We start from the raw sequence: 108,245 nt of genomic DNA on the forward strand, positions 1-108,245 counted from the left end.
CAGACGTGCAGGCTCAGTAGTTGTGGCTCACGGGCCTAGTTGCTCTGCGGCATGTGGGATCTTCCCAGGCCAGGGCTCGAACCCGTGTCCCCTGCATTGGCAGGCAGATTCTCAACCACTGAGCCACCAGGGAAGCCCCGTAACACGGTTTTTAAATGTTCCTTGGAAATTTTAGAAGAATATGTCTTGTCTGTTTAAATAATACAGTCTTTTATGTAGCTGTCTGTTCATGCCTTTAAAAAAGTTACTCAGGGCTTCCCTGGTGGCGCAGTGGTTAAGAATCTGCCTGCCACTGCAGGGGAACACGGGTTTGAGCCCTGGTCCGGGAAGATCCCACATGCCGCGGAGCAACTAAGCCCGTGCGCCACAACTACTGAGCACGTGCGCCACAACTACTGAAGTCCGCGCTCCTGGAGCCTATGCTCCGCAACAAGAGAAGCCACCGCAATGAGAAGCCCGCGCACTGCAACAAAGAGTAGCCCCCGCTTGCCGCAGCTAGAGAAAGCCCGCGCGCTGCAACGAAAACCCAACACAGCCAAAGATAAATAAATAAAATAAATTAAAAAAAAAAAGTTATTCAAGTGTCTTACACGTTTTGTTTATTAGGCCTTTGATATTAGAATCTTTGACTATAATTACTACTTTGTCAGATTCTTGTTTTTCTAATAGTTTTTAAAATATAATGCTGAGTATAATAACAGTTCAATATTTATACTTCTTCTAGGATATACGTCCTTGAGTGATGCAGGCCACTGCAGTGGTTGAGACAGCTTCCGGTAAAGGCTACCACAGTAATGGGAACATCCAGAAAGGTGAGAAGCTAGTCCAGTTGGCTTTATTCTGGGTGGAAGGTGGTATTAAATGTAATTAGACTTGATAGTTCCCTCTCCAGTGTTGCTACATCTTAAGCCTTCCTACCAGTAAGGTAAGATTCAGCATGTTTTTATCTTGACAGATGACTCAGGTGATTTTTGGTAAATATGGGCAGCCTACATAGGATCTCTCAGGTAAATGGAAGATTTAGGAGAGAGCAAGTGAGCCAGAAGAGAGGGGTTTTGTCCAGGCAGGCTTTCAGGAACTACTGACAGGTACAGTTGCCTTCAGGGTAATAAGTAGAAAGTGGGCAGGTTGACCTCTGCTACTGAAGTTGTGTATGTTTTTTCTTCACATGGATCTAAAATTTCTCTTTCTGTCATAATGGTAGAAGAGAGAGTAATCAACAAGGGCATAAAAAGCAAGCTGACTAACCTTTATATGCTTATGAATACATGTAGTTGTAACTATTAAGAGGACTTTAGAATGTGATAAAAATGCTATTTCAAGTCAGACGGGAAACAGTGGATTTTTCAGCAAATGGTATTAGGACAACTGACCATCCTTTTTGGAAAAAAATTAAGTTAGATTCCTACCTCATGCTAGAGAGAAGCATTAATTCTACATAGTGTGAAAGGGCTAAGTGTTACACACATACACCCACACAAAGAATTGGAAAATTATAGAAGAATACTTTTATAATCATGTGGTAGGGAAGGCCAGAGAGACAAACCCAGAAGTCAGAGAAGAAAAGACTGATTCATTTAACTAAATAATCTTAAAGCCCATGGCATGACAAAATATTTTAAAAAGTTAAAAGATAGCCAATAAACTGGGGGAAAGTCACTTATATTATAAATGTGAAAAACAAACACCTAGTATCCAGAATATATCATGAACTCCTCTACAAATCTCTAAGAAAAACACAATCAGCACATGAGTTTATAATTGTATCTGACCCTACTCTCCTTAGCTCCAACCCCATATTTATAACAGCTTATTAGACATTCACATCTGGGTGTTTTATCTCTAACCTTAAACTCCACTTGCCTGGAACTGAATTCATTATCTTCTCCCTCCACCTCCCTCCCCAGCCCCTTGCTTTACCTCTTCATCTTCTAAATCTCCTCTTCATGAAGTCCCTATCTCTTTAGCACCAGATATTCCCATTCATCTGTAATACCAAGCTGTAACCCTTAGCATTATCCTAGAAAGATATTTAAGCACGTGGTAGCTAATTGACGAATCATGAAATCAGCTTAGCTGATTGTAATCAGCTTTTTTTTTTTAATAAAATGAAATAGACTAGAAAATAGCAGAATACTTTGGACATAATTGGAGTAATTACTGTTTTGTAAAATTTTTGTTTCACTTATACAGACACATATATGCTAGATCTTGATATAAAACGTGTTTCTGATTGTGTTCTTAAGGGAAAAAAATATGTATTTGAAAGCCACTAATCTCTCTCTCCCTTATCTACCATTTCTAATTGACCACCAAGTCTTGTCAGTTGTGGAACTTTTTTACCAGTCTCTTCTTTTCCAGTCCCATTTCTGTACTCTTGGTCTGTCTCCCTTCAGTCTCCCCCTTCAAGCCTTCATTCTTACTGTTGCTAGAGGTGTCTAAACTCAGTTGCATTCACATGACTACCCTTTTAAGAAGCTTTCAGTGGTCCTCCGCCTTAGGATAAGAACCAGACTCCTTAACACATCATAAAAGGCCTCTTTCTGTTCACAGCTCCTTTCACTCCCTTAGAGCTATTTCACTCGAGACAAGCTGGCTTATAATTTCTTGAAAGTGCCATGTTTTTTCACCCAGCTAATTTTGTAGTGCTGTTTAATTTGCCTAAAATAACTATTTTGTTTCAAAACACTTTTTAAATGTACAGTTTTCTCAGACGTCTACTTCTCCTTTCTTAAGCATTTACCTGCTAATCAGCAGCATGGTACAGCACCCATGTCTTCTTCGTTTTATTTCTGCAGTGCCTAAGGTTGATATTAGGACACTAGGAGGCACCCAAAGATTACAAAGGGAATGACTGCCTTCTAAATAGTAAATGCTTTGCCACTGAAAGAGTTCAAGAAGAATCTTAGCTTCTATCTTAGTCAGCTGGGGCTACTATAGCACAATACCATGGAGGTGGCTTAAAGAACAGATGTTTGTTTTTTCCACAGTTCTGGAAGCTGCAAGTCCAGATGGGGGTGCCAGCACGGTCAGGTCTTCCTGGCTTGTAGATGGCCGCCCTCTTGCAGTGTCCTCACGTGGTGGAGAGAAACAGAGAGCAAGCTCTCTGGTGTCTCTTCTCTCATAAGTGCACTGATCCCATTTTGAGGGTGCCACCCTCATGACCTCATCTAGCCTTAATTACCTCCCAGAGGCCCCGTCTCCACATGGGGAGTTAGGGTTTCAACACATATGAATTTTGAGGGGGGCACAGTTCAGTCCATAGCAGCAACTATTGAGGGATATTTGTTATGGATAATGTAAAAAGTATATTCCTACATTGGGAAGAGCTTAGGCCAGATTACATCTAAGGTCTTGGGTTTAAATTCTGTAATGTTTCTGCTAACATTTTATCCTTTTTTTTTAAAATCAGATGAGCCTTCTAATCGTAAGAAAGAAGATTTGTTATCTCCTAATGGTTGTAAAGAAGCCAAATTGACTTTTCTTGATAATGACTGGGATTCCTTGGCATTAGAAAAAAGAGCTAATGACAAAGCAATCAGCAGTATTGACAAAATAGAGTTATCGGAGCCATCTTTTACTGTGAGTCCAGATACTAAGATAGAGAGTACTCACTCTCAGTCAAGTGAGTTTGAAGGTAGTATTGACAACGCTTTCCTGAATGAAACCTACTGTATACATCATTCAGAGTCAAAACTGAAGAATGAAAGTCTTATTCATTTAAATTCAGAATTAGATTATGAAATGCAGAAAAGAAAGGAGGTGTTTTTTGGTATTTTGAATCATCGAGGTAATAAGACTGTTGGCTCGGAAAGAATCTACAAGATTTCAGATGATGATTATAAAGAAACTCCTGAAGATGTGCAAAAGCGTGATCTAGATGATGACTCACAGCAAGAATATCACAGTGTGGAAGAACAAGAATATATAAATAACCATTTACCTTTTGACCAAACGAAGACATTAAACATATCTAATCTGGAAGTTTTGGGACTGAGAAGTTCAGGTTATGGAGTTAATTGTGCTAGCAATCTAGAAGATAATCATGTTAAATTAAAAAGTAATTCTAGCACCTCTTTAGATTCAGCTGATGTTTATGGACAAGAAGGTTCACCTCATGTCTCCAAATTTCAGAATTCTGTTATGTTAAGAGAATATCATGAACCAAAACATGGAAAGTGTATGGAACAAGACACTAGTTTAATGTACCACACAGTATTTGATGAAATTGTACTAAAGAGTAGTCCTCTTGAACACCAGGGATCTCAATCTAAGAGTGGTTTCTTGAACCCCCAAAAAGCATTAAAAACTAAAATTTGTACTGGCAAAGTGAAGTCTCAAATAACTAAAAGTAAAGATTTTTGTGGAAATTCAGTTGTTGAGAAAAAAATGTTACAGCACCTTGAAAATCCAAGCACATTACCACAAGACAAAGATTTAGAGACATTACTCCAGCCCTGTAAAGATTGTCAAACTTCCTGGACCTCTGTTTTTGATGATTCAGTAATTTCTGCCTGTGGGTATTCACGTTATAAAAGCCTACAAAACACCCCTAACCCAGCCTTAGATTTTTCTGTTACTCTACCAAGGTCTGCAATCAGAGATAACCAGGCAATAGAAGAAGGTAGCTCCCTAAAAGCTGCTAATGGCAATACCACAAATAAAGCATGCTTTCACCATATGGAAGGACCATGTCCCAAATCAGTGACGGATGTACCAAGTTGTACAGTCACAGTTAATCAAACAGTGGATGTTAGCACTGATTTTAGGGCTTGTTTCACAACAAGCAGGGCGACGAGTGCAAGATCTTCTGTAGTATCTACATCAAGCAACACTGAGATAACAATGATGAATAAAAAATGGCCTGGTGAGTGGCAAAGTGAGAAACGAAGTGTGGCATGTAACACAGATTGGGCATACAGTCAAGATAATGAAGATCCACAGATGGCTATGACAAAAGGATCTTTGGGGAAATCTCTCTCCGTTGACAGTTTAAAACCTAAGGGAAATTTCCTGAATAAGGTAAAACCAATATGATTAATAATAAAAATTTATTTGACTTTATAAAGAGGCACTGTAGGCTAATGTAAATGTTTTGGTTCATTGAATTATATCAGGGGTTTCTGAGGCTTTTGTGAGAAAATGCTGGATGAAGGAAAAAGGTGAATAGATTGCTACCAACTCTGTTCTTCTCTGTTGGCAGCTATTGCCACAAAGTCAGTTAGAAGTTGGATTTTACATCTTACCAGATACAACATGTATTATTGTTTTGTCGTATATGTCTAATTTGATTTTAAATCATGTTTTCAGGATTCCCTGGAATTAAGGAAAACATTTGATTTCACAGACTTAAAGAAACATTCTGAAAGGTAAGTCAGACATACAAGCTTGCAGATACGTATGAGGAAATAATCAAAATAGTAATTTGCTTTTCGTGTAGGTACTTAACCATATAGAATAATAGCCAGGAGTGACTTGAAGAGATCATCTGCTTCAGCCATTTGTGTAGGGTACGTAAACCATATTGAATAATAGCCAGGAGGGACTTAAAGAGATCGTCTGCTTCAGCCATTTGCCTTGAAAGAAATAAATATTAGAACAATGTAGAATGTTAAAGCTTTTCACTTACTGAGATTTCAGTCTGAATAATTCCTTCAGAAAAACTCATGGCATCTTATCTTTATTTATCCAACCCAAACCCACACTGTGATTTAATCACTTTCGGTTTTTTTCATTTGATCCCCTGTAGTCCAAAACAAAATAGCACATTTGGAAAACATCATATATTTGAAGAAGTAAATACTTTTACTGGGATATTTTAATCTTGATTTTAATTCGTTGTATAATTTACTTTGCATCCATGGAGAACCAGGTGGTGGGGGAGAGGAAAGGGAGAAGTCTCTGAGAAGTCAAATTGGTTTTCATGCTCTGAGATCATTTGCTTTTTCCTTCATTCATCCTTTATTCTTCTAATGAGTTTGATCTGGTATCCAGTCCTATAAAATTAAATAGAAGAGTTGGTTTCCAGTGGCAGATGTATTGAGAATAGTTAGAAGTGGCAGGTATTAGCAAGGGAAGAACTATTAACATTCAAAGAAGTAGTGATTTTGGAGCTTTTTGTTATAACAGCAAAATATTTGCTTATAATAACATAAGCATTATTATTATTATTAAGAAAAATGTAAATTATATTTTCTGTTTAAAAGATAACATTTAAAAACAGTTTTCCTCCAGAATGTTTATAACTTTTAAAAATGCTGGCCAGTGCTTGATTTGGGTTGAAAAATCTGTTGATTCTGGATAAATTAGTACTTTACTTTAGAATTCTTTTCTTGGTAAAATAAAGTATGAATTTGAGACTTATTTACTCTCTTGAATTCTAAAAAGAGTATATTTATTTTTTTTATAAATTTATTTATTTATTTTTGGCTGCGTTGGGTCTTTGTTGCTGCACATGGGCTTTCTCTAGTTGCGGCGAGCAGGGGCTACTCTTCGTTGTGGTGCGCGGGCTTCTCATTGTGGTGGCTTCTCGTTGCAGAACACGGGTTCTAGGCACGCGGGCTTTAGTAGTTGCAGCACGCGGGCTCAGTAGTTGTGGTTCGTGGGCTCTAGAACGCAGGCTCAGTAGTTATGGCGTGCGGGATCTTCCCGGACCAGGGCTCGAACCCGTGTCCCCTGCATTGGCAGGTGGATTCTTAACCACTGTTCCACCAGGGAACTCCTAAAAAGAATATATTTAGCATTGACTCTTGACATCCTTGTTTTCTGCAGCCTTTCCATCTTTAGTAGAAATTGATTTAAACTTGACAGAGAAATGTAAGAAATTTTAAATCTGTTTCTGGAGGTATGTCATTAACACAGAAAAATGTTTGGAATCTTACCTAATCCAATTTTTTTATTTCAAAGGGAACCTCAACTTTCTAAAGAGATGGAGAAGAATTTGCCATCAAAGTGCTGTCAGCAAATAATGCAGAGAGCCATCAAAGCAGAGTTGCACCTTTTAAATGTTCGCTATCAAATGTGTCATCACCATTGCAGTGATATTTACAAACTTGTAATGGAAAATAGAGAAGGATTAAATAGGTGATTGTTAGGGTTTGTTTGTTTATTACCTGCTTTTTTATTGAGGTACAGTTGATTTACAGTGTTATATGTTTCAGGTGTACATCATAGTGATTCACAATTTTTAAAGGTTATTCTCTATTTATAGTTATAGGTGATTGTTAATTTTAAATCTGTATCTTCCTAGAAATTTATCACTAACTTTAAGTTTATTCTAGAAAATTTCTTTAGTTTTCATTTTTAAAGGGCAGAAGAGAGGTGGATTATAACTGGGTTTGTTAACTGGCCTAGGGGTAACAGACTTTAAAAAGTAGTACATTTTAATTTCATGGAGAGGCAACAGTGCATGTTGGCATGATGAATCCAGTAAAAAGACAGATTCAGGGTTTCTTTATAAAGTCCAAGTTTGGATGAAGTCAGTTGGAGGGTATTTTGTGACATTCGACCACATTCTGTCTGGCTTGTATGTATACTGAGGATTGCTTATCTTGCCCCTGGAAAAACACATCTGCTGTGATTCATTTTCTTTTACTAAACATTTAAAAGAAAAAATTTCAGGGATCTAGTAGAGTTAGAATTAAGTGTATAATTTGACATTAGTTTTAAATGGGTGGCTTGGGCCTAAATAATTTAGTTTTGTGAACTTAACTTTTGAACAGGAATTTATCAAGTAATTCTACTAAGAAGGAATTAGGATCAGCTCTACTGTCAGTTTTAGAAGACTTGAAAGTTAGATATGTGAATTTGAAAGAAAAGATAAACAAGGGTATACCACTGGAAGAGCTGCCTCCACTGTCGGTAGAATCAAAATTATTATCTACCTTCTCTGCTTTTGCTTCCAGGGTATGTATTTATGTTTTAGGAATAAAATTTTTACTTCATTTAGACAGAAAACATTTTAAGCTAAAAGCTTTTTCTTCCCTTCTCTTTCTTTCCAGCTAATGAAAGAAGAATCACATACGTAAGTTATGTTTTTATCTAATTTAGAATTCATTAGATCTTAAACATTGCTAATTCAGCTAACTTTGTTTTGTGTTTTGGTCCTTATTCAGAACATTGATAAATGCTTTAATGAAATGTTTATCTGTTTAGCTTTTCAGGAGCAGATTCTGAACTAGATAATCAAAGTACCCGTGATGTTGATGGTTCTTCGAGCCTGAAAAAGACACTCTCTCAAGTGAGATTTTTTTAGAGTAGTTCAACAAGTGTAAATCTTTAATCTTATGGCTTGCACAAAGTAAACTATAATTTTTAGAAGCTCTCACATCCTTCTTTTCACTCAGCTGGCTTATTTTGTGTACTACCATTTGAGGGATACAACTGATTAGAAGGAGCATAATGTCCTGATCAAACGGATGTCAGTAGTATATGTTGGGTAAGAAAGCCTGCGCACAGCAACGAAGACCCAACGCAGCCAAAAATAATTAATTACTTAAAATAATAATATCCCATTTATTTTTTTCCCCATTTATTTTAGACAGGGCAAAGTTTTCACTCCTCCTTTGCTGAAATGATGAAAATAATTTTTAAGTGCCTTTCATAGGTTTTCTTAATCTCTCTTGTTCCCCCAAGGAAATGTTTGTCAGATGACAGTCTGTGTAAGAGCACTCTGCAAACTGTGAAGTGATAGAGAAACATGAGTTATATTCCATTATCAATGGAGTAGGAAAACTGAAGGTTGTTTCTTTTTTTTTTTTTTAATTTTTATTTATGACTGCGTTGGGTCTTATTGCTGTGTGCGGGCTTTCTCTAGTTGTGGCAAGCGGGGGCTACTCTTCATTGCAGTGTGCGGGCTTCTCATTGCGGTGGCTTCTCGTTGCGGAGCACGGGCTCTAGGCACATGGGCTTCAGTAGTTGTGGCTCACGGGTTCTAGAGCACAGGCTCGGTAGTTGTGGCTCACAGGCTTAGTTGCTCCACGGCATGTGGGATCTTCCCGGACCAGGGCTCGAACCCATGTCCCCTGCATTGGTAGGCGGAGTCTTAACCACTGCGCCACCACCAGGGAAGTCCCCTGAAGTTTGTTTCTGCTTTCTGACTTTAGTCTTAACCCTGAGGTTATATTATTATTTGGGTAGTCTTAAACAATAAGATGCATCCCAAAGCCAAAAGTGAAATAAATATTTGATTGATTTATATTCCTTTCTATTAAGATAAATGATTAAAAGTAAATTACTTTAGCAAATCATTTATTCCATTGTTCTAATCTTTAAGAAAAGAAAATCTCAGTTACCCACAAAGAATTAACAGGTCTAAAACCAGATTTTTATATCTTCAAATTTCTTACATAGTTTGCTTAAACAGCTTGTCCATTTAATGATATATAATGTTCTGGAGGGGTTTTGTTTCTTACTTTTTTATTTTTTTCATCATTGTAAAGGTAGCAATGGTGTAACCTGCTTATTTGGGCAGAACAATAAATCTTTTTAAAAGTACAAGATGCAGATATAACATTTTTATAATCTTAATTTTGGCTCTAAAACAATATCTACTTTGTTAGGATTACATTTTAATACCCACCCTACTAAATTAAGTTATGCATGAAAGCCAGCATCGTATAGTGTAGTGTTTCTAAATTTCAGCTATTTATGTACCACCTTCACAGTTTTTCATAGCCAGGTATTACCTATAATGTTATTTGCTTTGTATTTTTTAAATGATTCTCCTCTTTTAAAAAATTAATCTGTGAAGAGTAACTTATTATTATGTATGAGAAAGAAATATCCCTCCCCATAAATGAAAGGTACATATAACCACACGTTAAATATATAACTGTTGATGTTAATGTGAAAAATACTTAAATGTGCAGCTCCAAAAATCATCTCAGGTACTTCTAGTGTGTGGATGCCACACTTTGCTAAATAATGGTGGTGTTAGCATACAGTCACTATACATAGACTAGTTTCAAATCATAATTCTCATTGTGTGACAGACATAAAGCAACAGGTTACTTAGATTCAGTTTGCTCACCCATAAACTGGGTCAATAATGATTTTGTCTCATAGCCTTTGTTGTTGTGAGGGTAAATAATGCCAGTGAAGCATGCTTGTCACATAGAGTGCAATAACTGTTACTCCTTATTTATTATTGTTGTTTTTATTATTTTAATCCTCAGATGTCTCTATTACCTGACAATAGTCATCCTAAACAAGATACATCACCCAGGGAGGATGGTTTAAAAAATGGTGACGTAGATATAGACTTTAGTCAACTAAAACTTGATGATAAAGGTCAGTATAAAAATGTTTGTCTTGTGTCATTGCCAGAAAGCAGATAATAAGATTTAAAATATCCCTCGTGCCCATCTGTTAAGTTAAATATTTTTAATTGAATGGCATCATTCAGATTATGAATGTGAAGTATGTTCTTATTACATCTACTTGATATCTTTAAGGTTACTTAATATATCTGATAATGCCAAATAATAATACAGACTTTTGTTCTTCTGGTTCATGTTTTCCATTTTGAAAATTCTTTTTTCTGTCCAATTTGTATCTCTGTAAATTGTATGGGTTTTTTGGTTTTTTCTTTAGTTTTGTCCTCAATGAGAGGAGAAAGCTCCTTTTTTAGTGAAATAAAGACTTGCAGCACGGCTTAACCCGTTTTTAAAGATGTTCACTGTTATTCTGTCTATAAAGATAAATCTCTTCTTCAATAAAGGATAATTAAAAATCAGAAAAGTAAGGCTTTTAATAAGCTAGGAATCAGTGTTAATTAAAGTAAAACTGGGAAGCAGATCACTCAGATAATTTCTCACGGTTAAACATTGTACATAGTTCCTTGCTAAGTGTGTCCAATTTCTCAGACTCCAAAAATCACCGAGAAGTAAGTGAAGACTGGTTTGATGCTAAAGAGAACCTGACAGGAGCTGACTTCTCAGGAATACAAGAAAATCAAATAGTACAAGACAAAGGGGATCCGAAGTTTACACTAGGTTGGTTCTTAACAATTTACCAAGAAATCCTAACCTAGCTCATTTATAAAATAGCGTTTGTCTTCTTCTGTATTATTTTGGAGGATTGCACTGTTTTAATATTTTATTCCTGTTTGTATTTCTTTATACATACGAAAAATGAGAAAATTGGCCATTTGGATGTCATTTTTTTAAAGAGTAAATAAGTTTAAAATGTTCATTTCTCTTTCAGAAAACTGTCTGCTAAAAGCTTAAATCCAAGATTTAGTTAGTAGATAGAGGCCCACCATTCTCTCTCCGTACTCTAGTCCAACATCAGTATTCCTTCAGGTGTTCTTTTCCTCTAAACCCTCATCAGGCACTTTGCAGGTGTGGGGTACATAGTGAACAGAAAAAGCTTCTCAGTTTCCATCAGGCAGCCAGGACTAACTATTTATTGATCCATTTTTGAGCCACAAGAGACTAAATATCAGTCAGTCCAACCTCTTTGTTTTTAACGTATGATTAAAGCCCAGAAATCTTGAAACTATACTCCAAGCTCTTAATCTTCAGCCTAGTGCTGATATTTGCTAATAACTTTATAATAATCTCTTTGATAATAAAAAATAAAATACTTAACAATTTTCACATTTTCTCTTAAAAATATTGATAAAATAATGATTATCTTCTGTTGTATGTTTATCTTCAAGCAGAAATGAAGAATGTTGAACCCTTACGAAGAGATAAAGGTTACTTGATACATGTTGGTGGTCTCTGCCCTTCAGTGTCTGAGGTATGCCAGGATTTATTTTTTGAGCTTCACTTTCAAATCTATTAATTGTTCATATTTTGATTGTTTTTCTACCTTTCACAAACTTTTATTTATCTTCTTTTAGGCTGATTTAAGGTCTCATTTCCAGAAATACGAAATTTCTGACATTTCAATTTATGATTCTTCTCCTAATTACAGGTATGTTTCCCAGATTCAATGAATGTACATTTACTGGGTATGCCCTAGGTTCTAACAGAGGTCTGTTCTGTACTGAACGTGAACCACAGTGGTGATTAAGCCAGGCGCCATTCCCGCAGGCGTTTCCCAGCCTAGTAGAGGGATACATGTTGACAAATAGCTACAGTCATTAATTGGTGCTGTTCTTAATCAAATCTCTCTTTCATCATACTTTTTAACTTGTTACTAATGAGATATAGGAGAGTTATTGATTTTTCTGCAGTTATCTTGTTTCATACCATTTCATGGGGGCAGTCGAGTGCATTAGTTAAGAGAACGGGCTCTACAGCAGATGGCTTGGGTTCACGTCTCAGCTTCGTCAGTAACGTGATGAATACGTTTGGGCAAGTTACTTAACCTTTCTGTATCTGAGGCTCTATCTATAAAGTGAGGATAATAATAGTACCTACATAGCATTACTGTGAAACTATCATGAGATAAATAAGTAAACCAGTACAAATAAAGGCTGGCATATAGTAGGTACTCAGAAAATTATATTTAATTTTATTATTTTTTGATTTTAATTACTTTTTAGTTGATGCTTTCTTATTTTTTAGGTAGATGGCTATATCATCTACATATAGTCATTTCCAGTATGTGTGTTGTTACTTCCTGTTTTGTGACATTATCAGAACATTCAAAAGTATCAAATAAGAATGGTGATAGCTTAATGGAAATGCCTTTACTATTTTATCACAAAAAATGATAGCTCTTTATTTCAGATATGAAAATCTTTATAAATTAAAAAAGGATCCTATTTGTAGTTGGGTTGAAATTTATTAAAAATAAGTATTTAATTTTGTCTTAAATGGATTCACTTAAGACCATATGCTTTTCTTGGACCTATTAATTAATATATTGTTAATATATTTCATTATATTAAAGTAGTGTTGTACTCTTAGGAGTATTACTTGATGTGAAAGATTCTTTTAGTGTCTTGTTGAATCCTTTGGAAAAAAGGAAACTTTATGGTTTTTTATTACTTTGAAATATTATACATTCTGTGTGGAAATTTAGGAAGTACAGTTAAATACAAAAGTGTAAGGAGGTTATAAAAATTTATCCATAGTCCCATCTTTTGAAGGCAACTGCTCTTCAGATTTGGTATATATCCTTCCATTGACACCATCTGGAGCTGGCACTTTCAGAAGGATGGCTCTTGCCCAGCTTTCTCAATTTTATGGCCAAAATTCTGGTTAGATTTTCCAACTCTGTTTGGACTGCATATTTTTTCACTACAAGGCCATAAGGACATTCTCTTCTGTGTTCTGCTAAATGTTTTTAAATTTTGCCTTTCACCTTTACGCCTTCGCTGTATGTGGAGGTTATGTTTGTGTATAGGGATTAATTTTAATTTTTTGGTATGGATAACCAGTTGTCCCAAGAACACTAATCTGTGCAACTGTGTCATATATCAGCTTTGCAAATGTTACATTACATTTTAATATAAAATTAACAGGTGATAATTCAGAAGAAATACTAACTACCTTTTATTACCTATCTTTAATTTTTTGTATTTAGTTATCTTAATATTCTTCCTGATCCCAAGGTAAGTATAGTAACTTTTATTTTTAAGAGCAGTTATTCTTATAAAAGATATATGCTAGCCAGTAGTTACACAATGAAGTTTGAGGCCATTTAAAGTCATTAACAAAGAACCTTTTGGTTTTCTGCTTTTATATTTTAGATATGCATCTCTTGCTTTAAAAAAAAACAGTGATGCAAAGCTGGCCGTGAAAGAAATGAATGGTATAGAAATAAATGGGAAATCAGTAAATGTGCGGCTTGTCAAAACTCCTGGAGAATATACATCACCACTTCCGTCCAAAAATGGAAATAAAGTTAGTTTTAATAATTTGGAGAAAAACATCAGCAAAGAAATCAATTCAGCCTCCTCTATTTCTAGATTGCCTAGAACTAGGCCGAGGCAGCAGCTGGGATCTGAGCAAGACAGTGAGTTTTTCCCTTTTGACCAAAAGGTTAGTTTTCTTTTTTTTTTTTTTTTTTTAAGGATTTTCTTATTTATTTATTTATTTATTTATTTATTTATTTTTGGCTGTGTTGGGTCTTCGGTTCGTGCGAGGGCTTTCTCCAGTTGCGGCAAGCGGGGGCCACTCTTCATCGCGGTGCGGGGACCGCTCTTCATCGCGGTGCGCGGGCCTTTCTCTATCGCGGCCCCTCCCGTCGCGGGGCACAGGCTCCAGACGCGCAGGCTCAGCAATTGTGGCTCACGGGCCCAGCTGCTCCGTGGCATGTGGGATCTTCCCAGACCAGGGCTCGAACCCGTGTCCCCTGCATTAGCAGGCAGATTCTCACCCACTGCGCCACCAGGGAAGCCCCAAAAGGTTAGTTTTCTTGATCAAGCCCTTAAATGGTCTTCATATATACACTATACTGCGATAAGTAGCTTTTTCGGACAAATAACTCTAGGACAGCAGTCTTGAAGTGGGAATAAGGACATTAGTCTGAATTGTTTCTAACAGTGGATCCGCCCTAACCTGCTCTTGTACAACCCCAGTCGTCCCTGGAGGAAGCACAGATCTTTACAGGCATAGCCGCAGAGAGACAACGTTTCTCTGTAACTAGGCTCTCTGCCAATGCTTTTCAGTCTTTGTATCTCTTTATTCTTGGATAGTGTTACTCTATAAGTAGCTACTTAACACTTTCATCATTCTTTTTTTCACAGCTAACCTCATCTCATAATTATTTAAACCATAAAATATAGTCATTTTATTATGCATGCTCTCATCTTTACCACATTGAGGTTTTAAACGCCACATGGAAGGTGATAAGGTTGACTTATTCACTCTTGTCTCTCCACTGCTCAGCAAAATGCCTGGCATCCTATAGGCATTCCATAGATTTTTTTAAGTTTACATATAGTAAAATTCACCCTTTTTGCTGTCTGTGAGTTTAGACATATGCCACAGGCATGTAACCACCATCACAATCAAGGTATAGAACAGTTCCATCTTTCCACAACGTTCTCTTGTGCTCTGTTCTTATAATTTTACCTTTTCCAGAATCTCCTGTGAGTCGAATATTATATAGCCTTATTAGTCTGGCTTCTTTCACTTAGCTTTATGCATTTTCTTACTGAGTTCTTGAGAGTTTTTTATATTCTGAATATAAATCATTTATCAGATAGGTATGTAATTTGCAAATACGTTTTCCCAGCCTGTACTTTGTCTTTTCATTCTTTTAATAGTATCATTCTCAGAGCAGGAGTTTTAATTTTTAACCAATTGCAATTTGTTGATTTTTTGTTTTTTAACTTGTGGGGGTTTTTTTGTTTGTTTGTTGTGGTTTTTTTGGCTGTGTTGGGTCTTCGTTGCTGCGCACGGGCTTTCTCTAGTTGTGGCGAGTGGGGGCTACTCTTTGTTGCAGTGCGTGGGCTTCCCGTTGCGGTGGCTTCTCGTTGTGGAGCACGGGCTCTAGGTGTGCGGGCTTCAGTAGTTGCAGCATGCCAGCTCAGTAGTTGGCGGCATGAGGACCCTAGAGCGCGTGGGCTTCAGTAGCTGCAGCGCATGGGCTTGGTCATTGCAGTGCACAGGCTTCAGTAGTCGTGGCTCGCGGGCTCTAGAGCACACGTTCAGTAGTTGTGGCACACGGGATTAGTTGCTCTGCAGCATGTGGGATCTTCCTGGACCAGGGATCGAACCCATGTCTCCTGCATTGGCAGGCGGATTCTTAACCACCACACCACCAGGGAAGTCCCTTGACTTGTGTTTTTAATGTTGTGTCTAAGAAATCTTTGCAAAACCCATTGTCACAAAGATTTTGAGTCAATTTTATAATGTGTGGGATATGAATTGAGGTGGTTTTGGTTTTTTGGTTGTGTTTTTGTTTTGTGTATGGAATTGTTCCAGCATCATTGTTGAAAAGCCTATCCTGTCTCCACTGAATTATCTTTGTGCCTCTGTCAAAAATCAGTTGACCATATTTGTGTGGATCTATTTCTAGACTCTCTGTTCTCTTCTAGCTCTTAAACTTTCCACCAGTACTACACTGTCTTGATCATAATAGCTTTATAGTAAGTCTTGAAATAGTCCAACTTCATTCTTTTTTAAAGATTTATTTTTTTATTGATTAATTGATTGATTGATTGATTGCTATGTTGGGTCTTCGTTTCTGTGCTAGGGCTTTCTCTAGTTGTGGCAAGCGGGGGCCACTCTTCATCACGGTGCGCGGGCCTCTCACTGTCACGGCCTCTCTTGTTGCGGAGCACAGGCTCCAGACGCGCAGGCTCAGTAATTGTGGCTCACGGGCCCAGCCGCTCTGCGGCACGTGGGATCTTCCCAGACCAGGGCTCGAACCCGTGTCCCCTGCATTAGCAGGCAGATTCTCAACCACTGCGCCACCAGGGAAGCCCCCCAACTTCATTCTTTTTCAAAATTTATTTTGGCTATTCTAGTCTCTTTGCCTTTCTGTATAAATTTCATAATTCTGCTTGTCACTATCTATTAAAAAAGTCCTTGGATTTTTACTGGAATTAGTTTGACTCTACAGATCAGAGAAAATTCCTTTTTAATAAATGGATGAAAGAATAAATATTTGTTGAATAAATGAATTTTGGTTTTTTCCTTAAGAATAAGATAAAGGGATCTCTTTTCCCTATGTCCTTTACCCCGTCCTTTCCTAATTCCTGGAGTTATCCCATTATTTTTCTGTACCATTAGTGCCATTTCTTTACTCACAGACCTTTCTCCACTCACAGTTATGCACAACTCTTCTTAATCCGAACAACATTTTCACTTGACTTCATTCTTTTGAAGTTACCGTCCTTATTTGTTCTGTGTTTTTCCTGCCAAACTTCGCAAACAAGTAGTTTATACCCAATGTCTGGGTTTCTTTGATTGTTTCTTCATCCTAATAATCTGACACCAGTCTCTAAAATTTTATTTACAGTGCTCTTTCTATAGTCACTACTGATGTTTTTATTGGTCTTTCTCCCTATCTACCTTCTTTTTAACCACTTAGTCTATTTGGTGCCGGTCATTCCTTTCTTTCAACTCTTTTCCTTTCGTCTCAGTGACACTTCGTGTTTAGGATGGGTTTTTTGGTGCATAACCTCAATCCACAATAGGAAGGAAGGAAACAAACTGCAGTCAGGCTACAAGGGCGCTTGAGCTGGAGATTTGGGACTCCTCCCTGCCTCCCTGCCTCTCTCAGGTAGTGCCCCTGGTTTCTTGCCTCTGCATCCCTGTAAGCTCCATCCTCCTGTTTCTCTCTGCATGCTGGCTTTCTCTGTCTGCTCATGACTTCTCTCTTCCTCCATTAGGCTTTATTTTGCTTAATTCTAACTCTACAGTACTTTTCAGTTCAAGCTCCTGTTATCATTTGACTAACTCATTTGCTCTGTGTTCCAATTCCACATTCTTTAGACAGGGAATCTGATCCAACCCATGATTTTGGTGTTCATGAGTTCAGGTAACACCACTCTTGGTCTTGTTAGCTGAGGAAGCAGGTCATGGAGTTGGTAGAGGGAAGGTTATGTGTCATAAATAAATAGGGCACCGTGGGCTAGGGTAGGAGTATGTTGTCTTAGAGTGTGTGGACAGGGCAGCTCTTACTGCTGTCTTCGTTAAACTGTACTCTTACTTTTCTAGCAGTTTCTTGTCACCTTTCTTCTCAGATTCTCAACATTTTTTCATTATATTCATTCATTTAGAAAATATTTATTGTTTATAATAAGAGGTAGTGATGATTAAGAACAACAGATTCATAACTTGGCTTTGATACCTACTCATGGGCTGGGCAAGTTACTGCCCTCTGTGTCTGAGCTTCCTTATTTTAAAATGGGGATAGGCACTTCCCTGGTGGCGCAGTGGTTAAGAACCTGACTGCCAATGCAGGGGACACGGGTTCGAGCCTTGATCCAGGAGGATCCCACATGCCACGGAGCAACTAAGCCCGTGCGCCACAACTACTGAGCCTGCACTCTAGAGCCCGCGAGCCACAACTACTGAGCCTGCACTCTAGAGCCCGCAAGCCACAACTACTGAGCCCGAGTGCCACAACTACTGAAGCCCGCGCTCCTAGAGCCCGTGCTCTGCAACAAGAGAAGCCACGACAATGAGAAGCCCATGCTCCGCAACAAAGAGTAGCCCCCGCTCACCACAACTAGAGAAAGCCCACGTGCAGCAACGAAGACCCAGTGCAGCCATAAATAAATAAAATAAATAAATAAATAAATTTATTTATAAAAAATAAAATGGGGATAAGTGTTCCTGCCTCACAAATGTTGTGAGCTTTAAATGAGTTTAATTCAGAAAATTCTTTGGAACAGTGCCTGTCATGGAGAATGTACTCCGTAAATAGTAGCTACTGTTATTTACTAGCAGTTTGGCTCTTTCTTGGGAAACCCATCCTCTCTGTGGTTTCAACTACTATTTAAACTATTGTATCCCAAAATTTATTTATTCAGTAAACAGTACACCAACTGTGTACACTATTGTAGGCACTGGGAAAGTGCAATGAACAAAACAGACAAAAATCTGTGCTGTTACAGAGCTTAAATCTAATGAAGGAGATAAGGCAATAAGCAAATAAGTAAAATATGTAATATTCTGATGTGACAGATGTAATATTTTGTATATCTTACCCTGACTTTTCATCTAGGTTTGCAAGTAGCAGCTCCTCCTTTGTTGAACTTTTATGGGATGTACAGTGGTTTCATATAATTTATATCCTACTTTCATGGTTAATAGTAATTAATTGATCATTTTAATTTTGTCTCTTCAGTTGAATTATAAGATACATAAGTGATGGAGGTTCTTTTTTATAGCACTAGTTTCCCCACCCCGACTCCAGCATGTTCTGGGCATATAGTTTGTGTACATTAAACATTTAGTAAATAAGATATAAAATATACGATATAAATATGTACATATAATTACCTTGTAGGCCAGCCTTTCTCTGTCAGGTTGGGTAAGAGAATTCAGCCTTCATGCCCTAAGCCTAAGATATCTGTTGTATATAGCAAATGACTCTCTCTCCTATGCATCTAGAATGGAATAGTTATGTCCTATCTTAGGGAAAATTGAGAAAATAGTTAACATCATTTTTTGTGTTCTGTGGATCAGATGAGAATCCTGTTTGAGAAAAGCTGATTTCGACATAGCCCGTGTATTATACTTCATCATGTATTTGGCATTTTTAAAATAAATAGCCCTGAATACATCTCAAGTAAATTTACTTGGTAGAAAAAATAATCCCAAATCAAAGTAAATATCTTAGGAATTTTGATTTTACTATTTGTAAATTTTAAATTTAGAATAAGCTGGGATTATCTCTATGTAATCGTTACTGACTTAAATAAAACTTTAAAAATGTTTATTTAGGGTATCAAGAAGAATTGTAGACAGATTGAATCCACTACATTACTACCTGATGCACCTATTCAATTTGTACCTCCAAGTACATTGAACCTGGGTAGCTTTACCAAGATCATGAAGAGACTGGCTGAACTACATCCGAAAGCTGACAGGTAGTGACTACAATTACATTTTAAGTGGTTTTATAAGTTGTATGTAAACTACCGTTCCTTTCAGTACCTTAGCCATATCTAGAATGTGCTGCTTTGGAGAGGGCAGATGCTCATGCGTGTCTTCCTTTGGCACAGAGATCACATCATAGACGCTCTTCAGGAGGTTAGAATGCATCATAAAGGCTCTCTCAGTGGCCTGTCTGTTAATGCTATTGTGAGGATGACTTCCTCTGTTTTGGAAAACTCTGCTTCCGGTTAGGTATAAAAGAAGCAATAAGAGGTAAGTCAGTCATACCTTTCGTATTTAAATAGTAAACATTTTAAGCTATGGATTCCATTTTCTTTTCAAATAAAAATAATATTATATTGAAAATAATAAAATAACATAAAAGCTAAAAACAAGCATACTGTATTTGTAAACTATTAATGCAAAACTATTTGGGGTAATGTTAAATGGTTGGGGATTTGTTTCCAGTTATAGTTGTCCAGGTGAGTAAAGCCAACTTTCCATGGAGAACAGTTAGAAAAGCTGAATAACTATAAAGACATCTGCTTGAAGGCACTGGAGAACTGTCAAGATACTATAAATTATTTGGCCAGTGTAAGAGAAGATTAGTCTCAGGGAAATATGCCCATTGTTTGGGACCACTTTCCCCCAGTACTGTTTGCAGGTGGGACAGCTAGGAGTTTAAGGGACCCTTCTGATAACACTGAAGCCAGGGGGCTGGGGCCTCAGCAGTAGAGCTGGGACACCGGTGGGTTACTCTCCTCCAGGAGTGATTGAACCAGAAGTAGGTCGTTCCTCTGAGGAACTGTAACTCAGCTCCAGAACCTAAGTTAGACTGAGATGATCTGGGGTTAGCAGTTCTGCCAGATGTGCCTAGAAGGAATGAAGGTAGGACTGCTCTGGAGCAAGGTAGTATCATTTTAGGCCTCAAATTGTTTCTACCAGAATTGTTGCACATACTAATAATTTTGTAAATAAGAGTACACAATCAAAAATAACTAATCATACATGAAATAAGACCACATGAATGAAAACTAGCATGAACACCAGGTAATAGAAATTACCCACAGGGACTCCAGCTAATTGAGTTATCAGACAAACTTTTTTATTTTTAATAAATTTATTTATTTTACTTAGTTAGTTTTGGCCATGTTGGGTCTTCGTTGCTGCGCGTGGGCTTTCTTTTGTTGTGGTGCGCGGGCTTCTCATTGCGGTGGCTTCTCTTGTTGTGGCGCACGGGCTCTAGGCACACAGGCTTCAGTAGTTGTGGCGCACGGGCTTAGTTGCTCCATAGCATGTGGGATCTTCCCGGACCAGGGCTCGAACCCGTGTCCCCTGCATTGGCAGGCGGATTCTTAACCACTGTGCCACCAGGGAAGCCCCCAGACACACTTTTAAAAACCATACTTGTATGTGATAGATTGTTTGCAAAAACAGCCACAATTACTCCTTTCCCTATAACCAGGCCCCTTTGCAGTGTGACTTGGAAGCTCCTCTGATCAGGAAGTGGAGTCTGTTTTCCCACCCCCTGAATCTGGGCTGACCTTTTCACTTGCTTTGACAAGTTATGCCATTCCCAAGCCTGGTCCTCAAGAGCCCTTGATCATTCTGCTCTCTCGGAAATTTGCTGCAGCCACATAGAGACACCCAGGGCGCCTGCTAGAGGACAAGAGGCTACAGCCACCCCTCAGCATCCATGGGGGATTGGTTCCAGGACCTCCCCCCACACCCACCCACCGCGGATACCAAAATTTGAGGTTGCCCAAATATCTTACGTAGTATGGCGTAATATTTGCATATAACCTACACACGTTCTCCCGTATACTTTAGATCATCTCTAGGTTATTTGTAATACCTAATACAATTGTAAATACTATGTGAATAGTTGTAAATACAATATAAATGCTGTAAACAGTTGCCAGAACACAGCAAATTCAAGTTTTGCTTTTTGGAATTTTTTTTTTCAAATATTTTCAATCCAAGGTTGGTTGAATCTGCAGATGCAGAACTCACAGATATGGAGGACCAACTGTACATGGAGGATAGCTAAGACATTCCAGCCTACAGCCAGCTGCCCTTAAACATGTGACAGAATCCAGCATAGATCAGCAGATAACCTACCCAACCTGGCAGCTGTCCAAAGATGCATGAGTGAGCCCAACCGAGATAAGACAAATCACCAAAATGAGTCCAGCCCATTGCTAACTGGCAGAATTAGAGGCTAAATAGGTGGTCATTGTTTCAAGCTACTAAGTTTTGAAGGTGATGTTACACAGCAAAAGCTAATTAATTCAGATGTATTATGTTCAAGGAGACAAAAGACATTGAGAATTCTAGTATAAAACTGGAAATATTTTTAAAATGGAAATTCCATTAATAAAAAATAGAATTACTTAAATGAATAACTCAGTTAATAGGTTCTACAGCATATTAGACAAATTAGAGAATTAGAAAGGTCAGAAAAATTATGGAATGACACACACAGGTAAAAGGATGGAAAACACAAAAGAGAAGGTAAGAAACATAAAGACGTACCGAGAAAGCCTAATTATTTGTGCAACTGGAGTTTTAACCAAAAAAGAAGAGGGAGAAAATTGGGGAGATACAATATTTGAAAAAAATTTTTAAATGATGAAAAAAATTAAGCCAGAAATGTAGTAAAGCCCTTTCAAATCCCAAGCAGGAAAAGTAAGGCTTCAGTGCATCAGAAAAACTGCCTGAATATGGTCCTTGTGACCACCATGCAAAGCTGCTGAAAGTCAATCAAAACCATGTATTGAGCCCCAAAGCTTTATGAATAAGGGATACACAAGAGAAATAAAAGGTAGTACATGCACACACACACACACAGAAAAACTTCTTGAAAACTCAAAGCAAAAAAAATCTATAAAGCAGCTAGAGGGAAAAAAATTTACCTTAAGAGTGCAACAATTAAACTGACCTCTGCTTCTCAACAGAAGCCACCAAATAATTCTACCAACTAGGATTCTATACTCAGGAAAAGAGCCTTCAAGAATAAATGAAATAAATATATTTTTACCCAATTAAAAACTAAGATAATTTGTTACTTAGAAGACCCATTGTATTAAAATACTAAAGAGTGTTTTCTAGGAAGAAGGACAGTGATTTTAGATGAAAGGTCAGAGATGCAGATGTACTGAAGATCAAAATGTTTATATCAACTAATACTGTATAAAACAATAATGGTATTTTATAGGGTCTAATATAATTAACATGTATGACAATAGTAGCATATAAATTGAGAGAGGATTAAGTACTGCAACTATTCTGAGCACCTTGTAGCTTGGGAAGAGGGTAAAATGTCCTGTGTCGGGGGTCCCCAGTACCACCCCCAAGGCTTAGTGAAACATTAGGAGAACTCACATGACTCAGTATATAGTTGTACTCATGGCTATGACTTATGGCAATGAAAGGATACAGAGCAAAACCAGCAAAGGGAAGAGGCACATAGGGTGATGTCTGGAGGAAATCAGGCACAAGCTTCATATAGTCCTCCCCCGAGTAGAGTCACATAAGACATGCTTGTTTCCTCAAGTAATGAGTTATGACAACTCATATGAAATGTTGTCTACCCTCATTAGAGATTCAGTGCCTAATATTTTTGTTGGAGGCTGGACACATAGGTACCCACCGTCTAGCATGTACCAAAAGTTCCAGACTCTCAGAAGGAAAGCAGCTGTTCAGCACAAACTACATTGTTTATACAGTTTTGGCACAGTGAGCCACCCTTATCACTACTAGGATTGGTGGGAACCCTCCTGAAATCTAAGTTCCTAGACACCAGGGAGGTGTCTTGCAAGCAGGTCTTTCTATGGATGACTGTCATCTCAGGCCTGCTGTGTTAATTCTTTTCTACACATGTACCAGTTGATATCAGACTTTGATAAATAGAGTATAGTTGTAATCTCTGGGGTGGAGTTGGACCCTTATCTTACACCAGGGTTCCCCAACCCCCGGGGACCAGTATCGGTCCATGGCCTGTTAGGAGCCAGGCCGCACAGCAGGAGGTGAGCCTCGGGCTAGCTTAGCAAAGCTTCATCTGCTGCTCCGCATTGCTTGCATTACTTCCTAAACCATCACTCGCATTACTGCCTAAACCATCCCACTCCCTCCCCCACCCCACCCCCGTGGAAAAATTGTCTTCCATGAAACCAATCCCTGGTGCCAGAAAGGTCGGGGACTCCTGCCTTACACTGTATACAAAAACTAACTCAAAATGGATCAAATACCTAAACGTAAGACCTAAAACTATAAAACTCTTAGAAGAAAACACAGAGGAAAAGCTTCACGGCATTGATTTCTTGGGTATGACACCAATAACAGACAACAAAAGAAAAGACAGATAAATTAAACTTCATCAAAATTTAAAACTTTTGTGCATTAAAGGACATTATCAGCAGTGAAAAGGCAACCCACAGAATAAGAGGAAATATTTGTAAACCATATTATCTGATAAGGATATAAAGAATATATCTATATCTATATCTATCATATTTATCTATATCTACCTATCTATATAATCTATATAGATATATAAAGAATACTTACAACTCAACAACAAAAACAAAAACCCAATTTAAAAATGGACAAAGGATTTGAATAGACATTTCTCCAAAGAAGATATGCAAATGGCCAATAAGCACATAAAAATAGGCTCATTATCACTAGTCACTAAGGAAATGCAATCAAAATCACAATGGTGGGCAGGGGGTGGAGGGGGGGACTTCCCTGGTGGCGCAGTGGTTGAGAATCCACCTGCAAAGGCAGGGGACACGGGTTCGAGCCCAGGTCCGGGAAGATCCCACGTGCCGCGGAGCAACTAAGCCTGTGCGCCACAACTACTGAGCCTGCACTCTAGAGCCTGCAAGCCACAACTACTGAGCCCACGTGCCACAACTACTGAAGCCTGCGTGCCTAGAGCCCGTGCTCTGCAACAAGAGAATCCACCGCAATCAGAAGCCCACGCACCGCAATGAAGAGTAGCCCCTGCTCGCCACAACTAGAGAAAGCCTGCGTGCAACAACGAAGACCCAACACAGCCAAAAATAAATTTATTAAAAAAACCCAAAAAACCCACAATGGGATACCCACTTCATACCCATTAGAATGGCTGGTATCCCCCCAAAAAACCAGAAAATAACAAATGTTGGTGAGGATGTGGAGAAATTGGAAACTTTGTGCATTGCTGATGGGAATGTAAAATAGTGCAGCCACTGTGGAAAATGGTATGACACTTCCTCAAAATATTAAACTACAATTAACACATGATCCAACAGTTCCACTTCTGAGTATTTACTGAGTTTAGTGATATGCTTAGTCAAGGGGTAGAACTTAATGGTAAATAGGTATATATGATATTCATTTATATGATAAATCAGTTTAATTACAATGATTGGTTTAGTAGAGTGTACTGATAACTATATACTTTTCTGGAATTTAGATTTAGCATAGCACATTTTATTGTTTATTTCTTCCTTCTTTTCTTGACCTATAGAATTTCTTTGGAAAGCATGAGCTCCCTCCTGCAGAGAATATTCTACAGCACTTAGGAAAAAATTGTGGTAACAGCAAAACGATGCAATTAAATAGGCTTGGTAAATGGGTTTAGCTGTTTATAATATTCTACTTTATATAGCCCTCTCTTAAACTCTAGCAACTGTTGTTTCTACAATATAAAGATCTCTCTATATAAAATTAAAAGATAATTTTTAATGTTTATAAACTTTATATTTCAAACTTGTTACTTAGAGACTTGAAGCTGTATGTTTTGGATCAGAAACAGAAATGGTGTCATTTTTAAAACTCTGTGTTAAATCAGTTTTTTAAATGTTGACCAAGAAAAAGTTTATTATTATTTCATATATGAAAAATATAATTTACCTGAAGTCCTTAGTTCTACTTTTCAGTTGTCTTTAAGACTCTTATATTGAACCATAGGATAGCAAATAAACTGAGTCGATAGATATACATTTTGGAATATGTATATTTTTAAGTTTCCAAGATAGTTAAATTACTGTTGTATACATTTTATGCATTTTTATGACTTTAGTATTAAACATTTAGATGTATTTTCCCTGCTTTCACTAGGAAGAGTGAACTTTGGTAAAGTACTTAAATTTAAATGGTCACCATATTATGTTCATTTTGTAATAAGTTGTTATATTAGGTTAGAGTGTAAATTGGAACACTTTTCAAGACCTAATTTTATGCTTTATCTGATAACATAAATTTCTTTAATTGCTTACTTTTAAAAGTAACATACTGTTTAAAGTTGGAGTTTTACTAGTAGTAAGATGAACAAATATGCATTTTCTTCTTCAGTTTACAATGTTTAGAGCATTCAATATTTAGTTGGTATTGCTTGATTAAAAGTTACCCATTTAACATTTATATTTGGTGTACTTATATTTAATAAAGGTAGAATCTATAGTAAAATTTAATACTTTCTGCAGGTTTGGTGGCATTTTCCAAGTGTAAATTACCTACCAGTGTTTATATGGAATACAAATGGACAGTAAGGCTATAGATCAAACTATTGGATTTCAAATTTTTCCTCTTTCATGGACTTTTTGGGCTTATTTCCTATATTAATTTGTCTCCGGTTATTACCAGACCCAGTCCAAACGTCTACCAGAAATTGGGTTCCAGGATGTTAAAAAAAAATTGGGAGGGACTTCCCTGGTGGCGCAGTGGTTAAGAATCCGCCTGCCAATGCAGGGAACATGGGTTCGAGCCCTGGTCCGGAAAGATCCCACATGCCGCGGAGCAACTAAGCCTGTGTGCCACAACTACTGAGCACGTGTGCCTAGAGCCTGTGCTCCGCAACAAGAGAAGCCACCGCAATGAGAAGCCCGCGCACCACAACGACGAGTAGCCCCCACTCACCACAACTAGGGAAAGCCTGTGTGCAGCAACCCAGCGCAGCCAAAAATAAATTAATTAATTTTTTTAAAAAATTTTTTAAAGGACTCGATTAAATGAAACTTGAGAATCATCAAATTAGTAGATGATTCTCTAGTTTTGGCCATACATCAAGTTAGTAGAATCCTAGAATTATGGAGATTTCTTCCTATCTGTTAAATCATATGGTTATTTATATTAAAAGGCTACATTCAGAGTAACCTTTTTTAATAAAGTTGAAACATGGATTAGACATTATTTTTAACATACTAGCAGCCATGAGAAGTATACCTCTAGTTGTTTGTTTCTAGAAGGATTTAATTCAGTGGAATTCTCTTTTAGAATACATAGAGACCAAATTACTGAATTCAATTTAGTAATCGAAAATATAGAAAGGATCATTTGAAATTATAACTTTGAGGTTTTTTGAAATAAAGATGTCCTCTTCAAAACCTAAAGGTATAAAGATCAGGCAACTTTTAGATCAAAAGGCTTTTAGCCATGACCATGTAAACTGAACACTGTTATTAAGCTTCCCAAGTAAAGTGTAGAAACTGGAGAAATTCATGAATCTTTGGAACTGCAAGTGAAAAAGCAGTATTTATCTTATTCTCTAAGACCTCTAATTTGACATTGGTTAATTAAATTGTTATAGAATTTAAAAGACTGGTCAAATTATCCAGGTTTCCAAATATCTTCAGCCAGCAAAGTTGCAGATAATTTTAGCAGACTTAATTATTGCTCAGAAGCATTTTTCTTTCATACTGTATTACTGGGACACCAAAGAGCACTTTAGCTATACCACATAGAATATACAGGTAGTTATGTTTGGAGATCACCAGAGGCCTGGGATGTTGTAAAATACCCTGAGACTATCACCAAAAAAGTGGAACTAAAAATTCCCAGTTGGCTCTGCCTAATGCCAATGTTAATTCTAGTCCAAGGAGATAATATGTATAACTGAGAAGCTCAATATTACAGGTAGTTTCTTTTTTAAAAAATAGTTTTTCAGCCAGAGTTCTGCATATATTGACTTAACTTTTTTTCATTATTGATCATTGTTACTTATTGCAAAGTATCTATCTGGCATATAGTAAAATGTTTAATAAGTGTTAGCTCCTGTGGTCAGCGAAGCAATGGCCCTCCAAGCTGACCAGTCTTCATGCCCAAACCTGTGAATGCGTCACATGGCAAAAGGGAGTTAAGGGTACAGAAGCAAGTAAGGTTGCTAATCAGCTGACCTTGAGATGGAAAGATGATCCTGGATTATCTGGGTGGGCAGAAGAGAGAACCAGAGAAATGGCATTTCGAGAAGGGCTTCACCCACTTGTTACTGGCTTTGAAGATGGAGGAAGGTGGCTAGGAGCCAAGGATTGCAAGTGGACTTTAGAAGCTGCAAAAGGCAAGGAAACATTGTCCCCTAGAGCTACCAGCAGCAATGCAGCCCTGCCGACATCTTGATTTTAGCCTGGTGAAACCTGTCTCCGACTTCTGACTTAACAGAAGTATGAGATAATAAATCTGTATTGTTCAAGCCACCCAGCTTGTGGTGATGTGTTACATCAGCAATAGAAAACTAATACAGCTATAAGTGTTACCTCTAGAGAACTGCTAGGAACAATATAAGATTGCTTATAGGTTCTGTGTATCTTTGCCTGAATTTTGATTCTTGGGGATAAAGTAGGTGTGAACTATGAGTATTAAATGAACCGCCACCTCTTAGTATTTATATAGAACTTTTATCTTAATAACATCATGATACTTAGGGTTGATAGTGATAGTCCCCTGACAGATCAGAGAATGTCATTATTATGTATATTATCGACATTGTTATAAACAACTTCAGTTTTCCTGCGAGGAAGCTGAGAGCCAATACAGAAAAGTTGCAGAAATAGTACAGAGAGTTCATGTATGCCCTTGGTTGGGCTTCCTGTAATGTTAACAGTTTACATAACCACAGTAAAATTATCAAAACTGGGAAATTAACATTGGTGCAGTACTACTGACCACAGATCTTATTAAGATTTCACCAATTTTAACCCCTAATGTTCTTTTTCTGCTTCAGGGCCCACGCCAGTGTCCTGCATTGTATTTAGTTACTGTGTTTTCTCCATCCCCTCCAGTCTGGGACAGTTCCTAAGTTATTTTCCTGTCTTCCATGACCTTGACACTTCTGATGAGTAATTTGATTAGCTGTTTTTCTAAAATGCCTCTCAATTTTGATTTATCAGCTGTTTTCTCCTGATGAGATTGAGGTTATGCATTTTATGATAAAGAATACCACAGAAGAGGTCTTCAGTACTTCATATCTGGGGTACATGAGCCATCTCCTACAGGTGATATTATCCTTCATCACTTGGTTATGGCGGCTTCTGTTGGGTTCCTCCACTGTATTTTATCGGTATTACTATTTTTCCTTCGTAACTGAGGGAGGTCTTTGCTGATATGTAAATACCTGTTTCTCCTAAAACTTGTGCTCACTGGTTTAGCATCCATTAGCAAATCTTGCCTGAAACAGTTATTCTTGTGGTGTTTGTCTAATGATGATTTTGTATGTCTGTCTTACCTTCTACATTTATTACTTAGAATTGTCCCGTAAGGAAAAGCTGTCCTTTCTCCCCCATGTATTTATTCAATTATTTATTTCAATATGGACTCAGTGATGTTCATTCTGTTCTGTGAGTTATAACACTATCATTGCTTATTTTGTCGCTCAGATTATTCCAGCTGTAGGGATTAGGAGCTTCTTTGGGTTGGGTTCTTTGTCTTTGAAAATCACCATCCTTTTTCAAGTACTTGCTTATTTTCTGGCACCACAGAATATTTTAGGCTCATCTTATGTGTTCCCTGCACCAGCCCTGGAATCAGCCACTTCTCCAACAAGCTGTGTTTCCTTTTCTTTGAGAATGATGTTTAGAAACCAAGATCTGGTCAGTAGATGTGCTCACTGCTGTTGGAGTTGGTCGTAGGCCCTCTCAGCAGAGAGAACTAGGAAATGTATGCATTTCTGTCAATCTGTGCACCCAGACACACCTGTAGTTGTTTATTCAGATCTAGCGTACACATCAAGTCATGACAGCATTGCTAAATCAGACCCCTGGGAGAAACATTTACTACCTGGAGTACAGCATATGTGTAAAGTTCTTTTTGTCTTTATCCTTACAGTGTGCAGTCAGAATATCATTCTCTAAAGTTACTTAGGTTCTGTCTTTTATTCCTGATCGCCTTCAGTGTGGTTGTGTTATGTATTTGTAATAGAGCTGTTTCCCATCTCTTAGGGATCCTTCTCCTGGGGTCCAGTGTGACAAGTGTTGTTGATCTGTTTTGTCCAGTTCTTTTGTTGAAGTGGGGAGGGTAAATCCACTCCCTCTTATTTCATCATGGCTGGAAACAGAAGTCTTCTTTTAATTTTGAATTTTTAGTAAAGTTGACCAGGTCTTGTTGAACTATCTAGATTGTGTCTTTAACCCTACTGTGCATACAGTAAAGCACTTGGCCATTTTCTCAACTCTTCCGTTGTTTAACCTAGCATCCATGTAGATGGAGGTGCCCAGGGAGAGGAATGATTTTCCATGCTACCAGCTAGAAATACAGATACATCGGACAAAATCTAGCCAGGGCAAAATTGTCAACTCTTAGATATGTGTCACAGCTATAAGAACAGGTGTTAAAGAGTTTGTCCCACTTTCCTACCTCTGCAGAAGGGAAAACCCATCATAATTACTGGGGCATCTCTTACCCAGACCCAAGGTGCAGAAAAGAAAACCATTAGGGGAGAAAGTGCCATGGTGTGTATACCTCTTGACTTTGGCATTCCCAAGAGAACTGTGAACTTCCTAAGTACATGAACTTGAGAAATACACTTTGTCTTGCTAGGTACATGTGTCTGTTAGGGTGGTGAGTGTGAGAAAATGGAGGAGAAATGGCAGAGGGCTTCCCCTGCTCAGACCATGCCTCCTGTTGCAGTTGAGCCTCAAAGAACATGTTGCAAAGAATGGCTCCTGCTGACCCCAAATGGGGTCCCAGGTTAATGAAGGTACCTGGGGTAATGAAGAAGGAGCTGACCATAAGAAGATGCAGAGAGGCCCACAGACCAAGGGTGGAAAGGGTGACTCAAAAGGGTGAGTGGAGGGCGAGTCTGAGAGCAGCAGAGATGCCCGCTCTTCTCCCTAACCAGTGACTGGCTGTCCCCAGTATAGGGTTCACAGGGTTGGGCTGGGCCCCACTCATGTCCCGTAACCACGCCTTTCCCACCTGGCCTGGTCCCCGGTCACTGGCTCTTTACTCTGGCCTTGAGCCCCTTACACACTCCTCCACCCAGCCCTCAAGGCTTCTGAACACTGCAGCTGAGCCAGGCACACCAGGCCCCATACGTGTGGTTCCTGTATCACAGCATTCGTGTTACTTAGATTTTCTGGATGTTCCTCACTAGATCCACCAACTGAAGCGCAGGACCTGCCTTGTTTACGCAGCACAGTCTTGCACACAGTTGGGACTCAGATGTTTCTTAAATGAATAAAGTGAGAGAGGCCAGGCCACCCACTGGGGTGTATCCTCCTAAGGTCTGGGAAGAGGGGCTACTCAAGTCAAGAGCGCATGTGGCCTCCGCCACCATCTGACACAGACCCCTATCAGGACACATGGGACCCCCGGGTTGTAGGCATGCTGGCCCTGAGTGCCCTCCCAACCAGCTGGCTGTCAGCTGCCGCCTGTTCTCTGAGCTGACAGCAGGTGGCCCTGTTGCCTTTCACTCAGCAGAGGGAAGTGCTGAGTCAGCCCACATGGGCTGACCACAGAATTCTGCACTAGGCACTCTGCTACATGTATGAAGCTTCAGCCACAAAGATGTGAGTTGCTCTTGGGGTAGTGATTCTTCCTCCTCCCTAGGGCAGTGGCTGATTCCTTAGCATGAGCATAAGTTTACTCAATTGCTCAGAGTTCTTGGAATAGTTTGTCACAAGAAGCAACCACTGCAAGGTGAATCCAGCCACCAGAAGAGCTTGGAGAGCCCAGGTCAGCTCAGCTATGCTGGGCTGATGCCTCCCAGGTCAGGTCTGAGCAAGCAAGCTGGGGAAATCTGTGCTTCCTCAGGCTTCCCGGGGCTCTCATGTGTCACCCTAGGGAGCCCTTCTCTTTTTACACAAGTTCAGAGTCAGAACGAGGCCTTCCCAGCCTCCTCTGCCTCTCACCACCCATTCTAGGCAGCAAGTCCACCAGGGCTACCTTTCTGTGCCCCCAAGAGCCCTCTTCCCTCCAGCCTCAGGGCCTCCGTGCACCGCCTCCCCTGCGCCCGCACCCTCTTCCTCATCTTGTCTTTCCAGTTCCTCATTGGACCTATGGGTCCTTTTTTGGTTACTCTGAGTCTCCCCAGGCCCCGGGACTGGTTTTGTCCTCTCAGGATCCCCAGTGCCTGCACCTTGGGAGAGGTGGATGGGCAAGGGTGGCCTTGGCCTTTTGCAAAGCAGACCCCCGAGGTAGGAGTGGGCGGTTGTAACCCAGGGAGAGGAGGAGGGATGGTGCCCGGGTTGACATGGAGATGCCCTGTCTAGAAGAGCCGCCCTAGTTAAACAAGTGTCTTGTTTGTCAGACACTTCAGGAGCGTCCCCCGGAGCCCGGGTGTGCGCTCGCCCGGGAAGGGTCCCGGCCCCGCGCTCGCTCCGCGCTCTCAGGGCTACTCGCCGAGGGCCGGGTCGCCTCGCAGGTTCAGCCTCAGCCCCGGCGCCCCGGCCGGCAGGTGCTGGCGAGCCCGGCTCCCCCGCTGTCGGCCGTCCTTTTGGGTCCCGGCGCCCCCCAGCCCCGGCGGGCCGCACTGCCGCCGCCCCCGCCCGCTCCGCTCCCGCCCCCGCCCCCGGCGCGCCGCCCGGCGGGCTCAGTCCTCGGCGGGGCGCGCGGCGGGCGGACTCGGCTGCGGACATGGCCCGGGGCCTGCGCGGCCTCCCGCGGCGCGGCCTCTGGCTGCTCCTGGGTGAGTAGGGCGGGGGTGCCGGCCACCCCGGCTCCGGCTCGGGACGGGGCCGCGGGCGGCGCCTCCCTCGGGGGAACGGGCGGCTTCGGAGGCGTCGCGGGCTCTGGAGCGGCGGACGCTTCCCCCCCACCCCGGCCCCACGGGAGCGCTCGGCTCAGGAGGAAACGGCGGCCGCGCGGCCCCCTTCCCGCACCTCTGCTCCCGGCTCTGCGCTGCGGGTGCGGCCGTTTCAGGGTTTCGGAATCAGACCACGGGCCGTTTACCTAGAAAATTAGTTAAAACTGAAAATCTGACTCTGTCACGGCCAGCAGTTGCTGATTTGCCAATAAGCCTCCTTTGTCCTCTTCGGGGACATCTCCACAGCTTGTTGTTGTTTGTTGTTGACTTGTCACTTCTGGCTAATAGAAGTTCAAAGAGGGACCCTTGGTGAGGCGGCGGGACACGCTCGGCTTTCTGTTTTGAGAGATTGTAGATGGAAACCCCGTGGTGACAGGAACCTGCACCAGCCTTAGCAAAATTTCACGAGAAATTGTCATCTTCACTTCCCTGTCCACAATGTTTTCACAAAATGCTAAGCAACCTTCCTAAACTGCTTTAACTGCTGGACTCATTTCGTGTATTTAGTTAGTTACCTTTTAATAAAAACTAAATAGGTCTTTTAGAGTGAAAGAATCCAGTAGCCCTGGGAGACCTGTGTCTTGGCTGCCGAACAGATGATGCCGGTCCGAAGCACCTGCCGCGAGGTGCCCCTCGGTGAAGGGGTGACACCACACTGCTTTGTAGCTGCTGGAGAAGCAGCTTGGGGCCGTGGGGCTTGTCTGGGACGAGAGGGGCTGCAATTCCAATCTCCCTATTCGCCAAGGAGTGTTGGATCTGCCTAAAACCCTTAGTATCTGCTTCAGTAGAGTGTAATCTGAAAGCTGATCTTGCCACATAAGTGTTTTGGCTGAAGCTATGTGAAAAGCCCAGTCTTTTTTTTTTTTTTTTAATAAATTTATTTATTTTATTTTTTTTTGGCTGTGTTGGGTCTTCGTTGATGCGCGCGGGCTTTCTCTAGTTGTGGCGAGCGGGGGCTGCTCATTGCTGTGGCTTTTTGTTGCGGAGCACAGGATCTAGGCGCGCGGGCTTCAGTAGTTGCAGCACGCAGCCTCAGTAGTTGTGGCTCACGGGCTCTAGAGCTCAGGCTCAGTAGTTGTGGTGCACAGGCTTAGTTGCTCCGCGGCATGTGGGATCTTCCTGGACCAGGGCTTGAACCCGTGTCCCCTGCATTGGCAGGCGGATTCTTAACCACTGTGCCACCAGGGAAGCCCAGCCCAGTCTTATAATAATATTATTCTCTTCTTTTGCATTAGGATCTATGGGCTTGACGTGAAACTTACTGTTTTAGTTTCCTAAGAAATGAACATTTCTGTTTTAGCAAGTTAGAGAGCCAGGTTGGCTCATTTCTTAAACGTAAATAAACAAATAAATGTTCTTTACTGCTGTCCAGAAACTGCACCCTCTAAAGCTTGTATAAATAAAACACTATTTCACGGTCACATGTAAAGACCTTCCTTGTTTACCAAGAAAATAATACATGTTCTGGTGGAAGTTCAAAATCCTAGAATCTTAACATTATTCTGAAAGGTCTGGCTAATGTTATATCTTGGAAAAAGAAACACAACTTTATGAGGTTATCCGTTAATTAGTGTCATTGGAGCCCAGCGGTAATTAGAAGAATTACAGGAGCACACAGTTTTCTTCCCAAGTGGTGACGTGAGCTAGATCTCCTTGGTGATGAAGATTTTGCTACCCAGAAAAACAAGGTGGCATTTCTTATTTTTCATCAATCAGAAAAGGGGCATTTCCAGAGGACCCAGAGTTAGTCTATGATGACTTCATTGTAAGCTCCTGTTTTTATGAGTCCACCTTTACTCAGGAGGGCTGGCTGACACTGTCCTCTACGAACTCATCTGTCATCTGTCCTGGGAAACACGCACCTTCCCTGGCATGCTGGGGGCGGTTGGGGGTTTTCTTGCAAGGCTGCTATATTTATTGAAATATGTGAGTCTGTATAAATGGAAGTATAACTGTTTGGAACCGACCGGGGCATCACAGGAAATGCAGTCGACGTGACTACTGCAGATTACCGTGCTGTTTTACGTCTGGAGGCGGTTCTAATCCTGGAGTCCAAGTCGGGAGGATTCTTTTTGCTAATCGACCTGGTGTGTTTGTTTCTTACCCTCTCTGTTCTGTTCAGGTGCAGGGAGAAGTTTCTGGGTTTTGTTTTCATTCCACAGGCGCGTGCCAGTCGGCGTGCGTAGTGTCAGTGCCGGGCCAGGGCTGTTGAGAGATGTTTGTGCCCTTATTGGAAGTGGCGGGAGCAACACGTCAAGGAAATGTTGTAGGTGGAATCCTTACTTAAGGCAAATAGCTAGTTCGGAAAGTCTGTTCCTCCTGATTTTTTTCTCCCAGAATGAGGCAGTTTCACAGCTTCTACTCAGAAGTGCTGTCTGGCAGAGTGTGCGACGTGGGCGCCCCATGTGGTGTGAATTCCAGTGAAGATGCTGAGCTGCCGACCCTGCAGCCCCGCGGGTTTGGCCACCAGCATCCCACTCCTTCGGGCACAGAGCCCGTCTCTCCCGAGGTCCACCTGGCACGGAGGGCTCCCCACTCAGTGGGCCCTGGCCCCAGCCCGCCCCCCAGGATCATCTCAGGGAGGAGCACGGGACCCAGGCTGAACAATCCGTCTTCTCCTGGAGCCTTCTGACTCTCTCCTCTCGGCTGGATGTGAGTGCCAGGTGCCAGATCCCATCCCAGGAACCTCGGGGGACTGGGAGTGGGGCACCTGTCCAAGCCGACAGAGGCAGACCAGACCTCTCCTGATTGAGCCTGACTGAGCCTAGATTGAGCCCCGAGAGGTGAACGTCTCAATCCTGTAACCCCATCACATCTGAGCCAGGCGTGTCCCTTGCAGAACAGTGCCTGATATGTGGCAGAGGCTCACGGGGCTCTGAGAAGGGCACACTCCTGAGGGCTGTGGGATCCCTGCCCAAGAGCCTCTTGCTCTGCTGGGGACTCCGGGAAGACCCGAGGAGGAGACGCTGCAGCCTTAGGAGGGGTGAAGGGGAGATGGGGCGGCTGCTGTGGCCTTAGCACCTACCCTGGCCCTGTGCCCGCCCGCCCGCCCCTGCTCTGCACTTTCTTCCTGGCAAATGGAGAAAAACACGATGCTGATGGGGCTCGGTCCTGTCCCCAGGCCCCAGCCACCAGCTCTCCACACACACACACACACACACACACACACACACACAACACACACACACACACGGAGCCCCTACAGGGATGTCCTTGGCACCAGCCCTCCCTGCTCCAGGATGGATGACCTTGGGTCTGGGTAACATTTCTAGAGAACGTGTTTGTTCTTAGCGAGGAGGGTTATGTCAACACAGCGGCAAGAGGAGGCTCCCAACCTAAACAAGAACTTATTCTTTGTAACATAATGACCGTATTGTTGTCGGTGGAGAAAAAAGTTTTTCCCCTAAGATTGTTTTATTTTAGTATTTTCTTTGACATCGAAAGACATCACTTCAGTCATCGTTCAAAACACAGACTCTAAGCAGCTTCACTGGAGCAGGATCCACTGCCAAGTCTCGGCAGGGGAGCAGGGGACCCCGTGGGCCCGAGCGTCGCATCACAGCCAGGCCGTTCTTATTTATTCCTCATTAGGCCTCACAGTGTCTCCTTTATTTCCCTCCACGATTGCACCCTCCCTCCCGGGTGCAGTTCCCACGGTCGATTCTGTGGGACCAGAGACCTGGCCCGCATCCCTCTGCCCTCCGCGGCCAAGCCGGGTGGCGCCCACCCTGCTCCCCGGGGCTCTGCACCCCGACACCCAACGGGCTCACCAGGAAGGGTTCTCCTGAGCCAGACCTCACCTGGGAGGCCCAAAGGCAGCAATTTACCCAGCAAATGACTGAATGATAACGCCTGCCTTACTGTCACAGACTCAGGCCAATTGTCGGCTGGAATGAAAGCAGTTCACGTATCACATAGCAAACCCGTGTTCCGGGGGAAGAGGCCTGAAAGGCATAGTCAGGTAACAGAAACTTGGTGACACTGACACCCCAGGTTGGTCCTCTCTGCATGTGCCTTTATTGCCTCCAGAAGATTCCAGGGTCCATTTGCGAGAGGAAGGATGGCTGCGGGCTGGGCGGAGAAGCAGGTAAGGGAGCACCGGGGAGGCACTAGTTTCTCCTGGTAACTTCTACCTGGTGCAGAACACAAGTGGGCCCCAGGGTGTCAGGCCTGGAAGGGGCTTCTAGTAGGTAGAAGCCAGGGGTGCCGCTACACAGCCTACTGCTGGGGGCTGCCCGCTGCAGCCCCACACGAAGAAGGGTCCAGCACAAAACGCCCCTGGTGCCAAGGCTGAGAAGCCGTGCTCCCGTTGAGCCACGTACGCGAAGGGTGCCATCTATGCAGAAAGAAGTAAGTCGCGGGCGGCGGGGCCCCTGATCTCAAGCCCCAGGGAGTTGGGAAGAGCGCTCCAGAGCACAAGACCAGTTATGCAAAGGCCTTGGTTCTTGGAACTTTCCAGAAGCCTTTGTGATGGAAGCATGAGGGGAAGAGGGCTTTGAGCCAAGCTACAGGAGGACCCAATCCTCTGGGCCAAGGGGAGCAGTTCAGATTTCATTGCAAGGGCAACGGGCAGACCTGGAGGATATTAAACGCGGTGACGAGATGGAACACATGGTTTAAAGAGCCCTGGGCTGCTGTGCTGGAGCCCAGCGGGGGCTGGGCGGGGGCTGGGCGTGGGAGACAGGGCGAGGGAAGGTGGGGCTGAGCTGGAAGGAGTGGAGAGGCTCCAGAGGGTTCCACAGGTGGACAGAGGGCTCGGGCGTGGGAAGGGAGGCAGCAGCGAGGAATGCAGAACAGCTGGGCACCTGGCGGGCAGAGGCCGGACAGCTGCAGCATCACAGCCGAGGCTTCCAGGAAGTCACAGGGCCCCCGGTTAAATTCCGTGTCAGTGAAGCGACAAAGCGTTTTAGTATAAGAGTGTCTCAAGCAATATTTGGGACATACTTATACTAAAAAGAACTCGTTTACCTGCCATTCAAGTTTAACTGGGCGTCCTGTAATTTTATTTGCTAAAGCTGGCGGCCCTATCCACAGCAGCCACGTTGGGTGACACGTCCCCTTGGACACTCAGGGATGGTGGCAAGTAGGCAGGTGTCTGCAGGGCACAGAAGAAGTGTGGCTGGGAGAGACGTCTGGGGTGGCATCCGTGTCAAGATGGTGTGAGAGCCTCGGATAGAAGGGATGGCCCCGGGGGTGTGGATGCAGGTGGGGCGCAGGCTCCCGATGGAGGCCCGGGAGGGGAGGCCAAGGCTGAGGAGAGGCTGAGACGGAGACTGGGGAGGGCAGTTGTGGGGGGCGAGTGTGGAAGAGGTGACAGCTAGTGCAACCTGGAGAAGGTCAGGTCCTCTGAGAAGATGCAGAGAGGGCTCAACCAGAGCGCGTGCCTACTGAGGGTTTCCTCCGGCGTGCCAGGGTTTTAGACGTGCAGGTCTTTGATTCATCTGGAATGTCTGCTGATTTTCTAGCTAAATGGCTGTTGGGACTTAAGTGGTGATTGCCCTGATTTGTTGATTGATCTGGGAGGATTTTAACAAGACCACCTGTTCAGGAAACAGCAGTCTGTCCTCCACCCCACCCACAGGATTCCTTTTCTCCTGCAGATTACTTGTTCAATTTCTAGAAATCTTGTGTTTTTTGGCTGCTACTATGACTGGGATATCTCCCCCAATTTATCTTCTATCTGGTCGTTGCTGGAACATAAGCTCCTTTTTTGTGCATTTGTTTTACGCTTGGCCGTCTTTGTGCGCGTGGTGGTTTCTAACAGTGCCAGCTTCTTGTTTTGTTTTCGTTCTTCTCCCCCTTGGCTTTTTCAGATAGATCATTAGATCAGCTGTAAGGAAGGGTGGTCACCTCCTCCCCGTGTTGACCCTCTTGGTTCCCTGCTCCAGCTCGGTTGGCGGGCGACTCTCTGCTGAGTAGAGGGCGTGGCAGCAGCTGCCTCCCTTCATTCCTGGCTGAAGGCAACTGGGCCTCGAACCTTCAGTCTTTCTCCTTTGGGCAAGATGCTTTTTTAATTTTATTTTATCTCTGCTAGGGATGGGGAGGGGAAGGGATAGAGAATGAGTCTTCTTTCCATGTGTGAAGTACTCTTTTATGATGCAAAGGAAGAATCATTTTGTCCTTGGCAGCATGCAGAGCTCTGAATTCCCTCCTTGAGGGGCGGGCTGCTGGCACTGGGGAAATGGGGCCCCAGGTGGAGAGGGGGTTCGCCAGTGTGAATCTTCCTGCATTTCTGGGATGAATGGAGTGTTCCTTGGGTCCCTGTGCTGCCTTTCAGCAGACTTGGGAGTCTGTTGCCCACTGCTTATTCTGAGTTATGCTTTGCTATTCCTAAGTGAGATTGCTCTGCACTTTCTTTGGTGGGTTTTATTAACAACACTGGGGTTTCTTCCCAAAAGAGGTCCTCCAGGACCTGAAGGATCTTCATTTTCACTTGCAGAACCATCGAGTGGGGCCCTGTTTGGCAGGGAAGATAACTGAGAACGTTTTCAGTGTCTTTCGTGGGTCTTGGTCCTCTTGGGTTTCCTATTTCTTATGGTGATAATGTTTCACATTTTCCTGTGAACTTGTCCATTTTATCCAATATATCATTAATATAGGTACGTATCTTATTTTTCTATTTCCCACTGTATCTGTGGACACGTGTTTGCCATTTCTGGTCCAGTGTTGTGAATTGGCATTTTCCTGTCATCTCTCGATCAGAAGAGACAGTGATTTATCTCTGTTATTAGACCCCTCCCCTACCCCCAGAAGAAGCAGTTCGTTTCCCTTGAATGCCAAATCCACTTGTTTTTGTTCTTTTTCAGGAATGAAACTTGTTCTTCGGCGTCATGGCTGCATCCCCTGAATTTCTTTCTGTCTTGTGCCCGTTGTTAATATTTTCTTGATTTTCTGTCTGTGGGTTTTATATCCTCTTAAAATATGACTTATTTGGAAGCAAGTTTTTAGCAATCCCAGTGACTCAGCCTTTTGGTTCCTCCCCCGACACTGTGGTCGGGCAGCAGTCGTAGACCACCACCACCACAGCTTAGCGTGTGTGAAGGCATCCTTCTGGGCCTCGCAGAATTTCCCTTTTGTAAAAGGCCCCTAAACCCACAAGAAGAGTGTGGAGTTTTGTTTGTTTGTTTGTCTTTTGGCCGTGCTGAGCAGCTTGCAGGCTCCTAGTTCCCCGACCAGGGATCAAACCCCGGGCCCTCAGCAGCGCAAGCACCGAGTCCTAACCCCTGGACCGCCAGGGAACTCCCGAGTGTGGAGTTTTTATGTGTTGATTCTAGCCATCATCTTAAACTATATTACATACGTATCCTTCCTCATCGTAGCCCCCCAGCTGTGTCAGGGCTGTGAGCGCTGTGCTTCAGCCCCACGCTGCTCTCTGACTCAGTTTTCTGCCACTGAGTTCCCGCACGCTCTGTGCCACTGGGACAGTGCGGAATTCACACACCTAATCCCTGCCAGCCACGTCCACGTGAGGGGTTCTTATAGCATAACCTTCTGTGTCCTCTTTATTGTTTTTTTAATTTTATTTTTTTACTTGTGATTGTGGTAGAATACATATAAAATTGACCATCTTAGCCATTTTAAGTTGCAGTTCTGTGGCACTGAGGCTATTCACACCGTCCTGCAGTCATTGACACCATCCACCTCCAGAACTTTTGCATCTTCCCAAAACGTTACTCTGCCCATGAAGCACTAACTCCCCATCCCCTTCCCCCAGCCCCCGGCAACCACCTTTCTACTTTCTGTCTCTCTGATTCTGACTCCTGTAAGTACCTCACGTGAATTGGAATCATATAGTGTTTGTCTTTTTGTGACTGGCTTATTTCACTTAGCATAATGTCTTCAAGGTTCATTCATGCTATGGCATGTGTCACAATTTCCTTCCTTTTTAAGGCTGAATAATGTTCCCTCCTATGTATATACCACATTTTGTTTATCCATTCATCTATCGATGACACCTGGATTGCGTCCACCTTCTGGCTATTGTGAATAACGCTGCTATGAACACAGGTGTGCAAGTATCTCTTAGAGACCCTGTTTTCAATTTTCGTGAGTAAATACCCAGAAGTGGAATTGCTGGATCATATGGTAGTTCTATGTTTACTATTTTGAGGAACTGCTATACTGTTTTCCACAGTAACTGCCATTTTACAGTCCCACCAACGGTGCACAAGGGTTCTGACTTCTCCACATCCTAACCAGCACTTGTTCTTTCCTGGTTTTTTGATGGTAGCTGTCCTGATGGGTATGGGATGCCCTTTATTTCTTTCCAGGTGGAATTTAACTTTGTCAGGGATGATACTGTGCTTTATTATTTTTTGGTCTTACATTTGTGTGACTCCACTGCCCACCTTTTGGATGTTATTCTGCATCACTTAGGTGTTTGATCTGATTTAGCATCCTATTTTCTCGTGGATTCAGGGGACACATTGACAGGTCCTCCCACATCCAGCACAGAGCAGGCACTTCAAGGAGGGGAGGGAGGAGGAGAAGCAGCATCCCTGGGCCAGAGCAAGGGGGCCGGTGGGTCTGCAGGCTGACCACAAGGATCAAAATCAGGTGACAGTCAGGAGAATCTTCTAGGTGAGGGCTTCGTTGGAGCAAGTTGCTGCTTGAGGGGGAAATGGAAGGGCCTCTGGCCCTCCTCTCTCTCAGCCCTTGACTGGCTGCTCAGAGGGTGGCAAGGGCGGGAATTCCTCTTGCCAGGCATGGGGAGCATCCTGGGACAGGGGGCGAGCTGGACCAGCTGACCTCCTGCAGAGAGAGGGCGTTAGGTGGAACAGAGACGGGAGAGGAAGAGCTCAGGGGAAGCCGAGGGGCTTTCGCTCTAGAGGAAGTTCAGTGTGACGGAGCCTGGCAGTGGGGAGACGCCCAGGGGCCACGTGGGGAATGCTGGAGGGACCACGGCACCCGCTCAGGGACTGGCACAGGGGCCCTCCGGCCCACCACCGATGGAGCGTGGTGACCGATGGAGCCGGTTCAGGAGAACCCGACTCGCGGGCGGCAGGAATGGGCACTCGGATGGGCTGGGGAGCTCCTCACTTGGGCCCCAGGCTCTCCATCCTCTGGAGAGGTCAACTCCAGGCTCTCGTGGCCCAGCCCCTGTCGGTAAGGTCGCTGGGCTGTGCTTCTCCAGTTGCTGTGCAGCGATTCATCTGCGTGTCAGAAAATCATGCAAAGGTAGACTCCCTTAACAAGTGAGATGTTGAAGTTAGTTTCTAAAATCATGAAAATCCTTTTGCTTTCCTCTGAGGGCACCGCGTGTTCCTTAAGGACACCAGTGATTTTAGTGGGAGCAATGGGCTTGAGTCGGCTGTACCTGCTCAGATAGAAAGTGCTGGTCCCCTGGGACTAGGAGGCCCCGGTGCCGGGAGGAGAGGCAGCTCGGCCGTTGGCTCTTGGCTCGACCTCGTGCTCTTCGGGGCACCTACACGCAGCCAGCCATCCATCTCGTGGGACTCCCACCTCTCCAGTGAGACCCCTCCAGGCCGCTCATGGGGAGGTGGCCCTGGGGAAGCCAGCCTGCAGAGGTGACTTGGTTCGAGGCTCTCAAAGCCTCAGCGGACATCGATCATCTATAGCCTTTGGGGCTGCTTTCAGGGTCTCTGGCACTGAGGTGGCCACCCTCACCATCTCTCCCACGTGGTCTGAGATGAGCATGCCAGGGGTTGCACCCCAGCTCCACCACTCCTGGGCTGTGTGACTCTGAGCAGGTTACCTAACCTCTCAGGGCCCCTCTGTCCCCATGTGTAAAATGGGAGAATAACACCTGCCCTGTTGATTACTTGCAAGGATTAAATAAGCTAATGCCCGTAGAGGGCTTAGGACAGGAGCTGGCCACGTGAGCTGCAGTTGTCACCACCCTCGATGGGGCTTTCCCAGCATGTGACAGTGGGAGGGGAAGTAGCAGGCCTTTTGCAATTGATGTGTAACGGATCTAGAGCCTGATCTGCATTCTATCCATTTATACCAACTTGCTTCCAAAGAGAATACAGACAGTGGCTCTTGATAGACACACAGGCACCTTAAGGCACCAAAATATGACCTGGTATCACATTACGCAGTCCCCAAAACCCTCCAGAAGGGGATGAAATCAACAGAGTATTTAAGCAGGGAGGAGAGAGAAGCATCTCACAAGATGCTGGCTGAGGACAGGTTGAGGCCCAAACCACTCTGCACTTTCTAGAAGCTAGAACAGACCTGGAAAGTTAAGAGAGCTGTCCCTGGCCAGGAGTGCAGTGTGCCCCAGCACATCTGCTTCTTCAGTGAGTGTGCCGTCAGCCAGAAGCCTGCTGAGGGCCGGCGCTGGGTGTGCAGGAGACGCAGTCTCCGAGGCGCCGCGGTGGCTAACCAAGGGTTAGGAGATGGCGCGATGCACGGTCAGAGACGGCTCTGTGCTGAGCAGGGCAGAGGAGGTGATGGTTCGCTGGGCCTTGAGGGTTGAGTAGGAGATTTTACTGGACACACAGAGTTCTTGTTTTTTCATTTTGTCGTTTGGGTTTTTGTTTTCTTTTTCCAGAGTGGACTGAGAAAGGCTGAAGGTAACATGTTCAAACCAAGTTCTGTTTACATCATCCTCTGGGGCATTCACTGACAAGCCAGGCATGTAGCTGCCTGGGCATTTGGCTCCCGAGTGGCTGTACCCAGGAGAGTCCTGGAAGTGGGTGGTTTTCACCCTGCTGGCCCTAGCTGGGTGAGCAAAAAGTGATTCAGCAAGAACATGACGAGCAAGGATTTTTCCGATAGCTATTAGGAAAAGGTCTGGACAGAATACAGAGAGAATATTTTAGAAATTATACTTTTAACCTGTGTAAAGTGTAGAAAAGCATAAAGCAGAAAATAAAGATCATCTGTAATTACACCACTCAGAGATAGCCCACTCTTGACATTCCCTTCAGATTTATTGTTTTTATTGAGGTCTAACTGACATAGAATAAACTGAATATGTTTAAAGTGTATCATTTGGAAGGTTCTGGCATAGGTATACACCCCCGTGGACTCAAGACCGTGAGCATGTATATCCGTCACCTCCAGAAGTGTCCCATGCCTTTGTCCCCTCCCCCTCCTGCCCCCTCCCATCACCCCTGCTGGGCCCTGGGGTCAGGCTGGCACTTCCTGTGAGTCGCTAAGGGCCCCTCAGTTTGCAAATCCACAGGGAGGGCCACTCGTCTTGAGGTGGGGTTGATTCTGTGAACACGTCTTCTGGAAGCCAGCCCTGTTTGCCCACCTGGTGTGGGATGTTCCCATTTCACAGAGAAAGAAACTGTGGCCGAGAGGTGGCGAGGCCTCCTCTGGGCCTGGCCTGGGGGTGGGGGTGGGCAGTGTGCTGGGGGCCCTGGAGGCTCACGGGCTCTGAATTCAGCCCCCAGCCGGTCACTCTGACGAGCAGGCCCCCCAGCAGGTGCCCTTCCCTCGGCTCACCTCCCACCGGTCAGCCCAGCGCTGGGAGGGCCGTGTGAGTCTGCGGCCCCATCTCTGCAAACGGGGGGCGGGATGCGTGGCAGCAGGATGGGCCCGTCCCGCAGACGTGCCGCCACGCGCCAAGGGCACAGGCATGAAATGAGACCTATCAGGTCCTCACTTCTGGGCCCTCATCTCTCGTTAGAAAACCCAAATGCCCCAGAGCCCCGAGGTCCCCCATGGGGAGCCCGCCGCCCCATCTTTCTGGCCCCGGGCACATGGCCGTAGGGATCTCACTGCCATTTCTCCTCCCGTCAGGGACATTTTCCAGCTGTTTCTCTAGGCGCCCCCAGGCTCACTGAACTGAACGATGCCGACGCCAGGGAAAGTCCTGCCTCGACTCGCTGCTGTCTGCCTGCCAGCCTTGCACTCGGCCTTTTAGAGACATGAGTTATGAATGATTAAATTTGCAGTCACACAGGATTGGAACCCATCTGGCCCCAAACAGCTGGTTTTAAAACTTTGGGCAATTTTATTCAGTGTTAAAACCATAACGTTTCCTCTCTTTCCAATGAAAGAAACCACATCAGGCTCTTTTTTTAAAAAAAAATCTAAGTGTCATTCTCCTCTACTTAGAAATAAAACTGGTTTCCAGATTCACGCAGACAGCTTGCCCAGCCTCGTCCCAGTTGCAGGAACAACCGCAAAGAGAGCAGCCAGGCTCTGGGCTCCCCCAGGGCAGGAGAACAAGGGCAGCGGGGTGTGGGTGTCTGTTTCCGAGGAGCAGAGGTCCCGCCCTTGGGAGGCAGACAGTGGCTCACAGAGAGGTGGGAGCTGCCGCCCAGGGACCAGCCCAGAGCCAGGCCGGGTCAAGGCCACAGGGCAGGCCCTGCAGCCAGCCCAGGGCAGGGCGGCGCACAGACCGTGCGTGTGGGCTAGAGTGTGACCCCTGAGGCCGAAGGGCAGGGTGGCCGCTCAGGGCCTGAGCCGGCCGGGCGGGGGCACGTGGCTGCCGGATGTGTGCAGCCCAGAGGAGGGGGCAGCAGCAGGAGGCCGACCCGAGCGTCAGGGAGGGACCCCCTCATGGGGGGACTGTGGCCTGAGGACACGTCCCTCGGAGCCCATTCCAACCAGGCCCTCGGCCTCTGGCCCTCCACCCACCCCGCGCACTAACTCTAGGGCTGGTGGGCCCCTGCTGCCCTGACCTTCCAGGGACTCGGGAGCCACCCAGCTCCCTTAGATCAGATCTCTCCAGTGCCCACATCAGCCCATGGCTTTCTGTCACGAGCACCCAGCGCCCTGAGATGCGCGTTCATCTTCGTTCGCTGTCAAGCAGCCCTTCCAGAGCAGGAGGGGAGCCCGCCGCGCTTCCTGGCCCTCCTTGGGACGGTCCGAGGCACACGCTTCACTCCCACGCAGAATGTCCACTGGTACGCTGGGCGCCACCATCTGGTTCACCTGACAAATATTAACGTGCAGAGCCGCTGGGTACCAGGGAGGACATCCACGTGAGTCATAAAGAGTGGGCGAGGAGAGGACAGCAAAGTGGTTCCGCCAGCCCTAAACAAGGCACTAGATGCAGAGGTGGGGGGGGGGGGGGTGCTGGGACCTTAGGGAGGAGGACGGGCGACATTTGAGCCTGAGCTTTGCCAGGAAGGGCGGTCCAGGTGGGGAGCGCAGAGCGGATGCCAGGAGCAGTGAGTGGGGGGGGACGGGGACACGGAGGGGCGACCGGCCTTCAGAGTGAGGCTGCAGCTCCCCCGTGCGTCTGTGTCTAAGCCTTCCGAGCTACCTGCGGCCCCTGGCGCTTCCTCTCCCCGCAGGTGGGCTTCCTCGGGGTGTCTTGAGAGGGCAGGGGTGGGGAGCAGCCCCTTCCCCGCGGCTGGCCCTCGGGTGCACGTGCCGTGCCGTGTGGACCCTGAGGAGGCCACACCCGGGCTGCTGGGAAGCGGCGTGAACTCAGGGGCTTTCAGAGGCTCCCACGTCTCCCTCCCTGGCCCCCTGAGCGCCCCGGGAGCCTCACTCCTTCACCCCCAGCTGGGCGCCCCTTTCCAGGGTGTCGAGGGCGGGTCCTCTCCTGGGGGCTCCTCCGAAGGGCTTTCCCTCTTGCCAGGCTTTCATCTTCCCCGTTCCCCCCGCTCCCGTTACTCCCGGCTTCTCGAGCTACAAACCCCGGGGGTCCTCCCCATCTGACCGGCTTCCAGGCACCTAGCCTGCCTGTCCAGGCCTGGGGGACGGTGGGACCCTCCAGGCGGTGGGTGCGGGAGGAGGCACCTCAGCGCGCAGGCAGGTGCAGCCCGAGGCTGCTTCCAGCTTGGGCCGCTGGCCTCACCTGCACTTCCGTGTGCCGTGGGTTCCCTGCGTTCGGGGTTTTATTTGTAACTAATCACAGAGTTGTACTTTTACTGCTATGAAATGTCACTTTGTTAGCTTGGCCCCCCCTGCCGAGATGTGTCCAGCCTGCAGTCTGTCACTGAAATTAGGTAAATGGGCTTGTTAGCCTCCCACCCCGTCACGTGTCAGGGGACGTGGAATTCAGGGGTGCGGGGCCGTCACGGGGATCCTGGAGAGGCGCGTGGAGCCCCTGCCATCGCGTCCCCCGGGACAGCACAGAGGCCTCGTCGTGGCTCCCTCCGACCGCAGCCCTCCCCGACCCCAAGCCTCCGACCCTGCCCGGACCCGGCGTGCTGGTCACTGGCCACCAGTCCCCGCCGTGCTGAGAACCAGCGGTGCTGGGAGGGGACAGCTCTGTGCACTCTGGCCTGGCGTCCAGGGGCACAGGCTCTGGCAGGAGGTGAGTGCCCTGCAGAGGCCCCGGGGCCCCCCCGCCAGCCCCCACCCCTGCCTCAGGCTCTCGGCGGGGTGGGGACAGAGCACCGTCCTCCTGCCTGCGAGGGGCCCCTGTGCCCGGCCTGCCCTCCCGGCCCCCAGGGGCAGCCTGCCCTTCGCTTCTGTTTAAGGCAGCCCGTCGGCTCTGTTACCTGTCACCAGCACCAGTGTCCACCTGCTCCTCTCCCAAGTCCACAGGCTTCCTGTGAGAGCCCGTCCGCCCCTCTGCCCCGGCCGGGCCTTCAGCTTCCCGTTCGGCTCTCCGTTCTGCCCACCGTGGGCCGGTCAGAGCCCCGTCTGTGGTGTGTGAACTCCTTCATCTACCCTACTGTCCACCTGCCCAGCCGCTCAGCCATCCACCCATCCACCCACCCACCCATTTACCCATCCATCCATCCACCTACCTACCCATCCCCCCACCTCGTCCCCCCCATGCACTAACTCTTGAGCCCCCAGAGTCGCACACTAGAATGGCTCGTCCCAACCCTGCCGTCACCACCTCTCTGACCACCCCCCACCTTCCTCACCTACCCCCTCCCCGAGATCTGCAGCAGAGGACAGGTCAGGCCTTCTGCCCCACTTCCTGCTTCCTGCTTCCGGCCTGGTCCCGAGCCTCGCGGTCTGGGAGTTCGCTGGGTGCAGGCCCCGAAGGAGGCAAGGCTAGTTCAGTCTAGTCTACACCGCTTCCAGTGCTCGGACCTTGGGCCTGTTTCTGAGCCCCGAATCCCCAGTTCCCATCTGTAAGTCGATGATCACCATAGGACCCCACCCCAGAGTAGTCGTAAAGAGCTTTGAGCAGCGCCCAAATATTCTAGGGACTGGAGTACCAGCTCCTCTGCATTTTACCCTGGGAAGACAGAGGCAGAGGGGGAGGAGTCCGAGGGGCCAGGGGCTCCCACCTGAGCGCACACCCGTACCTGGCCTGAGCGCCTAAAGTGGCAGCTTGTCGTCCACCCACGTCCCCGAGTCCAAGAATTCCCAGCGCAGCCCTTCCTCCCAGGAATTGGAAGGGGCTGCTGGTGGGGCGGGGCGGGTGGGTGCCTGCAGGCAGAGCCCAAGCAGGGAATGCAAGGAGCCCGACCCCACCCCTAAGAGGGGCAAGAAGGTGGACAGTGGACGTTCAGCCTGAAGAACGGGAGGGGGAGGAGGCCTGGCGGGGGGAGGACCCAGGGGAGAAGCTTCCTCACCTGCCTGGCATGCACGGGAGCCAGTCTTGGGCTTGGGGGAAATGAGTGAATCTTGCTTTGTGCAGGGCACTGCTATTTCTGACTGTACCTTCATCAAGGCGGGAGGGTGGAAACATTTCACGTGACCGTTTGTCTGCTGGTGGTTTCTAACTGCTGAACATCCACACACAGAGGATGTGAGCTGGGTGCTGGGTGCTGCGGCCCAGCCCACACGAGCCGGAGGAAGAGGGGCGGGCGGTGGTCTCCAGGACCCTGTGCCGCTGGCCCTCCCTGGGGCGGGCGGATTCCTCCTCCTCACTCCCGGGCAGAGGCCTGGTGGCCTCGTGGGTGATGAACCAGGGTCCGGTCCCAGCAAACTGTTCTCGTGGCCGCAGTTTCCATGTCTGTGAAGTGCAGGCCTTGGGAACCATGTCGGGAGTGGTGTGAGAGTCAGACCCTGTGCCCCGGACAAGAGGAAGTGCGGTCCCCATTCTGTCTCTGTCGCCCAGGGAGACATCGTCATCAGACCCGCTATTAGCAGGCAGGGCCTTTGCTGGGCCCCGAAACAACTGATGAAGAAATGATCCAGTTGGAGCCTAGACGCCCCCTCCGGGGATCACGGGGACCCCAGGGCATCCTGGTGGCCTCAGAGTCAGACGGGGCTCCCCGGAGGGCCCTGGGCTGGGAGCCCCGAGGGATGTGGGCTGTGGACAGAAGAGTCCCTGACCCGCAGCGGGGGCAGGCGGGCCCGGCGAGGCCGGAGGGTGACTGTCGTCTGGGGGCTGTCGTTGCAGCGAGCCACCTCTTCATGGCCACCGCCTGCCAGGACGCCACCTTCAGCACCCTCCTCCACGAGCTCTGCCTCGCCCAGTTCCAGGTGGACATGGAGGCCGTCGGGAGGCCGCTGTGGTGCGACTGGGGCAAGACCATCGGGTGAGTCCGCGTCTCCGGCGTGTGGGGCGTGTCGGGGGGCGGGGCCGCGGGCGCCGGGGGGCGGGGCCGCGGGCCCCGGGAGAGGGTTTCCCTCAAGGCCACGGTTGCGGTGCTTCACCGAAGTCCAGGGTGTGGATGCGCCATGGGCCGGGTCCAGGGTGAGGGCGAAGGAGGGCGCCCCTGCCAGGTGAGCGTGGACGGCGGGGTGGAGGAGGCCTGAGCGCGGCGACCTGGCGTCACGGTGGGTGGCGGGCGCCAGCGTGGCAGGCGGCGGGGGGTTCCCTTTGGACCTTGTCCGGTCTGAGAGGCCTGTAGCCGGGAGCAAGTTCTAGCGGCCGGGCGGAGTCCCTGTGACAGGAGCCCCCGAGGGCAGGGCTGTACCCGCAGCTTCCCTCCATCCCCATGGTCTGGCCGGGGCTGTCCTTCCTGCCTGCTCGGGGCTCGGCGCTTCCTGGAACCGTGGGCGGCCCAGGTCGAGCTGAGCCCCTTCGCCTTCCTGACTCAGTCCTTCTGCCAAGACGTCCTTCTTCCTGCCCCACAGGGCTCATCCCTGGCCTCTCGGCCCCTCGGCAGGGTCGGCGTCTCTCCCCGCCCAGGCCCGGTTCCTTCCGTCTAATGGAGCAAAGATCAGAACTTGGCATGTCTGCAGTCGCTATCCCAGTTTGTGTTTCTGCTTCAGCGTTCAGGGCCCGGGGGCATCTGAGGGCTCCAGTGGGCGAGTAAAGGCAAAGAGAAATACCCGCCAGATGCCGAGATCACAGGTGGGCGGCCGACCCTGCCAGGCAAGCAGGGTCCGCAGCGTGTCTGCGGGTTTCCAGCCTGGATTCCGATGTCCTCCGTACAAAGACCTGCACCGCGGTTTACAGCACAGCGCAGGACACACAGGAGCTGGGGGCGGGGATGCTTGCTTCCTGCTCCTGCAATTAACATGGAGCCGGCGCGGCCCTCCAGGGTCTGAGCAGAGGCTGAGTGGGAGCCGGGCCAGGTGGGGTCTCCTCACCCTCCTCCTTCTCCGCTGCCTCTTCCCAGACTTCAGGGTCTCCTTTGCTGAGCTGAGAAATCAATCATGAGTTAGAAATCAAAGGGGGGCGGAGTGGGGGCAGGATGTTAAAAATCAGCAGAGCCTGTTCTTTAGGCTAATTGGCTTTCTGCCTCTGCTGAGTGATTTGTGTTTAAATTAAAGAGTGCACATTATTATGATGCAGAGAAGACACACGAGGGTCCCTGGGGAACAACACTCCGCTCCCCCGCCCCCCGACCCGGACCCCAGCTCTGTGCAAGTGATTTGTGTAGACAGATTCCAAACAGGTGGCCTCGCAGAAGAGGTAACGCAATTGGCAAGTGACATTCTGAACGAAGCAGTGGTGACATGTTGCTAGAAACGAAGCCACCGCAGAAGGTTTCCAACTCTGCTTAGAGTGCAAACAGGAGTAATTATCACCCGGGCCCCAGAGTTTGCCATCATTGGAGCTGAGCCAAGTGTGGTGATACAGCTGAAAATAGAAGCCGGGGGTGGAGGTGAGGTTGCTAGGAAATTTCTTTATTTAAAAAGAAAATCAAGATAATTGTGGGAGGAAGAAGCAGAAGTCCTCATCATAAGAGCACCTCAGCAAATCAGCTGGGGCCAGCCAGCCCCGGGGTCTGTGGTCAGCAGAATAACAGCCCCTAGAGATGACCACATCCTCATCCTGGGAACCTAATCCTAATCCTGGAACCTGGGAATATGTTACATTACATGGTGAAGGGGAGGTAAGTTGCACATGGAACTGAGGTTGCTGACCAGGTGACCCTGAGATGGGGGGATTATATGGATCATCTGGGTGGGTCCAACACCATCATAAGGGTCCTTAAATTGTCCCAGCTTTGGCAGTTACGGCACCTTCAAATTGGCTTTTGTGTTCTTTTGACATCCCCCCCTCACCCCGCATCCTTTTGGGGGCAGTTCCTTACTTTCTGGCACCATGAGATTCTCCAGGCTTATTTTGTGCATTTTCTGCCCCAGCCCTGGAATCAGCCATTTTTCCAAGGAGCCCCGGTTCCTTTGATTAAAGAATGATGCTCAGAAACCAAGATAAACATACACATGTATTCCTACCAGGGATTTAGATGTGACCAATGAGACCACCCAAGCACAAGAAGAAAAATAACACGGGAGAACCCCCCTTTAACCTTGGTGTAGGGAAAGGCTATATATAACGATATTTATTTCAAGGCACTGGCTTGCAATCATGGGTGTGACAAATTCAAATCTGTAGAGCAGGCCGAGGCTGGAGACTCTTGGGCGGAGCCAAGGCTGCAGCCTTGAGGCAGAATTTCTTAACTTGCTCTTAAGGCCTTTCAACTGGAGGCTGAAGCCCACGCACATGATCAGGGAGGATCTCTCTACTTAAAGCCAACTAGTTGTAGAGGTGAACCACATCTCAGAACTGCCCCAGCAACACCTAGGTTGGTGTTTGGTTGAGTAACCGGGAACTAAAGCCTGGGCAGGTTGATGCAGAGAGCTGCCCATCACGCTGGGGCTCTGAGTCAGAGCTGTCCTCAAAGGTAGCTTCTGAGAAGTGTCATTTCCCCACACCGCATTTCTCCATCCTTTTCACCCCATTCCCACCCACTCCCTGTGGGTACCAGTCTCATTAGCTTCCGGTTTTTACTTCTTGTATTCCTTTGTACAAATGGGCAGGTGGATGTATTTTTTTTCTTATATCCTCTTCTTTCTTTTTTTTAAAATTTATTTTATTTTTTTAATTTTTATTTATTTATGGCTGTGTTGGGTCTTCGCTTCTGTGCGAGGGCTCTCTCCAGTTGTGGCAAGTGGGGGCCACTCTTCATTGCAGTGCGTGGGCCCCTCACTATCGCGGCCTCTCCCGTTGTGGAGCACAGGCTCCAGACGCGCAGGCTCAGTAATTGTGGCTCATGGGCCCAGTTGCTCCACGCCATGTGGGATCTTCCCAGACCAGGGCTTGAACCCGTGTTCCCTGCACCGGCAGGCAGACTCTCAACCACTGTGCCACCAGGGAAGCCTATATCCTCTTCTTTCTTACACGAAGTATTGGTTTGGCCAAAAAGTGCCTTCGGTTTTTAAGTAAAAATAAAAGACACATTTTTCATTTTCACCAAGAACTTTATTGAACAACGTATCCACCCTTTTGTTCCACTACCTTCTGCCATTTTTCAGGCAACTTCATAATTCTGTCTTCCCAAAACTTTTTATCTTTTTGAGCAAAGAACTGTTCCAGGGGCCTTTTACAGTCTTCCAGGGAATTGACATTTTTTCCATTAAGAGAATTTTGTAAAGACCTAAATAAATGGAAATCCGAAGGTGCAATGTCTGGTGAATATGCCAGATGAATTAGAACTTCCCAGCCAAGCTGTAATAGTTTTTGCCTGGTCATCAAAGAAACATGAGATCTTGCCTTATCCTGATGGAAGATTATGCATTTTCTGTTGACTAATTCTGGATGCTTTTCGTCGAGAGCTGCTTCCAGTTGGTCTAATTGGGAGCAGTACTTGTTGGAATTAATCGTTTGGCTTTCTGGAAGGAGCTCATAATAGCGGACTCCCTTCCAATCCCACCATATACACAACATCACCTTCTTTGGATGAAGACCGGCCTTTGGTGTGGTTGGTGGTGGTTCATTTCGCTTACCCCACGATCTCTTCCGTTCCACATTATTGTACAGTATCCACTTTTCATTGCCCGTCACAATTTGTTTTAAAAACAACGTTTTCGTTACATTTAAGCAGAGAATCGCATGCAGAAATATGGTCAAGAAGGTTTTTTTCGCTTAACTTACGTGGAACCCAAACATCAAAGCGATGAACATAACCAAGCTGGTGCAAATGATTTTCAACGCTTGATTTGGATATTTCGAGTATGTTGGCTATCTCCAGCATGGTATAACGTTGGTTGTTCTCAATTAATGTCTCGATTTGATCGCTGTCTACTTCAACTGGTCTACCCGACCGTGAAGCATCGTCCGGCGAGAAATCTCCAGCACGAAACTTCGCAAACAACTTTTGGCACGTTCGATCAGTCACAGCACCCTCTCCATAAACTGCACAAATTTTTTTGTGCGTTTCAGTTGCATTTTTACCTTTCTTGAAATAATAAAGCATAATATACCGAAAATGTTGCTTTTTTCTTCCATCTTCAATATTAAAATGGCTACACAAAAATTCACCAATTTTGACGTCTTTTTTTAAATGCACGCTGATATGACAGCTGTCACATACAATCTAACAAAATTGTTTCCAATTATGTTAAAGACAGCTAAGTGCTACTAGAGCCATCTTACAGAAAAAAACCGAAAGAACCTTTTGGCCAACTTAATATACTATACAGTACTACAGATATTCCTATACTATACTATTCCATAGATTGTCTTATACTGTACTGCACTGTACTATACTATAGTCTTTTACTATAGATATTCTTCTACTACACTATGCTATCAATACTCTTATGCTGTACTATACCATAATATAGATATTCTTATACTATACTATAGATATCTTTATACCATACTGTACGATAATATACTATAGATATTCTCATACTATACTATAAATATAGTATACTATACTATAGATACTCATACTATACTATAGATATTCTTATACTACACTATAGATATTCTTTTTGCACTTGGGGTTTTCTTTTTTCACTGAGCAGTATATCCTGGAAATCAGTCCTTATCAGTGCACAGAGAATGTTCCCATTCATTTTTACAGCTGGATAATACTCCACCATGCATAGTGTTTCCTTCGCTTTCCTATGAAGAGGCATTTAGGTTTTCTCAGTAGTTTCCAATTTCAGATAGTGTTGAAGTGAATGACCTTGTGCAGATGTATTTTCATATTGTTGGAGCTGTATCTTCAGAGTCAACGGTAAGAGCACACATGGTTTTATTAAGTACTGCCCATTGCTCTCCTGAGGGTGCACCAGTTTGCACCCCGCCAGCAGTGGAGGGCCCATTTCCCCAAGCCTCGCCGGCAGACTGTCATCAGATGTTGAATGTTCCCCGTTGGATGAATGAGAACTGGTGTCTCAGTGGAGTGTTAATTTGCAGTGTCCAGTTACAAGTGAATCTGAACATCTTTCCTACGTTTAAGGGCCATCCTCAAATCTTTTTTGTGAGTTGTTTGTTCATGTCTTTTCCCATTTTCTATCAAGACCATTTCTGGTCCTTTTAAAGAGTTCTTTATAAGTCAGAACAGAGAGTAGCCCTTTGTGTGTGATACATGTTAGATATTTTCTCCTAGTTTGTTAGTTGTCTTTCGACTTGTTTTCAGCATTTTTGGTGCCGCGTAATATTTTTTTAAAGTCATCACATGAGAGTTGATCCTTTATCACCTCTGGATCTGAGTCATAGTTGGAAAGCCTTTCCCTATACCAAGATTCAAGAGGAATCCACCCATGTTTTCTTCTCGAGCTCATATATGGTTTCAGTGGCAACGTCTAAACCCCTAGTCTACCTGGAGTTAATTGTGGTTTGTGGTGTGAATTATGAAACAAATTTTGTCTTCTTCCAGATGAGCTGCCCAGTTGTCCTGTTTATTAATGAACCCATCTTTGCCCCCAGTGGTTTGAGATGCCACTTTGTCCTTTACTAAGTTTCCCTGTGCATTTTGCTCATACTTTTATAAATGGTCCCTTTTCAAGCCTTCCCCATATTACATCTACAACATTAATTTCATTAATATTGCATCTACAACATTAATTTCTCCTCCAGAACCATCAATGGGTGCTCATTGCCTACTGAATGCTTACTTAGTTGTCACTTCCCTCAGTCCAAGAAAAGAGTTTATTATGATAGCTCACATTTACTGAGCACTTACTATGAGCCGGGCATCGTGCTGAGCCCTGAACGTTCACTATCTCATTTAAGTAGGCAGCGACTCAGGAAGAGGCAGAACTGTTGTAATTCCCACTGTGGCTGCCCGGGGTCACAGCTAGTAAGGAAGGTCTCTTTGAGTCAAAGTCCCAGCTCTTGACACTCCCCAAGGGCACAAGGTGGCCGCTTCCTGAATCTCAGGGGCAGTGTGGGGATGCTCTTTGTGTAAGTGTGGCCCCCGGGAGGTGGATGCTGGCCTTCGATGGCCACCTCTGCCCCCGCCAACATCCAGTGGGCCTGGTGAAGTTCCCTTGCATTGGATGATGATGCCGAAAGCTTGGCCTCTGTGCACAGGTGCCAAATAGAATCTCGGAGACAAGAGTTTTGGGTGAAGTAGAAAAGAAGAGCTTTATTGCTTTGCCAGGCAGAGGGGGACACAGCGGGCTCCTGCCCTCAAACACTGTGTGTCCCAACCCGGGAGGATTTGGTGAGGAGTTTTATAGCAATAGTTCAAGGGTGGGGTTGCTGGTAAAATGAGGGTGTGCGCAGGGCCTGTGCGCCTTTAATCTGGTCTCACGGTAATCTCTTGATGAGCTTCTCTGGTTCCTTTAATCTGGCCTCAGTTGGTCTTCTCTGGAATGAAGAATGCCAACATCTTCCATTTGTTGGGTTTTAGTTCTGTGGAAGAGCTCAAAGATATTGTTATGTGTATCCCTTGAGGAGGAACCAGGCCCCCGCCCCAAGGCTGCACTATTGTTTCCTGGCTGCTCCTCCCTTGTCTCTGCGTCCCCTCCCTTCCCTGATTAGCAACTGTTCGAATCTGCCCTCTGGAACTCAGGGAAGGTCATGGGGGCTGGAGTCTATTCCCTACAAACAAGAAACAGGGGACACAGAAAGGCTTCCATGCCCAGGAGCCCCACAGGGTCCTGCTCAGTTTCAATACCAAGCCTGGTGCTCGAGCCAAGGGCAGACTTTCCAGGGTCTCCTGGAACAGTGGAGGTCTGGGGGGTCTTGGGGGTGGACAAACTTGTCCAAAGGATTGGGTGGAAGGAGAAAAGAAGAGGGACCCAGAGAGAAGGCTAGGCATAGTGAGGGTGTAAGCAGGAGGGCCATCACCATGACCAGAGCACAGTGTCCAGCGGGAGAGCAGGAACCCAAGGTGGGGGACCAGCAGGCAGAGAGCCGGACAGCGGGCTGGTTCAGGGAGTCCTCCTGGAGCTGGAGGACTACAAGCCAGGTGGGCGTCTGGCAAAGGGCACGGGTGTTGGGAAGGACCCCTGTCCAAGCCAAGTGCAGCTAAGGCCTGTGGGTGAGGCAAAGGCCACAGCCCCGCAAGCAGCACCGGGCAGTTGTTGGGGTCTGGGGTTCAGGGCCAGGCTGCAGCTGAGGGTGGGAAGCCCCTAAAGCAGGCGCACCTAGGGCCAGAGCCACCTGGTGCCTGCCGCCTGAGGTCAGGGCGGCTCTGATCTGGCAGAGGGAACCTTCTGGGCTCTCCCGAAATCAGAAGACTCCAGTTCAAAACAGCTGCAGGTCAGAGGAGATCACCTTCGCACTAAGTGACAGACACACCGAGCCAGACAGTCTTCCATAGGACGCACACTCCAGAACACCTGGGGATAAAGTCCACCATGGGTACGTCGGGGCCTGCCCCTGCTGGCCGGCTCTCAGCAGCGCTGTGCACCGCTGCTCACGGATAGGAATTTCTCGAGGGAAAGCAAAGGGCTGATGACTTGTTCTAACAGGAGGACAGTGGACATTCTTGAGTGACCTGCCCTGGCATGTGGGCCTGTTCCGTTTTTGCATTTCAAGGTTTGTAACAGTTAGAGCTCACCCTGGGACCATAGCTACGCAGCGAGAGTCTGTGTTTGAGCCAATGCAGGCATCTCTCTCCAGCAGCCCTGGACCGGGACCCCTGCCTCCTCCGTCGTGAGAATGGCCCGGGGGTTACTCCTGAGTCCTCCCGTGTTTGAGGATGCTTTGGGGGGCCTCAGATTCCGCAGGTGTCTGAGCCACCCCCGCTCTGGGTCCCCGCAGGGCCAGTGAGCCCAGCAGGGCAGGCTCCCCTTGTGCGCCAGACCAAGTCCACCGTGTCCCAGAGGTCAGCTCGTTAAAGTGCAGCCCTGGTTCACTAATGGAAATGTAACATGATTTAACATATTAACTGGGAACGTAATCTAATTGGGGAAGCTATAGAGGATGTGGGGAAATGTGTCATCAGAAACTCTCATTCCCAGAGACCTTCCTGTTGGTGTTGTTTGGGGAGGGAGAGGAATCTGGAACGTGCAGAACTCAACCAGAAGAGGGCTGGTTTTCAAGTGACTGCATATCGATTTTCTCCCCCAGACAAGAAATGCCGGGTGGACTTAGGAGACCAGGGGGCCGCCCTGCTCCCCCACTTCCAGCACAGCTTCAGGCTCTAAGGTGTCACCTGGGCCAGGGAAGGTATCAAAGGTGGTCAGAGGTGGCCCAGGGGCACGGGGCACCGCCTTCCGAGCTGGTCATCAGAGAACCCAACTTCACCTTCATCCCAGTCTCTCTGCCCCAAAGCCTCCAGGTTTGTAAACCCTGACCGTGTCCGCCTCGGCGCACAGCGGCTTCGGGGTCCAAGGGACCCGGGTCCCCGTGGCCTGCTCCCGGGAACCCCTCCCTGCCACGCTGGCCCCGTGCTGGGCCGTGAGAGCCCTCCAGCCTGGCCCGAGCCGCGGCCCAGCTATGAGGCTGGGTCTCTGGCCTGCGAGCGGAGGAGCTGCCCAGTGAGTTAAGTGAAGGACCCAGAAGCAGGGTGCAGAGGGCTTGCGGAGCTGCTCCTGCAGCCGTGGGCTCCAAGCCTAGCCCTCCGGTTCCAGGTGCCTGTTGGTTTAGGCCTGGTGCGCTGACCCACCGCGGGGTCTTTCCTGGGCCTGCCGTGATCCCGGCCTGCTGTTGGAACAAAGGACCTTCTTTGTGTGTCCCGTGAAAAGAGTCAAGTCAGGAAATTCTTCCCAGCTCAGCAGCAGCATTGGAACAGCTGCTTTGGTTTTGATCCCAACGGGAACTGAGAGCAGGCATCTTGCTTAACCACGGAGGTCTCTCTGGGGCAGCGGCCGTCACCCTCCTGGGGTTCCTGCTGTGCTCGGCCCATCCCGCCCGGGGCTCAGGGGGGCCCACGCCCAGGGTGCTGGGCAAGCCTCTCACCGGAGCCCTGCAGGACGCCTGGCCTGGAGGCCGGCCCACCTGTGCGCCCCCTCACAGCCGGGGAGCTTTTGGAGCTGGGCCCGGGGTCCTCGTGGGTTGTCTGTCAAGGATCTGCCCTGATACTCGCCCGTGCTCGGGCCACATGCTCATCGGGACGACCTGGCACAGACGCCCCTCCCACACCCTCTACCCACCTGCATGCGGGGGACCCTCCAGGTGTCCCACAGCACAGCCGCCCCCTCAAGCCCAGGAGTGAGGACAGCTGGCGGCCGATCTTGGACCTCTGGGGGCCTTTGGGGAGGGACCGTGCCAGGAGCACCCCCCAAATCGCCCTGGGAAGCCAAGCCAGCTCTGCTCAGGCCTCCGTCCGTCCCCTGGCCCGGCCTCAGCTGGGCCTCCTGCCCTCGGGGAAGAGGTGGAGGCACGGCTTTCCAGAAGGCGGGCCGAGGACGGGGCCGCGGGCCTCCCCAGCCCTTCCCGGACTCTGTGCTTCTTCATTTCACCTCCCGCTGGCTCTTCGGGTGCGTGGAAGTGGGCGGGCGATGCCGCTACTTGCTGCTGCCTGTGGGCCGTGGGGCAGGAGACCCCGGGCCCCCCGCAGCCACCCCGCGGGCGTCAGGCGCCAGCTGTGACAAGGAGGCAGCACGCGCTCAGGATTGCTGGGTGGGCAGAAGAAAGGGGCGCCCTTTGCCCCACGCTCTCCAAGGCGGCTTCCTGAAGCCCGCACCCAGATGGCATCACGACAGAGCCTTCGGGAATGCCAGCTCTCGGGGGAGGAGTGCGCCGTGCGCCCCGAGACCCTGCAGCGCCAGCACGGGCCTGTTGCTGGCGGGCCGGGGGCTCTCAGGAGGCCTGCCAGGCCCCTCCGCCCGGGCCGGGGAGCTCAGCCGCAGCTGGCCTGGGGGACAGATCCAGGGCTGGGGCGACGGGACCGATGTCGGGGGCGAGGCATGCTGGAGAAGGCAAGCAGGCGCTGTCTGGGGCTTCGTGCACCCGAGCTGGGCTCCTGGAGGTGAGGGTGAGGGGCGGGAGGGTCTCAGAAAGCTCCCAGACGGTGCGCCTGCAGGCCCACAACCGAGGAGCCCGAAGCTGAGGAGGAGGGCCCTGGCCCTCACCGTCCACGCCCAGGGCCGCCGCGTCGACCTCAGCTTCCCTTCCTCTCCACTGCTCCCCTGGGAGAGGACGAACGCACGTCCCCAGGTGCAGCGCTAACCGACTGCTGGGCCCTGGCACCCGGCCTGCCATGACGTCTTTTTCCGTCAAACCATTAACCGCCCTGTTTCACAATCTCCACAGCTGGGGTATCAAATCAGGCCAGTGTCAGAACATATAAGGTCAGAAGCAGATGACACTCAGCAGATCCCGGCCTGAGCGGAAGGACAGGCAGACGGAACTCATCCGGTGATGGGGCCTGCCCGCTCTGCACCTTCATCCCCGCCTCCCACAGGATACACTGCTGCACGCCCTTCCCCACAGCCTGGGAAACCCAGAACCATCCAGGCAGATGCGACTTCTCTGTCCGGGGAGCTGCGCACACGCGGAAGGGGGCAGGGCGGGCTCGTGATGGGAGATGAGGCCGGGGTGTGCGCTGGTGGGCAGGGGAGGCTGGGTGGGGGGATCCTAGCAGGTGTCCCTTCGTAATGCTGTCTTTACCCCAGCGCTCACCCTGCGCACCAGAGCCCCCACCCCAAGCCCGGTGACAGGGTCTCCCAGGACCCATCCACTCATCAGTCATCCAGGTGGTGGTCCTCTCCCAAGCACGCTCCGCGTCCTCGGGGGGGGGGGGGGTCCGGGAGCCGAGGCACAGCACAGCAGCCCACGCCCCGGGCATCTTTGGAGGTCACCTTTCTCCCCAGGCGTCGTACAGGACTTAAGCCCTGGACACGTACGCGCAGGGTGCCCTGCAGGACACGCTCGGGACAGGCCTTAGGTCTGAGAGCCCTCTTCTGCAGCTCCTTGTCTTAGAAATGGAGACCCCACTTTGTTAAAAACACGCTCCTTTGGGGTAGCAGAGAAGGTGAGTTGACCCTCACTGCCAGGGCAGGGGAGGCAGCCTAGGTCAATGGCAGGAAGGCCAAATTAACATGTCCTGATATTTCCAATCCTACTTGTGTTGAGCCATTTCCAGGGTTTTGATATTATAAATGATGCTGCTATAAGAAGTTTTGTACGCGGAGCCTTCTTTTTTGACTAATTTCTTCAAGAATTCTTGCACGTGGGCTTGCTACAACACATGACATGAACATTCTGTGGTTCTTGATAGGTTTGGCCCGGTTGCCCTTTTAAAGAATTTCACTAATTTACATTACCAGCAACGTATGGGAAAATATGTATTTCCTCATAGGTTCCTGAGTATTGAGTTTGTAGAGACTATCTTTGCAGGTTTAAATGAAATTTCCTTTTTGGTTTCAATTTGCCCATCTTTGGCTCTTAGGAGGATTGAGCTATTCTCCCTCAGTTGTTTGCAATTTGCTTTTTCTCAAACGCAGATTATCTGACCTTGACCTTTGCTATTTATACTTGAGTCATTGGGGGTATTTTTAATTTGCTTTTACAAACTCTTGACTATGGTAGAGATTAGCTCTCTGTCATTTTGTTCTAAATATCTTCTCTTCCTGTTTCATTTGTGTTTATCCTGGTGATGTTTATTTTCTATGTTTTAGCTAGTTATTCGGTTAACATGTGTGCCCCTACTCTCTCCTCAGAGCTCTGTGATTTTGGCGGGGTCCTATCTGTTCCACAAATCCAGTTGAGTCACGTGGCCGCAACATTATGTTCTGTTTCTATTTAGTTGTTCTGTATTTTGAAATAATGTTTATCTTCTTAACACAGTTACATTAAGGCATGAATTAAAATTTATATCCTTCCTATCTCGATTATCCTAACATAATTTGTTAAATAGTTTTTCCTACCTCAATGGTTCGGTTCTTCTTAGTTTAACACATTTAATACCTTATTGTACACATTAGAGTCTATTTCAGTTAATTTTTACCTATGTTTTGGGGCCATATTCCACCACTTAAATTATCATGGCTTTATGATATTTTCTACAATTTAGAAGAGCTCCTCCGAAACTAGTGTGTTCATTTTTGTTATATTTCACATTGTGTTGTGCTCTCTTTGATATATTTTCCACCTATTTTTCTGAAAGAACTGGAGAACCATTTTGCCAAATTCCATAAAAAGTCCTATTGAGATCCTAATTGAGACAGCCAGTATCAATCAGTCAACTCAGGAAGCATCACCTGTTTGCAAGAGTCCTTCCCATGGGGAGCCCCGCAGGCCCCCAAACGTCCTGAGGATTGGCAGCTGGCCTAGTTGGATTGACCACTTGTTACCTTTGGGTGCTGTCTTTTAGCAATTAGTACAAAAAGCAAGCGTGGGGGAAAAAAAGTGTGGAGCTCCGATAGGACCCACCTGGGCATGAATCCTGCTGATTCTGTCACTGCTTAAACTCTCTGTGGGCCTCTGTTTTCTCCCCAGTGAAAACAGTATAATAGCATTTTCTTTTTCTTTATTTCTGTGGCTGCGCCGCGCGGCACACAGGATCTCGGTTTCCCTACCAGGGATGGAACCGGCGCCCCCTGCAATGGAAGCGTGGGGTCCTAACCACTGGACCTCCAGGGAAGTCCCATAATGGCATTTTCTTGATTGACAGTTCCTGATCTCCCTCTGTTCGAGTTTCCTTAATCGGGTTTTAGGATTAGACTCCTATTTGCCTAATGGAATATATGTGTTTAGCTGACGATTGGGGTCAAGGGTAGGAAATAATTGGTGCGCCCCGAGAACTATTTGTTCCTCGGAAGGTGGGATGAATTCATCAGCGAAGCCACCAGCTCTGGGTGGTTTGGGGAGTTCCTTTCTCCAGTTTCTTCCTCCACTATGGATTAATTTTGGCTGTTTCTTATTTCCTCTTTGTATGTCAGCTCTATTTATTTGGGCCATATCCTCCCGATTTCTCACTAAAACACAATGATGCTTAGTATCCCCTTAAATGTTTACTATCCTCTATATCCAAGTTTTGTTTTATCTTCATGTTTCTCTCCCCCGTTTTTCCTTTGGGTAGATGCCACCTCACTCATCAAAGGGAAATCAGGAGACCCACTTTCTCATTAATGGTGCCCATTTTTGTAGTCTTTAGAGAATAGGCTAGGTTTTACGTAACAATGTCTTTTTTAAATTTTTGGCATTAACTCAGCATTCATTCTCGCCTCTTTTAAAAAATATATACTTCTTTCCTAAGATATCATTTAGATGCTTAGTTCATCATTTTTTCTCACTTTTTTTTTAACATAATAAGAGCATTTAAACCTGTGATGTTTCTTCCTAAGGACCTCCTTCATCACTTTCTGTAGATTTTGATATGTCCGTTTTTCCATCCTTTTTTCTTAATAGACAGGCATTATCTTCTTAACATTCTTCTTCAGACAGCTTTTTCCTTTTTTTTCTTTTTATAAAAAATTTTTGTTGGATTATAGCTGATTTACAACGTTGTGTTAGTTTCAGGTGTACAGCAAAGTGAATCAGTTATACATATACATATATCCACTCCTTTTTAGATCCTTTTCCCATATAGGTCATTACAGAGTACTGAGTAGAGTTCCCTGTACTGTACAGTAGGTCCTTATTAATTATCCATTTTATATATAGTAGTATGTAAGTGTCAATCCCAATCTCCCAATTTATCCCTCCCCCCTCTTTCCCTCCTGGTAACCGTAAGTTTGTTTTCTACATCTGTGACTGTATTTCTGTTTTGTAAATAAGTTCATTTGTGTCATTTTTTTAGATTCCACATATAAGCAATAGCATATGATATTTGTCTGTCTGACTTACTTCACTCAGTGTGACAATCTCTATGTCCATCCATGTTGCTGCAAATGGCATCATTTCATTGTTTTTTACGGCTGAGTAATGTTGCATTGCATATATATACCACATCTTCTTTATCCACTCTTCTGTCAATGGACATTTAGGTTGCTTCCATGTCTTGGCTATTGTATAAAGTGCTGCAATGAACACTGGGGTGCATGTATCTTTTCGAATTATAGTTTTTCCAGATATGAGCCCAGGAGTGGGATTACTGGACTACATGGTAATTCTATATTTAGTTTTTTAAGGAACCTCCATACTGTTCTTCATAATGGTTCTATCAATTTACATTCCTGCCAACAGTGTAGGAGGGTTCCCTTTTCTCCACACCCTCTCCAGCATTTATTGTTTGTAGGTTTTTTGATGATGGCCATTCTGACCAGTGTGCGGTGATACCTCATTGCAGTTTTGATTTGCATTTCTCTAATAATTAGTGATGTTGAGCATCTTTTCATGTGCTTTTTTGGCCATCTGTGTGTCTTCTTTGGAGAAATGTCTGTTTAGATCTTCTGCCCATTTTTTAAATATATATATATATTTTTATTTTTTATTTTTATTTTTTTTTAATTTTTTTTTTTTTTTGATTAATTGATTGATTGATTGATTGCTATGTTGGGTCTTCGTTTCTGTGCTAGGGCTTTCTCTAGTTGTGGCAAGTGGGGGCCACTCTTCATCACGGTGCGCGGGCCTCTCACCATCGCGGCCCCTCTTGTTGCGGAGCGCAGGCTCCAGACACGCAGGCTCAGTAATTGTGGCTCACGGGCCCAGCCGCTCTGCGGCATGTGGGATCTTCCCAGACCAGGGCTCGAACCCGTGTCCCCTGCATTAGCAGGCAGATTCTCAACCACTGCGCCACCAGGGAAGCCCCTGCCCATTTTTTGATTGGGTTGTTTGGTTTTTTTTGATATTGAGCTGAATGAGCTGTTTGTATACTTTGGAGATTAAACCTTTGTTGGTCCCTTCGTTTGGAAATATTTTCTCCCATTTTGAGGGTTGTCTTTTTGTTTTGTTTACAGCTTTTTCTTTAGGCAAGTGTATTTTCTTTCTTTTTTTTTTGAATTTTATTTTATTTATTTTTTATACAACAGGTTCTTATTAGTCATCTATTTTATACATATTAGTGTATACATGTCAATCCCAATCTCTCAATTCATCCCACCACCACCCCACCACCACTTTCCCCCCTTGGTGTCCATACGTTTGTTCTCTGCATCTGTGTCTCTATTTCTAGGCAAGTGTATTTTAATTCTCATATGTTTTATTTCTATTTGGTTCTTAATCTCTTCTTGATGTAGTGAGAGAACATAGCTCAAATCATTTCTGCTCTTGTATTTTTATTGAGATTTTCTTTGAGATCTGGTATATGATGACCTTCTGTGAACATACCATGAATACTCAAAAATGAAGCATGTTCTGTTCATTCTGTTTAATTCCCACCAAAACAATCATTAATTCTGTGTCGTTGTGTTATCCAGCCCTTTGTGTGTTTCTGAATTTTTTATGTGCTTGATGATGGAGTATTCGATTCTTCCATTCTAATCATATTGTTATTGTTTCTATTTTATTTTTCTAGCAGGTCTTATGTCTATATTTCACTTTGTTTTTATAACATTGAGATTCCATGTTATTATGCGCCTGTTATCAACCATGAAATATCATTATCTGTCTCCTCATCATACTTAATAGTTTTTGCTTTAATGATCTTTGGCTTCATATTAACATCAAAACCCTAGTATTCTAACTGCTTGAAGTTTACCAGTAGCTCTTCTCAGGCTTCCAGTCTAATTCTGTTTTTATTATCTCGCTTGCAGACAGCTTATTGCTGACTTTTATTTTTTCCATCTGGAGAGCGACAAGGCTTGAAGCAAAGAAAATTACATCATATTTGTCCTTTTTGTTCTATTTTCAGGCACTCCATTTTTTGTTGCTGATTTCTTTCTTCTTCTCCCTATTGTTGAAACATGATGTATTTTCTTTTACCTTTTAAATGAGGTGGAAATATTGGCAAGCTATTTTTCACTCAACCAGCCATGAAATGTGAAACACAGATGTTCTTATTCCTGTATTGATTTTCTTACATTATCAAACAACATACTTTGGCTTCTACTTGATGAAAGAGCAGGAGTCTCTGGGGTTTTGGCTTCCTCCATATCTGTCTGTCTATCTATCCATCTATCTACTTATCTATCTACCCCTCTATCCATCTATCCCTCTATCTACTTAGCTGTATCCATCTACCTACGTACCTACCTATTCTATCTATCTGTCTATCTATCTATCTACCTATCTACCTATCTATCCCTCTATCTACTTATCTATCTACCCCTCTATCCATCTATCCCTCTATCCATCTATCCATCTATCCTTCTATCTACTTATCTGTATCCATCTACCTACCTACCTATTCTGTCTATCTATCTATCTATCTATCTATCTATCTATCTATCTATCTACCTATCTATCCATCTATCTACTTATCTATCTACGCCTCTATCCATCTATCCCTCTATCTACTTATCTGTATCCATCTACCTACCTACCTATCCTATCTATCTATCTATCTACCTCTGTCTACCTACCTACCTGTCTATGTATCCATCCTTCAGTCCATCTATCTGTCTATCTACCTATCTCTTCCTCTCTGCCTCTCCTCATTGATTTCAGCTAATGTTCTAAAACCTACTTCTTTCTCTCTGCCCTCTATTTCAGTTTTTTTTTTACTCTTTGTTGTTCTGACTTTTATCAGCAATAACTGTTGATCTGGCAGGGCTATTGGTTCCTTATCTGTGCAAATAGACTGTTAACTCAAACATGGCTTATTACTTTAACATCATCATTCCCTTTCATATGCCTCTTTTCAATTCTGGCAACTATTTGAAGTAGATCCTAGAAATAAGCCATGTAATTAGCACATTCTCAGACCTCAGAAATTTCCAAGGAGCTTTTCGCTGGCTTTGTACTCGAGTGACAGCTTGACAGGATAATAAACCTACGATGAACAGCCTTGTTTTCTGAAGTTCACGTAGCTGTTGTCCCATTGTCTCTGGGTTTTCATTATGTTATCAGAGAAGGCAGAAGAGATTTTGGTTTGTCTTTTAAATATGAACTCCTTTTTTCGGGCGTGGTTGCTCATGGGTTGCTAGAACTATGGGACCAGGAAGAGATGGCAGAGACATAGGGCAGGCATGCAGGACGTGTGCCTGGAGCCCCCGTGACTGTGTCAGGGCTGCCTGGGGGCAGCTCTCAAGACACATGTCCTCATACCCTGGCAGCCAGGACCACTGGGGCCGTGAGTCGATGGGCAGCACCAGTGCCTGACACCCCCTCTCCAGTTGGTCCCAGAGCAGGTGGGGGAGTTTTGAGACCTCCTCCCAGAAGCCAGGGGGGTCTACAGGGTCCCTGTGACACTTATTTCCATGTGTCTTCATCCTCCTGGTGCTCTGGGGCTGCTCATGGTCCAAGCTTGTGTCCCAGGGCGATTTGGGGTCACGAAGAAGCCCCTGAGGACGACTGGGAGCTTTGCCCTTGCTGGGGGTGACAGTGGCTTGCCCTCATGCACGGGCACGTGTTCCCGGGGAGGTGGGACAGAGTGTCGCCAGGCCAGGGGCCAGGGGTGGCCTGCTCCTACCCTACTTGGTTATGGTTCTTCTCCTTTAAAAAGTCAGGTGAGAGCACCTTGGTGCCGTGAAGATATGTAATTCGGCTCAGCAGCTGTTGGCTGAGGACTGAGCAGGGGCTGGGGACTCGGGGCGGGGGGGCAGGCTCCCCTTCCTAGAGCCACAGCCCTGTGGGTTTAGCCTTCGGGACCTGGACACACCTCCTCCCAGCCCCCTGGCTGCTGGGGAGCCCCTCACGCTCCCTCGGGGTGAACCCCAGCAGTAGGCAGGGATGGCCCCCAACTCCAACCCCCCACTGGGTGTCAAGGCCGCCCTGCAGGGACCTGGTGAGAGGTCACCCTGCCAGCCGGCGTGGCCTTCTGCCCAGGGCGAGGATAGGACAAGAAGCTGTCCGGGTACAGAGAAGCCACAGCCACTCTCCCCTGTCCTGGTGGCACAGTGACCTGGCCTGGGATAGTGCCACCCTGCCCGGAGGTCATCTTCATGGGACCCTGGGGGATTCAGGCTGCCGTGCCGTGCCAGCGTGACCACTGATGCTTCCGTGCTTTCCTGGAAGCAGCCCAGGGTAGGGCATTTCTTTGAGTTCCCCTCCCGCCAGCCTGGCATCTGCACACCTGACCAGACAGGCGGGCCGTTTCATGTTGCCTGACAGCGTGTCCCATGCCAGGCCCACGCGGAGTTCCACGTGAATGTCCCACCTGCTGGCAGGTCTCCGTGGCTGCATCGAGTTAGGAGAGACCACGCTCCCTTGCTTCCCTCCTCCGTGCCCACTCGCGGCCGGGCTGGGAGACAAATGGTGCTGGCCCTCGGGGGGCTTTCCTTCCGAGGCAGAGGCTCCTCCACAGCTGTGGGTCAGGGATGGCCAGCTACCCGTGTGCGGGGCGTGGTGGGCACCTCAGTGGGGGCTTCTTGGCCTCATGACTGCCTCCTACTGGGCGGGGGAGGGGGGACTCACTCCCCCTTGCTGTGAGCCCGGGACCACTGTATCCGTTTTAAAGGTGGAAGCACCGAGGCTCAGTACTCAAAGTCCACCACTGGTCGATGTTCCGCGGTGTAGAATGTTCCACGGCCCTTCCCCGACACTCAGTGTTGCCCTGAGCTCCGAACAAGGGGGGTGGGGCAGGAGGGGCACAGAGGGAAGGGGGCCACCTGGACAGAGGCAGCAAGCTAGTGGGATATATGGGTGGGTCCTTCAAGGCTTCGGGAAGCTCTCGGGGGTCCCAGGAGAATCCAGTGCCTCAGGGAGACAAAGGGCCTCTTGGGCAGGGCGGGCAGAGAGCGCTTCTCCGCACAGCCCTGGTGGCAGGGCCAAGGGGGGAGGGAGGAGAAAGCCCTACCCTCCAGCCGCCAGCGCCGCTTCACAAGGATAACGTCCCCGGGCTTAGTATCCAAATAGAGCGCCCGGCTGTCCTGCCTAATGCTGGTACCCGGACACGTGTGTTCACCCCTGTCCTGGTGACGGCGGGAGCCCTGAGGCCCTGGCAGGCCCGGCTGCGGCCGGCCGGTGACTTCACCTTGCTAGACCCGGGTGTCTGCCCAGGGGTCCCAGGAGATCCCAGGGTTGCAGCGGGTCAGAGGGGGTCACGTGTGGCCGGGCCCACAGTGGGCATAGCCCCCAGGCTATGCAGAGCCCAGGCAGGATCACTCAGAGCCCAGGGCAGGACCACTGCGGGCTCAGTCTCGCCCCACCTGCCAGGCCTCGGAGGACACCCATTGAATTTCAAAACTGTGGCTTCGTCTCCGTGAGCCTGGAGCCTGGTTCCCGCGGCGGCCTGCTCTCCGAGGAGGCATCGTGCCCCGCCGCCCGTGGAGAGCCTGGCTTGGCCGCTCCCAGGCTGTGGCTGCTGCCAGAGCGAGCTGCAGGCGAAGCCAGGGATGGATTTAGAAACCTCTCGCTTCCTGCCAGCCTGAGCAGAGGCGCCCAGGTTCCCTCCTGCCCGGAGCGGGGCCCACAGAACAGGCGCAATGCAGGAGGCCAAGGAGGCCAGGCCTCGGGAGGGGGCGGGGTGGCCAGGACGCCCCCTCCCCAAGAGGGCTTCAGCGGGGAGCAGGGGACAGCGGCCTGCGTGGAGGAGCCAAGCAGAGCCGAGTCAGACCCCTGGGCCACCACCTCGCTGCCACCTGGGGCCAGTCACTCGGTCACCTCCCCAGCTCCCTGGTCTGTAAGGAGGGGAGCAGTTGTGAGGAGTCTCCACGTAAATAGCCGTAGTGTGTCCTGTCCTCTGGACAGCAGAGGGCCAGGCCTTTCACTGTCACCGGGGTGCGGCGTGTTGCCATCAGGGGTCACAGCCGGCTGCGGGGGGTATGTGGGCTGCGTACCCCAGCCTGAGCGGGTCCCCGTTCTGCATGCCCACAGCTCGCTCTTATTTACGGGGTGTCCATCGCCCAGGGGGGTGAGAACGGGGCCTGGCCTGTCCCAGGGCCCAGCGTGCACGTGCTCCCAGCAGGAGCCCAGAACCCCGTGTGGATGTCTGACCAGCCCCACAACTGCAGTAGGGCGTCTGGAGAGGCGGAAGGGTGAGCTCCACCCGCCCCGTCCGGGTACCTGCCTCGCTCGGTGTCTGCAGCCTTGGGTCCCTAGAACCCGATCTCCCAGCCCGGTGCCCGGCAGCCCCTTCGCGCCCTCTAGGCCTTCCTGCTCCTCCCCCGTGGGTGCGTCTCGCAGGCTGGGCCCGGCTGAGGAAGCCTGGGGGCCAGCAAGGAGCTGGTGCTCTGTCTGAAGACCCTGGAGAGGGAACAGGTGCCGTGGCCTGACCAGGGCCAAGCTCAGGACACCAGGGCTGGGTCACGAGCTGCCCCGTGCGGTGGCAAAGCTCTGGGTTACCCACCAAACTCTGCTGAAATCTTCCAGAAACATAGGAAAACACTGGCGTCCTCAGTTGATAGCAGTTGCCTTGGTTGGGCGATTCTCCCTACGGGGGTCGGGGAGCGGGGACCACTCCCACATGTGTGGGTTCCCTGGCCTCCATCTCAGCCCTGGGCTGTCTGCCCAGATGGAGATACCACAGCTCAGAGACCCTGAGTCTCTTGCCCAAGGACACACAGCAGCTTCACAGGGCAGCGAGCCAAGGTAGAAGCTGAAATCCAGCTTGTGCTCCTCTGCCCAAGCCACGCGCCCTGCCTGGAGGAGGGGGCACCCTTCGCACTCCCCACAGGGCCCCACATGGCCCCTCCCACAGCCCAGCCCCATGTGACTGCCCTCACTGCTTCCAGGTGGCCCCGACCTACCGGTCTGGATGCCCAGCTGAAGAATCTGCTCAGGGCATTCCCCTGCTGCTTCCCCAAAATGCGCCTCCAGCTTACGGTACGGCGTCTGAGGGCGGGTTGTGTGGCTGCCGTGGGAACACTGACTGCTCTGAACGTAGGGGCTGCAGCCTGTGCTTCTGAGACGTGTGTGTTCTGGGGGCCTTGGACTCCCCGCGGCAGACCCCCTATCCAGGCAGGAACCCCAGATGCCCCCAGGGCTCCTCTGCCACATTGGGGCCCCAGGACAGCCCAGGCTGGAAGGGACGGTGACCTCCAACACCCCCTCCCTCCCAGCCCAGGCTCGGGGAACAAGGGCTCCGAGTGGCTCCTGGAGCTGCAGACACAGCATCCGTTGACCATCGTGCCCTGAGCCTTACGGCGCACCTGTCCCGGGGCCCGGAGTACAGCAGGGAACTGAGCTCTGCCCTCCCTGAGGTCACAGTCCGGGGAGGACGGGCAGCAAATGGGCAGCTGCAGCACGTGCAGAGGGATGGGCGAGATACGGGGTGGGGGAGCCGCGGGGCGCAGAGGTGGCATTCAGGAGGCGTATCCCCAGAGTACTGGGTTGGAGGTTGGAGAAAGGGGATGTCCACAGGCGGGGGGTGGGAGGACTGGGGGCAGCCGGCCGAGAGGACTCTCCCGCCTCCCCGCTGTAGAAGCAGGGCTGGGAGAACCACACCCCTCCGGAAGAGGAGGCGTGTGAAATCCGTTCAGCCTGAGGGTCAGGGAGCAGGTCATTCCTACACGGGCCCTGAGAAGCAGCCGGAAACAGGACCATGTGAGAGGAGACAGGCTCGGACTCCTCCGTGTCTGCAGGGTGGGGGGGTCCTGGGGGGGCAGGTGGAGAAGGAATCGGTTCTAGGGGAAACAAGGACTGGGGTGAAGTGCCTTTGGGAGCCCTGGGTTCCCGAAGCCCCTCGGGGCCTGTCTGTACTGTGTGAGGGGGAACCCCCTCTGTGCAGCATGTCCCGAACTCCACTGACGCATTTTCCTTGGTGGAACATCTCAGGGGTGGGCCAGCCAGGCTGGCTCCAGGCCAGGAGAAGAGAGACTGAAAGAGCGAAAGAGAGAAGGGGTGAAGCCAAAGGCCCGGGGTGGGAGGGGACATGGCGAGGGTGGGGCCAAAGAGAGCTTGTCCAACGGTGGGGTCCCACCGTCCTCCCCGACCACCTTGCTTCCACCATTGTTCAGCTGATGGTACCTCCAGATGGGCTGGGAGTGTTTCCGGAGGGATTGTTGTCTCCTACCCAGCGGAGAAAAAACCAGCCCATTTCCATTTGTCTTCCTCTTCTTGCCTTGGAAATCTCCCTCCAAGGTTCTCTTTTCTCCGCTTTATTCGTATCATTCGTTTTCCGAGAGGATGGCGTCCGTCCACCTCGCTCAGCAAGTGCCCGCAGTCGGGGTGGTACAGTTTAGCCAGGGAGCTGGTCACGAAGATGGGAGATGGGATTTACCTCCGCCATTCAGCAGGCTTTGTATGAAGCCTGTAGTGTTGTTTTGTTTATTTACTGATCTGAGAGTCTTAGTGGACACCTCCTGGCGTGGGGTCACCAATGCTGTCATTCCTGGACAGGGGTGGCGCTGGCAATTCCCAGTGCTCCCAGGGAAAAAGGGGTGGCCCAGATGCCAGGAGTCCCTGTTCTACGACATAGTCAGAACCTTGGAAACATTCCTCTACAAGTGTGAGTTTGCACGCTGTGGTCACACTGATTTCAAAACGTTCTTGGAGAGGTGTCCTGTAGGTCAGCCCTGGGCCGGCAGAAATGCATGACGACTCCTGTCACTTGGTCTCGTTGGACTCTCCCAGCTTGATGGGACCTCTCTGATCTGCCTGGTTTAGGAAGGGCTTCATGGTACAGAACCCCACTGCAAGTCCCGGAGGTGCGGGTGAGCTCCAGGTGCACCGCTGGCTTGGGTCCTGCCGGCCCAGCACACGTTCCCAGACACCGGGGTTGGAAGTGAAATGTTTTGAATCAAACCATTAACAGGACTTCCTTATATGCTCCCCACAGCGCCAAGAAAAACAAAAAGTGCCCTGTCCTGCACTGCCTCCGGGCAGCTCCCGTGTGCCCACCGTGGGTTGTGGGAAAAGTACCCCACGTGGGCTTGGTTACCCACCCTGAAGGCCACTCGGCCCTCCTGTCTGTGGTCAGAGGCCCTTTGCAGAGATGAGCTGGCGGGGCAGGCTCGCTCCGAGCCTGACATAGGCCAGGCCACTCTGTGGCTTTCTGTCCCCAGAGGAAGTAGCCCAATGCGTGGGCAGCCCCTCCCCGCTTTGGAAGGCCTCTGCGGTGACTATTTATGAAGCCTTGGGTGGGAGCCCTGATACCAAAGGTGGAGACCACAAGGGAGAAGACAGACCTGGCCACCTAAAAATTAAATAAATGGATTCCTGACTGTGATGAAAATGCCTCAGTAGCAAATGTGGTGTTTGCTATTGGCTTGAGAGAGATTTTTTAAATCACATTAAGAAGAACTTCTTTGTGCTTTACAATGTTGGGGTTTTTTAAAATCAGAAACGAATGTTCAGTTTTATCAAATGCCTTCTCAACATGTATTGAAATGATTATATGTTATTTTCCTTTGACAAGTTAAAGTGTGATTTTATTGTAATGGCATTAAAGCATTCCTGAAATAAACCTACTTTATTCTATTGTATATGGCAAGCTAAAAATTGCTAGCAGTTTAAATAGGACTTCTATGTCTATTTATAAGTGAAAGTGAACATCTGTTGCTTGTTCCTGAGTGTTCTGAGGCACATGGGCAGGCCATATTAAGAGGTTTGGGATCAGGGTTTTGTTAACTTTTTCAAAGAACTGGGAAGCTTGACATCTTTTTCTGTGATCTTAATTTTTTTTTTAACATCTTCATTGGAGTATAATTGCTTTACAATGGTGTGTTAGTTTCTGCTTTATAACAAAGTGAATCAGCTATACATATACATATGTCCCCATATCTCCTCCCTCTTGCGTCTCCCTCCCATCCTCCCTATCCCACCCCTCTAGGTGGTCACAAAGCACCGAGCTGATCTCCCTGTGCTATGCAGCTGCTTCCCACTAGCTAGCTATTTAACATTTGGTAGTGTGTATACGTCCTTGCCACTCTCTCACTTACCCTTCCCCCTCCCTGTGTCCTCAAGTCCATTCTCTACATCTGGGTCTTTATTCCTGTCCTGCCCCTAGGTGTGATCTGAAGAATTTGAAAGAACTACCTGGGCCTAGCACCTCTTGTGAAAGTAATTCTTTAACAACTTTTTCTGTTTTTTCTTCTCAGATTTTCTACTTTTTAAATCAAGATTTGATAATCTATTGTTTCCCCAAAAAGCATCCCAATTCATCAAGGATTTTCCAATTTTTAACATACATGTTTTGCATGTTAATCTCATACTTTTTCTAATCTTTTATCTGAGGTTTTGTGCGGTGGTGTTTTCTCTGCTTTTTTTCTGGCTTAGACTATCCAGAGATGTGACTATTTCATTGTAGCTATTTTTCTAAAGAATCAACTGTTGAATTCAACTGTTGAATTTACTTTTTCATTTTTATGTTTTTTAAAATATCAATAAATATTATTTTTAAATAATTATTAATGCATTTAAATTATTTGCCCTTTGGAGAGATTTATTTTGTGGTTCTTTTTTTAAATGTCTTGATTTGGATTCTTACTTCATTTATTTTCATTTATTTTTGGTTAGTAATAAGATAATTTACAGCTGCAGATTTTTCTCAGAATTCAGTTTTGCCTATATTTCACTGATTTTTACGTTCAGTATCGCCATTATTTTTTCTTAACAGCCTATCGTTGAATTTTTAAATCTTTGTTTGACCCTAAAATTATATGAGTGATCTTCCATTTCTAGGGATCCCATCTTTTTTTAAATTTATCCTTTTTTCACTAATTTCTAGTTTCTAATATTATGGCAAAGAATACTGACTTAAAATCTCCACTTTGAGAATTTGTCAAGTTTTTCTTTGAGCCTAAATAGGATCCAGGGACTTTTGAAAAGATTGTTGATTCTCTGTAGGATAGAAACTTCATCATATAGTCACTGAGTCAGGCTTATTAACTTTATTTTTCATTTTTATACTAGTTTCTATTCACCTAACCTGAAGATTTTGTTGAGTCCGTCGCGATTACTCACAGCGGTAGGCTGTCTGCGTCCTGTGAAGCTACGATAACACTCTTCCCAGTGTGAAACTCCCCCTCTTCCGGTTTACTGTCTTTTGCGCTGGAATGTGCTGTGTTTGCTAAGACCACCACTCCTGCTGTCCTACTCACATCTCCAGGCAGATCTGTCTCATTCTGTCCCTTCTGCCTTTGTTTCTCTTGCCTTTGAGATGACTGCTGTGAACAGGATGAGTGGGGCTTTTTTTCCTACACTCTCCCTGCCCTCATGGTGTTTGCAGTCAAGTTGTTGAGACCAACAGTGAGTGAATAATCAAGAGTTAAAGTACAGGTACAAAGTAAGACACAACTATGATGGAAAACCCCACTTTGCTGGGGGATCCAAATAAGGTTGAAGCATAAAAAAACACCTGTTTGAGGAGGTGACATTTGAGGGATACACAGATGTCGGCCTTGTAAAGATGGGGTTAAGAGCCTTACAAGTAGAAAGTGCAGCTTGTGCAAAGGTCCTGAGGCAGAAGTATCAGCCAGGGTGGCCAATGAGAGGGAGGGGGTACAGTTGAGAGTGGAGAGGTGGGGGCCACATGAGGGCTTTTGAATCCAGCACAGGTGCAGCAGGGAGCATTGAAGGCCTGAAGCAAGAGTGAGTCTGTGTGGACAGTGGGCTTGGGGAGGCGGAAGGCAGAGGCCAGGGCTGTGGCCCCAAGAGCCAACGGTGGATGGAGCCCAGGGCTTCAGAGAAGAGGAAAGCAGGGGAGGGGGTTGATGGCTGCCCTGACTAAGCTGGGTTGGGGGAGGAGAAGGGATGCAGAGATGCCCAGGCCCCGGCCCATGCTCAGTGCAGAGAAGTGGAAGCTGGTATTAGAAATGTGGTTGTAATAACCCACCAAGGCTAGTCACTCTGCCTACTCCTGGTCACAGTGACTGGGCTGGAGGAGGGGAGGGGACCCCCGGAAATGGGGGGAATCCGTGGCAACTCAGAGGGGGCAAGGCTTCCCAGGCATGAGAGATGGGGCTGGGGTGGGGGGCATCCCGAGAGTCAGGTGTGGACGCCCGTTGTGCACAGGACCAAGGCTTCAGATGGGGGTGGGGATGTCTCGGGTGTCGGACGTTGCAGTCTCTGGGCGCCGGCAGAGGAGGGAAGGAGCGAGGGCTGCAGAGCGCCAACGCCCCTCACCTGGCTGGAAGGGCGGGGGCAGATGCGCCGGGCTGCTTATGAGGGAGAAGGCTCGAGAGCCCTGGGGGAGGGAGGGAGCGGGGTGCTGACTGCGAGGGGCGAGGTGAGGCGGAGGAGGGAGGGTCCCTAGGAGAGGGATCAGGGGACGAGGAACCAAGGAGCGGAGGTCCCCGGGAAGGGGGCGTCATCTGGTAGCCTCGCCCTTCCTGCAAGGAGGCCGGGGGCCGCTCCTGGAAGCCGAGTGTCCTTGGGCGCCTGGCGCGGGGAGCCGGCGGGGATGGGTGCGAAAGGGGGTCCTGCCCTCGGAGCCCCCCACCTACCCTCAGGGCCCTCCCTGCCCCCAGGTCCGGACGCCCCTCGGGACCGGGCGTCTAATCCCCGCAGCATACGTGCGGGGACGGCAGGGAGGTCCGTTCCACCCCGGAGGCCACCCAGACCCGGGAGGAGGCGAGCGATGGAGGGAAGCCGCCGGCCCGCCCAGGCCCTGGGGACATTCGGGGAGTGAGCGGACATCCGGAGTTCTGCCGCCTTGAAGGTGTGCGAGGGCCCGCTGGCGGGTGAGCCACCGAACTGCCGCATTATGTCGCTTGGAGGGGCCCAGCCCCCAGCACTGCCGCCTGCAGCAGGGCTGCCAGCCCGGTGCCCCCTAGGAGGTGCCCCCTAGGAGGGGGGTCCCAGAGCTCCTTCCACTGGAGTGGCCGGGGGAGAACCCCTCGTGCTGGAAGCAGAGGCTGCGAGAGAGGGTGTCCCCGTGGTGGGGACGCTGCCCTGCCCGGGACGGGGTTTACCCCACTTAGCTCGAGCAGAGGTAGGTGGGCGGAGGGAAGCAAGGCCGCACGCTGGCTGCCGGCTCCGCAGGGCCGGGGTCTGCAGGACTGGGTTCCCCAGGCCGGGGAGGCGGGCAGGGGCCAGCGCAGCCCTCTGAGCCCTGGGCGGCGCCAGACGTGGAGGAGCCGCGCCTCCAGCGAGGTGCAACCCCCCAGGCAGCCAGGGCTGCGGGCCCCCAGCAAGCCCGTCTCGGCCCGCCTCCCACCCGGTCCTCCCAGCTGCTGGGGAGTTCGAGCAGCACACGAGTTCCCTGCGCCGAAGGCCCCCGCTGCCCCAGAAATGAGGACATGTGCGCCCCACGGCTGCAGACTCAGGGACCTCAATGTCCAGTTTTCTGCAGGCCTTTTCCTCAGTGAGCTGTTTAAGAATATGAAAATAATGTATGCTTACTGTGGAAAACTTGGAAAATGGCCCCAAAGCGGAGATAGGAGAATAAAAGCCCTTCATCTCACTACCCTCTAGTGGTGACAAGTCCTCCTAACATTCTGAGCTCTTCCCCTCCTACATGGACCATTTTATGCTGAAACCACATTGTTTGTATAATTTGGTCTCAACTGCTTTTTCTTTTGTTCAACGTTGTAACGTAAATATTTTCCTCCTAAATATCATTTTAATAGCTACATAGCCGAGGCTCTTATAAGCAACTTTTTTCATCACTGTCCTATTGTTTTGCTCATTTTCATAATTATAAATCTGTAATGTTCATTTTCTTACATTATTTTTGACTACATTTCATGTTATTAACTTAGGATAATTCCCAGAAATAGAATTACTGGCTCAAAGGCTGTCCGTGATTTTGAAGTTCGATACATAATTGCCAAACTGCTTTTCAGAAAAATTTTACCAGTTTATCTTCTATTAGCAATGATGCAAGCACCTGCCTCATTTCACTATACCTTCACCAGCACTGAGTATTCTCATTTTTAAAATTACCTTGTTCTTTTATTATTATTATTATTTTAATATTTATTTATTTGTTTTGGCTATGCCAGGTCTTAGTTGTGACATGCGCACTCTTAGTTGTGGCATGCATGCAGCATCTATTTCCCGGACCAGGGATGGAACCTGGGCCCCCTGCATTGGGAGTGCAGAGTCTTACCCAATGGACCACCAGGGAAGTCCTGAGTATTCTCCATTTGAAAATGGATTCTATTTGGATGTTTGCTTCTTTTTTCCTTAAAAGTGAGGTTCGACATTTTTTTCAGCTGCTTATTATGCAGGCTCCCCAGGCCGGCTTCAAATGGGCCCTGTTCACCTTCACCTGCCCCGGCTGCCAGGGTGCCGGGGGTGCCACCTCCCCTCCCCCCAGCAGGTATTTAAAGCTGCTGGAAGCCACCAGGTTGTGAATTGTCCTGGGTTGATGGAAGCAAATACTGGTCCAGAGAAAGTGAACCAAAATAGTGGTTCCTCCTCAGATATTCTGAGGGCTTAGACACACATTGCCTGGTCAACGTTTACTCGAGTTTATGGAATAAGAAATGGACCCTTAAGGGGCCACACACCAGTTGTCAGGAAGCTGTCCACTTACTGGGCACCTGTTATACATCAGGCCCTTGACCTTGTTTAACTTGATCTGCCCAGTAACCCTGTCAGGTGGGGTACCTGTCTCCTCGTTGAATATAAAGAGACCAAGGTTTGGATGGGTGAGATGCGGCTCTTGGGATCCCTCAGCATAAGAGGTGGAGCTGGATTTGAACCCAGTTCTGGGGGGCACCAGGGCCCAGACTCACACACACTCCACGTCAGGGCCAGACAGGGCTAGTTGGTGTCCCCAGAGCAGATGACTCCCCTGTGGGCATCAGTGGGCACCTTCTTGTCAAACAAGTAAAACAACCATGCAGCGTGGTACCAGAAGCCTTGACTTGGGACCCAGATATATTGGAAACTACTCCCACCACAGTGTTCAGGAACATTCCAAGCAAAGTTCACTTAAAGGGCCCAGAACAGAAAATCCTGACCGAAAAAAAGGATAATCATTCCATTACATGAGAACTGAAAATAGAGGGTGAAAGCAAGCATACTTTTTCATGATTATTTTGGCCCCTTCAGTCAGTACAATGTTCTTTTGAACAGAAGAATGTCTGTACTCTGGAGGAAATTCTTTTATCACGTCCTTGCTGACAGGGCTCACAATATTTATTGAAAGTTTCAGCTGTTACTTCAGTATAAATAAACAGGATGAAGTGGGCAGCCGACTGCACATTAGGGATATTTTTAGACGGGGATGGCTTTGCAGACTGGAAGGATATTTCAAGGAGAGAGTGCCTCGTCCCAGAATAGCCCACCACCGGCTCAGCCTCAGCATGGCCTCAGTGTGGGGTCCCTGCTGTCACGGGTCCCTGGGTCAGGGGTCCTTCCCATCCTGGCTGGCCAGCCCAGGGGTGGCAACACCTCCTTCTAGGGACATCCCAGCTTCACTCCTCAGGCAGAGCGTAGGGAACATTTAGGACTGACTGTGTGTCACTGCGTCTGCAGAACACCTAAAACTACACGTTGATTCAGTGGGTCTGAGGTGGGGAAAAAGACGACCATTCAAGCTAGTGTTTGTAACATGCAGCCCTGTGGTTGATGGATGACCAGCTCAAAAGTCTGGACTTTGGTTTTTAAGAATACTTGACACACTTGCACTTACCTTGTGCCAGGCCCTTGACGTGTGCTAATTCATTTTTTTCACAATGGGACCCAGTCTGTCCTGACTTCCTGTGGCTTTTTCCACTTCTGTTTTATACTTGGAACATGAGTCCTCGTTCACTTAGAAAAACCATGCACCCCTGTGGGCACGGGTCCTGCACACCCTCCACTGCCTCTGCCCACTCTCTCCCCCCTTGTGCCCCATCCACTTAGCTGCTCACGTGGACTGAGGGAGGCCCTGTGTGCCCTGTGCACTTGGGGTCATGACCCAGAGGGCAGCCAGGGCAGAAAAAACAGTGACCTAGCGATTGAGAGACCATATGATAGGTGCTGGAGTAGAGGGGTGCTTGGGTGCTGGAGAGGCCCCAAACTCTTCCATTCAACAGCCTTTCAATACCTCTCTGAGCATCTCTTCAATGTTAACTTCCTGGATAAAATAAGGAAAAGTATATTTTATATATCTTCATTTTTACTGTTTAGGGAGCTCTTCATTTCTTTGTATGGGTCCAAAATTCCTTCTGTTATATTCCTTTGACTGAAGAACTTTAACATTTCATGAAGCACAAGTCTGGTGGCAATGAATTCTATAAGTATTTTTTCTGGAAAGGTCTTTATTGCAAGCTCATATTTGAAAGATGTCTTTGCTGAGTAGAGGATTCTGGGCAGACAGGGGTTTGGGGCCCCACCCCCTAGTACTTGAAAAATGCCACACGTTGTCTTCCAGCTTGCATAGTCTCAGTAAGAAGTCTGCTGTAGTTCACATCACCCATTCCTCTGTAGGTGTCTTTCTTCTTGAATGACTCCAAGACTTTTTTTCTTGGATTTTTTTCATCATCTTCGTTTTTCAGCAGTTTGACTTTAATGTCTAGGTGGCTGTTTGTTTGTTGTTGCTGTTGCTTTGTTTTTTTATCCTTTTTTTTTTTTTTTTTTTTTGCAGGGGGTGGTTCTCTGGCCTTCTTGGATTTGTGATTTTTCATCTCATTATTTTTGGAAAATTCTCAGCTATTATCTCTTAAATATTTCTTCTGCCCAATTCCTTCTCCTTTTGGAATTCAAATTACAAGCTGGAGTTGACATCATTGACAGTGCTGTTAATTTACCACAGCTCTTGGATGCTCTATGTTTTTCTTTTTGTTTCAGTTTGGGTAATTCTGCTGACCACCTTCACCTTCGCTAATTCTTTCCTCAGATGTCAAGTCTGATGATGAGCTCATCAAAGATGGACTCTCTGATACTGTGGGGTTCCCCCTGCCCCTCCAGCATTTCTCTTTGACTTTCTTACAGTTTCCGTCTCTCTGCTGAAATTCTCTATCTGTTCATGCATATTTTCTACCTTCTCAACTAGTCTCTTTAGCATATTAATATTTTTTAAGTCCCTGTATGATAGTTACCATATCTGGGTCATCTCTGAGTCTGCTTCTGTTGATTACTTTACCTTTTGACAATGGGTCCCAATGTTTTATTTATTTATTTATTTATTTATTTTTGGCTGTGCTGGGTCTTCATTGCTGCTCTAGTTGCGGTGAGCGGGGGCTACTCCTCGTTGCGGTGCGCAGGCTTCTCACTGCGGTGACTTCTCTTGTTGTGGAGCACGGGCTCTAGGCGTGCAGGCTTCAGTAGTTGTGGCACACGGGCTCAGTAGTTGTGGTTTGCAGGCTCCAGAGTGCAGGCTCAGTAGCTGTAGTACATGGGCCCAGTTGCTCCATGGCATGTGGGATCTTCCCGGACTAGGGCTCGAACCCGTGTCCCCTGCACCGGCAGGTGGATTCTTAAAAACTGCGCCACCAGGGAAGCCCCTAATGTTTTATTGAATGTTGAACTTGCATGTGTAGAACAGAAGAGATTGAGATAAATAGTATTTACATCTGGAAATGAGTAAGCCTCTCGTGTCAGGCTGTTAGTGTGGGATCTAAGTCAATCTTGTGAGGAGTTGAGCTGGGTTTGGGATTTGTTGTTGCTGTGGTTTCCTTCAGAGCACCGCAGGCCTCAGATACCTCTGGCAGTGAGTTACCACTGCCTTGTGCTCAGGGTGGGGCTAGAGAATTTTCCTTCATGTGGTGTGTCCCACCCTGCATGCCCGTGCCACAGAGTGGGTCTCTCTCCGCCTCCCTGTGGCAGATTGCTGTTGCTTGTCTATACCAGGTTTGTACTGGGAGAGAGGGAGGGGTTCCCTCTCTCCTGGTCCAGCTTCAGCTTAGAAAGCCACCGTGCCCTCAACCTCAGGATTCCTCCTCCCTGTGGCAGCCAGACTCTGCCCTGTATCTGTGGGGTCTTGGTGGGAGATTCCTGCCACTCCCCCAGTGGTAGGAGACCTCACTTTGTTATCTTGCAGGCTCCTAGGTCCAGGATGGGTTCCTGCTGCTCTCCCAAGGGAAAAGAGTCTTTTACCCATCCTTCTCCCAGGCACAGTGTGCCTTCTTGTGCCCTGGAGCTAACAGGCTCTGCCGTCCCTCCCTCAACTCAAGGCTTTGCTTCCTGGACAGAAGGGTCTGGAAGCGCTTCAGGCCTGTTCAGCTGAAGCCACTGATCATCGAGATCAGCTGCTCATCCTCCAGGGGCCCAAGCCTGTTGCTGCTTCTGTGAGAAGGGTTTGGGAAACGTGTGGTGTTTGTGCCTGGCCCCAAACAGCAGCCGATCCCCTGCCTGCCCCTAACCTTTCTCACGAGCACCCCCTGGAGCCTCATGGGAAAGAGCAGAGAGTCATGGAACCCTGCTCACCGCATCTGGGGCCCCAGAAATTCCAGAATGACTCTCCAGCCCACACTAAACCCTGGGCAGTTCAGCTATTATGTAGCTGGTACAGCAGCTGCATCTTTCTCCTCCTTGAAACTCAGGTTACTTTGCTGCCTTGCAGTCTCAGCTCTCTGATGGACTCAAGAAAATGTATGATTTTGTAGTTTCTTCAGCTTTTTTTTGCTGTTCATATGGGATCAACACTCTGTGTTGCTTTCTCCATCCTAAGCAGAAGTGACACTTTCTGGAAACTACTGAATACATTTTAATTTCCCCCAACACTGAATCTTCATTTCTTAAAAAACAGGGGCTTCCTTGGTGGCGCAGTGGTTAAGAATCCGCCTGTCAATGCTGGGGACACGGGTTCGAGCCCTGGTCCGGGAAGATCCCACATGGCCGTGGAGCACTAAGCCCGTGCGCCACAACTACTGAGCCCACGTGCCACAACTACTAAGCCCGTGCGCCACAACTACTGAGCCTGCGCACCTAGAGCCCGCAAGCCACAACTACTGAGCCCACATGCCACAACTACTGAAGCCCGTGCGCCTAGAGCCCATGCTCTGCAACAAGAGAAGCCACCACAATGAGATGCCCGCGCACCGCAACAAAGAGTAGCCCCCGCTCGCCGCAACTAGAGAAAGCCCGCACGCAGCAATGAAGACCCAATGCAGCCAAAAATAGTTTTTTAAAAATAAATTAAATTAAATTAAATTAAAAAACAATTTACTCAAAAAATTAAACAAAGACGTATGATATGATCCAGCAATTCCACTTCTGGATATACAGCCAAAAGAATTGAAAGCCGAGACTCGAGTAGATAATTGCACACCCATGTTCATAGCAGCGGCATTTGTCACAATAGCTAAAACATGGAAGCAAGCTGAATGTCCGTCAATGAATGGATAAACAAAATGAAGTATGTACGAGCAACGGAATATTATTCAGCCTTAAAAAGGAAGGAAATTCTGACCCAGGCTACAACATGGATGAACCTGGAGGACATTATGCTCAGTGAAATAAGCCAATCACAAAAGGACAAATATTGTAGAGCCAACTTATATGAGGTGCCTGGAGTAGTCAGATTTCATAGAGACAAAAGGCAGATGGGAGTTGCCAGGGGCTGGAGGGAGAAATGTGGGTGAGTGTTTAAGGGGGACAGAGTTTCTGTTTGGGAATGAAATAGTTCTGGAGATGGATGGTGGTGATGGTTGCACGACAACGGAAATGTACTTAATGCCACTGGACTGTACAGGTAAAAATGATTGAAATGGTAAATTTTATGTTCTTTATATTTTACCACAATTTTTTAATAAAAAATTTACTGGTTCTTGCCATGTGCCAGGTACTCTTCTAGGTACTGGGATTACAGAGGTGAACAAAATAGACAAAATCCCTGACCTCATGGTGTTTACACTCAATAAGCAAAATAAATCTAACCCGCTACAGTGAAGGGTGACAGCGCTGTCTGTGGGAAACTCCTCAGCAAGCGTGGGAAGATGAGGGGTGGGAGGTCAAGTTAGGCATGGGAGGCCTCACAGTGAGTCCTGTGAACACCTGGGGGGCTTTCAGGCTGGGGGGGGGGGTGGTCTGCTCGGGGTGATGCAGACAGCAAGGGGCTCAAGAGGCTGCAGATCTGCCCACTCCTGAGGGCTCGCTGTCCCAGGCTGCCTTCTGAAGACGCCTGGCTGGTCCACCTTCCCGTTTGCCCTTGGTGTGGCATCCCAGCTCCCGGAATCCCTTAGCCCCAGCTTGCCTTCTGGGGTTTGAGCATGTGCAGGACATCTAGGGAGCCCGCACAGGACCCGTCCAGGACCTGTGTCTCTAAAGCCAGGGCCACCGCCTCAGGGCCTGGACTTTGGGGGAGCTCGCCCCAGTGGGGAGTGGGGTGGGGAGCCCCTGGCTGGAGTCCCACCTTGATCCCCTGCCCACCAGGGACTGACGACCTGCTTCTCCATCTGCAGGAGCTACAAAGAGCTCTCGGACTGCACCAGGCATGTGGCACAAAAGCTGGACTGCTTCTGGCCAAACGCGGCGGTGGACATGTTCTTCCTCTCCGTCCACCGGCACTACTTCAGAAGCTGCCCCGTCTCAGGCAGGGCCTTGCAGGACCCGCCCAGCAGTGTCCTCTGCCCCTTCATCGTGGTGCCCATCCTGGTGACCCTGCTCGTGACGGCACTGGTGGTCTGGAGGAGCAGGCGCCCGGAGGGCATCATGTAGGCTGGGGGCGGGGAGGGCTGCCCGATCATGGAGGCTGCCGAGCAGGCCAGAGGGTGGGCACGGGGGCCGAGCCCGGCCAAGGCTTCTGGTACTCCAGCGGCAGAGCAGACCCCCGGTCCCCTCTTCTTCTACCCAAGAAGAGCTCACAGCAGGATTTTGGAGTGGTCACGGCACAGGCATTGACCTAGAAGCCACCCTAGGAAGGGCAGCCCAGGTGCTGGGAGGGAGCGGGGCGTAGCTGTCAGCGTTTCTGGGGAGGGTTCTGAGCTGTCTCCCAAGGTGTTTATGAACCACCCCCTGGCTCGATTATGGATAAGTAGTTTGTGATTAAAGGATGTCCTTGAATTTGGGAAGCGTCATTCTTTCTGGATGTGGACCCTCGGGAGTAGAAGGATGGGAGAAACTCTAGCCCCTTTGGATTTTGTCTTTCTCTGACAGGAGGCGCCCTCGCAGGTACCTTTATGAGGGACGATGATGGTTGAGGCCCCATGGGGGCTGACCGCTGTGCATGTGCTGAAGCTGCTCCCCGGGAGTCTGAGGCCCCCGCCGCATCCCCGCCACTCTGTCTAGAACCACTGGCTCAATGGGCTGCGACTGGCAGACAGGAGGAGGCCAGGTCTGCTCAGTTTTTACTGAGGCCCCTCCCCAAAGATGCCTCGCCAGCCCACCGTCCAGGCACCCACCTCCATTCTGTCCCCCAGGGTTTGAGCGGCTATTTCCTCTGCACCCATCCAGGCTGCTGCTGTGCCCCATTCCCCCTGCTTCCCAAGCTCCGGCTTCCAGAAGGTTCTGGATCTCCAAAGGGAGCTCCCTGCACTGTCCTTCCCAGATGGCTCCTGAGCTCAGACCCCTCCTCTGAGGTCCCTACAGCCCCCAACCGGCTGCAGCGCCTCCGGCCCACGACCTGCCCCTTCTCAGGCCCACTGCCCTGCGTCGGCCTCCCCTCCTCCCAGCTGGACAGCCACCCAGACACGGGGCGAAGGCCACGGCCCCCGAGCTCTTCAACATTAGCTGAACCCGCGCTGGGGCTGAACGGGCCGGACCCCCGCAAGGGCGTCCCAGTGGCGACAGGCCCGGAGCTGGGCCTTGCCGGCCCAAGAGACCCGACTGTCCCCCTGGACAGCCCCGTGCGGGGACGACGGGCCATCCCTCGGGGCGTCCCGCGTCCATACTCCGGACCCCGGGGCTGGCTGGCACGGCTCCTCGGCCTCGCCACGGCGCCGCCTCGGCGCCAGAGCAGCTGCCCCCGAGGACGCGGACGCCTCAGAGGGCGTACATCCTCCTCCCGGAAAGGGGCCGGCAGAGGGGCGGCCGGGAGCAGGCGGGGCCGGGAGCGAGCGCCGCGGTCGGGGCGGGGCCGGGGGCGGGGCCGGGGGCGGGGCGGGGCCCGACGAGCCTCGTCCCGGGAGAGCAGGGCGGCGGCGCGCACGCGGAAGGACAGCCCCGCCGGCCTCGGCGGAATCACCCCGTGACCTGTGACACGTGCGTTTGCCGGAGGCGGCGCTTGGGAACCGCGGCCCCTGCTCCCCTCCTGCCGGTCCGGCCGCTCGCGGTGATTCGCGGGGACTCCTCCCCTTCCGCGCCGCAGGGCGCGCCCGAGACCCCCGACCCCCGCAAGGCCGCACGGCCCAAGGCCCAGCGCTGAGCATGGGGTCCTTCCAGAGTCAGTTTTCCAACTGTGGCGTCTTCAGGGACCGGGCCGTCCCTCCCCACGTGCTTTGCCGGCCGGAGGTGCGTGGTGTGGGGACGGGGGTCGCCCTTGGTGGAAAGGCATCTCCTGCCTCAGGTCTTCCGAAGTGGCCGCTCACTTCTGCACCACTGACGGCAGCTTAATGAGATTTTCCAGTTTTCACCAAGGAAAGTAACTTCCTGCGGGACAGCAGGCCACTTGTTTCTCACATTTCAATATGTAGCCCCGTATGACCGTTTTCACTTAAAAGACAACGGACTGAGGGGAACTGGTGCCTACGAGGCAGAGGACGGTTTTATCGGAAGAATGTGTTTTCCGAGCGCGCTCGTCTGAAAGGTCTGCTCTGAAAGCTGTCACCTAATTTCATGAAATCAGAATGTCGCGTGTTCCGGAAAAACGATTGGGTACCTGTTTTTAAACCTTTGGAAGTGTATTTCCTGCCATCATAGCCTATGAAGACTAATCGTGTTAAACCCGACAGAAAAGGCCAAGCTCAGCCACGCGACAGCCTTTCCTACTGTCCCCCCCAGGGCTCTCTGCCCGCACCTCCTCGTCCATAAAGTGGGGAGGGTAATGGGGTCTCCCTTGAAGGGGGATGCGTTAATTAAGTAAAATGTCTTAGCCCCAGGTTTCCGCCCGCATGGAATTCTGGTGAGGCGGTTGTTGGCACGGCACCTATGAGCCGGGGAAGGTTCTAGATGCCATGTGATTTCAGGAGGGTCGGCGAAGCCATGGGGGTCCCTGCGCCAAAGCCCGCGGCCCGGAGCTCCGGCGAGCAGGCCTGCCTTGACTCGCCCACCCCGCGCTCTGGCGAAGGGCCCCGTGGAGTGTGGGCGGCAGATAAAGGCCCGCAGGGTCGCAGGGCTGGCAGGGGGCCATGGGGCAGCCCCACTCCCGGTGATGGAGGGCCTGCCGGGCTCGTCCTCAGGAACCACCCGCAAGCGCACAGCGCAGGCACACGCTGTGCGCTCAATGGTAGCTGTTAGTATTAAAACGTTTTACAGCCAGTGTCACTAACGCTGAACAATATCATTATTTTAAAATTATCCAAGCTAACGGAAGAGAACAGTGATTGATCATTTTAAAGTATTTTTCAGGTTTATTAAATATGTTTTAAAGTACACAAAAATTGGGTCTTGTCTTTAGAGACAAATTTTTTTTTTTTTAGTTGAAGTATAGTTGATTTACAATGTTGTGTTTCTGGTGTACAGCAAAGTGATTCAGTTATAAATATGTATATATATTCTTTTTCACATTGTTTTCCATTATAGGTTATTACAAGATACTGAATACAGTTCTCGGTGCTATACGGTAGGACCTTGTTGTTTACCTATTTTATACATAGTAGTTTGTATCTGCTAATCCCAGAATTTTAATTTATACCCCCCCTTCCCCTTTGGTAACCATAAGTTTGTTTTCCATGTCTGTGAGTCTGTTTCCGTCTTGCAAATAAGTTCATTTGTATCATTTTTTTTAGATTCCACATATAAGTGCTATCATAATATTTGTCTTTGTCTATATGACTTATTAGTATGCTAATATCTAGGTCCCTCCCTGTTGCTGCAAATGGCATTATTTCATTCTTTCTTGTGGCTGAGTAATATTCCATTGTATACATGTACCACATCTTTTTTATCCATTTATCTGTCAGTGGACATTGAGGTTGCTTCCATGTCCTGGCTATTGTAAATAGTGCTGCTGTGAACATTGGGGTGCATGTATCTTTTCGAATTATCGTTTTCTCCGGATATATGCCCAGGAGTGGGACTGCTGGATCATACGGAAACTCTATTTTTAGTTTTTTAAGGAACCTCCATACTGTTCTCCATAGTGGCTGTATCAATTTACATTCCCACCAACAGTGCAGGAGGGTTCCCTTTTCTCCACACCCTCTCCAGCATTTGTTGTCTGTAGATTTTTTGATGATGGCCATTCTGACAGGTGTGAGGTGATACCTCAAGGTAGTTTTGATTTGCATTTCTCTAATGATTAGCGACGTTGAGCTTCTTTTCATGTGCCCATTGGCCACCTGTGTGAGACAGAATCTTTTTTGCTAGATAGAGTTTCGCTAGATCTTGCATTGTATGCACACATGGTGTGCGGTCTCTACCCTCTCAGCACGGTTTCAGGCATTCAGTGGCGTCTTGTTCACTGTCGGCACGATGCCGTGCACCAGGTCTCCAGAACTGATTCATGTTGCTTCGCTGAAATTCTGTGCCCCTTGATTAGCAGCTCCCCATTTCCACCTCCCCCCAGCCCTTGGCAACCACTATTCCACTCTTTGATTCTATGAATTTGACTATTTTAGGTACCTCTTGTAAATAGAATTCTGCAGTATTTGTCTTTCTGTGACTGGCTCATTTAGCATAATGTCTTCAAGTTTCATCCATGTTGTCACATATGACAAGATTTCCCTCCTTTTTAAGGCCGAGTAATATTCCGCTGTATGGATAGACCACACTTTGTTTATCCCTTCATCTCTCGATGGACATATAGGTTGTTTGCACAGCTTGGCTATTGTGGATAATTTTTAAATGTTTAGGTTGGACTTCGGAATGTGTGTTTGTAAGTACATTTGAGTATATGTGCACCTGATCTGGAACTTTCCTTCAAGTGAAATAGTTCTGCTGTAAAGGTTTAGGAGGACCCAGGGAGCATTCAGGTTTCCCTCTTCCTCGTCAGGTCACCAGTCTTGGCTGGCATGGGGGCCAGGTTCTGCTCGCCGGGGGCTTTCTGTTCAGTCCGGGTTTGCAGTCAAGTGTCTGCACATCACAGGGCTGAGGGCAAAGAACCCAACACCAGTGAATAAGGTGCTTAATGAGAATTCATAAACCAAAGCAGAATTTTTGTATTATTAGTTTGTTTGAGATTTTATTATAAATAAACATATAAACAAACACAAATGACTTTCTTATTACACTCAGCCCTTCTGCATCCTCAGATAGAGGGCCAGTTGCAAGGGGCTTGAGCCTCTGCAGATTTTGGTATGTATGGGGGTCCTGGACCCCGTCCCCTGAGGATACCAAGGAACAATTGTAGTTTCCTAGGCCTGCCTTTAACAAATTATCGCAAGCCAGGTGGCTTAAAAACGTCAGAATGGGGCTTCCCTGGTGGTGCAGTGGTTAGGAATCCGCCTGCCAATGCAGGCGACACGGGTTCGTGCCCCGGACCGGGAAGATCCCACATGCCGCGGAGCAGCTAGGCCCGTGAGCCACAACTACTGAGCCTGCGCGTCTGAAGCCTGTGCTCCGCAACGGGAGAGGCCGCGATAGTGAGAGGCCCGCGCACCGCGATGAAGAGTGGCCCCTGCTCGCCACAACTAGAGGAAGCCCTTGCACAGAAACGAAGACCCAACACAGCCAAAAATAAATAAATTAATTAAAAAACGACACAATGCGTTTTCCCTCACAGTTTTCTGGAGGCCAGACGTCCCGAGGTCGAGGTCCTGTCAGGGCCACGCTCTCTCTGCGGGCTCCAAGGGAGGGTCCTTCCCGCCTCTTCCAGCCTCTGCTCATGTCGGCATTCCTCGGTGTTCCCTGTCTCCGAGCTGCGTCCCACAAGTCTTGCCACCTTCTGTCTGTGCATCTTTGTGTCTTCTCTTCTTATAAAGTCACCAGTCACATTGGGTTGGGCCCACCCTAATCCAGCATGACCTCATTTTAACTTAACTAATTACGTCTGCAGAGACCCTATTTCCAAGGAAGGTCACATGCTGAGGTCCACGTGAGCATGAATTTGGGGGGGGCACTGTTCAGTCCAGCACACTCAAGAGCTGGTGCCACCTCGGTCCTCCCCTTTGTCCGGGCCGTGAGAGGGGACAACATCTAATAACCTGCTGCGGAGGCTGTTTCCAAAGCCCAGCCAATCGGGTGATAGAACGAGACCAGGTGTCCCAGGAACTCCTGAGAAAAATGCCTTGTCCCCAAGGCTAGGGTGCAGGCCGTTGTTCCCACAGACAGACCACTCTAACAGCTGCTTCAGGTTTGCCTTTGAGAGCCAGGGACCACTCTGCGTGTGTGTGTGTTTGTGTGCACGTGCATGCGTGTGTCTGCATGTGTGTATGTCTGGGTGTGTGTCTTTGCATGTGTGTGTGTGCGCATGCACGTATGTGTGTGTGTCTTTGCATGTGTGTGTGTGCATGTCTAGATGTGTGTCTTTGCATCTGTGTGTGTGTCCGTGCATGTGCGTGTGTGTGGGTGTGTGTCTTTGCATGTGTGTGTGTGCGCGTATGTCTGGGTGTGTGTCTTTGCATGTGTGTGTGTGTGTCCGTGCATGTGCGTATGTCTGGGTGTGTGTCTTTGCATGTGTGTGTGTGTCCATGCAGTGCATATGTCTGGTGTGTGTCTTTGCATGTGTGTCCGTGCATGTGCGTATGTCTGGGTGTCTTTGCGTGTGTGTGTGTGTCCATGCACATGCGTATGTCTGGGTGTGTGCACACATGGGTGTGGTAAGCAGAGGCCTCTGGCAGCTCTGTCCTGGCCCCCAGCCCTAGTCCTCGGGGCAGAAGCTGCTCTCAACCACTTCCGGCCCACACCCCGGGCTGGGAGGGCCCCTCCTACGTTATCTCCTGGAGGGTCACTGAGTAGATGGTTGACTTTTCCAGGAAACGAGTTTCTAAGACGCATTGAGAAGTGTTCCTGGAATCGCTATTCTGAGTCGCCCATGCCTGAAGAGGTGCGGGCAGGGAGCAAGAGGCGTCTGACCTTGGCAGCCACTGTTGCAGAACGAGCACCTGCCAGGGTCACATGGGATGATGCCAGACTCCCCAGGGCCACCTCAGGCAGGAGCTGTGGAGCTCCTCAGGGCCCCCCTGCTCAGGGGTCCGCCGTGGGGTGGGGTTGGGGAAGAAAGCGGGAGCTGTGGGCCCTCCCCACCGAGGGGCACTGCTCAGGCCCAGGGTGAGCCGGGGAGGCAAGGGGTGACGTGCACACGTGACATCACCACGCCGGGCACCGCTCTCCCTCTGCCCACCTGTGTTCTGCACTCTTCTCATGAGTCTTTCCCTGGGGCTGCCTGGAAAGTCAAAGAGGGACAGTGGTGGATTACACACCATCACAAACGATCACGCTCCTGTTTTCCCACCAGGAGCGCCCAGCCGAGCAGGTGGGCCCCTGGAGGGCTGCATGGCAGCAGCTACCCTTCTTTGGCTTCCCTGACAGGCCAACAGGGACTTCCGCTAAGCTGGTCAGGGAAGCTGAGGACAGTTTTAATTCGAAAAAAAAGATGAACTAGCTTTATTTGTGTCCCAAGCTCGGTAAATGGCCCCTTCTCCAGAGCTTTGTAATGGAAATCCCCAGAAAATAATTGGTTGGAAGTCAAAGAACCCAAAAAAACAAAGGGAAAGGATTTGGGAAGTGGACTTGGCCAGGTATGTATTGTTCCCAAATTGCTCACATTAATGAGCTCCCTGGGATACAGTTGCTCTGGAGACAGGGCTTCCTGCAAGCCAAGAAGCAGCTCTGAACTGAGATCATCTTCACAGAAAGGACACCCCTGGTGGAGATGGCAGCTCGGGAGGGTGCAACAGCCTGGAGCCAAGAGAACTAAAAGCCAGCAGAATGTGTAGTGAGCCTCAGGCTGGACACGTGGCATTCCCTCCAGAGAAAAACCTTGAGTCTCCTGGAGATGAAATTCCCTTTTGTGCATCAAATATGAAAATCAGTACAGTCTTCGTGGAGGACAAATTAGATATATGTACCAAAAGTCTTGAAATGTTTGTTCCCAGTAATTTCCTTCCTAGGAACGTATTCCAAGGTCATAATTAGAAATGTGCTAAAGGACTTGTGTGGAATGACCTGCCCCCAGGGTTAATTATATGAGAGTGAGTGGAAACGTCCTGAGTGCCCGCACTAGATGGCTGTTCAAGTAGATGAAATCCAGATGATGGTGAAAAACTTTAAAAATTAAGTACATGGGAAATTTTTCTCACAGTATAGAGTTAATTGGAAAGGGCAGATTACAAAACAAGGAAACGAGATGATCTCAGTTTGGGGTATGTGTATGATTGTGTGTGTGTGTGAGAGAGTGTGTGTCCCCAGGCCATATCTAACCAGGAAAAGACGGTGTAATATGACTCACAGAAATGGTAACGACACTCTACAGTTTGGATCTAGCTGCCGTGTTGTAGTTGCTGGGATGGAAGTCCATTTCAAGCCGTGGTCAGGGGTCCCAGGGCTAGACTCAGGCTCGCTGGGATCTGGCTGGACCCCTGTCCACCTGTGTGGCTTTGAGCAGCTCCTTCATCCCTCTGATGAGTTTATGTGCTTGGAAGAGATGGCCTGTCCTCCGTCATCAGCCCCATCCCAAGGACGGCGTTTAAGCACCAAAGAGCATGCTGCTGGCCAGAGGATCTGTATGTTTGGGGGCAGGGGTGGAGGTGGGGCGTGGAGAGCAAGCAGGAGGCTGGGGGCTTTGGGAGAGTGCGAGGCAAGAGGTTTTCAGATGCTTTTCTCTCTTTTATGAGCGTAACTGCCCTTTGGTTCCTTGTAAGACAAATTTAGGAAGGATCTGCAGTATTTCTCCAGGCTATTTTTGGAGTTGAACACGGATCTGACTTTGGTTTCTTCTCCATGGGAACATGCTGAGGTGGGCCGTGAGGTTGCCCATCTTTACTCGGTTTCATAAATGTGCTACAGGGAGAGAGGACACCAGACTGATGGCAGCTTGAAGAATAGTTTGTGTATGGCCCTCGAAAGCATCCCTCCTGGCTAACGCCCCCCAGCCACAATCCCTGGGCTGTGGATGGCTACTGAGGTGCTCCTTCCCTCAAATGGGCCGTCTTCCCAACAGACATGCTCACAGGAGGCCGGGCAGATGGCTCCCTGACTGTTCTCTGAGTGGGGGCGGAGTCAGGCCGGGGTGCCCGCAGGTCAGTGCCAACCCATCATCATGATGGTACCTACACCCCAGCGCCTGCCCAGGCTGCCCAAGGTCACACCGGGAGGCTACTCAGCCTCTCACCCTAGCACCTTCCCCTTACGAGAAACTGTCCACGTTAAGAAAGAAAAAACTGGTAGCATAGAGGCGACGGCACCAAACTGCCTGCGATCGAATTGAATCCCAGCTCTGCACAGTAAAAACGGGCCTCAGTTTCCTCACCTGTAAAGGGATGACTATGAGTACTTCGGGGAGTCGCTGTAGAAAGCCCTTGGCACGGTGCCCAGCACAGCATAAACCCTCTTTAACTTGGCCGTGGTTAAAGAGGGTTTAACTTGCATTTTCACAAAGGATCTTGGGCCTGATGGCTGCGGGTGTGCGTGAATGCACGTGCCTGGGTATCCATTTCTGTCTCTCAGTGTGGTCCCAGCCCCACTGCACAGAGGGCGGGAGGTGTGTAAAGGGACAAGAATCATGATAATTCAAGTGGCGACATTTCTCTCACATCTCTCCCACTCCTGGGGTCCATCCCATTCAGTGCAGGCAGAGCTGTGTTAGTCAGCTCGGGCTGCTGTAGCAAAGTACCACAGATGGGGCCGCTTAAACAACAGAAATTTATTTTCTCACAGTTCTGGAGCCTGCAAATCCAAGATCAAGGTGTCATCGGGGTTGGTTTCTTGTGAGGCCTCCCTCCTTGGCTTGTAGACGGCCATCTTGTCCCTGTATCTTCACATGGTCATCCCTCTGTGCGTGTCTGTGTCCTAATCTCCTCTTCTTATGAGGACACCAGTCATATGGGATATGGGATTAGGGCCTACCCCAGTGACCTCTTTTCACCTTATTACCTCTTTAAAGACCCCATCTCCGGGGACTTCCTTGGTGGCGCAGTGGTTAAGAATCCGCCCCCCAATGCAGGGGTCACAGGTTCGAGCCCTGGTCCGGGGAGATCCCACATGCTGCGGAGAAACTAAGCCTTTGCGCCACAACTACTGAGCCTGCGCTCTAGAGCCCACGAGCCACAACTACTGAGACCGTGTGCCGCAACTACTGAAGCCCACGCACCTAGAGCCGGTGCTCCGCAACAAGAGAAGCCACCGCAATGAGAAGCCCACGCACCGCAATGAAGAGTAGCCCCCGCTCGCCACAACTAGAGAAAGCCCGCACGCAGCAACGAAGACCCAATGCAGCCAAAAATAAATAAATAAAATAAATAAATTTATTTAAAAAAAAAAAAAGATCCTATCTCCGGGACTTCCCTGGTGGCGCAGTAGTTAAGACTCTGTGCTCCCAATGCAGGGGGCCCGGGTTTGATCCCTGGTCAGGGAACTAGATCCCACATGCCACAACTAAGAGTTCACATGCCACAACTAAGGAGCCCGCCTGCTGCAACTAAGACCCGGCACAACCAAACAAATAAATAATAAATAAATAAATAAAGACCCTATCTCCAAATATAGTCACATTCTGAAAAACTGGGAGTTAGGACTTCAACACATGAACTGGGGGTGAAGGGGACACAACTCAGCCCTAACAAGGGCCCACCTTCCCCAGCCATGGAACTGCCACTCAGGTGGCGGTCAGCTTTTCCATTTGGCCTGCTGCAGCCAATTTAAGCTGCAACAGAACTAAAGGGCTGTAATTCACCATGAAAATTAGCAGAAAACGGCATTGTAGCAAGGTGATTGCTATAGAAACATCACAAGATCAAATAAAAAACCTGCTTTAAGATGCATTACACATTCTTGCTGGGAGAGAGCAAGGCTGCAGGGGCAGGGGAAGGTCTCGGTGGTGATTCCTAAGAGGTTCCCAGAGCTGGTGCATTCGAGGGCATTGGCAGTTTGGCAACATAGACTTTTCATCTTGTCTCATTTTTTGAAAAATGGACAGTTCTTCTCTTGCCTGATGCTGGTGTTCCTGCACAATAATTTTTCTTCTTTTTTTTTTTTCTTTTTTGGGCCCAGAAATGGAACAAAGAAATGAAGGGCTAAGGAGAGAGGAAGAAAAAGTACAGATGTTTTTCTTGAGTTAACCAGGTCAACAATCAGGAGAGCAGGGAAAAGAGGAGGACTGTTAGAGAATGTTAAAGAGATGCCTGCAGAATCAGCCTGCTGTGAGCTGCGGGGAAGGAGGGCGGGCGAGGGCAGCCTGAGCCTGCTTCCCAAGGGTGAGGGTGAGAGATGCCAGCCAGCCACCTACAGCAGGCCAGGCCAGGGAGAACCACCACGGTGAAGGATGCTCTTGACTTACCTCTGCTCTCCCAGCCTTCATCAGACTGGGAAGTTAGGCCCATTTTGCAGATAAGGAAACTGAGGCACAGAGAGGCGACAACACATGCCCAGCTGTCCCTGACCGTGGGTGCTGGAGCCAAGGTTTGAAGCCGGAGCCCTCTGGCCCCCAGACCCCCGGTTCTCTCACCTGTGCCACCCCCCTTGGTTCAGGAGAGTGGAGAACAGTCAGGAACTGAGGGTTCCAAGAGGGCAACAGGGAGAGGTGGGTCACAACTGGGTGTTTGCAACTCCAGGTGGCGCGAGTACAAGTGGGCCCCCCTCTGCAGGACTCATGCTCCTTCCTCCCCAAGCCCTCCTGGCCCTCCTCTGTCCCCACACAGCAGCCTCATGACTGATCCTTTGGGAAACCATGGGATGGAGACCAACTTGGGGAGCCCCCATCCATCCCCTGCAGCCCCACAAGGTGCTCTGGTTCTCCACGGCCAGTCAGGTTGGAGGAAGGCTCTACGTCTTGCCTGGGGGAAGAAACTGGGAGGCCTCTTGGTCCTTCCACCCCACCTCTCCCCAGAGCTTATGGAAAGGAGAGTGGTGTTAGTAAGTCTTCCTGCCTCTCAGCCTCCTGTGCCCCCAGGAAGGATGACAGCTTGACCCCCAATCAGAACAAGCTGTGCTTAAACTTTGGGGACATAAGGTGGCGTGTCTGAGGGAGGAATGTTTGTGTAGCCCAGGAGTAGGGCTCAGTCCCCTGTCCCAGGAGTAAGGGGCCAAGCAGAGCACCACAGACACCCCCCCGGGCCCCCTGCTGCCTTGCTCAGCCTCCACATCCTAATAGGCCCCCAACCCAAACCCAAGGTTGCCAACGGGAACATTCCTTTCCATCACCGTTCTTTCTTCTCAATCCCCAATTTTCAATTAAAAAAAATTTTTTTTCCAAAACTGGTACCAATAGAACAGTGATTTTCTGTTGATGGGTTTGGATGAGGAACTTTCTTAGTTCATAGTTTCCTTCCTTGTGATTTTAGAAAGATAACTGCTTTATAGTTTTCAAGTCCTGGCCCTGTAGAAGGTCATGCACAGCTGGAAATGATTTTACGGATCAGGAAACAGGCTGGACGGGCACCCACTCAGCTGCGGCCTGTGCCCGGGTGCCTTTTCTGCCCGTTTATCGGCCTGGGGGACACCTGGCTGCCACTGGCTGGGTCCTGACTTGGCTCCGTGGAGGGCGGGGGACTCTGGGGAGAAAACTGGGGTGCAGTTGAGACAGTGCCTGTCTGGCGTTGCCTGGCTTAGCGGACAAGGTAAGAAACCCTGCACCAGGTGTTCGGCCCTCCGCTAGGGGCGCTCGCGAGTCGGACGCCGCGGCTGGAGTGGGGCGGGGCGGGGCGGGGCGGGGGCGACCCAAGGCAGGAGGCGACCTGTCAGCTGAGCAGCAGCGCCTGCCACCTGCCCAGCCCAGGACCCGTCTTTACTTCTCTCTCTTACTCCAGTCCCTTATCTTTTTCATTAAGGGCTTAGTCACATGTACAGCTCGGAACAGCTAAAGAACTTCCCAGTGCCCCGCACACGGTTGGCACTCAAAAAGTACTTATTGAATTAACTCACTGTAATTATCGATAATAACAGTGAATTGCAACCTCGTGAGACAATCCTGTATTGTCAGGCGTTTAACGTATTAGCAGTTTCCCTCTATTTCTTATTGTCTTGCCAATAATAATTAACTTTTATTATATCAATAGAAGTAACCTGTACATTGTAGAAACAAAATAAAATAAGCAAATAAAAAGCCTTCATTCTTACCATTCAGGTAATTCTAACATACGTTTTGGCATACGGTCTTCCAAACTTTAATTTGTACTTAGGTAGTACATGGATGATAGATAAACCAAAAAAAAAAAAAAAAAAAGGGCCCATACAGTTTTGTAAATGACGTTTTCAATTTTTAAAATGTCATTTAACAAAATGACTACACAGTCTTTATAAATTTCTAAAGGTGGGGTTTGTCTGTTTTGCTTATTGCTGTGTAAAAATATACTCTGATGTGCATGTCCTTATTCTATTCCTTAAAACAAGTGTTTAGAAATAGAATTTGGGAAGCAAGGGGATTCAAGCTTTCTGTGAATATTGCTAGATCCATTTTGAACGTTTGCATCACCCACTCACCAGTACCTGAGTCTCTACTCACATATACTGCTTTTGGTGTTGTGCGTATCTGGTTACCTCGAGGCAAGCCTCTTCTTGGATACTGCCCACGGGAGTCTTCTGGAGCAAATTAACTCCTAGGTCCTTTACCCATTTCCAGATGATTTCACTCCACAATAGCACTCTGCTTGCACAATTTGACTATATACACATTTTCAGGAACATATTTAATGCACAAAATGCCTCTGTTTTCTTTAACGTTCTTGCATATATATTAATAAGTGGGTCTGTAGTTTTTCTCTGGGGAATCCTTTTGTCATGATTTTGTGTTTTGTGATCAGATTTGTGTTACCATGTTATTCCGTGCCCTGGAATGGTTTACAGAGCATGAGGAATGCAGAGAAAGAAAATGGAAATATATGAGTAAATGTATGAAAAGGTATGTGACAAATGTATGATGAGTATATGAAAAGATGCCCTTCCTCAAGGGGATCAGGGAAATGCAAATTCAAATAATAATTCCTCAAGGGGATCAGGGAATGCATTATTCAAACAATAATGATACTAGTTTTTGTACATCATGTTGGCAAACTTTTAAGTGTCCTAATATCCAATATGACAGTTCACCATTTAATTCAGCAATTCCACTTTGAGGTATCTATTTAAGATAATTGAAAACATATATCCTATATACAATGGAATACTACTCAGCCATAAAGAAGAATGAAGTAATGCCATTTGCAGCAACATGGATGGACCTAGAGATTGTCATACTAAGTGAAGTAAGTCAGAAAGAGAAAGACAAATATCATATGATATTGCTTATATGTGGAATCGAAAAAAAAAGATACAAATGAACTTATTAACAAAGCAGAAATAGACCCACAAACATAGAAAACAAACTTATGGTTACCAAAGGGGAAGGCGGGGAGGGATAAATTAGGAGTTTGTAATGAATATATACACACTACTATATATAAAATAGATAAACAACAAGGACCTACTGTATAGCACAAGGAACTATACTCAATATTTTGTAATAAGCTATATTACAAAATATTGAGTATACACATATATATATCTGAATCACTGTGCTGTACACCTGAAATTAACATGATGTAAATCAACTATACTTCGTTAAAAAAAGATTCAATAATTGAAAAAAAAACTTATACGTGAATGTTCATAGCAGCATTCTTTGTAACAGGCAAAAAGTGAAAACAACACAAATGTTCATCAAGTATAAATGGATAAACAAATGTGGTCTATCCATACAATGGAATATATTCATCCATGAAAGGAATGAAGAATTGACACATGCTACAACACAGCTGAATCTTGAAAACATACCAAGTGAAAGAAGCCAGACATAAATGGCCTCATATTGTATGATTCAATTTATATGAAATGTTCAGAAAAGGCAAATCCATAGAGACAGAAAGTGGATTAGTGGTTGCCAGGGGCTGGCTAGAGGGGAATGGGGAGTGACTGCTAATAGGTACGGGTTTCTTTTGATAATAATGAAAATGTTCTAGAATTAGACAGTGGTGATGTCTGCACAAAATTGGTAATATCTTAAAAGCAACTGAATTGGATACTTTAAAATGGTGAGTTTTTGTTTCTTTTTAAAATTTATTTATTTATTTTTGGCTGTGTTGGGTCTCCGTTGTTGTGCACGGACTTTTTCCAATTGCGGCGAGCAGGAGCTACTCTTTGTTGCGGTGCGCGGGCTTCTCATTGCGGTGACTTCTCTTGTTGTGGAGCACGGGCTCTAGGCACACAGGCTTCAGTAGTTGTGGCACGTGGGCTCAGTAGTTGTGGCTCATGGGCTCTAGAGCACAGGCTCAGTAGTTGTGGCACGTGGGCTCAGTAGTTGTGGCTCATGGGCTCTAGAGCTCAGGGTCAGTAGTTGTGGCGCACGGGCTTAGTTGTCCCGCGGCATGTGGGATCTTCCCGGGCCAGGGTTTGAAACTGTGTCCCCTGCATTGGCAGGCAGATTCTTAACCACTGCGCCACCAGGGAAGTCCTAAAATGGTGAGTTTTATGTTAAGTGAATTATATCTCAATTTTTTTAATTGCCCAAAAAAAACAACTAATGGTAAAATAAAAGTAACCTTACAGTAGAGAAACCTGGCAGACACACGCTCAGCTGGATGGTGACAGTTCACGTCTTCAGCGGTGACTCATGTTGATCATATGTATTCTTAATATAATGTGCTGAGAATGTGCTTCACCACCGTGGTTTTCCTGCCCCAAAATGATAAGCTCCGTCTAATCATGAAAAAAAACATCAAACAAATTCAAACTGAGGGACTATGTGACCAAACCTGTCTAGATCATCAAAAACTGAAAAAATTGTTACAGCCAAAAAGAGCCTTAGGAGACATGACAACAACATGTCATGTGGTGTCCTAGGTGGGATCTTGAATGTAAAAAGGACCTTAGGGGAAAACCAAGGAAATCTGAATAAAGTATTAACTTTAGTTAATAATGATGTGTGTCCATACTGGCTCATTGATTGTTGCAAATGTACCATTGCCGATGTAAGATGTTAGTAACAGGACTGACGGTGTGGGCTGTGTGGGAACTCTGCACTCTCTGCAGCTGTTCTGTAAATCTAAATCTATCCTGAAATAAAAACATTTATTTTAAAAAAGACAAGAACAGTGGCCGTCCCTCTGCCACCAGTCTTTGTGAGTCAGTGTCCCTGTAGATTGTCAAATGCAAATATCCAACACTGCAATTTAAAAATGATGCAAAGGGACTCCCCTGGTGGTGCAGTGGTTAAGAATCTGCCTGCCAATTCAGGGGACACGGGTTCGAGCCCTGGTCCAGGAAGATCCCACATGCCGCGGAGCAACTAAGCTCGTGAGCCACAACTACTGAGACTGTGGTCTAGAGCCCGCGAGCCACAGCTACTGAAGCCTGCGCGCCTAGAGCCCATGCTCCGCAACAAGAGAAGCCACCACGATGAGAAGCCCACGCACCGCAACAAAGAGTAGCCCCCGCTTGCCGCAACTAGAGAACGCCCGCATGCAAAAAGGAAGACCCAACACGGCCAAAAATTTAAAATTAATTAATTAATTAATTAATGTGATGCAAAAATGACAGTGGAGGTGGGTCAAGAGAATGACTTAAATATCAAAGGTCTTAGAGACGCGCTGAGAAAGCTGAGGGAGCAGTTTTGCAAACCTGCCCCTCTTTCTTGGGCAAGTCAAGCATGCTGGGCAGGACGTCACATCACGCTGGCCAACCTCATGGCTGCTGAGGCCCCAGCCAATGCGTGATAGAGTCTTTGTTCTGAGAATCTGCAGGTGACACCAGCCCCAGGAAAACGATGGGTCCTGGTTCCTGGAGCTGCACTTGGAGCTCAGCCCATGATGGCCTGGCAGCCTGGATCACTTGAATCCACCCGGGCTCTGCTTAGGAGGGATGACGAGGGACACCAGGGCCCCAAACCCGCACGGCTACGGGCTCTAAATATACAGCTGCCACTTGAAGAACACAGACTTCACGGCGGATGCTATCAAGGCCTTCTCTGGCTCTCCTGGGGTGGGCCGCAGGGGGCCTCCGTGGTTACAGGTGCACCCCCCACCTGGAGCAGGGAAGGGGCTGGACGTATGTGTGTGTGTTTGGCGGGGGTGGGGGGGGAGATGGGCGGGAAGGATAGGGCAGTCCATTGTTTGCAAGGAGCAAGCAGATCTCTCTCTAGGATGGAGAGAATTAGCTCTGGCACCACCTCTTTCTGTGCTTTGAGAAAACCACTAGCATCAGCCTTTGGTTACAAACCCTCAAAGCTGCTCCCAAAACTCTTCTCTGGGGCAGCCTGGCCGCAGGAGCCTCACAGGTTCTGGAGTGGGGTGGACTCGGGGTTGGCCGAGCCGGAGCTGTGGCTGAGGTTTCTGTCTCCCCTTCCTCAGGCAAGAGTAGATGACTTTGTGCGTGAATTGAGATCACCTTGACCTTGAACTGTGGCTTGTTCTGGAGGATCTTGAGTGTTTTGTCAGGGAGGGGCGGCACAGTAAACACACATCCACCCATACAACGGACAACCACGTAGCCACTGAAAATGTCTGGAAGGTCAAACTGGAAACTTAACAGTGGTTGCCTTTGGGGGACAGTTACTGGGGACTGGGTTAGGAAGGGAACTTGTGTGCCCTCTTAAACTGTTAGAATATTATATGTTCATGTATTACATAATATTTCATGTGTAACATTATAACTTTTAAAATCTAACCAAACCAAACGGGGTCCAAAAGTTAAAAATGATACCAACAACCCTTTTCACACCAGTTAATGGTACAAGAATGCTCCAAGCGAATATCCTTTCAACAAGCCAGGTTCCAGCCCTGCCTCCCCCTCCTCCAGGTTCCTGGGCCCAGTTCTGAGTCCCAGGGTGGCCCATAGGGACTTTACCTACCCTAATTCCATCTGCACTCCCACGTCACCCCAAATGAACACATAATTGAACACAAAACAGCATGTTCACCGCCTGAAGACAAATTTCTTCCCTATGTCTTTCACCTGTTTTCCGCTTCCAGTTGAACTGTATTCCCAAGACCCTCTGCATCAGCTACCTATTGCTGTGTAACAAAGCACCACACACTCAGCCGTGTGAACTACAGATGTTTCTTATCTGGTCATAGTCTAGGCATGGCCTCACTGGGTCCTCTGAAACTGCAGCATCTCACAAGCCTGGAATACAGGTGTTAGCCGGGCTGCATTCTCATCTGGAGGCCTAACTGGGGAAGGACCTGCTTCCAAGCTCATTCAGGTTGTTGGCAGAATTCATCTTCTTTTGGCTGAGTGACGGAGGGTGCTGCATTTTGCTGGCTGTTGACTGGAGGTCCCCCGCCCCCGTCAGGTCGTTGCTAGTTTCCTTGCTAAGTGAACTTCCAGAATATGTCTCCTTGCTTTATCAAGCCAGCAAGGAGACTGTCTAGTGTGTGCTAGTAAGACAGTCTTACACAGCGACATCGTAACATAGTCATGGGGGTGACACACCATCACCTTCCCCATATTCTATGGGTTATAAGCAAGTCACCAGTTCCACCCACCCTCAAGGGGAGGGGATTATGCATTACAAGGCATGAACTTGGGGCCACCCTAGGGCCTGTCTGCCACACTCCCCACGAGGAGATTTTGGAGCTGCCTCTGGGAGGGCCCTTGGGAAAGAGTTCTGGGGTGCCACACTGCCAGGGTCTGGGGAGCCTTGCAGTGTTTGTGCCCTGGCAGGCTCTCAGGTTCACAGTGGCTTGCCGAGAAAGGCATTTAGCACAGTAAGATCAAAAGGCTGCACCCTAGCCAAAACTTTTGCCAAGTAAGATTATGCGTGATATTAATGGTGGCCCTGAGTTGTGCAGTGCACACCTGCACAACTTTCCCTGGCAGCCCGGAATCACACCTGTGGATGAGAGGCTTTTTCAGAGCCTTACCTCGCTGAGGAGTAATATCTGGTCCGACTCCAGTTCCACCAATGGACCATATGTCTGTGCAGCTGAGTTTACTTTACACTACACCCTCTTTCCTAGCTAGTCCTTGACTTTTCTATTCCTCAAACACATCCAGAAAGCTTGAAATATTTTCTCTGGAATTTTTGACTGTTTTTACCCAAGGCAGTCCAAAACTCACAGCTTCTGGGTGTTTGTTTATTTTCTCCCACTGCTGGGTGGGTCTCTAGAAATGCAGCACCAAAGTGAGTTGGAGTCTCCAGTGAAAATCCTGATCCTTCCAGAGCAATGATTGTCACAGCTGTCACACGGGTGGGGACGGCCCACTGCCACAATACATCTCAGTTGCAATGTCACAATTACATGCTATGACATTGATATTATGATATAAAACCTCAGGTTGTTAAATTATTCCCAGACGTTTGGCACCGCCCAAGACTGCTTTTCAATTAACAATAAATGTACAAGGTGCAGAATTTCAGGACAGCAGTCCTTTTTCTTGTGTCATCCTTAATTCTTATAATTCACGACAATGCCACACATTTATTGAGCACTTACCATGTTTTACATATTTCTCCCAATGGTCTTCTAAGACAGGTACAATTATAAATACCAATTTACAGATGGAAAGATGAAAAACTGTGGCTTGAAGAGGCTTAGACCCTTGTCAAGGGAAGGCTGAGCTGGGACGGCCAGGTCTGTCTGGCACAGAGCCTGGTTCCACCTGCAGGACACCGATACCTGTGCGTTATGAGCGCAAACCCCTCACCTGGACCTGTGTGGGCAGCGCCCCGGGCTTGCCCCCATCCTGCGGTGACTGGTTAACGCTGACATGCATCTCTCCAGCCTGCATGAACGTCAGCTGCCGGAACTACACACAGCCCACCACTAATGGGTGGAAAACCAGGCGGGACACCTTTAGTTTTCATGGATTAATAGCGCCTGCTTCGCACTCCCTGGTGCAATGATTTCTGCCAGCTTTAACTTTTTTTTTTTAACATATGTGATGCCAAATGAAAACAGGCTCAGTAAAAAAGCGACCACCCCCCCCAAAAAAAACGACCCAAACCTGGCCCTCAGTTTCCCAAGCAAAATTTCCATTTTGACTTTGCTCACCTGGAGTCCTGCTCTTCCATAGCTTTTTTTTTGGCTGCGCCATGCGGGATCTTAGTTCTCCAACCAGGGGTCAAACCTGTGCCCCCTGCACTGGAAGTGCAGGGTCTTAACCACTGGACTCCCAGGGAAGTCCCCTTCCGTAGCTCTCGTGCGTTCACCTTTGACCCGGGACAGGGGAGCTGCTGGCCAAGGGCACTGCCCCTACTGTGTCCCTCCCCCACAGGTTTCCTTCCCCCAGGCTTGGGCACTGTGCCCCCTCCTGGGTCTGCAGGCCCACCCAACCCTAGGCCTCCAACCACTCTTGCCTCTACTTTTGAGGAAGAAACGGGGGGACTCCCCTAGAAAACTTGGGAGTGGCAAAGATCAAGAACCTCCCTGCTTTCAGGGCACCTGGCAGAGGCCGGGCAGGGGGGCTATTGGGAAGCCCGGCCCCTGCCGCTGGGGTTCATTTCAGGAAGGTGAAGGGCCAGGAGACTCCATTCCTTGGGCCCCAGCCTTAGAAAAGAAATGAATTTTGTGCTCAAAAATGTCTGTCTCAGCACATGTCTAGTCCAACAAACCCGTGACCCCAAGAAGGGCCCTGTGTGCCTCGCAGGGCTACGGAGGAGGGGCCAGCCCTCTCTCGGGTGCCCTTGAATTCTTCAGCCCTGCTCCTCCCCACGCTCCCCACTTTCCACCCCCTCACTCTCAGCTGATGGTCTGGCTTCCTAGTGACTGACGCACAGCAGGGACCGTCCACATGCCCTGCCTTCCCTGGCACTGTGGCTTCCTGCTTAAAGCCCCACCCTCTCCTGTCAAGGACATCCTGTAAGCAATGCCTCTACCTCTCTCTGGCATCCTCAATGTTTCCCTCTTTAATGGGATGATTCCTACTGATAGGCTACAAATAAACTACAAAACCTCCCACCCTTAATGAACCCTCCTTGGACACGCCCACATCTCCCTCCGGTTACCCCATTTCTCCACTATCCCTTATAGAAAATTCCTTTGAAGCATTTTCTAACCCTGCCGTCTCCAACTCCTTTCCTCCTGTTTTCCCTTGAAGTGACACAAGGCAGGCTTGCATCCCCGCCACTCCTCCGAAGTAGCTCCTGCAGGGACACCAATGACTTCGCTGTGGCCAATTCTCACGTCCCCTGACTTGAGCAGTCAGAGACTTTCAATGCAGTTTTCTCACCTCCTTGAAGTATGTTCCTCATTTGGCTTTCAAGGCACTGTAGCCTCTTGTTTCTCCTCCTGTTTCACTGGCCACTGCCTCTCAACTTCCTTTACTGGACATCCCCCCGTCCCCCCGCCAATCTCGCCACCTTCTAAACTTCGAAGTGTCCCAGGGCTTGTCCTTTTCTGGATCCGCACTCACTCCATGGTTGTTCTCATGGATTTAAATACCATCTATTATATTTCTAGAAGACTCCTAAATTTATTCTGCCATCCCAGACTTCTTCCTTCAACTCCAAGTACACACATCTAACTATGGCCTCAATATTTCCATCTGGATGTTTGCTGGACATCTCAGGAGACTCAGACTCTGGCCAAGGTGTTGTCACAGGGACCAGATTTATGCAGCCGCCTGGAACACCACCAAATAAAAACGGACAAAATATATAAAAGAATAATTTTCAAGACACTGCATGCCAGACAACGTGGACATTGATCTCTGAGAGACGGGTAACAAACAAGGGGATCCCCACGATGGCCCCAGCTCTCTGGCCGGGGAGTTCCCAGGCTGCAGCACAGGAAAGAGGACTGAAGCAGAGCCTGGTAGACCTGGAGTTGAGGAGATGGAGCTGAGAGTCCAGGGAGACCAAGGTGGCTGGAGTTCTCGGGACAGAGCACTGGAGAGGGGAGAGCACAGAGAGAGCATTCAGCACTGATCAGCACATGTGTGTGAGGAAACTACCCGAAGCTGAAACAGCCAAAGGGAGTAGAGGGAATGGTGCCTGGAGCTCACATCAACCTGGGAATAGCGCCAGTTCCCACCAGCCAAACTGGAAGACATTATGACTCCTGGGACCCTGGGTAGAGTACACAGAGGGGTTAGCTCAGTAGTGGGAATAATTAGCCTAATCTGAGCACTGCTCTGGTCCAGTCTAACAAGTCTTAAAAGCAAGACCCAGGAGAATCAAACGGTTTCTAAGCAACTTAACTGCATCCCAGAACAAAGCTCAAGGATATTTCTAGGAGTTGTCAATATCCACCACTTGACAATGTGAAATTCACAGTATCGGGCATCCAAGCAAATATTACCAGGTATGCAAAGAAACAGGAAAATATGACCCATGATGTGGACAAAACCAATCAATTGAAACTGATGGAGAGTTGATGCAGGTGTTAGAATTAGTAGATGGGAATCTGTAGACAGTTATCCTAATTGATGCCAGTGATCAATATATCACCTCTCAGCTCCAAATTCACCCTTCAGTACCTGCCCTGCAGTGATGGAGTAATTCCTTTAAGCCTTTCCCCGCACAGTGTTAAGCTCCCCAGCAGAGGGCGCTGTAGGGACACATCAAGAAGGAAGGTTCACCTGCCTGCAGCTGCTGTATGATGGGTCAGTGGGCTGGTGCTCTGTCCCCAGCATGTACTGAGAACACATGGACCCTTAAGAGCCTTGCAGCCTGACCTGGTGACAACTTTCCTACTGTCCCCCTGATACACCACGAGCTCCAGGTCTCCTGCCGCACCAGTGCCCCGATTCCTTCAGCTCACCCACACACCTGGCCCCTGACTATGTCTTACCCGCATCCCCTTGCACCCGGAGGATTAACACTAGCCCCCACTGCCTCTGTGTGCCTGTGTACCTGCCTGGGCATTGGTAGCTGATGGCCTGTTCTCAGCCGGAACTCTGGAGGATAGCTTCCCGCTAGCCCCGTGACTGCAGACCAGTTCTGACCAGGATAAACCAGCAAACCTCTCCGGTATCCAGTGGGCTTTGCCTACAGCTTCTCCAACCAGGTCCAAACCCCGGTAGCAATGGGCATGCCAAGCACCCAGACATTGGTTTCTTCTTCTTCTTTTTTTTTTTTTTTGGCTGCGTTGGGCCTTCGTTGCTGCGCGTGGGCTTTCTCTAGTTGCGGCGACCGGGGGCTACTCTTCCTTGCGGTGCGTGGGCTTCTCATTGTGATGGCTTCTCTTGTCACGGAGGACGGGCTCTAGGATGTAGGCTCAGTAGTTGTGGGTCATGGACTCTAGGGCGCAGGCTCAGTAGTTGTGGTGCACAGGCTCAGTAGTTGTGGCTTGAGGGCTCTAGAGTGCAGGCTCAGTGGTTGCGGCGCACGGGCTTAGTCACTCCGCGGCATGTGGGATCTTCCCGGACCAGGGCTCAAACCCGTGTCCCCTGCCTTGGCAGGCGGAGTCTTAACCACTGCGCCACCAGGGAAGCCCCAGACATTGGTCTCTAACGCCATTCTCCAAGAAAAGAGAATGGGTTAGTCTGTCATTTGTCCCACCTGTTAACCGTCACCTCTGGCAGCAGCAACCCACCTGTGAATATTTTTGACAAACACCCCGTAAAGGATGGCTTAAGCCCCGGGCCGAGTTCCAAGTCAGGAAAAACGAGGATAAGTCTTTTGAGCTGGTCTTTCAGGGAGTTAGTTACCAGGCAGGTCAAATAATGACAATTCTTTGTGAAGGTCTGTTCTTCCCCCTGCCGGGAATGTGGGCTGTTATTTTTGTGGAAGTCAACAAAGACCAACCAAATGAGAAGAGCAAAGCCTATCTATTCATAACCATTAAAGTGTAAAATAAATAGATAGTATGTAGTAGGATAGACAGATAATAACACCCACACATACATATATGCCCCTTTCATAGTATTAATTATACTCAGTTATATTTAGGAACAGGTTGTGTAATTATTAATAAATGCAAGTTTTTATATTTTAAACATCTCTTTAAAAAAAAAAAAGCTTATCTATTCAGAGCCGGCTGTAGTAAGAGGGTCATCCACCATCACTTGTGTTTGACAGAGACTCAAAGACAGGCAGAGGAGCGGGAGAGCTTCCCAGTGGGAGACAGGGAAGGCTCCAGAGTGCCTGATGGGGCCATGGGCCTGCGGTGGCCCGTGTGATTAGTATTTTTGGCTTTCTCTGGTTGTTCCTAAGCTGGACGTGAGGACAAAAATTAGGGAAGCTGTCAGTTATTAATCCAGTCCTGGCCATTTGGGGCAGATTGTTACAGAAATAATTGTTTAGCTTCCTGGACTGTTACTAGAGACAACAATCCCATTCCCTGCAAGTGTGACTTACAGCAAGCCGGCTTCCTGCACTGTGTACTGTCGAGAAGGGGTTAGTGACCTGGGCCGCTGCTGCAGGCTATGGGCCAGAGTTCTATTTTTATACACGGGCTGACCATTGTCTGTTTATATTTCAGTATCTCTCATTTTTCAGCTACTGCTGGGCTGGGGAGCCGGGGATGGGACCAGAGTAAGTTGACACCCACAAGTTCTAACTGTTCTTGCTGAGATTTACCTGCTCCTTTTGATCAGTGCTTCCTGACTTGTTGCTAGTCTTTTTTTTTTATTATTTATTTACAGCACAGGGTTCTAAGAAGTGAAAAGCCAGGTTTCCACCTCCACCCCGTCCCATAGCCCAGAGCAATTGTCAGCAGTTGGTGTATAAGGGTTACGAGTGGAATTGTGGCCCCTCAAAATTTATGTTGGAGCCCTAACCCTTGGACCCTCACAATGTGACCTTATTTAGAGATTGGGCCTTTACAGATTTAATTAAAATAAAATGAGGTCATTGGGGTGGGGCCCAATCCAATATGATTGGTGTCCTTGTAAGAAGGGGACATTTGTGCACAGAGGGAAGATGATGTGAGGACAGAGGGAGAAGACACAAGCCAAGGAGAGAGGCCTGAACAGATTCCCCCTCGCGACATTGGAGGGAACCAGCCCCACCGACACCTTAGTCTCGGGCTTCCAGGCTCCAGAGCTGAGAGACAATTTCTTTTGTTCAAGCCACTCCACTTATAGTACTTTGTTTCATCAGCTCTAGCAAACTAATAAAATATGCTTCTAAATATTTTCTAATAGTTTGTAAACTTATCTCTAAACAGACTATTTTTACACAATGTCATTATACTATTCATGCAATTATGCCACTAATTTTTCCATTTTTTGATAGACAGTGGACACATTTCCATGCCAGGAGGTGCCCGTCTGCTGCTTCTGTGAGTAGCTACCCAAGCTTACCCCCTGAAGTGCCTCATTTCCTCAAGGACCTGTGGGTAGAGTCTTAGGTGGCTTCCAGGCTGATGCTGCTGAGAACAGTACAGCAGTGATGGGGTGAGAGTAACCTGTTCTGCACCTGACATCCCATGCGGCCTCTGGCCAGGCTCAGGTCCCACCCTCCCCTGTTAGCTGGTTCTCAATGGTTCCTTCACGTGATGTGGGCTTTTCCATGCAGATGATGTCTTCAAACTCTTCCCTGATCCAGACATGTACATTCTGAGAGATGTAAAGTTTGTAATTTTCTTTACCCAGGTCATGCCTCTTTGCCATCAAGCTTATT

The 108,245-nt window shown here is 48.1% G+C and overlaps 2 protein-coding genes across 2 annotated transcripts; both read left to right on the forward strand.

Moving 5' to 3' along the window:
- Positions 1-742: 742 nt before the first annotated feature.
- RBM44 (RNA binding motif protein 44) lies at positions 743-19,709 on the forward strand. The gene is made up of 14 exons (XM_007184901.2): positions 743-812; positions 3,413-5,022; positions 5,311-5,369; positions 6,907-7,083; positions 7,722-7,905; positions 8,001-8,023; positions 8,155-8,239; positions 10,176-10,290; positions 10,866-10,994; positions 11,666-11,745; positions 11,849-11,922; positions 13,649-13,940; positions 19,305-19,450; positions 19,586-19,709. Exons 1-14 carry the CDS (start codon positions 743-745, stop codon positions 19,707-19,709), a joined length of 3,168 nt encoding a protein of 1,055 aa, XP_007184963.2.
- Positions 19,710-32,240: 12,531 nt separating this feature from the next.
- RAMP1 (receptor activity modifying protein 1) lies at positions 32,241-83,578 on the forward strand. Its single transcript, XM_057551957.1, has 3 exons — positions 32,241-32,343; positions 48,647-48,785; positions 82,978-83,578. Exons 1-3 carry the CDS (start codon positions 32,292-32,294, stop codon positions 83,231-83,233), a joined length of 447 nt encoding a protein of 148 aa, XP_057407940.1. The 5' UTR covers positions 32,241-32,291; the 3' UTR covers positions 83,234-83,578.
- Positions 83,579-108,245: the final 24,667 nt, after the last annotated feature.

The sequence above is a fragment of the Balaenoptera acutorostrata genome, chromosome 8 (genome assembly GCF_949987535.1).
Source record: "Balaenoptera acutorostrata chromosome 8, mBalAcu1.1, whole genome shotgun sequence".
Lineage (NCBI taxonomy): Eukaryota > Metazoa > Chordata > Mammalia > Artiodactyla > Balaenopteridae > Balaenoptera > Balaenoptera acutorostrata.

Coding starts and splice junctions, on each gene's coding strand:
- RBM44 (XM_007184901.2), top strand. CDS start 743: ATGCAGGCCACTGCAGTGGTTGAGACAGCTTCCGGTAAAGGCTACCAC. Junction 5,370..6,906: donor TTAAAGAAACATTCTGAAAG/GTAAGTCAGACA, acceptor TTTATTTCAAAG/GGAACCTCAACTTTCTAAAG. Junction 11,746..11,848: donor TCTGCCCTTCAGTGTCTGAG/GTATGCCAGGAT, acceptor ATCTTCTTTTAG/GCTGATTTAAGGTCTCATTT.
- RAMP1 (XM_057551957.1), top strand. CDS start 32,292: ATGGCCCGGGGCCTGCGCGGCCTCCCGCGGCGCGGCCTCTGGCTGCTC. Junction 32,344..48,646: donor CGGCCTCTGGCTGCTCCTGG/GTGAGTAGGGCG, acceptor CTGTCGTTGCAG/CGAGCCACCTCTTCATGGCC. Junction 48,786..82,977: donor GACTGGGGCAAGACCATCGG/GTGAGTCCGCGT, acceptor CTCCATCTGCAG/GAGCTACAAAGAGCTCTCGG.